Raw genomic sequence first — 144,179 nt, forward strand, 5'->3', positions numbered from 1 at the left:
AAGCTCAAATTTCGGATATATTTCTGAAATGCCTGTAGTTAGATAAATTGGTAAGATGGTCTTTTTTGGTCTAAGTGTATATTCTAACCAGTGTTGACAGTATAGCGATGTTTGAGGGTGTACCGATAAGTACTTAGCCTACGTAAAAACAACTACTTTCAAAAAGTAGCAATTTATCCCGTGGGGTTAAACCAAACTTTAACCAATCTGAAAACTATGTTTTCGGCGTAATACAAACAATACAATGATCACGCTACCCTTTTCAGGTAGCAAGTGAGAAATTTTATTTCTATAGAAAATTTTATCAAACTTTTATTTATATAGAAAATTTTATTAAAATGTTATTCCTTTAGAAGATTTTATCAACAAAAAAATTTATATAGAATATTTTGTCAAAATTTGTTTCTATAGATAATTTTGTCAAAATTTTATATCTATAGAAAAATTTCTGAATATTTTATTTGTATAGAAATTTTTGTCAAAATTTTGTTTCCATAGAACATTTTGTCAAAATGTTATTTCTATACAAAATTTTATCAAAATTTTATTTTTATAGAAAATTTTGTAAAAATTTTATTTCTATAGCAAATTTTGTCAACATTTTATTTCTATAGACAATTTTGTCAAAATTTTATTTCTATAGAAAATTTTGTCAAAATTTTATTTCTATGGAAAATTTTGTCAAAATTCTATTTCAATAGAATTTTTTTTAAAAAAAATTATTTTTATAGAAAATTTTGTTAAAATTTTATTTCTATTGAAAATTTTGTCAAAATTTTATTTCTATTGAAAATTTTGTCAAAACTTTATTTCTATAGAAAATTTTGTCAAAATTTTATTTCCATAGAAAATTTTGTCAAAATTTTATTTCTATCGAAAATTCTGTCAAAATTATATTTCTAGTGAAAATGTTGTCAAAATTTTATTTCTATGGAAAATTGTGTAAAGATTCCATTTCTATAGAAAATTTTGTGAAAATTTTATTTGTATAGCAAATTTTGTCAAAATTTTATTTCTATATAAAATTTTGTCAAAATTTTATTACTATAGAAAATTTTGTCAACATTTTATTTCTAAAGAAAATTTTGTGAAAATTTTATTTGCATAAAAAATTTTGTCAAAATTCTATTTCCATAGAAAATTTTGTCAAAATGTTATTTCTATAGAAAATTTTGTCAAACTTTTATTTCTATAGAAAATTTTATTTTTATAGGAAATTTTGTCAAAATTTTATTTCTATAAAAATTTTTGTCAAAATTTTATTTTTATAGAAAATTTTGTCAAAATGTTATTTCTATAGAAAATTTTGTCAAAATTTTATTTTTATAGAATATTTTGTCAAAATTTTATTTCTATAGAAAATTTTGTCAAAATTTTATTTCCATAGAAAATTTTGTCAAAATTTTATTTCTATAGAAAATTCTGTCAAAATTTTATTTCTTTAGAAAATTTTGTCAACATTTTATTTCTATTGAAAATTTTGTCAAAATTTTATTTCTACTGAAAATTTTGTCAAAATTTTATTTCTATAGAAAATTTTTTCAAAATATTTGTTTCTATAGAAAATTTTTTCAAAATATTTGTTTCTATAGAAAATTTTGTCAAAATTTTATTTCTATAGAAAATTTTGTCAAAATTTTATTTCTATAGACAATTTTGTAAAAATTTTTTTTTAGAAAATCTTGTCAAAATTTTATTTTGGTAGAAAATTTTGTCAAAGTTTTATTTCTGTAGAAAATTTTGTCAAAATTTTATGTTTTGTGCAAATGTTGTCAGAATTTTATTTCTATAGAAAATTTTGTCAAAATTTTATTTTGGTAGAAAATTTTGTCAAAATTTTATTTTGGTAGAAAATTTTGTCAACATTTTATTTCTGTAGAAAATTTTGTCAAAATTTTATTTCTGTAGAAAATTCTATCAAAATTTCATTTCTATTGAAAATTTTGTCAAAATTTTATTTCTATAGAAAATTTTGTCAAAATTTTATTTCTATAGAAAATTTTGTCAAAATTTTATTTCTATAGAAAATTTTGTCAAAATTTTTTTTCTATAGAAAATTTTGTCAAAATTTTATTTCTATAGAAAATTCTGTCAAAATTTTATTTCTTTAGAAAATTTTGTCAACATTTTATTTCTATTGAAAATTTTGTCAAAATTTTATTTCTATAGAAAATTTTGTCAAAATTTTATTTCTACTGAAAATTTTGTCAAAATTTTATTTCTATAGAAATTTTTTTTCAAAATATTTGTTTCTATAGAAAATTTTGTCAAAATTTTATTTCTATAGAAAATTTTGTCAAAATTTTATTTCTATAGACAATTTTGTAAAAATTTTTTTTTAGAAAATTTTGTCAAAATTTTATTTTGGTAGAAAATTTTGTCAAAGTTTTATTTCTGTAGAAAATTTTGTCAAAATTTTAGTTTTTGTGAAAATGTTGTCAGAATTTTATTTCTATAGAAAATTTTGTCAAAAATTTATTTTGGTAGAAAATTTTGTCAAAATTTTATTTTGGTAGAAAATTTTGTCAACATTTTATTTCTGTAGAAAATTTTGTCAAAATTTTATTTTTATAGAAAATTTTGTCAAAATTTTATTTCTATAGAAAATGTTGTTACAATTTTATTTCTATAGAAAATTTTGTCAAAATTTTATTTCTATTGAAAATGTTGTCAAAATTTTATTTCTATATAAAATTTTGTCAAAATTTTATTTCTATAGAAAATGTTGTTAAAATTTTATTTCTATAGAAAATTTTGTCAAAATTTTATTTCTCTTGAAAATGTTGTCAAAATTTTATTTCTCTTGAAAATGTTGTCAAAATTTTATTTCTATAGAGAATTTTGTCAAAATTTTATTTCGATAGAAAATGTTGTTAAAATTTTATTTCTATAGAAAATTTTGTCAAAATTTTATTTTTATAGAAAATTTTGTCAAATTTTTATTTCTATAGAAAATTTTGTCAAAATTTTATTTCTGTAGAAAATTTTGTCAAAATTTTATTTCTATAGAAAATTTTGTCAAAATTTTATTTCAATAGAAAATTTTGCCAAAATTTTATTTCTATAGAAAATTCTGTCAAAATTTTATTTCTTTAGAAAATTTTGTCAACATTTTATTTCTATTGAAAATTTTGTCAAAATTTTATTTCTATAGAAAATTTTGTCAAAATTTTATTTCTACTGAAAATTTTGTCAAAATTTTATTTCTATAGAAATTTTTTTTCAAAATATTTGTTTCTATAGAAAATTTTGTCAAAATTTTATTTCTATAGAAAATTTTGTCAAAATTTTATTTCTATAGACAATTTTGTAAAAATTTTTTTTTAGAAAATTTTGTCAAAATTTTATTTTGGTAGAAAATTTTGTCAAAGTTTTATTTCTGTAGAAAATTTTGTCAAAATTTTAGTTTTTGTGAAAATGTTGTTAGAATTTTATTTCTATAGAAAATTTTGTCAAAAATTTATTTTGGTAGAAAATTTTGTCAAAATTTTATTTTGGTAGAAAATTTTGTCAACATTTTATTTCTGTAGAAAATTTTGTCAAAATTTTATTTCTGTAGAAAATTCTATCAAAATTTCATTTCTATTGAAAATTTTGTCAAAATTTTATTTCTATAGAAAATTTTGTCAAAATTTCATTTCTATAGAAAATTTTGTCAAAACTTTATTTCTATAGAAAATTTTGTCAAAATTTTTTTTCTATAGAAAATTTTGTCAAAATTTTATTTCTATACAAAATGTTGTCAACAATTTATTTGTATTTCTATAGACAATTTTGTCAAAATTATGTTTCTATATAAAATTTTATCAAAATTTTATTTTTATAGAAAATTTTGTAAAACTTTTATTTCTATAGCAAATTTTGTCAAAATTTTATTTCTCAAGAAAATTTTGTCAGAATTTTATTTCTCTAGAAAATTTTGTCAAAATTTCATTTCTATCGAAAATTCTGTCAAAATTTTATTTCTATAGAAAATTTTGTCAAAATTTTATTTCTACTGAAAATTTTGTCAAAATTTTATTTCTATAGAAATTTTTTTTCAAAATATTTGTTTCTATAGAAAATTTTGTCAAAATTTTATTTCTATAGAAAATTTTGTCAAAATTTTATTTCTATAGACAATTTTGTAAAAATTTTTTTTTTAGAAAATTTTGTCAAAATTTTATTTTGGTAGAAAATTTTGTCAAAGTTTTATTTCTGTAGAAAATTTTGTCAAAATTTTAGTTTTTGTGAAAATGTTGTCAGAATTTTATTTCGATAGAAAATTTTGTCAAAAATTTATTTTGGTAGAAAATTTTGTCAAAATTTTATTTTGGTAGAAAATTTTGTCAACATTTTATTTCTGTAGAAAATTTTGTCAAAATTTTATTTTTATAGAAAATTTTGTCAAAATTTTATTTCTATAGAAAATGTTGTTACAATTTTATTTCTATAGAAAATTTTGTCAAAATTTTATTTCTATTGAAAATGTTGTCAAAATTTTATTTCTATATAAAATTTTGTCAAAATTTTATTTCTATAGAAAATGTTGTTAAAATTTTATTTCTATAGAAAATTTTGTCAAAATTTTATTTCTCTTGAAAATGTTGTCAAAATTTTATTTCTCTTGAAAATGTTGTCAAAATTTTATTTCTATAGAGAATTTTGTCAAAATTTTATTTCGATAGAAAATGTTGTTAAAATTTTATTTCTATAGAAAATTTTGTCAAAATTTTATTTTTATAGAAAATTTTGTCAAATTTTTATTTCTATAGAAAATTTTGTCAAAATTTTATTTCTGTAGAAAATTTTGTCAAAATTTTATTTCTATAGAAAATTTTGTCAAAATTTTATTTCAATAGAAAATTTTGCCAAAATTTTATTTCTATAGAAAATTCTGTCAAAATTTTATTTCTTTAGAAAATTTTGTCAACATTTTATTTCTATTGAAAATTTTGTCAAAATTTTATTTCTATAGAAAATTTTGTCAAAATTTTATTTCTACTGAAAATTTTGTCAAAATTTTATTTCTATAGAAATTTTTTTTCAAAATATTTGTTTCTATAGAAAATTTTGTCAAAATTTTATTTCTATAGAAAATTTTGTCAAAATTTTATTTCTATAGACAATTTTGTAAAAATTTTTTTTAGAAAATTTTGTCAAAATTTTATTTTGGTAGAAAATTTTGTCAAAGTTTTATTTCTGTAGAAAATTTTGTCAAAATTTTAGTTTTTGTGAAAATGTTGTTAGAATTTTATTTCTATAGAAAATTTTGTCAAAAATTTATTTTGGTAGAAAATTTTGTCAAAATTTTATTTTGGTAGAAAATTTTGTCAACATTTTATTTCTGTAGAAAATTTTGTCAAAATTTTATTTCTGTAGAAAATTCTATCAAAATTTCATTTCTATTGAAAATTTTGTCAAAATTTTATTTCTATAGAAAATTTTGTCAAAATTTCATTTCTATAGAAAATTTTGTCAAAATTTTATTTCTATAGAAAATTTTGTCAAAATTTTTTTTCTATAGAAAATTTTGTCAAAATTTTATTTCTATACAAAATGTTGTCAACAATTTATTTGTATTTCTATAGACAATTTTGTCAAAATTATGTTTCTATATAAAATTTTATCAAAATTTTATTTTTATAGAAAATTTTGTAAAACTTTTATTTCTATAGCAAATTTTGTCAAAATTTTATTTCTCAAGAAAATTTTGTCAGAATTTTATTTCTCTAGAAAATTTTGTCAAAATTTCATTTCTATCGAAAATTCTGTCAAGATTTTATTTCTATAGAAAATTTTGTCAAAATGTTATTTCTATATAAAGTATTGTCAACATTTTTTTTTTCTATAGAAAATTTTGTCAACATTTTATTTCTATAGAAATTTTTGTCAAATTTTAATTTCTATAGACAATTTTTTAATAGTTTTTTCTATAGAAAATTTTGTCAAAATTTTATTTCCATAGAAAATTTTACCAACATTTTATTTCTGTTAATTTAAATGTTTGGTCTTAAAATGCATTTATCATAGTGATGACTAATGGTCATGTTTGCCTTTACATTAAGGAAACTTTGCCTCATTTTATATTTATGACTTTAATGGAGGAACGCAAGAATGCAAAGTCGTGAAATAAATTAAAAATTTTGTTGTTTTAACTAGTGAAAACGTATTGCAATGAGTTAGTTGCTTCACTTTTTCATTACGTCTCTACGCATTCGAAGGAAACATTTGACAAAGAAGCTAGAATTTTCATTGAAAATCAGTAAACTAGTTAACCGATGTTCCAAAAAATTTTCACTATCCCATTTTGGTTTTTGGGACGGAATGCGGTTAATCGTTCTTGATTTTGGAAACCCTAACATAGTTAAGACAATTTTTTTTTATTTTATTTTTTCTGCATGAACGTAATTTAATCGATCAGACCCTAAACTTCTTTAACAATAAACGAAAAATACGAAAATTTTTTTTCTACTGTCCGAATAGGTTTCTAATAAATTGACATTTATATAAAAACTATAGCTGATACCTTTTCGGATTCTTTTTGTATTTTTTTCTCACACTTTGAAAGATATTAAAGGGCAAATAGCGCTTATTTTTGTAAAGCTATTTGGTCACAATTCAAGAATCAAATTTTCAGAACAAGCTCATATAGCTCTTGTAGTAATTGAGGTAGGTTTTCAAAATGACATTTTTTTGTTCTACATTCTGTTAGCACAAGTAAAAACAGAAAGAAAATAAAAGTTTTTAAAATTAGGATCATTTCGGTAGTGAAAGGGTTAACTGCCAGTTAATTGAATGTAAATTACAAAAATGTTCTCTTCGGTTATATTTAACTAAAAAGATTTCAGCAGTTAACTTCTTAACTGGTATATGAATAATGGGCAGGATGACATAAATGTCCTTAGTGCTGTTAAGAAATTTGTTAGCTAAAGAAGCGCGAACGTTGCTTCGTGAAAATGGGAGTTACTAGTGTTTTTTTTTATTCAATTTGGGTCTTAGTTTCCTTAACTTTACGATTAATCAATCGCAATCAATCAATTTCCTATGAAAATTTCTTGTCTCTATTTCTTTCGTCCTAATACGAAAATAAAAGTCCTTGATGTACTAATATCTTAATGTAATGGAATTTATTGGTGATCTTCCGTTTGTGTCTTAATTCTTTTAATCCTTCATCTTTCTTTCAAGGTTAGATGACTTTGAAGTAGGACACATGTTACTCAATGTAAAGAAGACAATGTTTGGTCTAAAGAAGTGGTATTTAAAGACATAAAATTAAATTTATAATCTAAGGATTAAAAAAAAATTTTTTAAGATTTTGAATCATTGAATAAAATTTGCTGCAAAATAAAAGCATCCTTTTATTTTAAATTCCTTTTAAGAAATGATTTATCTAGAATTTATGACAAGCCTACAATCAATGTATATTATTAAAAAAATATTTTAAAAGCCAAAAGACCGCTTCGGTTGTCAAATTCATTTATACAAAATATTAATTAATGTATCCAGGTAAATGTTTTCAGTGTATTGAGAATTCCAATGTTACTTCATACAACATCTGTTCTCTTTATTGGGTAGAGAATCTGCAGGCATTTAGAAATTGCAATATTTTAAGTTATACGTGAAATAAAATCAATAATCAATTACCTTGTTGGTACAACACAGCGAATATTTCCACCCCAGGATTCATATTTTATACTTACTTTTTTTTATTTAATGGTAAAATATTTCAACATTTTCAAACATTTACGCAATATAGTACCTATAATGAAATTAATTAATAAATATCTTCTCTTTTCATATTTTTCCTTCTATTTTCTTTATTTTTATATTGCTCTTTTTTTACTTTGTGGGTGTTTGTCATCGTGTACAACTTTTTGCCATGAAATCTGAAAATGCTTCAACAACATCATTATTACCTGCATCGCCTTTGTTAAACTGCAAAAAAAAACTATGGTTACCATTTTCATTTTTCTTCTGAAATCATCATCACCGCTCTGGTCCCATACAAATATGACAATGGAACATGTTTAACGAACCCTTGTTGTTGGAAATCCTGAACTACAAAACCTCTGCACTTGGACACGTTTTATTATGCTATTCACTCGGTAACAACTTGGGGAACCTACTATCATGACTACCTCTAAATACTTCAAACCTGAATCTTTGCCATCCGACAATGATGTGGACCCATTGTCACCAAAAAATGCAATGCCTTGCTAATGTACGTAATTACAACTCAACCCTCAACCAAACCTGACTGAACTCATTGCATGGCTTGTGTTCATGACGTGATAATATTCATCTTGCTGTTGCTTCTGATGATGATGACGACTACGACTCTCTTATTGGTGGTCTACTGACATGGATTGTCACTTCGTCGACAAAAAACAAAAAAAAAAATATCCCACTCTTGACTTGAATGATGTTGTTGCCTATGCTGGATATTTTTTTTTGTTTGTTCTCTGTTCACCATAATGCCATGACTGATGTTTTTATGGTTTGGCCATTTACCCAACCTCCCGGTGTTTATGTGTGCTCGGACTCGATTTGCTCAATACAGGTGGTCAGGATGTTGAAGTGGACCTCTCAACGGAAATAATCAAGCAACACTTTCAGGTAAGACTAAATCATTTTGCCATTGAATAAAAATTGCAGCAAAATGTCATGAGAAAAATTAAATTGCATCATAGGTTGAAGTATTGCAGGGAGGAGGGTGATGGGTATGTAGTACATGCTATGTACGTAATTTGTTTTAATTTCATATAAAAGTTTTTAATTAGTATGCCCTCTATCTTAGGATGCAGTATTCTATAAAGAGCGATATAAAAGTGAGTCCTTCAAAATGAGCTTTAAAGCCCAAATAAAAGAGGGCGATGCTTCATATATCTAAGGCATGAAAATTAACCTCCAAGACTAAAGTTGGGGCCAATTTCACTTTTTTGATTTAAAAGTCCATGTGAATATGTATAACCTTTTAGTAGAAGAAACTCTTCTAGAATCTCCATAAACATTGGCAGAAAGTCCTCTATCTATGTCACCCTTATCTGATTGAGTTCATGTTACCCCACTGTGGATTTATATATGTAAGAAAGTCTCAAACCTCGGGAAAGTGGAGAACAAACTCAAGGACAAGTGCGCCCTACTATAAAGTGAAATTACTCTCAAAACTCATAAAATTTTGGAGTAAGAAAATCTCAAACCTCTGGAAAGTGGAAAACAAACTCAAGGAAAAGTGCCCCCTACCAAAAAGTGAAATTACTCTCAAAACTTATAAAATGTTGTAGTAAGAAAGTCTCAAACCACGGTTAGAAAGTCTCAAACCTCGGGAAAGTGTAAAACAAGCTCAAGGACAAGTGCCCTCTAGTAGATGTGTGCACGTGACACGAAAATGACGTGACTTACGAAAATTTTCGTGATTCGTGCGTGAGTCACGCTCATGACAACAGCGTGAGTTTTCGTGAGACACGACATTTTCGTGATTCGTGCGTGAGTCACGCTCATGACAACAGCTTGAGTGTGCGTGAGCGTGATTACCAAACCAAAATGTCGTGCGTGAGCGTGAGTCACGAAAATAATATCTTTGTGAGTGTGCGTGAGTAGCGAATTACACTCACGAAAATATTCCTGCTCACCAACATAAAACACTCTCGATTTTAATAATGCTCATCTTTTCAGACACTTCGGTAAGGTAAATTAATCATAAAATTATTCGTGAGTCACGATATTTTTCGTGAGTCACGGTATTTTTCGTGAGTCAGGACGTTTTCGTGCGTGAGTGTGCGTGAGCGTGAGTCCTACAAAAACATATCGTGCGTGAGTGTGCGTGAGTATGATTTTTCAGTCGTGAGTGTGCGTGAGCGTGAGTAAACTATTACTCACGTGCACACCTCTACCCTCTACTATAAAGTGAAATTACTATCAAAACTCATATGTTAAGATTTTGGAGTTGTTTTTTTATACCTTGCGCCACACTGTGGAACAGGGTATTATAAGTTAGTGCATATGTTTGCAACACCCAGAAGGAGACGAGATAGACACATGGTGTCTTTGGCAAAAATGCTCAGGGTGGGCTCCTGAGTCGATATAGCCATGTCCGTCTGTCCGTTTTGTAATCAAAGTCCAGGTAGCAGTTTTAGTCCAATCGACTTCAAATTTGCCACAAGTATGTGTTTTGGCTCAGAATAGAACCCTATTGATTTTGGAAGAAATCGGTTCAGATTTAGATATATTTCGCCCGATATGGACTTATAAGGCCCCAGAAGCCAGAGTTTTACCCTAGTTTGTTTAAAATTTTGCAGAAAAAGAACAATTAGTTCTATAGTCAAGTGTGCCAAATTTTATTGAAATCGGTTCAGATTTAGATATAGCTCCCATATATATCTTTCGCCCGATATGGACTAAAACGGTCCCAGAAGCCAGAGTTTTACCCCAATTTGGTTGAAATTTTGCACTAGGAGTACAATTTGTAATGTAGTCAAGTGTGCCAAATTTTATTGAAATCGGTTCAGATTTAGATATAGCTCCCATATATATCGTTCGCCCGATTTACACTCATATGACTACAGTGGCCAATCTTTTACTCCGATTTAATTGAAATTTTGCACAGAGCTCCTCCCTGTTTTAGCATTAGCATTGTAGCTATGTGTGCCAAATTTGGTTGAAATTGGTTCAGATTTAGATATAGCTCCCATATATAGCTTTCGCCCGATTTACACTCATATGACCACAGAGGCCAATTTTTTGATCCGATTTAGTTGAAATTTTGCACAGGGAGTATAATTAGCATTGTAGCTATGCGTGCCAAATTTTGTTGAAATCGGTTCAGATTTAGATTTAGCTCCTATATATATGATTTTCTGATTTCGACAAAAATGGTCAAAATACCAACATTTTCCTTGTAAAATCGCCACTGCTTAGTCGAAAACTTGTAAAAATGACTCTAATTTTCCTAAACTTCTAATACATATATATCTAGCGATAAATCATAAATAAACTTTTGCGAAGTTTCCTTAAAATTGCTTCAAATTTAAATGTTTCCCATATTATTTTTTTACTAACATTGTGTTCCACCCTAGTGCATTAGCCGACTTAAATTTTGAGTCTATATATTTTGTAGAAGTCTATCAAATCCTGTCCAGATCGAGTGGTATTTAAGTGTATGTATTTGGGACAAACCTTTATATATAGCCCCCAACACATTTGATGGATGTGATATCTACAAAGTGGTGCAGGGTATAATATAGTCGGCCCCGCCCGACTTTAGAGTTTCCTTACTTGTTGTAAATAAAATAATGGTTACATCAAATTTGCATGGAAGCTCCCTGAACTCAAGACGTGTAAAATATTTTTAAAATTACATATATGTATTATTTTTTATTTTGGTGTAAACTATATGGAATTTTTTACATTTACAAAATTGGAGGTGTCCACGTATGAGATGTCAAATTTAATGTGAAAATATATCAAAAGACAAATGTCCAATTTTGAGAGGATTCACCCAATTTCTATGAAAACAGATACGAGTAATCAGAATTTCAAAAATTTGAGTTTTTTTCTATGTCACTCTAATATTAGAAAATTTTATTTTATTTTTGGCTTTCATTAGGACATCATATAGCTAAAGAGTTCTTGAATATATTTTTATTGCACAAAGACCACACTATATGATGTCAGGGCTACATGGTTGGGAATGCAATCTTCCTATGAGCGTATATGTCTTATCTAAACTGATTGAGCTCATTCATTTATAAACTCTTTTGTATTGTTTATTTTTTTTCCTTCCTCTTTCTCGGTTCTTTGTGGTGATGTTCTTTTGCTAAATGCCGCAAAAAAACTTTATATACTCAAAAAAAAAAAACCAAACCCTCTTTGCTGCAACGACGAGTTGCTTTCATGTCGCCAACGGTTTTGCCTTCAATCTACTATGCTTTCCTTTGGATTACCGTATTGCTGTTTTGCCTTGTGTCCTGTCATTGTGATTGGGTCTCATTAGAGTACCTGTCATACAGCATTGGATACATGCCGTGAAGATCCGTCCTGCTCTTCATCCCTGCAACCAATGCTGCAGCATTGTGAGATGCATCGGTGTAATCGTAATGCATGCATGACTTCATTGCAGGCATTCTACAAAGGACCACACGAGGACTTAAATTTAGATGTGGCCTTTTGTCTATGCAAGTAAGTTAACGTTTGTGTTTGTTTATTTTTTCTCTCTATGTGTCTATGTATGTTTTGGTTTATCTTCTTCTCCGATATAAAAAAAAACTAGAAAGGGAAATGTCATTCACAAACATACACACACACACATATTCAGATCTATATATATTCACCACTTATCCACCTCTTGAGTGAGGTGGTTCTATACAAAAAGAGAGATAGAGGGCAAGAGGTCGAATGAGTGCATTTGATTTAACTTTGACTGCAGTAATACAAAGCTTGCCAGCTAACCACCATAGACAGGTGTACAAATGAAAATCTCTTGCTTATCTCTGATGATGTATGTGTATGGGTGTGTAATGGCTCTTCTCTTTCAGCCTAAAATTGTTTTTGTGGCTTCTTCGCAGTGATGCTTTGTGATTGAATGAATGAGAGACTGCGTGTGTGTGTAAGTGCGTGTCTATGACTGAGAGGGAAGAATGCGATTTTCATGACAACATGTGTTCTAATGTCTTTGTGTGTGTGTGTGTGTTTTTTTATTGTAGGAAAACATCAAATCGCCATGACAGTTGTATGATTGCTCAGGAAAAACTACATCCGGTTTGTGCACAAAGGCCCCCCGATAACAGCAATCAACAAAGTTATACGCCACCGCCATCATGTCATGCTGTGGCTGAGGCCTGCAAAGAAGATCGTGAGTGCCGGTAAGTACAATCTCATCAAATTTCCCGTAATTATTATAAAGTGAAATTTGGAAATTATTACGGAAGAAGGTTAAACTAAAATTTGTTCTTCCTAGTAAATTTAAATAAAATAGAAAATATAGTAAAAAGCTACACTAAATTCAATTTTTATACGCTCCACCATCAGAGATGGTCTGTATCAAACTTTTTTAGGTTTGCGACTGTCGCAAAGTTGTAAACGTCACATACGCGTCGTAAATGTAGAAAAAGTGACAAAAGTCGCAAACTGAAAATACTTTAGTCGCGTCAGCTAGGCAGCGAATTCGATGATATCCAAGACGATGGTATGTGTGAAGAAGTGCCTTTGCACGAGTACAGGGTAACCGTGGATTTTCTCGTCCTTTCTTAGCTTTAAGTTCGGTCTCCTGTCCAATATAACCCCAAGGTATTTTGCACACTCACCAACGGCAATTTCGATACCACCTAAGAAAATAGGCTTGCCCATGGGAAAACTTTCACAAATTTCTGCAGAAACTCACAGCGAATGCTGTCAAACTAAATTAAACAAGTATATACGGCCGTAAGTTCGGCCAGGCCGAATCTTATGTACCCTCCACCATGGATTGCGTAGGAACTTCTACTAAAGGCTGTCATCCACAATCGAATTACTTGGGTTGCGATAACACTTGCCGATGGCAAGGAATCGTAAAACTTTTTAACACTGTCTTCTAAATTGTAAGTTAGTCCATAAGAGGTATATAAAGGGTGATTCTTTTGAGGTTAGGATTTTCATGCATTAGTATTTGACAGATCACGTGGGATTTCAGACATGGTGTCAAAGAGAAAGATGCTCAGTATGCTTTGACATTTCATCATGAATAGACGAACGATCTGCCACAACGTCGAATTTTCAGTGAATGGGCCCTAGAAAAGTTGGCAGAAAATCCGCTTTTTTATCGACAAATTTTGTTCAGCGATGAGGCTCATTTCTGGTTGAATGGCTACGTAAATAAGCAAAATTGCCGCATTTGGAGTGAAGAGCAACCAGAAGCCGTTCAAGAACTGCCCATGCATCCCGAAAAATGCACTGTTTGGTGTGGTTTGTACGCTGGTGGAATCATTGGACCGTATTTTTTCAAAGATGCTGTTGGACGCAACGTTACGGTGAATGGCGATCGCTATCGTTCGATGCTAACAAACTTTTTGTTGCCAAAAATGGAAGAACTGAACTTGGTTGACATGTGGTTTCAACAAGATGGCGCTACATGCCACACAGCTCGCGATTCTATGGCCATTTTGAGGGAAAACTTCGGAGAACAATTCATCTCAAGAAATGGACCGGTAAGTTGGCCACCAAGATCATGCGATTTGACGCCTTTAGACTATTTTTTGTGGGGCTACGTCAAGTCTAAAGTCTACAGAAATAAGCCAGCAACTATTCCAGCTTTGGAAGACAACATTTCCGAAGAAATTCGGGCTATTCCGGCCGAAATGCTCGAAAAAGTTGCCCAAAATTGGACTTTCCGAATGGACCACCTAAGACGCAGCCGCGGTCAACATTTAAATGAAATTATCTTCAAAAAGTAAATGTCATGGACCAATCTAACGTTTCAAATAAAGAACCGATGAGATTTTGCAAATTTTATGCGTTTTTTTTTTTTAAAAGTTATCAAGCTCTTAACAAATCACCCTTTATTAAACAAAAAAAAGGCCGATTAAGTACGTATATAATTCGGTTTGACAAAATTTTCTATATAAATAAAATTTTGACAAAATTTTCAATAGAAATAAAAACTTGACAAAATTTTCTATAGAAATAAAATGTTGACAAAATTTTCTATGGAAGTAAAATGTTGACAAAATTTTCTATAGCAATAAAATTTTGTCAAAATTTTCTATAGAAATAAAATGTTGACAAAATTTTCTATAGAAATAAAATGTTGACAAAATGTTCTATAGAAATAAAATGTTGACAAAATTGTCTATAGAAATAAAATGTTGACAAAATTTTCTACAGAAATAAATTTTTTACAAAATTTTCTATAGAAATAAAATTTTGACAAAATTTTCTATGGTAATAAAATGTTGACAAACATTGCTATAGAAATAAACTTTTTACAAAACTTTCTATAGAAACGAAATTTTGACAAAACTTTCTATAGTAATAAAGAGAATCGATTTTTTTGAGGGTGTAGTCTAATCTAAAAACAGTATACAACAGATCACAGTAATCCTATGGTTAAATGCGTGCGCTATGACTTCTAAAGTAGGAAGATCGGTGATCTGCTAGTATGGAAAGAGGAGCGTACTTTTAGTTGATGTGGTATCACAATGGACTGAATAGTCTAAGTGAGTCTGAAACTAAATCGGCCTACCAGTTTAACCTAACCTAACATGAGCTACTTGCAAACAGAAATAGAACGAATCTTTTGTACATTTTAGCAACATTTAATCATTTTACCCACACTGAAAATATATTGTCTTGAATTTTGCTTAGTGTAGAAGATGCATTTCTCTGATATAAAGTTTTTCCCTGGTCCAAAAGTCGATAAACTTTTCAATGAAGTCGTTTTGTTCTTACAGTCTAGTGATTCGACCTAAAATTGCGTATTCTAAAATGAAAGAAAATTTTGTTTGACTAAGGTCTACTTGGCTTTAATAATTCTGAAAAATTGTTCAAAATCAATGAAATTGTCTTTAATGTTTTTTTTTTTTTTTGACTTTTTGCATCTCGACTACAAAGCAAATAGCAAAAAAAAAATGGGAGATTTTTCAAGACCTTGTTTTGAAGACTTTTTGACTTGAAACATAGCATAATTTCTATTTGTAGTCGAATCCGAATTTGGAAATTTAATTTGTCGTTAACATGATTTTAAAGGACTGATAAAAAGCTGAACAAAACCTACAAATTAAACTTTATTTCCCAGAATTATGTACGAAAAATTTAAATTTAAAAGAGAATTGTGTCTTAAATGTGTCCTTACTTCAATTCTCCGCTTCTTTGGTATCAATACCAAAATCGTTAGTGTAAAGACAAAATCTTTGGAACCCGACATGCTTTTGTTTTGAGTGTGTGTACTTCTTTAATTTAACCCTACTGTGCATGATCGTTAAGCAACCACGTAGTTCAATGTTTATCCTCCTTGTTTACGAAATTAATATGTCATTATGTATTTAAGTGAACTAAGCTAAACTAAACGACCACAAAGTACGTGGTTGTGAAATTAATTGCCTTTTAAGTGAATCACACTTGTAGCAGGCGTTCATCCTTATTTGATGCTAGTAAACAACTATGTTACACTAAAGGTGCAAGTGTACGAACCCTTTCGCTTCGTATCTCATGCTCTCACATAGAGCATAAATGTAGTCTCCACCGCCATATTCCATCGTTCCGTGTGTGTAATGTATTTACTTCGTTCTCCTTATATCCCATTAAGGGATATATGCATGTATTGTTTATGCATTGGCAAGCCGCGGATTGTGTCGTTTGTGCATTAGCGTTGTTGTATATTGTACTCTATTTAAGAAAAAACAAAAAATCCAATTACATGTCTTGTCCCACATACAAGCTCTACACATTAACTAAATTTAATTTCAGCTTATTGTGATTATAACCTAGTGCAACTCTTTAAGATTTAATAGAACCTTGGAAAATGTCTCCAAAATCTATTTTGTGTATATTTCCTTCAAGAAATATGAGGTTTCCAATGCCATTTGCATGTCGACGAAAACCTTAACCCACTCAATGGCATATAGACTGCAGACCGTAGAAACAGTAAGGGCTACCATACAAAATATAAAAAAAAATTGTAATATTTAGTGTTTAAACCTATAATTTGTATTTATTTTTGGTGTACAAGTTTTTTTTTTATACCCTCCACCATAGGATGGGGGTATATTAACTTTGTCATTCCGTTTGTAACACATCGAAATATTGCTCTAAGACCCCATAAAGTATATATATTCTGGGTCGTGGTGAAATTCTGAGTCGATCTGAGCATGTGCGTCCGTCTGTTGAAATCAAGCTATCGACATGAAACTTGGCACAAGTAGTTGTTATTGATGTAGGTCGGATGGTATTGCACATGAGTCATATCGGTCCACTTTTACGTATAGCCCCCATATAAGCGGACCCCCAAATTTGGCTTGCGATTGCTCTAAGACAAGCAAATTTCATCCGATCCGGCTGAAATTTGGTACATGGTGTTAGTATATGATCTCTAACAACCATGCAGAAATTGGTCCATATCGGTCCACTTTTACGTATATCTCCCATATAAACGGACCCCCAAATTTGGCTTCCGATTGCTCTAAAAGAAGCAAATTTCATCCGATCAGGCTGAAATTTGGTACATGGTGTTATCATATGGTCTCTAACAACCATGCAAAAATTGGTCCACATCGACATATAATTATATATAGCCCCCATATAAGCCGATCCCCAGATTTGACCTCCGGACCCTCTTAGAGGAGCAAAATTCATCCGATCCGGTTGAAATTTGGTACGTGTTGTTAGTATATGGTCTCTAACAACCATGCAAGAATTGGTCCATATCGGTCCATAATTATATATAGCCCCCATATAAACCTTCCCCAGATTTGATCTCCGGAGCCTCTTGGAGGAGCAAAATTCATCCGATCCGGTTGAAATTTGCAACGTGGTGTTAGTATAAGGCCGCTAATAACCATGTCAAAATTGGTCCATATCGGTCTATAGTTATATATAGCCGATCCCCAATCACACAAAAATTGGTCCATATCGGTTCATAATCATGGTTGCCACTCGAGCCAAAAATAATCTACCAAAATTTTATTTTTATAGAAAACATTGGCAAAATGTTATTTCTATAGAAAATATTGTCAAAATTTTATTTCTATAGAAACTTTAAACTTAATTATATACGTATTTTATAGGCGTATGGACTATGTGGTATATATTACGTTGTTAGGAAGTTTTAAGATACCTTGCCATCGGCTTCAGTAGAAGTTTCTACGCAATCCATGGTGGAGGGTACATAAGCTTCGGCCTGGCCGAACTTACGGCCGTATATACTTGTTTGTTTTTTATTTTCCTTAAATTAATTAAATCTGAATTTTCCTTCTATATTGTAGCCCGGATCTTTAGCTTTAATTTAAGGTATAAAACATATATATTTAGTTCATATTTTACATGTCGTTTCACAATTTATTTCAAATTGATTGGTGTACAACTTTTTTTTATGCCGACTATAACATATATTTTCTTTTATTATAGAATAAGACATCACTTTAGTCAACCTTAAGCTTATAATATTAATGTATTTTGATAGGACATTTAACATTCATTAAAATAAACTCACAAATAATAACATTTTAAGTCTACAGTATACGATATGACATGCCATTGTATTTAGGTTAAGTGGCCAATGGAGGAGGCATACTGATCAAACCACATATACCTCAAAGTAAGGCTATATTATAAGATATGCACAGCATTACAAATATTATTATCGTCAATCAAATTTAATTTAATGTAAAAGCAGCATGTTAACCGCATGGTTTGTGGTCTCATCATCATAGATATGTCAGAAGCAATCTAAGCTAAAGAAAATGTTTAAAGTTGATTACGAGATTACGAAGCATGAAAAAGGTGAACAATTTTGGTTTGTAAAATCAATATAGAATAAATAAAAAAGTAGAGAAATTCGGCCCGGACATATGTTTTGAGGGTACAAGAAATTGTACTAAATTAAAACAAGTAAGTAAAGTCTAAAGTCGGGCGGGGCCGACTATATTATACCCTTCACCCCTACGTAGGCCAAAATTTGTGTTACCATCTCAACTACTTCAAATTTACTGGAAGCTATATAAAGGAGACAATTTTTTTACTTCTACAAAATCTCTATAATTAAAATTTAAATCGGCTAACGCTATCCACTTAATTGGAGCAAACTTCCATTGAAAATGGGTCTAAAATGTGTAACAGTCTACCATATTTCCCCAACTCTGGTGTACGTATATATGGGAGCTATATACAATCTGAACTGATTTTGACTAAATTTGACATGTATAGCTAGAATAATAATTCTGCTATCTATGCGAAATTTCACGTAAATGGGAGTATAACTTTGGCCCCCCTGGTCATATGAGTGCAAATCGGACGAAAGATATATATATTGGAGCCATATCTAAATCTGAACCGATTTCAACCAAATTTGGCACAATTGCCGATACTACTAAACGTGATCCTTGTGCGAAATTTGAAGCAAATCACGGCAAAACCCCGGATTTTGAGGCCATATAAGTTTAAATCGGACGAAAGATATATATCGGAGCTATATCTAAATCTGAATCGATTTTGACCCTATTTGGCACATACAATAGTATCGTTAAATGTACAGCTTGTGCAATATTTGAAGTAAGTCAGGGCAAAACTCTGGCTTTTGAGACCATATAAGTCCAAATCGGACGAAATATATATATTTGTGAGCTATACCTAAATCTGAACCGATTTACACACTTAACGATACTATTAAACGTACCCCTTGTGCAAAATTTGAAGCAAATCATGGCCTTTGTGGACATATAAGTTCAAATCGGACGAAAGATATATATGGGAGCTATATCTAAATTTGAACCGATTTCAATCAAATTTACCAAGCATTGGTAGAATGTCAATTCTACCCTCTGTGCAAAATTTCACGAAGATCGGTAGTAAACTTTGGCCTCTGTGGTCATATGAGTCTAAATCGGACGAAAGATATATATGGGAGTTATATCTAAATCTGAACCGATTTGGCTGATATTTTGCAAGATGTTCGAGGTTCATAAAATATTTGGATGTACGGTATTTCAAGAAAATCGGTTGTGAAACACGCTAACTATGACAAAATCGGGGATAAATATATATGGCAGCTATATCTAAATCTGAACCGATTTTTTCCAAAACCAATAGCGATTGTTTCTGTCCCAAGAAACGGCCATATGCAAAATTTGAGGACGATCGGACTTAAATTGCGAGCTGTACTTTGTGTACAAAGTTACATATACAGACAGACGGACGGACAGACAGACGTACACCGCTAAATCGACTCACAATTCTAAGCCGATCGGTATACTAAAAGATGGGTCTATGACCACTATTTCTTGGCGTTACATACAAATGCACAAACTTATTATACCCTGTACCACAGTAGTGGTGTAGGGTATAAATATACATACACACAAAAAAAAATTTTCTGATTCAATCACGAAATTAAGTGATCCAATTAATTTTTAATTGAAATGTCTTCAATCACAGAAATGATAGTATCAATTAAAAAATTAATTGAAGGTCAATTAAAAAGTTAATTGATCCAATTAAAAAATTAATTGATACTATTATTTTTGTGATTGATTTTTGTTTCAATTAAAAAATTTGTTGAATCAATTAAATTTTTAATTGAATATTTTTTAAAACTCAATTAAAATTTTAATTGGAAAAATGTTCGTGAAATTTTTTTGTGTGTATGGTAGATTTTACGAACGATATATTATCGGGCCCTTCGTTATTTATACGTCAAATTTTATGAAAACACGTAGATTTTTTCTTTATCATATACACTGAAAAGAACGTTGTCGTGAGGTCAAAGATTTCATGACTTTAAATTACGAATTCGTTTTTTGCTTAACATAGAAGACGCATTTCTTTGATATAAAGTTTTTTCCTTGTCCAAAAGACGATAAACTTTTCTATAAAGTAGTTTTTTTCTTTATAATTAAGTGATTCAAATTAAAAATGGGTATCTTAAAATTAAAGAAAATTTTGTTTGACTAGGTCAACTTGTCTTTAATAATTATGAAAAATTCTTCAAAATTAAATAAATTGTCTTTAAATTTGTTGTCTTTTTGTATCTAAATAACAAAGCAAAAAAGTATTTAAAAATAGGAGACGCTTTATTTTAAAGACGATTTTTACTTGAGAGATAACAAAATTTCTACTTGAAGTCGAAACTGAAGTTGAAAATTTATGTTGTCGGCAACACGTTTTTAAAGGATTTTAATTGCACATGAAGCAAAAAAGAGAAGAAACGAATAAATTATAATTTGCTGCCTAGAATCAAGTACGCAAAACATAAATTTAAAAGATAATTCTGTTTTAAAAGTATGCTTACTTCAATTCTCCCCTTCTTTGGCTCGGAATGAATACCAAAATCATTAATGTAAACAAAATCTTTGGTACCTGGCATGCTTTTTTTTCAGTGTGGTATTCCAAATTTTGAGATTCATAAAAAAATCTTATGTTGTAGTTGAAATTGAACCTATTTGTATGTCATTAAAATTTAGTTCATAAAATGTTTGAGACATACTTGGAATAAAGAAAAAATCGTTGGGCTGGGGAAAATTTGTTACAAAATTTTAAAAATAAACTAAAACAAAATATTTTTTTGCAATAAATATAAGTTAATTTCAGCATCAGTTTTACAACTGGCTTTTTTTGTGTGCAAGGCGGGTGGCTCCCTATACCAAGTTTGTAATTCTGTTTGGAACACATGGAAATATCGACCATATAAAGTATAAATATTCTTGATCTAGGAAAAATCCTATTTCGATATAACAATGTGTATGTTGGCTGTAATCATGCTACAACTTTGAATAATGGAGCTATTGTTATGGAATTCGTTGAAAGCTGTATATTCGCCCCTGGTCTTTCTATAGGGATTTACAAGTTTTATCCAGCAAACATCATTCCAAATCATGAAATCGGTTCATGATTGCCGATTTGGCTGATAGAACAAAATTACATACAGCCGAAGTGACCAGATTTCAAAGCCTATAGACCAGTGTCTGGATCATCTAAGGGACCATACTTACCAGTACCAACTTGCAAACTTAGAGGAAAACACTTCAGCTTTCATACAAATTATGTTTATATCATTATCCATTCATAAGTTACAATATTATTTGCACAAAAAGCGATTTGGTACCACGGTTGCCAGTTTTGATAGAATTCCTGATGTTTTGGTAAATTTTGCAAAACATTTCTATTCAACAAAGAGGTTTCTATAGAAATAAAATTTTGACAACATTTTCTATAGAAATAAAATTTTTAAGCAATACTTGTCATAGTTTCGGCTATAGGTCGATTAAAAAACATAGGATTGATGTTTTTGTTTAAGTTTTATTTCCAATATTTCGGTTGACTTCGTCAAAACCGTTTCCAAGGCTGAAGTGAAACAAAAAACAGAAATTTTCAAATTTAATTACAAAAATCACGAACAAACTTGAAAACGGTTTTGACGAAGTCAACCGAAATATTGGAAATAGAACTTAAATAAAAACATCAATCCTATGTTTTTTAATCGACCTATAGCCGAAACTATGATAAGTATTGCTTAAAAATAAAATAAAAAGGTCAACGATTATCAATCAGAAATAGAAATACAATTTTAACAAAATTTTTTGTAGAAATAAAATTTTGACATACATTTAATAGAAATTTAATTTTCAAAACAGTCTTTTATAGAAATACAATTTTGAAAAAAAAAAAATTATAGAAATACAATTTTGACAAAATTTTCGATAGAAATACAATTTTGACAACATTTTTTTATAGAAATAAATAATTTCTACACAAATAAAATTTTGACAAAATTTTCTATAAAAAATGTTGATAAAATTTTCTATATAAATAAAATTTTGACAAAATTTTCTATAAAAAAATTTTGATAAGATTTTAAATAGAAATACAATTTTGACAACATTTTCTACAGAAAAAAAAATTTACAAAATTTTCTATAGAAATAAAACTTTGAAAAAATTTTCAGTAGAACTACAATTTTGACAAAATTTTCTATAGAACTAAAATTTGTACAAAATTTTCTATAGAAATAAAATTTTGACAAAAATTTCTATAGAAATAAAATGTTGCCAGAATTTTCTTTAGAAATAATATTTTAACAAAATTTTCTATAGAAATACATTTTTGACAAAATTGTTTATCTAGAACTAAAATTTTGACAAAATTTTCTATAGAAATAAAATTTTTACAAAATTTTCTACAGAAATAAAATTTGACAAAATTTTCTATAGAAATAAAATTTTGACAAAATTTTCCATAGAAATAAAATTTTAACAAAATTTTCTATAGAAATAAAATGTTGACGTAAATTTAATAGAAATTTAATTTAAAAAAAATTTCTATAGAAATACAATTTGATAAAATTGTCTATTTAGAACTAAAATTTTGATAAAATTGTCTATTTAGAACTAAAATTTTGACAAAATTTTCTATAGAAATAAAATTTTGACAAAATTTTCTATAGAAATAAAATTTAGACAAAATTTTCTACAGAAATAAAATTTTGAAAAAAAAAACAATTTCTTAAACAAAAATACGATTCATTGTGAGTAAGTTCTCCCTTTTTGTAGATATAGTCCAGTTGTTGGTGCAAGCTAAAATCATTAAAATATTTAAAATTCGCCACATCTACAATTCAAGGGATATTTATAAACCCAAACAATTGCCACTAATAGGAGAGATCATTCATTCATTCGATGTTTTAACTAGCCACAAACATTCGACCAAAACCTTCTAAATTTTTATACCCTCCATCATAGGATGGGGGTATATTAACTTTGTCATTCCGTTTGTAACACATCGAAATATTGCTCTAAGACCCCATAAAGTATATATATTCTGGGTTGTGATGAAATTCTGAGTCGATCTAAGCATGTCCGTCCGTCCGTCTGTTGAAATCACGCTAACTTCCGAACGAAACAAGCTATCGACTTGGAACTTGGCACAAGTAGTTGTTATCGATGTAGGTCGGATGGTATTGAAAATGGGCCATATCGGTCCACTTTTACATATAGCCCCCATATAAAGGGACCCTCAGATTTGGCTTGTGGAGCCTCTAACAGAAGCATATTTCATCCGATCCGGCTGAAATTTGGTATATGGTGTTGGTATATGGTCTCTAATAACCACGCAAAAATTGGTCCACATCGGTCCATAATTATATATAGCCCCCATATAAACCGATCCCCCGATTTGGCTTACGGAGCCTCTAAGAGAAGCAAATTTCATCCGATCCGGCTGAAATTTGGTACATGGTGTTGGTATATGGTCTCTAACAACCATCCAAAAATTGGTCCACATCGGTCCTTAATTATATATAGCCCCCATATAAACCGATCACCAGATTTGACCTCCGGAGCCTCTTGGAAGACCAAAATTCATCTGATTCAGTTGAAATTTGGTACGCGGTGTTAATATATGGCCTCAAACGCCCATCCAAAAATTGGTTCACATCGGTCCGTAATTATATATAGACCCCACATAAACCGATCTCCAGATTTGGCTTGCGGAGCCTCAAAGAGGAGCAAATTGCATCCGATCCGGCTGAAATTTGGTACATGGTATTTGTATATGGTCTCTAACAACCGTGCAAAAATTGGTCCACATCGGTCCATAATTATATATGGCGCCCATATAAACCGATCCCCAGATTTGGGTTGCGGAGCCTCAAAGAGAAGCAAATTTCATCCGATACGCCTGAACAACCATGCAAAAATTGGTCCACATCGGTTCATAATTATATATAGCCCCCGTATAAACTAGAGGTGTGCACGTGAGTAATAGTTTACTCACGCTCACGCACACTCACGACAGAAAAATCATACTCACGCACACTCACGCACGATATATTTTGGTAGGACTCACGCTCACGCACACTCACGAAAAGAAAATTTATATTCACGCACGAAAACGTCGTGACTCACAAAAAATACCGTGACTCACGAAAAATACCGTGAATCACGAAAAATATCGTGACTCACGAATAATTTTATAATTAATTTACCTTACCGAAGTGTCTGAAAACATGAGCATTATTAAAATCGAGAGTGTTATTAAACTCTTAACATCTCAGGTGTCACTAGAATTGTAATTGAATTTAACTCTTAAGCGTTTTATGTTGGTGAGCAGGAATATTGTCGTGAGTGTAATTCGTTACTCACGCACACTCACGAAGATATTATTTTCGTGACTCACGCTCACGCACGACATTTTGTTTTGTTAATCACGCTCACGCACACTCACGCTGTTGTCATGAGCGTGACTCACGACTCACGCACGAATCACGAAAATGTTCGTGAGTCACGACAATTTCGTGTCACGCGCACACCTCTAGTATAAACCGATCCCCAGATTTGGCTTGCGAAGTCTCCAAGAGAAGCAAATTTCATCCAATCCGGTTGTAATTTGGAACATGGTGTTAGTATATGATCTTTAACAACCGTGCCAGAATTGGTCCATATCGGTCCATAATTATATATAGCCCCCATATAAAACATTCTCCAGATTTGACCTCCGGAGCCTCTTGGAGGAGCAAAATTCATCCGATCCATTTTAAATTAAGCACGTGGTGTTAGTGTATGGTCGCTAGCAACCATACCAAAATTGGTCCAATCACACAAAAATTGGTCCATATCGGTTCATAATCATGGTTGCCACTAGAGCCAAAAATAATCTACCAAAATTTTATTTCTATTGAAAATTTTGTCAAAATTGTATTTCTATAGAAAATTTTGTAAAAATTTTATTTCTAGAGAAAATTTTGTTAAAACTTTTTTCGGTTCATAATAAAATTTTCATCATTGTCAAAATTTTATTTCTATAGAAAATTTTGTCAAAATTTTATTTCTATAGAAAATTTTGTTCAAATTTTATTCGGTTCATAATCATGGCTGCCACTTGAGCCAAAAATAATCTACCAAGATTTTATTTCTATAAGAAATTTTGTCAAAAGTTTATTTCTATAAAAAATTTTGTTAAAAATTTATATCTGTAGAAATTTTTGTCAAAATGGTATTTCTATAGAAAATTTTGTCAAAATATTTATTTCTATAGAAAATTTTGTCAAAATTTTATTTCTATAGAAAATTTTGTTAAAATTTTATTTCTGTAGAAAATTTTGTCAAAATTTTATATCTACTTTGTCTAACTGAATTATATACGTATTGGATCGATCTTTTTTGATTTAATATATACCACGTATGGACTTACATACAATTTAGAAGATGGTGTTAGGAGGTTTTAAGATACCTTGCCATCGGGAAGCGTTACCGCAACTTAAGTAATTCGATTGTGGATGGCAGTGTTTAGATGAAGTTTCTACGCAATCCATGATGGAGGGTACATAAGCTTCGGCCTGGCCGAACTTACGGCCGTATATACTTATTTTTTTTTAATTTGATAAATTTTTATCAAATTTGCTTGAATCTGAAAATCTAGAGGTATTTTTAAGTATAGAAATAGGTGTGCTGATATGTATCGGTCAATTTTTTGGAATGATCTTCTGATCCAATTTTAGCATCGAATTGACCTCAACCAAGGACAAAATGGTTTCGTTGAAAAACTTTTCAACTTTTGGCCAAGGACAAACACTTTGTATGCAAAGTTTAATATTCAATATTGCATATATTGTTTCAGTGTATGTTTTGATCTTCTATGGCTGGGATCATCTATCTTCTTCCTAAACCATTATCGCATGTGTATAACAATTATTAACCTCTGGAGTCTATTCTAGGATGCCAAACTTCTCCGGGATTGTCTTTCTGAACTCAGGAACCAACGGTCGTAGTCAACTCTCTTCTAAGATATCAATATCCCTTTTTTTATTATTCAGGAACCAATGGTCATAGCCAGCACGCTTCTACAACGGTATCACTATTATCCACTCTATATTTCACTTTGCCATCTTTTCTCCCATCATATTCAATCTAATTGCGCCTATGGAATAATTGAACCCAATTTAACTAAAATAGTATTTCAAAATTTAAGACACAATACAATATATTATTTCTCTGTGAACAACACTTCAAAACAATACATAGTTTTATTTGGAAAATAAATATCATGCCATGCAAATTTAAAATCTTTTAAATTTTTAATTCTGCTAAATAATTTAAAAAAACATCTTTTAAATACCCCAAAGCCAAGCTGTACGCATAGACAATGAAGACAAATAACAATTTCAAAATCCTTGTATAAGTAAGGTATCGTTTTTACTTAATACTCAATATGGATAACATGCAAATCGAATGCAAAAACTGCAGACTAGGCTTTTTTTAATGATGACAATGAATGCTTCCAGACATACATACTGCAGTTTGTAATAATATCCTGTATCCCTGAATGTGTGTATGGATGTGTGTGTGTGTGCGTAAAGATCCAGATACTTTGGTTTCATACTAGTTTTTAGGCTTGTTCCTAGGAAATTGTTATACATGAACATAAAAGGACTAAATGCTAATAGAGTTGATAAAATGTTTACATGACTTTTAAACTGAAAATTTGCCAAGTAAATTAGTTTGTGTCCTTTGCACACCTATGGCAAAATTTTGTTGCTTTGTCTTTTGTTGTCATACGAAATGAAAAGTAAAAGTTTATCGTTTCAATAAGCGAGGGATGGCAATTGCCGGTGCAGAATAATGTCGTAGTATATAAGCCAAAATGTGCTAAATCGAAATTTTCAGCTTTATAAGAGTCGATTTTTGATTTGGAATAACTTCCAATATTTGAGTTCTTTTGCGTTTCTTCTTTACTGTTACTGATGGATGAAACTTGTAAAAACTCAAAAATGAATTTTTATAATGAAGTTGAGGTTATTCAGGTTGTAATAAAAAAATCAACTTTTCGACATTTTTCAAAATTTGTAATTGACGACTTTAAAAATTTTGACTTTTTGAATTTAAAAAATTTGAAAATTTAAAAAAGTCGGATTTTCAGCATTGTCAAAATTTTGAAATATCTACTTTTTAACCGGATAATTTTACATACTCATATTCATTGTACGTTTGCAAATAAGTGTTCCTTTTAAAATAAATAAAATAAAATGTTGACAAAATTTCTATAGAAAATTTTGACAAAATTTTCCATAGAGATAACATTTTGACAAAATTTTCTATAGAGATAACATTTTGACAAAATTTTCTATAGAAATAAAATTTTGACAAAATTTTCTACAGAAATAAAATTATAATAAAAAATTTCCTATAGAAAAACAATTTTAACAAAATTTCCTATAGAAATAAAATGTTGACAAAATTTTTTATATGAATAAAATTTTGACAAAATTTCCTATAGAAATAAAATGTTGGCAAAATTTTCTAAGAAATAAAATTTTGACATTTTCTATAGAAATAAAATTTTGACAAATTTTTCTACAGAATTAAAAATTTGACAAATTTTTCTATAGAAATAAAACTTTACAATTTTTTCTATAGAAATAAAAATTTGACAAATCTTTCTAAAAAAATGTTGACAAAATTTCGTATAGAAAAAAAAATTAACAATTTTCGAAAGAAATAAAATTTTGACAAAACTTACTATATAAATAAAATTTTGACAAAATTTTCTATAAGAATAAAATTTTGACAAAATTTTGTGTAGGAATAAAACGTTGAAAAAATTTTTTTGAAGAAATAAAATTTTGACAAATTTTTTTAAAGAAATAAAAATTTCAATAGGAATAAAATTTTGAAAAAAATTTTCTAAAAAAATAAAATGTTGACAAAATTTTCTATAGAAATAAAATTTTGACAAAAATGTCTATAAAATGGAAATTTTGACAAAATTTCCTATAGAAATAAAACTTTGACATATTGAAACAAAATTTTGGCAACATTTTTTATAGAAATAAAATTTGACAACATTTTCTACAGAAATAACATTTTGACAAAATTTTCTATAGAAATAAATTTTTGACAAAATTTTCTATAGAAATAAATTTTTCACAAAAATTTCTATAGAAATAAAGTGTTGACAAAATTTTCTATAGAAATAAATTTTTCACAAAAATTTCTATAGAAATAAATTGTTGACAAAAATTTCTATAGAAATAAAGTGTTGAAAAAAATTTTCTATAAAAAAAATAATTGACAAAATTTTCCAACGAAATAAAATTTTGACAAAATCTACTTTATAATTAAAATTTTGATAGAAATAAATATTTGACAATATTTTCTATAGAAATAAAATTTTGACGAAATTTTTAATAAGAATAAACTTTTGACAAAATTTTCTATAGGAATAAAATTTTGACAAAATGATCTAAAGAAATAAAATTTTGACTAAATTTGCTATAGGAATAACATTTTTACAAAATTTTCTAAAGAACTAAATTTTGACAAAAGTTTCTAAAGAAATAAAATTTTGACGAAAAGTTTCTAAAGAAATAAAATTTTGACAAAACTTTCTATAGGAATAAAATTGTGACAAAATTTTCTATAGAAATAAAATTTTGACAAAATTTTATATTGAAACAAAATTTTGACAAAATTTTCTATATAAATAAAATGTGGACAAAATTTTCTGTAGAAATAAACTTTTGACAAAAATTTCTATAGAAATAAATTGTTGACAAAAATTTCTGGAGAAATAATGTGTTGACAAAATTTTCTATAAAAATAAAATTTTGACAAAATTTTCTAAAGAAATAAAATTTTGACAAAATTTTTTAAAGAAATAAAATTTTCTATAGGAATACAATTTTGACAAAATTTTCTTAAGAAATAAAATTTTGACAAAATATTCTATTGAAACAAAATTTTGAAAATTTTTTTTTTATAGAAATAAAATTTTGAAATATTGAAACAAAATTTTGACAACATTTTTTATAGAAATAAAATTTGACAAAGTTTTCTACAGAAATAACATTTTGACAAAATTTTCTATAGAAATAAATCTTTGACAAAAATTTCTATAGAAATAAATTTTTGACATAAATTTCTAGAGAAATAAATTGTTGACAAAAATTTCTGCAGAAATAGAGTGTTGACAAAATTTTCTATAAAAAAATTTTTGACAAAATTTTCCAACGAAATAAAATTTTGACAAAATTTACTATATAATTAAAATTTTAATAGAAATAAATATTTGACAAAGTTTTCTATAGAAATAAAATTTTGACGAAATTTTTAATAAGAATAAACACTTTTGACAAAATTTTCTATAGGAATAAAATTTTGACAAAATGATCTAAAGAAATAAAATTTTGACTGAATTTTCCATAGTAATACAATTTTTACAAAATATTCTAAAGAACTAAATTTTGACAAAAGTTTCTAATGAAATAAAATTTTGACAAAATTTTCTATAGGAATAAGATTGTGACAAAATTTTCTATAGAAATAAAATTTTGACAAAATTTTATATTGAAACAAAATTTTGACAAAATTTTCTATAGAAATAAAATTTCTATAGAAATAAATTGTTGACAAAAATTTCTGGAGACATAAAGTGTTGACAAAATATTCTGTAAAAGTAACATTTTGACAAAATTTTCTAAAGAAATACAATTTTGTCAACATTTACTGTAGAAATAAAATTTTGATATTATAGGAGTGGCAACCGTGTATATTTCGATATATTCCAAAAACATTATTAAAATATTTTAATATTTCGAAAATAAACATGATAAAAATTTGGCACACATTTTTGTCAAATATTTTTTGACAAAAATTAGTAGAATCTTTTAATTATAAGATAAAAAAGATCAAATCAAAAAGATTATCGACTTTGGATATCAGAGAAATGCGTCCTCTTCGCTTAAAAAAACAATAAAACAACAACGATTTTTATCTACCTTTAAGAATTTTGGTATTGATTCCGAGTCAAAACTGCGGTTTGTTTAAAATAATGAAATTTTTTAGGGGCCTATCTTGCCTTAAATCAAATTTCTAATACAGATCTCATTTTTCATAATGTTGTTAAGATTTTTATATTTTTTTTAACATAATAAGGCTGTTTACGTACAAAAAAAAAATGAAATTAGAACAAATAATTAATTCCAAAAAAAAAAAAATAATAAATAAACCAAAGGTACAAAATTCTGAAAATAAATCTTAGCGTATATTTGAAGCATTTATGTTGTTATTTCAAAGATTCAATAATCAGTAAATTCAAAGTCGATTTCTTTATATACAAAATGTTGTTTTTTTATTTTAATGAACATTTCCCTCCAAAAAATTTACCAGATGCGTGTCCTAAATTTAAAGAAAATTTTCCTTTCTTTTGCGTAAATTTCGTGTCGTAAGATTTAGGTTCTTTCATAGTAGGTCAATATTTTGTATTCAGTGTATGCTAAGCATAATTCGCATTTGTATTTTAAGAACATAAATTCTTTGGTGTCAGAAAATATTGTTGTCAGTGTATCCTTCTTTAAAATGAAATGGGCTTCGCGTTTGATACGATCATTAAATGCTTTAGTTTGAGATATCCCAAACATTGAATTGACAACGGTTAAGTTTCTTTACAAATATTTAATGTGAACCATCCATACCAAAAAATGCTATTCTTGAGTTGAGAGATATTTTCTCTGTATAAAAAACTAGTACGTACTGTATTCCTGACACCGTCACTGCTGGGATTTAGAAATCTTTCTTAAATTTTGATTTGTGTATATGATGCAAATCGATTTTATAATTTCTTGTGAAACTTTTTTCCATCTATATGAAGATTGGTTTTTCTTTTGCACACATATTAACTTAGTGAAGTATTTTTCAATATCGTATTATCCTTAGAATATAGAATTCTTCAAGAAAGGAAGAGAAGGATTTTTGTTGATGATTTGGTTCAATGATCCTGTTGCAGTATTTGTGGTTTTTCATACTAGAATGCATTTAACTTGGATATTATTGCAGCTATCAACCTTGGCTAATGCTGTAGCCAACATTGTTGTTGTCGTTTTTCGATTTTGATGGTAGTCCACTGCATTGGAATTTTCAGTCTCATGGTTTGCTTGATTGCATTTTTGGTCATTAAGAGAATATGAAAACGTGATTGGTATTTTAAATATTTTGTACTAACACACACACACACATATACCCCTAGACTAACATGATTACTAGCTAACTCACGTTCACAAAATGTGAATTTAACCTGAGGGAAGGTAATTTATTCATCGTATTAAAATGGGGCCTTTGAGTTAGATATTCATTGAATCGTCCGATAATTACACTAAAAAAAAGCTTTTTCTGAATTCAAAAATCTTGACCTTCTTCATTTTAACGAATTTCAACATGGCTTCATGTAGGATTTTGATGTACTACGTCACTACTTCCACCGAGTATAAAATAACAAAAATCAAATCTGGGAGATGTGGGCTGACATAATAGACGTTTCAACCTGGGTAATATGGTGTATGAAGCCCTCGGTCGTTTATTGGCCACAATTTCCATTCAGTGGTACATTATAAATTCTTTTTTTCTTATCCCGATTTACATGGGATTATGATTATTGACCATCTGGAAAAATGTAGATCGATCACAAGGGGAGTTGGAATAAAGCTTGCCGCTTCCAAAGATTTTGTTTTTGCACTAAGGATTGCGGTATTGATTTCGAGCCTCTTCTATGGCTATTGAAGCAAGGACACATTTAAGATACAATTCTCTTTAAAATATTAGTTTTGCGTAGTTGATTTTAGGAAACAAATTTTAATTTATTCGTTTTTATACCTTCCACCATAGGATCGGGGGTATATTTGATTTGTCATTACGTTTGTAACACATCGAAAGACCCCATAAAGTATATATATTCTGGGTCATGGTGAAATTCTGAGTCGATCTAAGCATGTGCGCCCGTCCGTCCGTCTGTTGAAATCACGCTAACTTGCGAACGAAACAATCTATCGACTTGAAACTTGGCAAAAGTAGTTATTATTAATGTCGGTCGGTTGGTATTGCAAATGGGCCATATCAGACCACTTTTCCATATAGCCCCCATATAAACCGATCCCCAGATTTGGCTTGCGGAGCCTCTTAGAGAAGCAAATTTCATCCGATCCGTCTGAAATTTGGTACGTGGTGTTTATATATGGACTCTAATACCCATGCAAAAATCGGGCCAAATCTATTCATAATTATATATAGTCCCCATAAAAAACTATCGCCAGATTTGACCTCCGGAGCCTCTTCGAAATTTGTTACGTTGTTCAAGGATATGGGCGCTAATAACCATGTCAAAATTGTTCCATATGGGTGTATAGTAACATATAAACCGATCCCCAATCATACAAAAATTGATCCATATCAGTTCATAATTGTATATAGCCACTACATCCCAGCAAAAAGAGAGCTTCCAAAAAAGTAGTTTGGATCCCCAATCTGTGATCCGGAAGTAGTGCAAACTTGGATCATCTCCAATGAATTTTACATGGGCTTGTCATAGGACGGAAGTTCTCCCTTTTTGGATCCTTTGCATTGCTTTAGAAGTTGTGCCCTGAAAGTTAATTTGAATGAAGAAATTTAAAAAGCGAAAAAAAATTTTAAACCAATTTGACTTTTTTTCATCAATATGTTTTATTACACAATTATTTTCCTATTATCTAATTTTTACAATTTGAAAAACTTTTTTGCTCCGACCAGGGGTTGAACATGGGTTTCTTGGCACCATAACAGAACGCCTTAGCACACTCAGCCACAAACGCCACTGAACATAAAGCGTCGAAAGGTCAATTCAAATGTTTGTGCTTTGATCGTAATACGACACCAAGGAATAACATTCTAATTGCTTCTCGAGATGTTCTTTATTAGTATGAACGAAAAAATAAGAAACGCAGGTTCAAATCGCACCAGCGGCAATTTTTTTTATCAAATATTTTTCTAAAAAATTATTATTTTATGTCATGCATCGTTTTTATTTTTTATTTTCGGCATATATTTTCGTATAAATATATTTTTTCCATTAAAAATCAACAAAAAAAATTAAAAATTCTCGTAATTTGCAAAACCTTCTCAAAAGAACTTCCATGGAAGCGAAAAAGTCAAACGGCACAGGTTCAAATCCCAGCGGGGATGATTTTTTTTTATTATTTTTTTACTTTTTTTTATTAATTTCTATTTTTTTTTTAGTTTTTTAGTAGTTTTCTATTTTTTTGTAAAATTTAATTATACAAAATTTGCACTTAAAATAGCCTGATTGCGTTCTATCTAATACTTGTCCACAAGGACTGCATCGGAAAAAGAAAGAAATAATTGGGGGATCCCAAGATGCGCTTTAGAAAAAATGTTTGTGGACTTGTCCAAAAGGACTGCATCGGAAGTTGAAAAAACTCGATGGGGGATTCTGGGAAGGGCTTTAAAAGAAATGTTTGTGGAACAACTTCCAATTTTTTTTTGCTGGGATAAAGTGACCTCCAAATTTCACTTCTGGCTCTCTAATTACCACGCAACATTTCATATCGGTTCATAATTATTTATAGACTCTCCTATATATACCGATCAAGAACTGAATTATATACTTATGTATACCCTGCGCCACACTGTGGAAGAGGGTATTATAAGTTAGTGCATATGTTTACAACACCCAGAAGGAGACGAGATAGACATGAAACGATCTAACCATGTCCGTCTGTCTGTGAACACATATTTGTAATAAAAGTCTAGGTCGCAATTTTAGTCCAATCGACTTCAAATTTGGCACAAGTATGTATTTTGGATCAGACTCGAACCCAATTTGGTTAAGTTTTAAATATAGCTCCCATATATATTTCTCGCTCGATATCTACTAATATGACCCCAGAAGACAGAATTTCAGCATGATTTACTTTAAATTTTGCATAAATAGTGCAATCGATGTCGTAAAGTGTGTCGAATTTGGTTGAAATAGGTACAGATAACAGGTTGGCTGATAAGTCCCCGGTCTGACACATAGATGGCGTCGCTAGTATTAAGTGCTTATTATTTATATATAGTACCAACCTTCAAATGATTCGTGTCCAAATTTGACGTCTGTAAGTCAATTAGTTTGTGAGATAGAGCGTCTATTGTGAAACAACTTTTGTTATTGTGAAAAAAATGGAAAAAAGGAATTTCGTGTTTTGATAAAATACTGTTTTCTGAAGGGAAAAAGTACGGTGGAAGCAAAAACTTGGCTTGGTAATGAGTTTCCGGACTCTGCCCCAGGGAAATCAACAATAATTGATTGGTATGCAAAATTCAAGCGTGGTGAAATGAGCACGGAGGACGGTGAACGCAGTGGACGCCCCAAAGAGGTGGTTACCGACGAAAATATCAAAAAAAAATGATTTTGAATGACCGTAAAATGAAGTTGATCGAGATAGCAGAGGCCTTAAAGATATCAAAGGAACGTGTTGGTCATATCATTCATCAATATTTGGATATGTGGAAGCTCTATGCAAAATGGGTGCCGCGCGAGCTCACATTTGACCAAAAACAACAACGTGTTGATGATTCTGAGCGGTGTTTGCAGCTGTTAACTCGTAATACACCCGAGTTTTTCCGTCGATATGTGACAATGGATGAAACATGGCTCCATCACTACACTCCTGAGTCCAATTGACAGTCGGGTGGGTGGACAGCGACCGGTGAACCGTCTCCGAAGCGTGGAAAGACTCAAAAATCCGCTGGCAAAGTAATGGCCTCTGTGTTTTGGGATGCGCATGAAATAATTTTTATCGATTATCTTGAGAAGAGGAAAACCATCAACAGTGACTATTATATGGCGTTATTGGAGCGTTTGAAGGTCGAAATCGCGGCAAAACGGCCCCATATGAAGAAGAAACAAGTATATACGGCCGAAAGTTCGGCCAGGCCGAATCTTATGTTCCCTCCACTATGGATTGCGTAGAAACTTCTACGAAAGATTCTCATCCACAAATTTCAACCCACATGGTTGTTCAATATCATATACTACAACCACATACCAAATTTCAAACAGATCGGATGAATTTTGCTTCTCGAAAAGGCACCGGAGGTCAAATCTGGGGATCAGTTTATATGGGAGCTATATATAATTATGGACTTATAGGAACCAATTCCTGCATGGTTGTTGGATACCATATACCAACATCACGTACCAAATTTTAACCGAATCGGATGAATTTTGCTCTTCCAAGGGGCTCCGGAGGTCAAATCTGTGGATCGGTTTATATGGGGCCTATATATAATTATGGACCGATATCGACCAATTTTTGCATGGGTGTTTGAGGCCATATATTAACATCACGTACCAAATTTCAACTGAATCAGATGAATTTTGGTCTTCCAAGAGGCTCCGGAGGTCAAATCTGGTGATCGGTTTATATGGGGGCTATATATAATTATGGACTGATGTGGACTAATTTTTGTATGGTTGTTAGAGACCATCCACTAACACCATGTACCAAATTTCAGCCGGATCGGATGAAATTTGCTTCTCTTAGAGGCCTCGCAAGCCAAATTTGGGGGTCCGTTTATATGGGGGCTATACGTAAAAGTGGACCGATATGGCCCATTTGCAATACCATCCGACCTACATCAATAACAACTACTTGTGCCAAGTTTCAAGTCGATAGCTTGTTTCGTTTGGAAGTTAACGTGATTTCAACAGAAGGACGGACGGACGACTTTTTCTAATTCTCAGACCTCAAAAGGATGCTCGCATTGAAAAAATTTGGCTACAATGAAGAGGTGATCGCCGAAACTGAGGCCTATTTTGAGGCAAAACCGAAGGAGTACTACCAAAATGGTATCGAAAAATTGCAAGGTCGTTATAATCGTTATATCGCTCTTGAAGGGAACTATGTTGAATAATAAAAACGAATTTTGACAAAAAAATGTGTTTTTTCTTTGTTAGACCGGGGACTTATCAGCCAACCTGTTATATTGCCCAAAGTAGTTTCGAAAACAATAACATTTCGAATTTGGAAAAAGTCGGAGAAAATCCTTGCAAAAGTGAAATAAAGCCGAAAAGTATACTCTTGGCTTCTATTTAGATTCAACTCTGTAGTCATTGCCAATAGAGTTGCATTCATAGCTATGAGAAAATTCACCTCCCCCCTCGGAATATTCGTAGCAATAATTCAATCAGCGATAAAGGCCTTTCTAGAAAACTGCCGAGTGTCATGTCTTCCCTCTTCGAAATTTAAATGTCGAATGTTATTCCTTTCAAATATGTGCATTTTTAGTTATCAAAAGTTTTTATTAACTGCAATAACATTGCAAATGTTTCAAAGAATTTTGATGTGGCAGATGAAGTCATAGAGACAAAATTAAAATTGTCCGTCTCCTCAATGGCATGATGTTATCTAAGTTTTCCATGATTGAGAAATTTCATAGAAGAAGTCAATTAAAATTTCTTGAAAAATAATTTTGAAATAAATGTAATTTTGAAATTGCATAAAATTTTGTTTTGGTATGAAAATGTTTACACTTCATAGAATTGAAAAATATCGAGAAAATTAAAGAGATATTTCATAGGGGTCAAGATAATTCATTTGCACTATAATCTCGTTAGTTAAATTTCTTTGAAATTGTATTTTATTTATTTATTTATTTATTTTTTTTTGACAATTTAATCATTTGGCTTTTCCTTCTTTTATTCTATAGGCTTAAGCTGGAATATTATGAGCAAGCTTGTGCCGTTGATAGCGTTACCAAAAAATGTGCAGGGCGACCAAGTGGTTGCCGTACGGCCATGATTGGTATTCTGGGTACAACATTACGTACCACTTGTGCCTGTCATGGCAGTGATCCCCAATATTTGTATCAATGTGTTGGATGGCGTCGTCTTTTATGGATGAATCCTTGTGTGGGTAAGTTGGAATGAGAATACGGATACCTTTTTGATGGAGAACAAAGTAGATTTTCTTGCTCTTATATTCAATTTATTTTTGTTTTCAGTTGAAGCTCAAAAAGATTTTCATATGAAACGTTTGGCCGAGATGGGCTTTTTGACAACAACTTCTACGACAACTACTACAACAACAACTACTACTACCACAACAACCACAACTAGGGCACCGCCTCCACCACCACCACCTCCGCCTACAACAACGACGACAACAACAACACACCGTATGCCACCACCAGTTGTACCACCGAAATCTGGACGAAGGCCACCATCATATGTAAGTACGAAACAAGTAAGGAAAGTCTAAAGTCGGGCGGGGCCGACTATATTATACCCTGTACCACTTTGTTGATGTAAATTTTCGATACCATATCACATCCGCCAAATGTGTTGGGGGCTATATATAAAGGTTTGTCCCCAAATACATACATTTAAATATCACTCGATTTGGACAGAATTTGATAGATTTTTACAAAATCTATAGACTCAAAATTTAAGTTGGCTAATGCACTAGGGTGGAACACAATTTTAGTAAAAAAAAATATGGGAAACATTTAAATCTGAAGCAATTTTAAGGAAACTTCGCAAAAGTTTATTTATGATTTGTCGCTCGATATATATGTATTAGAAGTTTAGGAAAATTAGAGCCATTTTTACAACTTTTCGACTAAGCAGTGGCGATTTAACAAGGAAAATGTTGGTGTTTTGACCATTTTTGTCGAAATCAGAAAAACATATATATGGGAGCTATATCTAAATCTGAACCGATTTCAATCAAATTTTGCACACTTGACTATACTACTAATTGTACTCCTAGTGCAAAATTTCAACCAAATTCGGCCACAAATCTGGCAATATAAAGGGTGATACGGTCAAAATTTGGTCAAGGGAAAACGCGTGTAAATCGGTGAAATCGTTTATTTAAAAAATCAAATTAAATTTCTTTTTCAAGTTCAAGTAGTATAAAATTCAGGAAAAATATTCATTTAGGCTTTCGCTTTTCCAAATCCGAATTGCCGGGCCTCACCTTTGACACCTACCATCAGATTTTGTACATCCACCTTGTCCACCTTCTTCGCCGCAGAAAGCCAGTTTGCCTTCAACTGCTGCTCGTCCTTAGCAGTTTTTTTGGTCTTCTTTAGGTTCCGCTTGACAATAGCCCAGTATTTCTCAATTGGGCGGAGCTCTGGCGTATTGGGAGGGTTCTTGTCCTTGGGAACCACCTGCACGTTGTTGGCGGCGTACCACTCCATGGCCTTTTTACCGTAATGGCAAGATGCCAAATCCGGCCAAAACAGTACGAACAACCGTGTTTCTTCAGGAAAGGCAGCAGACGTTTATTCAAACACTCTTTCACGTAAATTTCTTGTTTGACAGTCCCGGAAGCTATGAAAATGCTGCTTTTCAAGCCACAGGTACAGATGGCTTGCCAAACCACATATTTCTTTGCGAACTTTGACAGTTTTATGTGTTTGAAAATATCTGCTACCTTTCCCCTTCCTTTTGCCGTATAAAACTCCTGTCCTGTTCAAACTTCGTCAGCATCGTCGTGTATAGCCTCCGGGATCGCGCTTTGGCCGTCGTATTTTGTTTATCATCGCGATTTGGAGTCACTACCTTCTTGTAAGTCGATAGTCCGGCTCGTCTTTTGGCTCGATGCACGGTTGTAGACGATACACCCAGCTTATTTGCGGCATCTCGGAGAGAGAGTTTAGGGTTTCGCTTGAAACTACCGGAAACTCTCTTTGTCGTCTCAGCGGCTTCCGGTTTTCCATTTCCCCCCGATCCAGACTTCCTGGCTGTCGACAAACGTTCCCCAAACACTTTAATTACATTTGTAACGGTTGATTTGGCAACTTTTAGCGATTTTGCCAGCCTTGCGTGCGAGTAGCTCGGATATTCGTGATGCGCGTGCAAAATTTTGATACGCTGCTCTTCTTGCTTCGACGGCATTTTGACAACTGAAGAGTGAATTCCAAAATCAAAATAGGAGCAACATTCTACACACACACACACCTTCAAAATGAGGGGTGTTCAGGTTTTTTAAATGCAAAATTGAAAGAAATACGTCAAGTTTATATTGACCAAATTTTGACCGTATCGAAAGATATGGGAGCTATATATAAACCTGAACCGATTTCAATCAAATTTTGCACACTTGACTATACGACTAAGTGTTATGTTTGTACAAAATTTCAAGTAAATCGGTATAAAGCTCTGGCTGCTGGGTCCATATTAGTGCATATCGGGCGAAAGATATATATGGGAGCTATATCTAAATCTGAACCGATTTCTTCCAAAATCAATAGGGTTCTATTCTGACCCAAATTAGGAATATGTGCTAAATTTTAAGGCGATTGGACTTAAATTGCGACCTAGACTTTGATCACAAAAATGTGTTCACAGACAGACGGACGGACGGACATGGTTATATCGACTCAGGGACCCACCCTGAGCATTATTGCCAAAGACACCATGTATCTATCTCGTCTCCTTCTAGGTGTTACAAACATATGCACTAACTTATAATACCCTGTTCCACAGTGTGGCGCAGGGTTTAAAAAAACGGGGTATACATATATATGGGAGCTATATCTAAATCTGAACCGATTTGGATTATATTTTGAAGGTTTTGTTGGTATTACAGGAGATTACCTTGTGATAAATTTGAGTAAGATCAGTTAAGAAATGAGGCCACTATGGTCAAAAATAAGGTTATAAGGGGCAAATTTTTGAAAATCGGCGATGCATATATATGGGAGCTATATCTAAATCAGAACCGATTTTGCACATAAAGTCAGTACTATAGAATATTAGAGCAAGCCAAATTTGAGTAATATAAAATAAATAAATGATAAATAAGGGTTTTATGATCAAATTTTCGTAAATCGGGCGATACATATATATGGGACCTATATCTATCGCTGAACCGATTTCGATGATTTTTTGCACATACAGTAAGTGCTATAGAAAATTAGATTTGGCCAACTTTGAGTCAGATCGGTTGATAAATAAGGGACTTATGGCCAAAATTTGCTAAATCAGGTGATACATATAGATAGGAGCTATATCTAAATCTGAACCGATTTCAATGAAATTTGGCACGCTTAAAGGGTGTTTAATTTGATTACTTTGTGGCAAATTTGACGCCGATCCGTTTTTAAATGAATGCAATCTGACCCCATTTATCAAAATCGGACGATACATTTATATGGAAGCTATATCTACATCTGAACCGATTACGATGATTTTTTTGCACATATAGTTAGTGCTATAAAAGATTACATTTAGCCGACTTTCAGTAAGATCGGTTGATAAATAAAGGTTTTGTGGTCAAATTTGGGAAAATGGCAGCCCGATGTATCAGGCTCACTTAGACTATTCAGTCAACTGTGATACCACAGTGGTAAATATCTAATTTGGTGACGATCCGTTGGAAAAAAACCCAACGTGACCCCATTTATCAACATTTGGTGATTTATCAAATATGCCAAATTTGGTGACGATCCCTTTTAAAAAAACCGCAACGAAATCGGGCGATAGATATATATGGGAGCTAGATCTTAATTTTATCCGATTTTTTCCAAATTCAATAGCATTCGTTCCTGTACCAAAAAATGCCTCCCACTAAATTTCATTAAAATCGGTTAATAATTGCGACCGGAATCTTGCGAACAACAAATACATGGACAGACGGACACCAAGGGCTAGCTCGACTTAGGAGGTGATTCTGAGTCGATTGATATATATTTTGTGGGGTCTAACGTCAATATTTCTGGTAGGCTTAGTTTTTGTGCTTAGTTTTTGTGCAGAGTTATTATACCCTGACCACTATGTGGTTTAGGGTATAATAATATCATATTCCCCTACCGCGTTATGGTTTATACATTTTGTGCCATCGTAGCTATTCACTTCATTCTCTGGAGAATCCTCATCATCACTAATGGAATGAGATACCAATCAGTGCAATGAGAATGGTTTAGTCTTAGGTTAAATTCAAAGCTCGTTAAAAATCGAAATCCAATACAATCAAGCAATCTTCTAATTTGTCTTTTCCGCATTTCTTCTCCGTCTTTTTTATGTCATTCTTTCTTTCTTTCTGTCATGCAAATAACAATGACTGGTGGTTCGATTACTCAACCAACCAACAAATGGACAAAAATCAAATATTAACGAAACTACAAACAAAAAAATTTAACCAATACACCTCTTCGCCCACAATCCACAAAAAAACTCTGGCATCAACAAATAAAAAACTTCACTGGATCCTCTACAACCTGCGAACATATGTATTGTGGTGGACAAACTGTAACAACTACACAATAAAAAAACATGGGAAACCACTTGGACAACATAAAAACCAAATAGCCAAAAGAAATATCAGAACCATCATCGTCAATAGAGCACAATATTATCGAGCAGCCCGTATATAGCGGAAATGAAGAAAACGGAAATAGCGGAAATGACGATTATCATAGCAGCAGCAGTAGTAGTAGCAGCGGTAATGGTAAAGGCAGCAATAGTCCTACTAACGGCAACAACGGTGGTATCCATGGCAATGGTAATGGCAATAGCTACGGGAATGGCAACAATGATAAAGACCAAACGGCTGTAGCCAATATTAACAACAATATTGGTGTTGGTGGTCTTGGTAACGGCATCGGCCGTGGTAGATACATCAAAAATGGTCGCAATGGCAATGCTAAACATGCAACCCACAAAGCAGCATCCACGGCCGATGATAATGGCAACGGAAACGGAAATGGCCATGCCAATGGCAATGGCATCAACGTTAACGGTATTAATACAGCTGGAGTTGTGAGCAATAATGGTGCTGCCTCTGGCCCAAGTAGTCCTAGTGATGGTGGTGCGGTAATTGTCGATTTCGATGATCAGACAATTTATGTTGAGGCAATGGAAACAACAGAATTTGCGGTTGAATCAACAACCATGCCAACCACAACGACAATAGCGACAACTACACAAGCCCCAAGTAAGTACATAAATAATTTACAAAAACAATGAAAATTAAAATAAAAACAGCAAATATGTACAAACATGTCGATAGTTGTATGAGTAATCCTATAATATTCTAAGCCGAGAATCATAGTATTAATGGATGTACACTGAAAAAAAAAGAAACTTGCCTATTTCAAAAGATTTTATTTTTATACTAAAGATTTTGATATTGAGTTCGAATCAGAGAAGCAGAGAATCGTACTAAGAATACATTTTAACTGGAAGAACTCTTTTAAATTTGAGTGTAGTTTTTTTTTGTGATATTAAATTTATTAAAAACATATGAACAACATCCAAAGATTTTGACCTTCCCTTAATTGTTCCGAGCCAAAAGTGCTGCTTCATTAAAATAAGAACATTTTTGAGGACCTATCTAGCTTTAAATTTGGAATCAGAATTACTGATTTCATTTATCGAATTGTCATTCTCTTCTTGTGATATATATTGATAAAGTTATTAATGCCAGTTTAGCCTAAAGGGTGATAGGTCAAAATTTGGTCAAGGGAAAACGCGTGTAAATCGGTGAAATCGTTTATTTAAAAAATCAAATTAAATTTCTTTTTCAAGTTCAATTAGTATAAAATTCAGGAAAAATATTCAGTTAGGCTTTCGCTTTTCCAAATCCAAATTGTCGGGCCTCACGCTTGACAACTGCCATCAGATTTTGTACAGCCACCTTGTCCACCTTCTTCGCCGCAGAAAGCCAGTTTGCCTTGAACTGCTGCTCGTCCTTAGCAGTTTTTTGGTCTTCTTTAGGTTCCGCTTGACAATAGCCCAGTATTTCTCAATTGGGCGGAGCTCTGGCGTGTTGGGAGGGTTCTTGTCCTTGGGAACCACCTGCACGTTGTTGGCGGCGTACCATTCTATGGCCTTTTTACCGTAATGGAAAGATGCCAAATCAGGAAAGGCAGCAGACGTTTATTCAAACACTCTTTCACGTAAATTTCTTGGTTGACAGTCCCGGAAGCTATGAAAATGTTGCTTTTCAAGCCGCAGGTACAGATGGCTTGCCAAACCAGATATTTCTTTGCGAACTTTGACAGTTTTATGTGCTTGAAAATATCTGCTACCTTTCCCCTTCTTTTTGCCGTATAAAACTCCTGTCCCGGAAGCTGCTTGTAGTCGGCTTTGATGTAGGTTTCGTCGTCCATTACCACGCAGTCAAACTTCGTCAGCATCGTCGTGTACAGCCTCCGGGATCGCGCTTTGGCCGTCGTATTTTGTTTATCATCGCGATTTGGAGTCACTACCTTCTTGTAGGTCGATAGTCCGGCTCGTTTTTTGGCTCGATGCACGGTTGTAGACGATACACCCAGCTTATTTGCGGCATCTCGGAGAGAGAGAGGTTAGGGTTTCGCTTGAAACTACCGGCAACTCTCTTTGTCGTCTCAGCGGCTTCCGGTTTTCCATTTCCCCCCGATCCAGACTTCCTGGCTGTCGACAAAAGTTCCCCAAATACTTTAATTACATTTGCAACGGTTTATTTGGCAACTTTTAGCGATTTTGCCAGCTTTGCGTGCGAGTACCTCGGATTTTCGCGATTCGCGAGCAAAATTTTGATACGCTGCTCTTCTTGCTTGGACGGCATTTTAACAACTGAAGAGTGAATTCCAAAATCAAAATTGGAGCAACATTCTACACACACACACGTTCAAAATGAGGGGTGTTCAGGTTTTTTAAATGCAAAATTGTACTTTCCTCCAATGTCATGCCCGTGTAAAATATTACTACTGATATATGTACAAGGAAGTTGTTACCAATTTGGCGCAGGCATACTTGTACTCATATCTGGTAATAGGAGTTTTTGCTGGGATGGAACTAATGCCAATTTAATTCTATTTGAGTTCACATAAATTAATAAAGATTTACTAAATAGTTCAGAATATTTTAAAATTTTTAAATTTTACCAATAATGCGCCCATCTTGAAGTTCGTTTGGTACTATAGACATTTTTGCAATTTTAAATTCTTTCCCTAAAACTATGAACAAATGGAAAAAATAATTATGTCTAATAAATTTTCTTGTATTTGTCGAAAAATAGTTACTTATTAATATGAAATCTGCGGGACATCTGCACTTCTAATAGAGTTTGGTTAAAATTTTCTAAAACTAACCAAAAATTTCCTTCCTTGTGAAGTTAAAGTTAAATCTATCTCTTCACTGAAAAAACTCGGTTGCAAAGATTTAAATTGAATTTGAATTTATTCGTCTTTTTTCTTCATGTACTCTCCGTGGCGCAATGGTTAGCATACCCGCCTTGCATACACAAGGTCGTGGGTTCGATTTCTGCTTCGACCGAAATCCAAAAAGTTTTTCCCACCTCAGTAATGCGGGTGACATTTTGGAGTGTTTAAAAACTTGGTTTCACTGCAATGTGGAACAACGTTCGGACACGGCTATAAAAAGGAGGTCCCTTGTCATTGAGCTTGACATGGAATCGGCCAGCACTCAGTGATAAGAGAGAAGTTCATCACTGTGGTATCACAATGGACTGAATAGTCTAAGTGAGTCTGATATATCGGTCTGCCACCTAACCTAATCTAACCTTCATATACTCTCAAAGTTCAGGCTCGACTTTACATAGAAATTATTTTATGTTTTAGGTAAAAAGCGTCCGTAAAATAAATTGTTAAAAACATCTCATATGTTCGAAGGTTTTTTTTTTGTAATCAAAATACAAAAAGTTGATTTCATTATTTTAAAGATTTTTTTCTGAATTATTAAAGCCACGTTAGGTGAGGTTAGGTTAGGTTATATGGCAGCCAGATGTATCAGGCTCACTTAGACTATTCAGTCCATTGTGATACCACAGTGGTGAACTTCTCTCTTATCACTGAGTGCTGCCCGATTCCATGTTAAGCTCAATGACAAGGGACCTCCTTTTTATAGCCGAGTCCGAACGGCGTTCCACATTCCAGCGAAACCACTTAGAGAAGCTTTGAAACCCTCAGAAATGTCACCAGCATTACTGAGGTGGGATAATCCACCGCTGAAAAACTTTTTGGTGTTCGGTCGTAGCAGGAATCGAACCCACGACCTTGTGTATGCAAGGCGGGCATGCTAACCATTGCACCACGGTGGCTCCCTCTTAAAGCCACGTTGACCTTTGTCAAACAAAATGTTCTTTCAATCACTTAACTTATAAAGACAAAACGACTTCATTGAAGATTTTATCGGCTTTTTAACAAAGAAAACAACATTACATCAGAGAAATGCGTCTTCTATGCTAATCAAAATTTGCATTCGTATTTTATGGACACGAAATCGTTGGGCTCACGACTATATTTTTTCAGTGTAGAAGAGCATTTTGGAAAGTAATGACTTATGAAGAACTTCCAAAGTTTTTTTGCTGGAAAGTTACGAAAATCATCGAATTCAAAAACCACGTCAGTAACATTGAAGAATTTTTTACCAGGTTTTTATGGAACCAAATGACTTCAGTTCAATAAAATTTCTGTTATGTAAATATACAAATTTTGTAGTTCAATTTCCTAACATTTAAAGATAAAATGGTTTCATTGAAATATTGATCGGTTTTTGTTCTCGGAAAAAAGTTTTTGTTATTCGTATTTTAAGCACCAGAAATCTTTTTGTGATCAAGACAATAGTTTTTCCAGTGTATGAAATAAATTTGCAACTATGTCAAACAACGATTCATAAATTCTGCATTAATTTTTTAATATCGCCCTAATTGATATTGGCATCGAGTTGTTTCCATGTACAAACTAAATTTCATACACTCAGTTAACATTGAAAAACGAATTAGCAGTATACGATTGCAAACTATTACAAGAATCATATCTCTATAATCAGTAATCGTTTGTATGCTAAATTATTGTGAAAACAATTTTTTATCCACAAAATTCTATATGACTTAAAAATGTGCTGACGAATTGCATTTTTATCGTCGATTTGTCTCTATTGATAGTTATACCATATTATCATTCATTATATTTTATATCTTGTATCAGCGAAAATTATTACTTATCACAAAAATGTGGGGAATAATAGTAGTATTTCGTTTTGTATAGAAGCTAGTATATACATGTGTATTTTTGTATAAAAATATTGTTTTATCTGTGGATTTGAAACTCGTATATATAAATTTAAGAAGAATCACAAGAAGATTGGGTTCTGTTTAAAAAAATTTTTTTTTTGTGAAAAAATTGTTCCACGTTGAAAAATAACATTTTGCTCTTGAAACATGTTTGAGCTGATCTATTCCTTTTCTCGGTGTGAAAGCATATTAAATACATATATAAGCTAATTCAGTTCATTGTTCATGAACTTATATAAACCAATATTCGTACGGTAATTCGAGACCGGATCGGATGAAATTTGCAAATGCAGGGAGGCTAGAAAATCAAATCTAGGGATTAGTTTATATGGTGTCTTCATATAGTTATGAACCGATATGGACCAGTTTTTGCACTGTTGTTAGAGGTATTATATTAACTCCATATACCAAATTTCAACCGGATCGGAAGAAATTTGTACATGCAAGAAGTTACGAAAATCAAATCTGGTATCGGTTTTTGGTATCGGGACCTATATATAATTATGGGCCGGTATGAACCAATTTTTTCAAGTGGGTTAGATGCCACATATTGACATCAAGTATCAAATTTCAACCGGATTGGGTGAAATTTGCTGCTTCAAGAGGCTCCGCAAACCAAATCTGGTGACGAATTATTGAATGGTATTCCCCAATCTTGGGAATACCATCTGATCTATATCAATAACTACTACTTCCCAGCAAAAAAAGCGTCACCAAACCAGTAGTGAAAATGTTCTTTTTGGACCCGAAAGTGGTGCAAAATTGGTGCAGTGGCGATGAATTTAACATGGGCTTGCCATAGGACGGATTTTTACCATTTTAACAGGCGTTGCAATGAATTTGCATCACTTCTTAAAGTTTTATTTATTATAACTTCCACCATAGGATGGGGGTTATAATAACTTTGTCATTCCGTTTGTAACACATCGAAATATTGCTCTAAGACCCCATAAAGTATATATATTCTGGGTCGTGGTGAAATTCTGAGTCGATCTAAGCATGTCCATCCGTCTGTTGAAATCACGCTAAAGGGTGATACGGTCAAAATTTGGTCAATATAAACTTGACGTATTTGTTTCAATTTTGCATTTAAAAAACCTGAACCTGAAGGTGTGTGTGTGTGTAGAATGTTGCTCCTATTTTGATTTTGGAATTCGCTCTTCAGTTGTTAAAATGCCGTCCAAGCAAGAAGAGCAGCGTATCAAAACTTTGCTCGCGCATCGCGAAAATCCGAGCTACTCGCACACAAAGCTGGCAAAATCGCTAAAAGTTGCCAAATCAACCGTTACAAATGTAATTAAAGTGTTTGGGGAACGTTTGTCGACAGCCAGGAAGTCTGGATCGGGGGGAAATCGAAAACCGGAAGCCGCTGAGACGACAAAGAGAGTTGCCGGTAGTTTCAAGCGAAACCCTAACCTCTCTCTCCGAGATGCCGCAAATAAGCTGGGTGTATCGCCTACAACCGTACATCGAGCCAAAAAACGAGCAGGACTATCGACTTACAAGAAGGTAGTGACTCCAAATCGCGATGATAAACAAAATACGACGGCCAAAGCGCGATCCCGGAGGCTGTACACGACGATGCCGACGAAGTTTGACTGCGTGGTAATGGACGACGAAACCTACGTCAAAGCCGACTACAAGCAGCTTCCGGGACAGGAGTTTTATACGGCAAAAGGAAGGGAAAAGGTAGCAGATATTTTCAAGCACATAAAACTGTCAAAGTTCGCAAAGAAATATCTGGTTTGGCAAGCCATCTGTACCTGTGGCTTGAAAAGCAGCATTTTCATAGCTTCCGGGACTGTCAACCAAGAAATTTACGTGAAAGAGTGTTTGAATAAACGTCTGCTGCCTTTCCTGAAGAAACACGGTTGTTCCGTACTGTTTTGGCCGGATTTAGCATCTTGCCATTACGGTAAAAAGGCCATGGAGTGGTACGCCGCCAACAACGTGCAGGTGGTTCCCAAGGACAAGAACCCTCCCAACACGCCAGAGCTCCGCCCAATTGAGAAATACTGGGTTATTGTCAAGCGGAACCTAAAGAAGACCAAAAAACTGCTAAGGACGAGCAGCAGCTCAAGGCAAACTGGCTTTCTGCGGAGAAGAAGGTGGACAAGGAGGCTGTACAAAATCTGATGGCAGGTGTCAAGCGTGAGGCCCGGCAATTCGGATTTGGAAAAGCGAAAGCCTAACTGAATATTTTTCCTGAATTTTATACTAATTGAACTTGAAAAAGAAATTTAATTTGATTTTTTAAATAAACGATTTCACCGATTTACACGCGTTTTCCCTTGACCAAATTTTGACCGTATCACCCTTTAACTTAGGAACGAAACAAGCTATCGACTTGTAATTTGGTATAAGTAGTTGTTATTGATGTAGGTCGGATGGTATTGCAAATGGACCATAACGACTTTCACGTATAGCCCCCATATGAACTAACCCCCAGATTTGGCTTGCAGAGCCTCTTAGAGAAGCAAATTTCATCCTATCCGGTTGAAATTTGGTACGCGGTACAAGTATATAGTCTCTAATAACTATGCAAAAATTGGTCCATATCGGTCAATAATTATATATAGCCCCCATATTAACCGATCCCCACATATGAACTTCGGAGCCTCTTGGAGGAGCAACATTCATCCGATCCGGTTGAAACTTGGTACGTGGTGTTAGTATATAGTTTCTAACAACCATTCAAAAATTGGTCTATATTGGTTCATAAATATATATAGCCCCCATATAAACCGACCCCCAGATTTGACCATCGTAACCTCTAGGAGGAGCGAAATTTATCCGATCCGGTTAAAATTTGGTATGTGATTATATTTCATGTTAGCCTGATACCGAAACAGGTAATTAACGTCCAAATGCATTATATCTAATTTTACAATTATTAATCGAGCTTTATGGACAGATTTAGATTAAGGAACATGATTAATAGAGTCATTGAAAAGAAAAAGCCAGATACAAATTTATACACGCCTGGACTGTACATGTTTCGATTCGGGCGAATGAATCTTTCCACAGCCTTTAAGATAGATCTGGCTGGGAGAGATAAGTCAATTTTGGGCTCTTTATGCTAACTCCTTATGGAGAAAACATTTGGGAATTTTCCTCTTACATGTGATATTTCCTCTTATGTGATATTATTATATGGTCCCTAACAACCATGCACCAATTTATCCATATCGGTCAATAATTATATATTGCCCTCATATAAACCGATCCCTACACGCAGAAAAATAATTCTTTCCTCCCAAACGAAATTTTAGACAAACAAAGTTCGTTTCTCATTTGCTTTTCGCTGTAAGGAAGTGTATTTGGAAGAAAAGTATATACTTTTTGTGATAAACGTAATAAACGTTCCAGGATGTAAAAACAATTTCATAAAGACTAACTCAAAAAAAAACATTGTTTTCTTGCTAATTACATTTTCCCTCACATCTTTCTCACATCCACGAGGTTTTTTAGTTCTTAACACCTTTTCCTGTAATACCACACAGAAAAAAAGGTGTCTTGTTAATTTTAGGACCAGTTTAACTTCCACATAGTTCAAAAAATTTACTGTAATATAGTTCATTTTTCGTAACCACTGCGAAAATTAACTTAGCTAAAGGAAAACTTATAAAACTTCAGTAAATGTTTTTTAGTTCACTAACTACGAAATGGGACGGATTTTTCCTTAAATAAATTTCCAATACAATAGTTAATGCATCGTTGATTGTATTATAAAAAGACATAGGCAATATAAAAATCTTACTACGAAATGTGGACAATTTACTAAGAAAAATTTTTGTATGGAAAAAAATTTTTGTAGTAAAAATTAACTTAACCACAGTACCGATTCGTATGGCGGCTTCCTACAGCTTATTTCGGTTTTTACTATAAGTTGGAGTATATTTCCTCACATTGAACATTTTAGATAAAGTAGAATAAAAAGTAGTTAATTTAATCCTTGACGGGTGTATATAATTTTTTATGGATTCCTCGTAAATTTTGAATATATTTTACCTTATCCTATAGATAGAATACCAACTAATCAATAAACGTGATACTGGAAATTGAAGTGAGAAGAAATTATGAAATTATTGCATCATCTTTTTTTTGTTTGTGTTTGTTATTGCGATGATGTTATGGAATGTGTGTTGTTGGTATCTTTTGTGGCGATAGTTGTTTTGTTGCAATAGCGAGATCAGAAAGGGATCATGTGTGTGTGTGTGTGGAGTTGTTTTTCTTTACATATGTGTCCTTTATGACTATTTGTGTCTTTGAGTTTTATTGGTGCATTCAGTTCTGTTGATGCATTTATGAAGCGCACACGTGGTGCGCTTGCGTGCGGTATTTGTGTTTATTAATAAAAATACATTTATTTCGTAACATTTTAGAAACTGATAAGTGAATGGTGTGATGTTAGAGAAAACAAAAACACTTTATATTGATAAAAAAAACAAATAACTCTAAAATAAATCACATATTAAGAAACTGTATATTTCTATTAATAATTTAAAATTAGTGCGGTTTTAAATTGGTTTACATAAAAATATTCATAATGAGTGGTAATAAAATGATCTATATTTACTCTACATCTGGATCACAGTACAATTTTTTGAGTCTATATTTTTATGTTATAGCGAGTCCTTAAGGTGTGTACTAAGTTCGAGTTTAGGTGCTAAAATCAGAAATAAATCAGTAAGAAAAGTATAAAATTATACGCCTTCGATGCAAATTTAAATATAACTTGATGGAGAATAGCTCGAAACAAGTTTTTTATAAAGTTTATATTCTTTAAATGGATTACACGATTAAGAACAGAAAATCGTTTTTAAGCTTATGTAGAACGCTGTTTTTTAATTTAATATGATGAATTGTTTTCAAGTTATTCCAATATATATAGCGGAAGTCCCTTAATTTTGAACATAACCGTATATCTCAAAAAGTCGAGCTCTTAAAAAAACAAGTGTAAATTTGGATTCAGCAACCTCAAATTACTAAAAATTTGATATAAATTTTAAATGAACACAAAAACGGTTCAATTTTGTTCCCATGTATTTCTAAAGAAAACTAATCATGAAAAATTGGGATTTTAGCCACTAAACTCGAACTTAATATCCACCATAAATACTAAATGCTATATTGACAAGTGGAAATTATATCTAATTTAATAATATTTTTATTTCATTTATATTCTGAGAAGGATTTCAAAAATGCCCATTTGTGCATGGATATGATTCCACTAATGTAGTAATTGGATGATTTTTTCCAATGTGGTAAGTTTTTCGTCCATTTGTAATAAAGCCAAAATTTCTATTTATTAAAAATAATTTTCATTTGCAGGATGACAGCAAATCTAATGGTATTTTTTGGAATCTTCTTACTGTTTAATGCTAACTAAGCTGATATCCCTATTAGCTCTAAGAAAATTCTCTTGTAAGTTAAAGATCAAAATACCATAGAATTTGATAATATTTTTATATTTTATATGCCTTTTTAACTTCAGAGGCTTATGACGCAAATCCACACAACAAAAACTAGCGAAATCGGTGAAATTGGACAAAAATGAAATGAAAATAGCAACTTATGGCATATATCTTTCATATGGATAAAAAATGGAAATTGATATTAATTAGTTTCATTCTACTAACATAGAATACTACTCTTTTGAAGAAGCAATTACTAACTACCGAAAAGTAACAGCATACAGCGTACGAATAAAAACATTTCTTTTATTGTATATCATAAGCCATAGTTTTATGTAATATAATAATAATTTTTTGAAATAAAATACTGGTAGTTATGAAAAATTGTCTTATATTGTACGAAAAATTTCTTAGTTGTATACAGGCTTGTTATACCTTTAATTCCTCAATTTATTTACTTCTTTGAAAATTATACTGATAAACAGTTTATTTGAAACCAATTTCTAAATATAGGATTCCCAAAAACTTGTTCATTTTTCCGGATAGCAGGAATATTTTGAATGAGTGTAAGTACATTCTTCCCACAGCGTAGTAAGAATGAACTAACACTGAAAAAATTATTGTCGTGAGGTCAAAGATTACATGTCTTTAAAATACGAATACAAATTTTGCTTAGCATAGAAGACGCATTTCTCTAAAATAGAGTTATTTTCCTTGTCCAAAAGTCGATAAACTTTTCAATGAAGTCGTATTGTCCTTATAATTAAGTGATTTGACTTAAAAATGTGTATCTTAACATGAAAGAAAAAATTTATAGGCTAAGGTCAACTTGACTTTAATAATTCAGAAAATTTCTTTAAATTTAATGAAATTGTCTTTAAATTTGTTGTCTTTTTGCATCTTGACTACAAAGAAAAAAATTGTTCAAATATATGACATGTTTTTCAAAACTTTATTTTAAAGAAGTTTTTTACTTCAAACATAGCATAATTTCTACTGGAAGTCGAGTCCTAATTTGGAAAATAAAGTTGCCGTTAACTCGTTTCTAAAGGACTTTGATAGCATATGAAGAAAAAAAGCTGAGAAAGCGAAAAATTAAAATTTGCTTCCTAGAAGCAAGTACACAAAACCTAAATTTTAAAGAGAATTGTGTCTTAGAAGTATCCTTACTTGTATTCTCCGCTTCTTTGGCTCGGAATCAATACCAAATTTTTTAAAGTAAAGACAAAATCTTTGGAAATGAGTATGCTTTTTTTTCAGTGAAAATACGATGCAATACATAAACTTATTTATAAGAAAATCATGAACTTATCTAGATGAAAAAAATCTTTGGCGCCAAATCATGGTCATTCTTACTATGGGTTAGTTCATTTTTCGTAAACAATAGTAAACTTTTTTTTCGGTGCAACAATGTAGAAGAAAGTATACGATTTTATAAGTTTTAAAATTTTTTTTTACCTTTCGCCTGGACGGAGAATCCAACCGCGGACCATACACTTTGTAAGCCTACACACTAACCACTGAGCTATGTACCTGTTATGGTCATCAATAGATAATTATCCATATAAGTTATATTTATATAGCATAGCTTGCGGCGCCCACGAACCGAATAAACAAAGTTTATTTAACAGAAACAAACATTTAGTTTGGCACCGTGGAGCAGTGGTTGCTACGTCCGACTTGCATGTCAAGGGTCGTGGGTTCGATCCCTGCTTCGACCAAAGTTTGTTTTGTTTTTTTTTTTTACATATATTCCAGATATGTTCGGAAGATTCCGAAAAAATGTTCAACATTACATTGTACTATATTAAATTGTGAACTGTAAAATGTGTCTTATTAAAGACCTAAAGTCAGAAAAGAACAGTGTCTGATATAAACGAAATGAACGAATGAACGAAATGAATGAATGTTGTTTCGAAAATAACTCTTTTTATTGAAAAAATAAAAATTTGGTAACAAACGAATTTTTTTGCAAGCAATTCAAAAAACTCTAACAAAAGAAAAACGTTTTCGGTACACGTTTTCCAAACGTTTTTTTCTTTGCGTGTAAGTTTTACCTCCAGAGCCTCTTGGAGGAGCAAATTTCATCCAATCTGGTTGAAATTTGGTACGTTGTTGGTCCATATCTGTTCATAATTATATATAGCTCCCATATAAACCGATCCCCAGATTTGACCTTCGTAGCCTCTAGGAGGAGAAAAATTTATTCGATCCGGTTTAAATTGCGTACATTGTGCTAGTTAACAACCATGCCAAACGAGGTCCATATCGGTCTATAGTTATATATAGCCCTCAGATAAATCGATCCCCAATCACACAAAAATTGGTCCCTATCGGTTAATAATTGTATATAGCCCCCATATAAGCGACCCCCATATTTCAATTCTGGGTCTCTAATTACCGCGCAAAAGTCCATATCGGTGCGTAATTATTTGTAGACTCACCTGTATATACCTTTTTTGTCTAATATATACCACGTATGGGATAACTTATGTTACAATTTAGAAGACGATGTTAAGAAGTTTTAAGATACCTTGCCATCGGTAAGTATTACCACAACCCAAGTAATTCGATTGTGGATGACAGTCTTTCATAGAAGTTTCTACGCAATCCATGATGGAGGGTGCATAAGATTCGGCCTGGCCGAACTTACGGCCGTATATACTTGTTCATTTATTAATTACCTTGTACCTAGATGCTAATGCATACAACATTCAACTGTGAATGTCTCACAAAAAAAAAAAAAAACGAGGGTATCACAGTGCGTAACTGCTATAGCATAACATATACTCGTACAATCTTCGGAAATGAAATGTTACATGAACATGAGCGACAACGTCATCGTATAAAAATATTACAAGTAAATTTACAAGATTGCAGAAAAAGAGAGCTTTAAAAGAAAAAAAAGAAAAACTGAGCAACGCTGAACAGAGTACACAATCATTCACTTACACTCGTACAGGCATGATGATGGAAACAATGAATGAATGCTTGAACATGAGTAGCGGATATCCGCTTTGGCGTTGTTTAACATTGATGTTGTTAATGTTGGCACCATGTTCACATGTAATCCTGGAGACGTTCAAAACATGAAAATCCATAAATTTGTGTATGTGTGTATGTGTGTTAAAATGCAATAGTGTATGTGATGTGGTATGCTCACATAGAAGTGCGTGCTTGGGATATGCAACAAATATTGCACATTGGGTTTAAAGGCTCAAATATAGAAAATAACGTAATCGGTCAAGTCAACAAAGAGTGACCGGTCCAAAAAGGACATATCCTCTCTGGCTGGCCGCATTATACTACCGTTTCATTTATTTCCGCAAACGGCTAATGCCAAATTTTTGAGCCAGCTCAGACTGGTTTTATCGCTTGTGGAAGGGTCTATCCATGGTTTCTAGAGTAATGGAAAATATGAAGATTGGTTCGTGATTGTACTATTATAAAATCTCTCAGCACAAGAATATTTGGCTGAGTTTCAAAGAGGTCACATATGGGCTTTCGACGAGGCTCGTCTAGGTTCTTCGATAAAAACTGCCACGGAAGAGAAATTTTTTTCCTTATCCAAAGTCGATAAACTTTTCAATGAAGTCGTCTTGTCCTTATAATTAAGTGATTCGACTTAAAAATTGGTATAATCATATGAAAAAAACTTTTTTAGACCAAGGTCAACTTGACTTAATTCAGAAAAATTCTTTAAACTTAATGAATTTTTTTGTCTTTTTGCATCTTGACTACAAAGCCAAAAATCCTTCCAATTTTTTGATACCATTTCGGTAGTACTTCTTCGGTTTTGCCTCAAAATAGGCCTCAGTTTCGGCCAAATTTTTTTCCTGCGAGCATCCTTTTGAGGTCTGAGAACAAGAAAAAGTCGCTGGGGGCCAGATCTAGAGAATACGGTGGGTGGGGAAGCAATTCGAAGCCCAATTCATGAATTTTTGCCATCGTTCTCAATGACTTGTGGCACGGTGCGTTGTCTTGGTGGAACAACACTTTTTTCTTCTTCATATGGATCCGTTTTGCCGAGATTTCGACCTTCAAACGCTCCAATAACGCCATATAAAAGTCATTGATGATGGTTTTTCCCTTCTCAAGATAATCGATAAAAATTATTCCATGCGCATCCCAAAAAACAGAGGCCATTACTTTGCCAGCGGACTTTTGAGTCTTTCCACGCTTCGGAGACGGTTCACCGGTCGCTGTCCACTCAGCCGACTGTCGATTGGACTCAGGAGTGTAGTGATGGAGCCATGTTTCATCCATTGTCACATATCGACGGAAAAACTCGGGTGTATTACGAATTAACAGCTGCAAACACCGCTCAGAATCATCAACACGTTGTTGTTTTTGATCAAATGTGAGCTCGCGCGGCACCCATTTTTCACAGAGTTTCCGCATATCCAAATATTGATGAATGATATGACCAACACATTCCTTTGATATCTTTAAGGCCTCTGCTGTCTCGATCAACTTCATTTTACGGTTATTTAAAATCATTTTGTGGATTTTTTGATGTTTTCGTCAGTAACCACCTCTTTCGGACGTCCACTGCGTTCACCGTCCTCCGTGCTCATTTCACCACGGTTGAATTTTGCATACCAATCAATATAGTTGATTTCCCTGGGGCAGAGTCCGGAAACTCGTTATCAAGCCAAGTTTTTGTTTCCACCGTATTTTTTCCCTTCAGAAAACAGTATTTTATCAAAACACGAAATTCCTTTTTTCCATTTTTTCACAATAATAAAAGTTTATTCACAAAAGACGCTCTATCTCACAAACTAATTGACCTACAGACGTCAAATTTTGACACGAATCATTTGAAGGTTGGTACTATATAAAAATAATATGAATTTAATCTAGTGACGCCATCTATGTGTCAGACCGGGAACTTATCAGCCAACCTGATATTTGAATTCTGCGCTTCTTTGTCTCGAAATCGATTTCAAAATAATTAGAGTAAAGACAACATCTTTGGAATTGGTCATGCTTTTTGTTTGAGTGTAGGAATTACTAAAAATCATGTGGCAGGCGAAAGCTATCGACACTTTAGGGTTCTCGTTAAGTCCCTGTGGACAACGAACTCAACGTGAGATCATTTCACAGCCAAATCTGATACTGCGAGGCAGTTTCTATGTTGATTTGGAAAGATCATGTGGTTGATACCCTGAACGTAAAAACTGTCAACGCGATAGGTGCTTCGATTTAAGTAACACAAGTTTTATAGTGAGATGTTCGACACTGATTACGCTAAATTCGAGGGTGTTATGCCTTTCTTTTGACAGAAACCAATAAAATTTATTTAAAATATTAAACTGAGTTCAAGTAAATAACAGACCGATTTCATAAAGAACAAGTAAGAAAAGTCTAAAGTCGGGCGGGGCCGACTATATTATACCCTGTTAGTAAAAAAATATGGGAAAATTTTAATCTGAACCAATTTTGAGTCAACTTCGCAAAAGTGTATTTATGATTTATCGGTCGATAGATATGTATTAGAAATAAAGGAAAATTTGAGTAACTTTTACAAGTTTTCGACTTAGCAGTGCGATTTTATAAGCAAAATTTAGGTATTTTGGCCATTTTTGCCCAAATCGGAAAAACATATATATGGAAGCTATATAGAAATCTGAACCGATTTCAACCAAATTTGACATGCATACTTAGTATTTTAATTCTTCTCCCTATGCAAGATTTCACATAAAACGGACTACAACTTTGACGTCTGTGGTCATATGACGGAAAATCGGGCAAAAGATATATATGGGATCTATATCTAAATCTGAACCGATTTCATCCAAAATTTCAATCAAATTAGGCTAAAACTCTGGCTTCTGGGCCATATAAGTCCATATCGGGCTTAAGATATATATGCGAGCTATAACTCAATCTGAACCGATTTCAAACAAATTTGGCACACCTGACTATAGTACTTATAGTTCTCATGGTGCAAAATTTCAAGCAAATTAGAGTAGAACTCTGGCTTCTGGGGTCATATAAGTCCATATCGGGCGAAAGATATATATGGGAGGTATATCTAAATCTGAATCGATTTCAATCAAAATTTTTCGCACTTGACTATACGCTCAAGTGTCAAGTTTGTGTAAAATTTCAAGCAAATCAGGGTAAAAGTCTGGCTTCTGGTTCCATATAAGTCCATATCGGGCGAAAGATATCTATGGGAGTTATATCTAAATCTGCACCGATTTCTTCCAAAAGCAATAGGGTTCTATTATGACCCAAAATAGGAACTTGAAGGCGATTGGACTTAAACTGCCACCTAGACTTTGATCACAAAAATGTGTTCACAGACAGATGGACGGACGGAAAGACGGACATGGTTAGATCCCTGAGTCGATCTGAGCATTATTGCCAAAGACACCATGTGTCTATCTCGTCTCCTTTTGGGTGTTGCAAACATATGCACTAACTTATAATACCCTGTTCTACAGTGTGGCGCAGGGTATAAAAAGTGATCTTTGACTATGATATGGTACCGACTCAAAATTCTTCACACGTCAATGCCAAATTGGTTCAATTTGATTACAAACTGCTGCCACATCTACCCTATTTTCCTGATTTTAACCAATGTCACTTTTCGTCATGGAGCCTATTTTGCAACTCTCGGGGAAATCTATTGTTCAAACGTCTTAGAAAGCATAACAGAGACACTACCATATATTAAAAAACAATAAATAAATTTTCCAAAACTGTTTTTGGTACTCTCCACCATAGGATGATGTGCGAGTATAATAAATTCGTTATTCTATTTGTAATACATGGATACCAAAATTATCGCCTGTATTATCTGTATTATACTAAACCGATCACCAATCTTTTAAAACATTCTGACATTTTGTATTCGTTTGAGCCCCCTGAAATTTTGTTATATACCATATTTTGTTATTTTGTTAATTTCAAACATTGACATGGAATTTTATTGGGTATTTTCGGACTAAATTAGGGATTTTTGGGGACGAAATCACCCTGATTTGGGGAAGACTTCGTAAAATTCTGGCAACACTGGCCCAAAATGCCCCAGGCGCAAAAGTCTTGATATCCCAAGATTTTGGTGGTCATTGAAATGATGGTCGACAGAAATGAAGCTGGGGACGGCGGCCCACATCAGTACCAACGCCAATTAAAGGTATACATTTTCATATGACCCCTTTGACCATAATAAGCGCTAATTTTTTTGTTCGTGTGTATCGATGAGATCTAGGACTCTTGGCGTTCACTTTTCGGAGTATTTCTGATGTTGCTTCCTTTTTTTGTGGTCCACTTTTTGGACCCGATACACTACTGGCAGTATCACGGTAACGAGCAACGAGAAACAAAAGAAATTTTCACATTTAAATGCTGGAGGGTTCTATCGATAGCCACACACAAAAAAACAAAATTTTCTGATTCAATCACGGAATTAATTGATCCAATTATTTTTATACCCTCCACCATAGGATGGGTGGAGGGTATTCCGTTTATAACCCCATAAAGTATATATATTATGGGTCGTGGTGAAATTCTGAGTCGACCAGAGATGGTCTGTATCAAACTTTTTTAGGTTTGCGACTGTCGCAAAGTTGTAAACGTCGTAAACGTCACATACGCGTCGTAAATGTAGAAAAAGTAACAAAAGTCGCAAACTCCAAATACTTTAGTCGCGTCAGCTAGGCAGCGAATTCGATGATATCCAAGACGATGGTATGTGCGAAGAAGTTTCAATTCTTAGGAATGTTCATAATTTTCGGTTTTAGTCCCCACATTTTTCCTATGGCCTTTTGCACAAGTACAGGATAACCGTGGATTTTCTCGTCCTTTCTTAGGTTTAAGTTCAGTCTCCTGTCCAATATAACCCCAAGGTATTTTGCACACTCACCAACGGGAATTTCGATACCACCTAAGAAAATAGGCTTGACCATGGGAAAACTTTCAGAAATTTCTGCAGAAACTCACAGCGAATTTTGTCAAACTAAATTAAAAAATGTTCAGGATTTCTTCTATTCAAAATTTGGTTTTCTACAGTAGGTTTACGACTTTTGCGACATACGTATTATACCGTCGCAAATGTATGTCGCAAAAGTCACAGTTTGTGACAGGCGAACCCTGGAGTCGACCTAAGCATGTCCGTCCGTCCGTCTGTTGAAATAACGCTAACTTCCGAACGAAACAAGCTATCAACTTGAAACTTGGCACAAGTAGTTGTTATTGATGTAGGTCAAATGGTATTGCAAAGGGGCCATATCGGTCTACTTGTACGTATAGCCCCCATATAAAGGGACCCTCAGATTTTGCTTGTGGAGCCTCTAACAGAAGCACATTTCATCCGATTCGGCTGAAATGTGGTACATGGTGTTAGTATATGGTCTCTAACAACCGTGCAAAAATTGGTCCTCATCGGTCCATAATTATATATAGCCCCCGTATAAACCGATACCCAGATTTGGCTTGCGAATCCTCAAAGAGAAGCAAATTTCATCCGATCCGGATGAAATTTGGTACATGGTGTTGATATATGGTCTCTAACAACCATGCAAAAATGGTCCACATCGGTCCACAATTATATGTAGCCTCCATATAAACCGATCCTCAGATTTGGCCTGCGGAGCCTCAAAGAGAAGCAAATTTCATCCGATCCGCTTGAAATTTGATACATGATGTTGGTATATGGTCTCTAACAACCATGAAAAAATTTGTTCACATCGGTCCATAATTATATATAGCCCCCATATAAACCGATCCCCAGATTTGGCTGGCGGAGCCCCTAAGAGAAGCAAATTTCATCCGATCCGCTTGAAATGTGGTAAATGATGTTGGTATATGGTCTCTAATAACCATGAAAAAATTGGTTCACATCGGTCCTTAATTATATATAGCCCCCATATAAACCGATCCCCAGATTTGGCTTGCGGAGCCCCAAAGAGAATCAAATTTCATCCGATCCGGCTGAAATTTGGTACATGGTGTTGGTATATGGTCTCTAACAAACGTGCAAAAATTGGTCCACATCGGTGCCCAATTATATACAGCCCCCATATAAACCGTTCTCCAGATTTGACCTCTGGAGCCTCTTGGAGGAGCAAAATTCATCCGATCCGGTTCAAATTTGGAACGTGGTGTTAGTATATGGCCGTTAACAACCATACCAAAATTGGTCCATATCGGTCTATAGTTATATAGCCGATCCCCAATCACACAAAAATTGGTCCATATCGGTTCATAATCATGGTTGCCACTCGATCCAAAAATAATCTACCAAAATTTTATTTTATAGAAAATTTTGTCATAATTGTATTTCTATAGAAAAATTTGTCAAAATTTTATTTCTTTATAAAATTTTGTCAAATTTTTATATCTATAGAAAATTTTGTTAAAATTTTATTTATATAGAAAATTTTGTTAAAATTTCAATTCTATAGAAAATTTTGTCAAAACTTTACTTCTATTGAAATTTTTGTCAAAATTTTATTTCTATAGAAAATTTTGTTAAAATATAATTTTGTATAAAATTTTGTCAAAATTTTATTTCTAAAGGAAATTTTGTCAAAATTTTATTTCTATAAAATTTTTTTTGAAAATTTTATTTCTATAGAAAATTTTGTTAAAATTTTATTTCTTTAGAAAATTTTGTCAAAATTTTATATCTATTGAAAATTTTGTCAACTGAATTATATAAGTATTTGATCAATCTTGTTTGATTTAACCCTTTCACTACCGATGTCCACTTAGAAGGACATTCGAAAAAGGCACCGAATTTTATTTTCCGACTTAATTTTGATTTATTTCTCGATGTTATTTTAAAGTAGAGGTTAGGTTAGGTTAGGTTATGTGGCAGCCCGATGTATCAGGCTCACTTAGACTATTCAGTCCATTGTGATACCACAGTGGTGAACTTCTCTCTTATCACTGAGTGCTGCCCGATTCCACGTTAAGCTCAATGACAGGGGACCTCCTTTTTATAGCCGAGTCGGAACGGCGTTCCACATTCCAGTGAAACCACTTAGAGAAGCTTTGAAACCCTCAGAAATGTCACCAGCATTACTGAAGTGGGATAATCCACCGCTGAAAAACTTTTTGGTGTTCGGTCGCAGCAGGAATCGAACCCACGACCTTGTGTATGCAAGGCGGGCATGCTAACCATTGTACCACGGTGGCTCCCACCGGTAGAGGCTTTTATCTAAATAAGCTATAAATATTGTCCATATTGGTGAGGTCTAAAATACATTTTTATAAACTTCTTTCACAAAAACGAAAAATACGAAAATTTGAAACAATTTTTGTATTGTATGTTTCTAGTAAATGGGCATTTATACAAAAACTATAGCTGATACTTTTACATGTTCTTTGTTGTATTTTTTCTCACACTTTGAAAGATATTATAGGCCAAATAGCGCTTATTTTCGTAAGGCTTAGTCACAATTCAAGAATCAAGTTTTCAGAAGAAGCTCATATAGCTCTTGAAGTAATTGAGGTTGATTTTCAAAATGACAATTTTTGTTCTACATGCTATTAGTAAAAGTAAAAACAGAATAAAAATAAAAGTTTTTATCATTAGGTTTATGTCGGTAGTGAAAGGGTTAAAGTAGATGATTTTATCTAAATAAGCTATAAATATTGTCCATATTGGTGAGGTCTAAAATACATTTTTATAAACTTCTTTAACGAAAACGAAAAATACGAAAATTTGAGACAATTTTTGTATTGTATGTTTCTAGTTAATGGGCATTTATACAAAAACTATAGCTGATACTTTTACATGTTCTTTTTTGTATTTTTTCTCACACTTTGAAAGATATTGTAGGCCAAATAGCGCTTATTTTCGTAAGGCTTGGTCACAATTCAAGAATCAAATTTTCAGAACAAGCTCATATAGCTCTTGAAGTAATTGAGGTAGGATTTCAAAATGACAATTTTTGTTCTACATGCTGTTAGTACAAGTAAAAACAGAAGAAAAATAAAAGTTTTTTATCACTAGTTTTATTTCGGTAGTGAAAGGGTTAATATATACCACGTATGGACTTACATACAATTTAGAAGACGATGTTAGGAGGTTTTAAGATACCTTGCCATCGGCAAGCGTTACCGCAACTTAAGTAATTCGATTGTGGATGGCAGTGTTTCGAAGAAGTTTCTACGCAATCCATGGTTAGGTTAAAAGTTAAAGTGGCAGTCCGATTAAGATTCAGGCTCACTTGGACTATTCAGTCCATTGTGGAGGGTACATAAGCTTCGGCCTGGCCGAACTTACGGCCATATATACTTGTTTAAGATTCAATTAAGACAATTGGAAAATTGTTCGTGACATTTTTTTCTTTGCACTTCTAGTCAAATAAGATGCTTGAATTCAATCACGGATAACCTTATTTCTGACTGCCAGAGATCAAAATGGTTTTGTAAGCTTGTAAGCAATAAAATGAACAGGCACTGGAATACATTTGTCAGCTGTCCCTCTGTCTGTTGAAACCACTCTAACTTCCAAACGAATCAAGCTCTCGGTTTGAAAATGGGTACAAGTTTTTGTTACGGATGGTAGGGGCCATATATTTAAGCCATTATACCTAAAAGCCCCCATATAAACCAATAAGAAGATTTGTCTTCTGGATCCTCCTGAAAAAGTAATTTTTATCTGATCTGGATGAAAGTTGCTATGTAATGTAAGTCAAAAATTGGTCCATACTTACATATAGCTCCAATGTAAACCGATCCTCAGATTGACTTCGGGAGTGTCCAAATTCCATCTGATCCGGTTGATATATACTTGTTTTTGTATAAGTTTTACCAATAGCAATTCACCTAAAATCCACAGTGTCTGGACATCTGCTTACTAACACACATAATATTTTGACCAATAGTTTGGGTCAATGCAGAGGCATGAAAAATACACTACCATTTATTCGCCTGAGCGAAGAGGTGGTTCTTGTATGGGATGGAGGAGGCATAACAAAGCAATTGCTTTTGCAAAATGTGTAGCTTGTTGAATCATTTATTATTTCAACAATTTCATAACAGAACAACACCAATGCCTTCGTTGTTAGAGAGGGAGAGAAAGTGTGACATTCACAACCATCCACGAAAACATTCACCCACATCCACACAATTACTAACGCATAACATCACGACACTTCAATATATGCATGTATGTATGAATGGGGAGAGACGGACAAAGTAAATAAATTGTGAAGGATTACATTAAATGATGATCCTTTGTTATTATACTCATGTGTGCACTTACACATCCATACAAACTCGGACACACACACACAAGAGGAGGAAAATCATATGAAGATTCTTAGGACAAGAGTTTGCTGGCATGTTCACTGTGCCTTAGATATATGAACATAGATGTGTTTGTGTGTGCGTGTGTGTGAATGTATGGGTGTAAACGAATGAGTATTTGTATTTACATTGGTATGTGAATTGTGCTATGAGTGTTGTTTGACCATTACCCAGTCTTTCGAGTAAGTTTGTGTGGAATTAAATCGAGCGAACGTTTATTTGTTATGTTCACATTATTGTCAGCACTAACTCGTTTGCTTGGTCGACTGGTAGTGGCTATGTCGATTGGATTGGATGCACAGTTTGTGTCTTTCATTCAATCCTCGTTTTTTCTCCACACATTCTGTTATATCAGTTTTTTTCTCTTTGGTTTGATTGTTTGTTAGTGGGAGTTTGTTTATTTGTAGTTCCATTTGATTTATTATGCCTTGCCACTTCTCTTCCATGAATCTATCTTTGGAGCTCTCCTTCAAAAGTTCATTTCATGCGAATGAATCATTTTTAATGGTTTCACAAGTGTACTTGTATTTGAAAATTGAATTTTTTGTAGGAGTTTTTTTTTTTTTTTGATGATTGCGTTTCCTTCTCACTACTATTTCACACTAGCCCTGTCTGGTGCTATGACGATGAATTGTATTGCGTATGATTAAATATAATAAATATGCGTAAATGTTGATTCGTGTTTTTTTTGCTTATCTTTTCAGGAAACTGTGTGGTCCAGAGGCCTCGTCAATCGGATCAGCTTATTCGTGAAGGAACCGGAAAGAGAGTAAGTTGAAAAAAGAGTAAATTTAATGTAAAAAAAAGGGTAACAAATCTGAAAATGAATTTCGCATAAAGAAACATTTTAAATGTTTAAAAAGACGTATAATGTGTTTTTGTTTGTTAGAATTCACGCAGTTAAAACACACGGAAAAATTAAAATGAGCCAACGAAACTTGCTCATGTACTAGAGTGGCCTTTTGTATTTCTGGATTAGAGAAGAAAAACATATATTAATTATAGAAAATACCTTTATTGTTTTTCAAAATATTTCCCATTAAGATCTATACATGTTTGCATGCGTGTGAAGCAATTGTTGAAGAACCTTTGTCGCTCATTCATTCTGAACGCATCAACCGCTTCTTCAGGTGTCGAACGTTAACCTATTACGTACGGTTATAAAAATAAGTCATTAAAGGGTGATACGGTCAAAATTTGGTCAATATAAACTTAAAACCTGAACACCCCTCATTTTGAAGGTGTGTGTGTAGAATGTTGCTCCTATTTTGATTTTGGAATTCACTCTTCAGTTGTCAAAATGCCGTCCAAGCAAGAAGAGCAGCGTATCAAAATTTTGCTCGCGCATCGCGAAAATCCGAGCTACTCGCACGCAAAGCTGGCAAAATCGCTAAAAGTTGCCAAATCAACCGTTAGAAATGTAATTAAAGTGTTTGGGGAACGTTTGTCGACAGCCAGGAAGTCTGGATCGGGGGGAAATCGAAAACCGGAAGCCGCTGAGACGACAAAGAGAGTTGCCGGTAGTTTCAAGCGACACCCTAACCTCTCTCTCTCCGAGATGCCGCAAATAAGCTGGGTGTATCGTCTACAACCGTGCATCGAGCCAAAAAACGAGCCGGACTATCGACTTACAAGAAGGTAGTGACTCCAAATCGCGATGATAAACAAAATACGACGGCCAAAGCGCGATCCCGGAGGCTGTACACGACGATGCTGACGAAGTTTGACTGCGTGGTAATGGACGACGAAACCTACGTCAAAGCCGACAACAAGCAGCTTCCGGGACAGGAGTTTTATACGGCAAAAGGAAGGGGAAAGGTAGCAGATATTTTCAAGCACATAAAACTGTCAAAGTTCGCAAAGAAACATCTGGTTTGGCAAGCCATTTGTACCTGTGGCTTGAAAAGTAGCATTTTCATAGCTTCCGGGACTGTCAACCAAGAAATTTACGTGAAAGAGTGTTTGAATAAACGTCTGCTGCCTTTCCTGAAGAAACACGGTTGTTCCATACTGTTTTGGCCGGATTTGGGATCTTGCCATTACGGTAAAAAGGCCATGGAGTGGTACGCCGCCAACAACGTGCAGGTGGTTCCCAAGGACAAGAACCCTCCCAACACGCCAGAGCTCCGCCCAATTGAGAAATACTGGGCTATTGTCAAACGGAACCTAAAGAAGACCAAAAAGACTGCTAAGGACGAGCAGCAGTTCAAGGCAAACTGGCTTTCTGCGGCGAAGAAGGTGGACAAGGTGGCTGTACAAAATCTGATGGCAGGTGTCAAGCGTGAGGCCCGGCAATTCGTATTTGGAAAAGCGAGAGCCTAACTGAATATTTTTCCTGAATTTTATACCAATTGAACTTGAAAAAGAAATGTAATTTGATTTTTTAAATAAACGATTTCACCGATTTACACGCGTTTTCCCTTGACCAAATTTTGACCGTATCACCCTTTATAAGCCCAAGATGTAAAATCGGGAGATCGGTCTATATGGGGGCTCACCATTTTTGGCACACCTCTTTATAGTCCTAAAATACCTCTAGATTTTCAATTTCAGGTGAATTGGATATAAACTAGGGTTTTTATAAGCCCAAGAAGTAAAATCAGGAGCTCGGTTTATATGGGGACTTTATCAAAACCTGGACCGATATAGCCCATCTTCGAACATGACCTGCCTGCAGACAAAAGATGAGGTTGTGCAAAATTTCAGCACGATTGCTTCATTATTGAAGACTGTAACATAGCGTGATTATAACAGACAGACAAACGGGCATGGTTATATCGTGTTAGAATTTCTCCCTGATCAAGAATATATATACTTTATATAGTCGGAAATCGATATTTCGATGTATTATAAACGGAATGGCAAACTTATTGTACTCCCGTCACCATTCAATGGTGGTGGGTATAAAAAACATGCGGTCAGTTGCTTGGAAGTGCTTCGCGCGCGAGCAACTTTTGTTGGATTTGGCTCATCTTGAAATACCCATACAGTCAACTGCTGTTTACTTTCGGGATCATACGCGTAAATCGACGATGTCATAGACTGATTCCGATTGTATTTTTGGATCATTTCTTTCGATCAAATCAAAACGACCCTCTTTTTGACAACTTGTGTGAGATCCAACGCGAATAATTTTTTTGATGGTCAAATGCTCATGCCATATTGAATGTATGGTGATACTAAGGTTGTATCATGCTAATCCCTAAGGTTGTCCCAATTTCACTATACATAACAACAACAACTGATATTGGACGACTTAATTTTACTGACAAGGAATGCAAATGAAGTGAAAAATTCATGGCGTAAAGTTTAGACCCTCTACTATGGGTGAAAATATCTGGTCGGTCTAAAATACAAAGTAACACGTGTTCCACCTCAATTGTAGTTGCTTTGGGTGATGTCACGGTTTGCGTGGCATGCCTTTCGGAGAAAGTCACTTATGATTCGTCGATGGAAATTTGGTATTGGAGAATTTGCATTAAGGGATGGTGTTGAAATTAAATAATGAAAATAACTTGTCAAGCGTTTTATTTAAAATCTAGTTATCATAGATTTCTTGTTATAATTTGTGTATTGAAATGCAAGGCATACTAATGGCGATTTCCATTGGGAAAAAAGGTGCAACATTCTCGAAAATTTTTCCAAATATAAAGGACACTGTCATAGATTTTGGATCCTGTATCCCTCACAATATTATGAATTAACAATAACTTTGCAATGACACTATTATTTGAGCGAAAATACAATGAGGGAAAAAGTAGTGTAACACCAGGGCAACATATTTTTTGCGAAACGAAAACGCCCTAAGATTTTTGTGTTAAGATTTTCTATAATTTTTGTTCATTTTGAATTTTATGAGTCTCAGTCGTTTTTGAATTCTCGTCAGAATAAATATAATTTGTTTTTGTAAATATTCGTGTTTCGATTCAATTATTTTTCCAACAGTTTATTTCATTAACTCGTGTGACGCCCTCACAGCGAGATGGTTCGAAGTGGCTTTTTGTACAATTTTTAGATCTTGGCCAAACGGAATAGATCTTACATCATAATTGAAATTATTAATCTTGAGCCGAACCACTTCTCAATGCCATCCAGACATATTTTTACTCTGGTCTGGTCATTTAGTCTGTTGCGTGAAGCCTACGCAGGTGTAGTGGCAGTCCGATATTCCAGGCTCACTTAGACCATTGTGGTACCACAGATGTGTTGCCCGATTCCATGTTTAGCTCAATGACAAGGGACCTTTTTTTATAGCCGAGTTCGAACGACATTTCATATTGCAGGGAAACCACTTAGAGAAGCTTTAAAACGCTCAGAAATATTACCAGCCTTGCTGAGGGGGGATAATCCATCGCTTAAAAAGCTTCTTAGTGTTCGTCGAAGCAGAGATTTAATCCGCGAATCCCCTTGAATGCAAAGCAGACATGCTAACCATTGCACCATGGTGGCTCCCATGGGCCATACCGAACCACTTTTAGGTATGGCCCTCATATCCTCAGATTTCACTTCTAGAGTCTCCTGAAAGAACAAGCTTCACACGATCTGATTGATCAATATCGGTCTATGAACAAATCTCCAGGAGCTCCGGAGCTTTTTGCAGGTCAATTTTATCCGATGCTACCATACAAAAATCGGTCCATAATTATATGTAGCCCCCATATAAACCGATAGCCAAATTTGAGGTCTTAAAGCTTATGGAGAAACAAAATTTATCCGATCTGGTTGAAATCTGGTTTACGATATATGACTTCTACCTATCAAGCACAAATGCGTCAATTTTGGTTTGAGTGTTAGAGGAATCGTAAACATTTCCTGCAAGAAAATCGGATGAAGTAAAGCTTTTTTATCTAATATGAAATCTAATTTCTGTAGATTTCTACTCACTTTACTCGAATGAGCACAAAAGTAAAATAAGAAAATTTTAATTTTAGTTTGGCGCAAGATCGGTGTATATGGGTGCAATTTTCTTTATGGACCCAAAATACTTGTAGATTTCCAATTTCAGGCATATCGGATAAAAATTGTAGTGTTTACATGTCCTAGAATAGAAATCAGGAGATAGGTTTATGTGGAGGCTATATTAATACCAGGACCGATATTAAAATCAGGAGTTCTGTCTACATGTCTATACTAAAACATGGACCAATACGCACCGTATTTAACACACCTATACGTGGACCTAAAATATCTCAATTTCCGGCAAATCGGGTAGGTTAGGTTAGGTTATGTGGCAGCCCGATGTATCAGGCTCACTTAGACTATTCAGTCCATTGTGATACCACAGTGGTGAACTTCTCTCTTATCACTGAGTGCTGCCCGATTCCATGTTAAGCTCAATGACAAGGGACCTCCTTTTTATAGCCGAGTCCGAACGGCGTTCCACATTCCAGTGAAACCACTTAGAGAAGCTTTGAAACCCTCAGAAATGTCACCAGCATTACTGAGGTGGGATAATCCACCGCTGAAAAACTTTTTGGTGTTCGGTCGTAGCAGGAATCGAACCCACGACCTTGTGTATGCAAGGCGGGCATGCTAACCATTGCACCACGGTGGCTCCTCGGCAAATCGGGTAAAAATTCCTAGAAGTAAATATGAAGAACGGTCTACATTTGCGTTATACCGAAACATGCAAATACATACCATATTAGGCACTCCTAGCTGTGGAGCCAAAATTACTCTACATTTCTAATTTAAGGCAAATCGAATAAAAACTGCGAAAACGAATTTGTGCCAAGTTTCAGAACGATAGGACCATTATTGAAAAATGTAGCGCGGTTGCAATAGACAGACGAAAAGTGTAAGATCGAAAGAGTGACATCTTTAGATTTTTTTAACATACATCGTCCAGAGTCGGGAATCTATATATTGAAGGGTTACAAACTGAACGTCAAACTTATTTCCCATGTACCGATATTCGGATTAGCAAATCGCAAAATATTCATTTTCATATTTCCTTAATCCTGTTTCAGGATTAAAATTTGTGTTTTGTTGTTTTTATTCGATTTCAAGATCTCTAAGATCTCAAGCTTAACAAACCTATTGATATTGACTTAAAAATTTGGCAAAAAATATCTTTTATTGAAAAACTCAAATTGAAATTGGATTGGAAGCCCAGGAAAATCTCAAACTTTCCGTTATAAGGCGAATAAATTTTTGCGATTTACGATAACGAATCGGAACCATATGGTGGAAAAGTTTACAATTATTGTAATCATGTAATAATTATAATGTTTGGCAGAGTAGAACTCCAATTATAATTTAGCTAAAAATAATAATTTGAAGATTTTTCTATCCAATTTACTATTGTGTTGTTTAAAGTTTAGTTGTTTCCACTTCTCTGTTACCATTATATTCATCTTGTTTACCTATTTTTTTTATGACTACTTAACAGATTTACCTATTGGACGATGCTGAATGCAGTGAATTATGCACCTGTGGCGAATCTCTTACACTCACCTGTCATGCCCTTTGCGTGCCATTTGCTCCATGCCGTACCGCTTTGGCATTCTACAGTCATGCATCACCCGCATATCAAGCTTTCCGTGGACGTTGTCTCTGCTATTCGGGAAGTTTTATCTGTATGAAACCACCATTGGGTGACTATTCATTACCGGGTAAGTGTACACAATGCTCGTGGAGGATTCAAGAAATGAATGGGATGAAATTTCAACAGTTAGCTAGCAAGACGATAACCTGCGTGTCAGCCATTTCTGGTCGGGTATCAATGTATTTTTCTTTCTTTTGATAACTGGCAAGACTGCAACCAAGTGGAGTTGTTAGCGAACTTTATTTTACAGTAGATAAGTGACAGATTTTTGGGGTTTGATCGTTCTATGAACATTAAAATATGAGGGTGAATAGGGAAATCAAAGGTTTTATTTTGAGTGATATATAGGAGGAACATTCAATATAGCAAATTTAAGGAAACCTATTTTGTTTTCTGCGATATCGTTAATCAGGATGTTGAGTTTCCCTAAAACCGTTAATGAAGTGATAGATTTGAACTGCAAATATATGTTGATATTTGGATTCCGGCTTTCAATGTAAATTAATACATAGCACTATATGTGACTCAGCCTTCCTTGCCTTAGAATTTTAATATTGAAGCATTGGAAAAGACTGATCTATTGCACTTTTAGTTAAGAATATTTTCAATTTCCTACAATTTCTTGGGAATTGTTAAAAGATCGGGCGCCACCAAAAGAAATTCAGCTATTATATTATTTATTTTTTAGTTTTATTCGTTAAAAGCAAAAATATTGAAACCAACATCAAATATTAGAATCAGTATAGATTTGTTGGAATTGGGAAACTTTGGTACGAATTATGGCCTTCAATTAAATACCTCTTGTGTGAGGCGTAAGCAAATTTTAGGGCATATAGCTTTAGATTACTGGCGGATCTGGAAAACGTTAACTTAAGCAGTCTGTTAATGTTTTTGGAACAATCTGGTTGGTTCAACAGAAGAAAATAATCGAGAAGGTTCAGCGTTTAAAATTAGAAGTGCCCATATGTAATAGGTACTTTTGGTTAATGTGACATCACAATGGGCTGAATACTCTTAGTGAGCCTGAAACTTAATCGGGCTGCCACTTTAACCTAACCTTTGGCCTTCAAAGTCTGTCAAAGATATCACACACTGAAAATGACTATGCGATTTTTGGGTCAATTCCCGGTGAAGCGCTTCTTGAGATGATCGACATTATGGTGTTTTTTAGTCCAACCTTACTCTCCAAAATTGCCCAACGGATTGAGATCCGTAGATTTTGGTGGCCATTGTGTGATAGAAATTAAGCGATGTACCTCTTTATACCCTTCACCACTACTGTGGTACAGGGTATAATAAGTTTGTGCATTTGTATGTAACGCCAAGAAATAGTGTTCATAGACCCATCTTTTAGTATACCGATCGGCTTAGAATTAAATTCTGAGTCGATTTAGCGATGTCCGTCTTTCTGTCTGTCTGTCCGTCCGTCCGTCCGTCTGTCTGTATATGTAATTTTGTGCACAAAGTGCAGCTCGCAATTGAAGTCCGATGGTCCTCAAATTTGGCATAGGGCCGTTTCTTGGGGCAGAGACAATCGCTATTGGTTTTGGAAAACATCGGTTCAGATTTAGATATAGCTGCCATATATATTTATCACCGATTTGGTCATAGTTAGCGTGTTTATCAGCCGATTTTCTTGAAATACCGTACATCCAATTTTTTATGAATCTCGAAGATCTTGAAAAATGTTAGCCAAATCGGTTCAGATTTAGATATAGCTCCCATATATATCTTTCGTCCGATTTAGACTCATATGGCCACAGAGGCCAAAGTTTACTACCGATCTTCGTGAAATTTTGCACAGAGGGTAGAATTGACATTCTACCAATGCTTGGTAAATTTGATTGAAATCGGTTCAAATTTAGATATAGCTCCCATATATATCTTTCGTCCGATTTGAACTTATATGGCCACAAAAGCCAGAGTTTTGCCGTGATTTGCTTCAAATTTTGCACAAGGGGTACTTTTAATAGTATTGTTAAATATGCCCAATTTTGTTAAAATCGGTTCTGATTTAGATATAGCTCCCATATATATCTTTCGTCCGATTTAGACTCATATGGCCACAGAGGCCAAAGTTTACTACCGATCTTAGTGAAATTTTGCACAGAAGGTAGAATTGACATTCTACCAATGCTTGGTAAATTTGATTGAAATCGGTTCAAATTTAGTTATAGCTCCCATATATATCTTTCGCCCGGTTTGGACTTATATGGTCTCAAAAGCCAGAGTTTTGCCCTGACTTGCTTCAAATTTTGCACAAGCGGTACTTTTAACGATACTATTGTATGTGCCAAATATGGTAAAAATCGATTCAGATTTAGATATAGCTCCCATATATATCTTTCGTCCGATTTGTACTTATATGGCCTCAAAATCCAGGGTTTTGCCGTGATTTGCTTCAAATTTCGCACAAGGAGTACGTTTAGTAGTATCGGTAATTGTGCCAAATTTGGTTGAAATCGGTTCAGATTTAGATATGGATCCCACATATATCTTCCGTCCTATTTGCACTCATATGACCAGGGGGCCAATTATACTCCCATTTACGTGAAATTTCGCATAGATAGCAGAATTATTAATCTAACTATACATGTCAAATTTAGTCAAGATTCAGATTATATATAGCTCCCATATATACGTACACCAGAGTTGGGGAAATATGTTATGGTAGACTGTTACACATTTTAGACCCATTTTCAATGGAAGTTTCCTACAATTAACTAGATAGCGTTAGCCGATTTAAATTTTAATTCTAGAGATTTTGTAGAAGTAAAAAAATTGTATCCTTTATATAGCTTTCAGCAAATGTGATGTAGTTTAGATAGATAGGGGTGAAGGGTATAATATAGTCGGCCCCGCCCGACTTTAGACTTTACTTACTTGTTTTTATCCTATTCGTGGTTGACACGAGTGCGATTGTGTTGAGTCAATATTGTGAATTCAATATTGTCTTTATGACATTTTCCCGATAACAATCGGCATTTAGTTTAACCCCACGGTCGACCAATATGACCCTGGATTGATCATCGACCGTTGAAGCTACTCACAATACCAAATGTGGCACTTGAGTTCTCGTGGACAATCGAAGGGACATTATCAACTGACCTATTCGTAGAAGTTTTTAGAGTAAGGACCAGAACTCACTTCAGTGATTCAGAACCTAATCCACCTGAGAAACAGGGAATATAAACAAATTGGAACCTTCGTCACTAGGTCTGGCATTTGTGAATGGGTAAAAACATACTTCAAAAATTCAGAGGTGAAATGTTTGTTATACGATATGAAATTTGTGAAGACTTGTTGGACCAGATGCTCTGTGGTCCTTTCCGAATATTTCTCCATCGTGCCAATTTTACATTTTTTATACGACTTCCAAGGTTTGAATTCTTTAAACAGTTCGAGCTGAGGTTTGCTAGATGTGGTGGAAAATTGTATGGTCCCATGGTAGCACACAGCCACTGTTGTGAAATGGTTAGCACCTTCCTGGGTTCAATCCTAGTTTCGACCGAAATATTTTCAGCGGTGTTTAATCCTCACTCAGTAATGCTGATCACAACAAGTTTCTCTAATATGAAACGCTGTTCGGACTAGACTATACAAAGGAGATCCCTTGAAAACCTCCTCGATTCGATTGATATCTGTGCCCAGTATGTGAGGTGTTTTAGTTTGAAACAAAATTAATTCAGAAGAAGTCGGTGTTCAAATTTCGTATCTTGATCCTGGTCAGACGCGAGGTGAGAACGTTGCTATTTTCTTCAATTCAATGAATGAACCATCCGACGTGGGAATCGTTGATCTTTTACAATACTCCAGATAGTCAATGGGTATCAAACCTTGGGAATATCATAAAACCGTGCGACTTATACCTTCTTCGGAAGGCGTTCACAATTTCGAATATTTCATGGTTTCGTATTTGAACCAATAGATCAATTTTTCTATGACTGACCTAGTACCGTTTCATTATCGTGTTTTATTTCTTCAGTTAGTCGATGTGGATCATACCTTGTGAATCGCAGAAAAAGGAGGGCGAGTCATTGTCTTCATAGAAGCCTATTTGCAGAGTGCAATCTTCAGTTTGAAAGAGTGGTTTTGACGACTGTCATGAATTCACACCGAAGTTCCTTTTGGATTGCTCTTAACCAACATCAAAAAGGGTCTATGGGTGCGCATGTCCTCCAAGAGTAAATAAACGTCGGGCCCATTTAGTCGTAATTTTTCTCATGTCCCATGTTCATGTCTACCTTTTGATGGTAGACAGCGCCGATATGCTCTTTGAATCGAATTTCTATCCAGAACATCTAAGCAGTACAAATCGCGACAGTATTGCCAGATTGTTGGATGAAATCTCATTATTAGTAATATATTGTCTCTTGAGTTTCCCAAACGAAACGGTGAGAGCAAGAGTTTAACCAACAGCTCCCGTAATTTTTAGAGAGATGTAAAAACATCAACTGCACCCAGAGAAGGAATATGATCACCTCAAACATGTTTTAAGAGCAAAATGTTATTTTTGGGTGGTGACCATGTAACATGGTTTTCGCAACCATGTTATTTTCTCGAAAATCATGTATCTGATTGCGGCAAGCATGTTATATTTGACGAGAAAATAAAATTTAGTGACAAACTGGTTACATGGTCACCATACAAAAATAACATTTTTCTCTTAAAACATGTTTGATTCCTTCTCTGCGTGTGCATAACAATTTTGATCACCTATAATCCTAGCCTACTATACCAACCTCATTTTCAAGGACAACTGGCTGTGAGGACACGTCTCTGTGTTAGATTATGTTATAGCCACAGGGTAATGATTTTATTTTATGATGAATGATGATTAAATAGAATGGTTGTGGAAGGTGGAATAAAAGATAGCAATAGAGCAACGTGAAGAACTAATGGGAAGAATCACCAATGCGTCTGGTTTATAGTTTCTAAAATATCATATCTTCTCCCATTCTCATGCCCATCTTTGAGTTTTGATTGAAGATTCTTTTACATCGAGTCGTGGTCATAATGGTTTCTTTTGCACCTTTCGCCACTTCACAGTTTCACTATTCCTTTGTTTGTTTCCCATTAAAGTACTTTGAGGTTGAATAGTGAAGAGGAGTTGTTTGTTTACACATCTACACATCTAACATAATGAGCAGAAATATGCGTGTTTTGCCCAGCATCATTATCATCGTCAAAGGGTCACAGGTGTTGTGGAGTAGCAACACCCAAAGGGAATTACATTGAAATGCCAACGAAATGCAATATTCCATTCGTTTCACCTCGGAAAGACAAAATTTGATACGATTTTCATTTCTCATTTTCCTCGCTCTTTTTTTCTCGTGTTTCCCTTTTGGCACAGGTGGAGTATTCCTTATGCTTGGCTATAGTGCTACCGATGAAGCTTTATTGCGACCCCATACTAATTTGGGTGTCCAGGATGCTGTCAGAGCTTTGCAGCAATATGTTAACACATACATTGATAACCAGGTGAGTTATGAGATGTGATAATTAATATCCTGAAGGATTGGAGGGAAAATATAATCAATTATTTGTTTTATTAATTCTCTTGAATATTTGATAATGAATTTATTCAATTTAATATTAATGTTTTCTCTTCTCTTGGTTTTCGTGAATTCTTGTATATAGACCCAATGTACCTTGACGCTATTCAATATGACAGAGGAGAATATTATAATTGCAGCAAGATTACCCCATGATGTTAAGCTTAAAGCTATTGAATTGTTGAAGAAGGAAAAGGTAAGTTTTTGTATAAAATATGCAGATAAAGCAAATGATAGAATGTAGACTCTATGTTATCTTGCAAAAAGGAGGACAGCCAATAACGGCGCTATGTATATGGGTCTCAAGAAACTTAGCCCTAAAACCTAGATGAAGTAGAACACCACACAGTTGTATGGAAAGCAAGTGCACCAAATATATATGTTTTTTGGAGAATAACTTCATTTTATTTTTGGAGCCTGTTTGCATTATGAAAATTAATCTTAAGAAATAAAAAGTTTCTAGGATTGTGTTTTTTATACCCTCCACCATAGGATGGGGGTATATTAACTTTATCATTTGTAGGTCGTATGGTATTGCAAATGGGCCATATCGGTCCACTTTTACGTATAGCCCCCATATAAACCGAAGCTCAGATTTTGGCTTACGGAGCCTCTTGAAGTAGCAAAATTCATCCGATCCGGTTGAAATTTGGTACATGGTGTTAGCATATGGTCTCTAACAACCACGCAAAAATTGGTCCACATCGGTCCATACCCAGCAAAAAAAGAGCTTCCAAAAAAGTAGTTTGGATCCCCAATCTGTGATCCGGAAGTAATGCAAACTTGGATCATCTCCAATGAATTTTACATGGACTTGTCATAGGACGGAAGTACTCCCTTTTTGGATCCTTTGCATTGCTTTACAAGTTGTGCCCTGGAAGTTAATTTTAATGAAGAAATTTAAAAAGCGAAAAAAAATTTTTCAACCAATATTACTATGAACGAAAAAATAAGAAACGCAGGTTCAAATCTCACCAGCGGAAATTTTTTTATCAAATATTTTTCTAAAAAAATATTTTTTTATGTCATGCGTCGTTTTTATTTTTTTATTTTCGGCATATATTTTCGTATAAATATATTTTTTCCATTAAAAATCAAAAAAAAATTAAAAATTCTCGTAATTTGCAAAACCTTCTCAAAAGAACTTCCATGGAAGGGAAAAAGTCAAACGGCACAGGTTCAAATGCCAGCGGGGATGAAATTTATTTTTTTTTAACTTTTTTTATTAATTTCTATTTTTTTAGTTTTTTGGGAAATTTAATTGTACAAAATTTGCACTTAAAATAACCTGATTGCTTTCTTTCTAATACTTGTCCACAAGGACTGCATCGGAAGTAGAAACAAGTATACAAAGCAGTAAGTTCGGCCGGGCCGAATCTTAAATACCCACCACCATGAATCAAATATTATAGTTTCCTGTGAAAATTTCAGGGGGATTTGGTGACAAGCAGATCAGTTCAACCAGTACACTTCCCGAATATAAATTCATAGATTTTACCTATGAAGACTAGATCAGATTCTGGACTTATAGGAACCATATTTGTTTGAGTTTTTGAGGAATCATAAACATCGTGTGAAAATGTGCAAGAAAACGATGAAATAACGCCTTGATTTTAAATCTAACATCTGTCGATTTTTACCCCCATTATTTAAATGATTACCAGAAGTAAAATCTGGAAACTATAATTCAGTTTCAAGCAATTTTCATTATCAATGCACATGGACCGATATTCACCATTTTCGGCACACCTCTTTATGTTCCTAAAATACTTCTAGATTTAAAATTTCATGGAAAAATATGAAAAAAACTATGGCTTCTAAAAGCCCAAGAAGTAAAATCGGGAGATCGGTCTAATTGGGAGATAAACCAAAACATGGACCAATACACGCCATTTCGGCTCTCATATATGAGGTCTTAAAATACCTCTAGATTTCTCATTTCAGGCAAATTGGATAAAAACTACGGATTCTAGAAGCCTAAAAAATCAAATAATTTCTTGCACACTTATTTGTATCCTAAAATCCTTTAGATTTTCGATTTCAGGCAAAGTGGACAACAATTACGGTTTCTAGAAGCCCAAAAGGTAATATCGGGAGATCGGTCTATCTGATGGCTATATCAAAATATCATACTCACCATTTTCGGCATACCTTTTTATGGTCCTAAAATACCTCTAGATTTCCAATTTGAGGCAAGTTGGATAAAAACTACGGTTTCTATAAGCCAAAGAATAAAATCTGGATATCGGTCTATATGGGGGATATATAAAAACAAGGTCCGATACTCATCAATTTCAGTACACCTCTTTTAGACGCCCAAGAAGTAAAAACTGGCGATGGGTCTATATGGGACTATACCAAAACATGGACCGATACTCACCATTTTTAGCACACCTCTTTATTGTTCTAAAATACCTCTAGATTTCCAATTTCATGCAAATTGGATAAAAACCACGGATTCTATAAGCCCAAGACCCCAAATCGGTCTATATGGGGGATATACCAAAACTTGGACCGATACTCACCATTTTTATCACACCTCTTTATGGTCGTAAAATACCTCTAGATTTCAAATTTCAACCAAATTAGATAATAACTACGGATTCTAGAAGCCCAAGAAGTAAAATCGGGAAATCGGTCTATATGGGGGCTATACCTAAACATCAACCGATAGTCACCATTTTTGGCACACCTCTTTATGGTGCTAGAATACCTCTAGATTTCCAATTTCTGGCGAATTGGATAGAAACTATCAATTCTAGAAGCCCTGGAAATATAATCGGGAGATCGGTCTATATGGGGACTATACCAAAACATGGACCGATACTCACCATTTTTGGCACACCTCTTTGTGGTCAAAAAATACCTCTAGATTTCCAATTTCAGGCAAATTGGATAGAAACTAAGGTTTTTATAAGCCCAAGACCCCAAATCGGAGGTCGGTTTATATGTGGACTATATCAAAACTTAGACCGATATAGCCCATCTTCGAACTTGACCTGTCTGCAGACAAAAGACGAGTTAGTGCGAAATTTCAGCACGATTGCTTTATTATTGAAGACTGTAGCGTGATTACAACAGACAGACAGCCAGACAGCCAGCCAGACAGACAGACAGACGGACAGACGGACAGACGGACATGGCTATATCGTCTTAGAATTTCTCCCTGATCAAGAATATATATACTTTATATAGTCGGAAATCGATATTTCGATGTGTTACAAACGGAATGACAAACTTATTATAGCCCCGTCACCATTCTATGGTGGTGAGTATAAAAAATCATTGGGGGATCCCAAGATGTGCTTTAGAAGAAGTGTTTGTGCACTTGTCCAAAAGGACTGCATCGGAAGTAGAAAAAAATGATTGGGGGATCCCACGATGCGCTTTAGAAGAAATGTTTCTGAAGTTGTCCAAAAGGACTGCATCGGAATTTGAAAAATCTCAATGGGGAATTCTGGGATGGGCTTTAAAAGATATGTTTGTGGAACAACTTCCAATTTTTTTTTGCTGGGATAGTTATATATAGCCCCCATATAAACCGATCCCCAGATTTGGCTTGCGAAGCCTCAAGGAGAAGCAAATTTCATCCGATCCGGCTGAAATTTGGTACATTGTGTTGGTATATGGTCTCTAACAACCATGCAATAAATAGTCCACATCGGTCCATAATTATATATAGCCCCCATATAAGAGTTTCAGTATATGATGTTGGTATATGGTCTGTAATAACCATGCAAAAATTGGTCCACATCGGTCCATAATTATATATAGCCCCCATATAAACCGTTCGCCAGATTTCACCTCCGGAGCCTCTTGGAGGAGCAAAATTCATCCGATCAAATTTGGAACGTCGTGTTAGTATATGGCCGCTAACAACCATACCAAAATTGGTCCATATCGTTATATAGTTATATATAGCCGATCTCCAATCACACAACCCAATTAATTCGATTGTGGATGACAGTCTTTCGTAGAAGTTTCTACGCAATCCATGGTGGAGGGTACATAAGCTTCGGCCTGGACGAACTTACGGCCGTATATACTTGTTTTTAAGTGGAATCTTTTCAGCATTCTGTGATTTGATAATGACACTTTTATTACGAATAGTTTTGAATCGCACCAGAATTATTTTGTGCGTCGCTAACCTTTGGCCGGGGTTTAAGTATTCTTTTCCAAAATTTTGGAAAATTTGTACTCGGTAACACATATTTAATTTTTTCTTAAGACTTTATATTTTTTCATCGGGGTCAGGTTTCATTTCATGAAAAAAAGAAAGTGAGACCTATTTTTTTGGGTCGATTTTAATATTTCACTTACGTTTTGTTGGAGCCAATAGTCATTATGAAACGTCTTGCCACATTTGCGGCCATGTTTCATTTGGGTGGGTATATTTTTCGATGGGTATATTTTTGCACGAAAACGGTAACTGCCGCAGAAATGATCCAATAAATGAGGCCAAGGGCTTACGTCGGTGTTTAAAATTTTCTTCTATCGACGGAAGCCTAAGTGGAGTGACGCGATTTCAAAGTAATATGAGTGGACTGCCTGTGCACTGATGATTATGGTATTGATTCCGAGCCAACAAAGCGGAGAATTGAAGTAAGAACAAATTTAAGACACAATTTTTTGACTTCAAGTAGCCGACTATATTATACCCTGCACCACTTTGTAGATCTAAATCGATCGATCGATACCATATCACATCCTATATATAAAGGTTTGTCCCAAATACATACATTTAAATATCACTCGATTTGGACAGAATTTGATAGACTTTTACAAAACCTATAGACTCAAAATTTAAGTTGGCTAATGCACTAGGGTGGAACACAATTTTAGTAAAAAAAAATATGGGAAAAATTTAAATCTGAAGCAATTTTAAGGAAACTTCGCAAAAGTTCATTTATGATTTATCGCTCGATATATATAAATATATTAGAAGTTTAGGAAAATTAGAATCATTTTTACAACTTTTCGACTAAGCAGTGGCGATTTCACAAGGAAAATGTTGGTATTTTGACCATTTTTGTCGAAATCAGAAAAACATATATATGGGAGCTATATCTAAATCAGAACCAATTTCAATCAAATTTGGCACACATGACTATATTACTAATTGTACTCCTAGTGCAAAATTTCAACCAAATTGGGCCAAAACTCTGGCTTCTGGGGCCATATAAGTCCATATCGGGCGAAAAATATATATGGAAGCTATATCTAAATCTGAACCGATTTCAATCAAATTTGGCACGCATAGCTACAATGCTAAATCTACTCCCTGTGCCAAATTTCAACCAAATTGGGCCAAAGCTCTGGTTTTTAGGAACATATTAGTCCATATCGGGCGAAAGATATATATGGGAGCTATATCTAAATCTGAACCGATTTCAATAAAATTTTGCACACTTGACTATACTACTAATTGTACTCCTAGTGCAAAATTTCATCCAAATTCGGCCAAAAATCTGGCTTCTGGGGCCATATAAGTCCATATCCGGCGAAAGATATATATGGGAGCTATATCTAAATCTGAACCGATTTGGCTGATATTTTGCAAGATTTTCGAGATTCATAAAATATTTGGATGTACGGTATTTCAAGAAAATCGATTGATAAACACACTAACTATGACCACATCGGGGATAAATATATATGGCAGCTATATCTAAATCTGAACCGATTTTTTCCAAAACCAATAGCGATTGTCTCTGTCCCAAGAAACGGCCCTCTGCCAAATTTGAGGACGATCGGACTTAAATTGCGAGCTGTACTTTGTGCACAAAATTACATATACAGACAGACGGACGGACAGACAGACGGACATCGCTAAATGGACTCAGAATTTAATTCTAAGCCGATCGGTATACTAAAAGATGGGTCTATGACCACTATTTCTTGGCGTTACATACAAATGCACAAACTTATTATACCCTGTACCACAGTAGTGGTGAAGGGTATAAATATGGGAAACATTTATATCTGAAACAATTTTGAAGTAAATTCCCAAAATTCGATCTATGATTAGAAGTACAGGAAAATTGGAGTCATGTTTACAAGTTTTCGACTTAGTTGGGACGGAAAACATCCAATCTGGCAACACTGGTATAGTTTCAACCATGAGTCATATCCCAGATGGCGAAAATAGGCCGCAATTGAAAACGAAGCACTATCTCAAAAAGTAAATTGGGGTTTATTTTCATAATACAATCGGTCCCCAAAAATACAATGAAGTTATTTCCACAAAAACATAAACATTTGGTGTTTTCCATATAATTTTGTTGGTCTAAAAATTTAATATATTTAAAAACGAACAAAAATAAATAATATAGCACTTTACTTTTTTAAATTAAAGCAACGTTGTGTCTTATTTATCTTTTTCGTTTCTTTTTCTTCCCAGGATGAATGTACATCTATTTTGCGTACCATCAGTCATCACATCAATTCCGAACATCATGAACTGCAATCCCACCGACTTTTAAGCATTTTCAAAATGGCTGAAGTCGAAGTCGTTTGGCCAGAGAGTAGTGCGGCCACCAGTAGTCTACGATCGACTACATCTACATACAGCTCAAGTCTAACATTACTCGTAATGATGATGTCCTCGGTAGTTATGAGTCTAAGTGTGACGGTGACTCTGACCTCACAGGTCAATTGCATGCGGCATGTGAGTAGACGACAAACGAATACAATGCAAACATGACATTAGAATATTAAGGTGAAATAATTAGATGGTAATTAGGACTTTATAGATATACACCAATAGGCAAAAACCAAAAAAAAAAATAAAACGGAAATAAATGATATACATACATATACATATATATACATACTTATAGAGCAAATGAAAAGAGTATATTACAGCATATACATACATATGTACTATTATTATGTATTATTATTAATACTATTATTATTATTGTTTATATAATTAACAAAATATATTTGTATGTTTGTATCCGTTCATCCACTACGAATGCCCTACCATTCAAAAGGACTAAATTATAAAAACATGAAACTTACTACTTATAAATAGAATATTTTATACAATGTACAGTGTTATAAAGAAGAAAAAGTGGATGAAGAGAAGAAGACGAAATAAAAATCATCTTATTATGAATCCATCAACCATCCTTCGTTGCTCGCTCCTTAGGATCCCAATGTTTAGATATGTGAAATGTTTTTGTACGTACATTCAGATGTAAGTTTGTTAAGATTCAAAAGAGCTATGAGTTAAGGGTTAGAATACTTCAATTTGAAGGTAAAACTATTTGTACATAAATATTATTAAGGAAAGCATACGTTTATTTGAAAAGTAAGATTGTTGTTTTTTTTCACAGTGACTTTATAATTTTAATGTTTTTAATTTATTTTTATTTTATTTTATTATGTCATGACAATGCAATTGAAAGACAATATTATGATAGTTGGAGAAATTAAATAGAAACATAAATATAATATATTTAATTCAGGTTCTTGAAGCTGAATAATGATATTGGGAGCCCAAATTAAAATTGCCGAATTTTTTCGAATGATAAAAAATTTATTGTAGAAAAAAATTGTAACAGACTCAATCCATGAATCAATCCAATTTTTGGTTTCTTCATAAGATCTCATAAGAAAATATTGCCATAGATTGGAACAAGTGGTAATTGGATGGAGCAATATCTGCAGTATACGGCGGGTGGGGCAGGACTTCCCGTTCAGTGTTTTCAAAGCTGGCCCAATCAAATGTTTGTCATTAATGTTTAGTCATGACCGATGTAACCAGTCGGAAAGTAGTAAGAATATTATTCTTTAAATTTAAGTTTTGTGTGATTTTTTCATACCCTCCACCATAGGATGGGGGTATATTAACTTTGTCATTCCATCTGTAACACACCGAAATATAGCTCTAAGACCCCATAAAGTATATATATTCTAGGTCGTGGTGAAATTCTGAGTCGATCTGAGCATGTCCGTCTGTTGACATCACGCTAACTTCCAAACGAAAAAAGCTATCGACTTGAAACTTGGCACAAGTAGTTGTTATTGATGTAGGTCGGATGGTATTGCAATTGGGTCATATCGGTCCACTTTTACGTATAACCCCCATATAAACGGACCCCCAAATTTGGCTTGCAGAACCTCTAAGAAAAGCAAATTTCAACCGATCCGGCTGAAATTTGGTACATGGTGTTTGTATATGGTCCTTAACAACCATGAAAAAATTGGTCCACAACGGTCCATAATTATATATAGCCCCCATGTAAACCGATCCCCAGATTCGGCTTGCGGAGCCTCTAAGAGAAGAAAATTTCATCCGATCCGGCTGAAATTTGGTACATGGTGTAAGTATATAGTCTATAACAACTATGCACAAATTGGTCCACATTGGTGCATAATTATATATAGTCCCCATATAAACCGATCCCCCGATTTGGTTTTCGGAGCTTCTTGGAAGACCAAAATCCATCTGATGCAGTTGATATTTGGTACGTGGTGTTAATATATGGCCTCAAACACCCATGAAAAAAATTGGTTGAAATCGGTCCATCATTATATATACCCCCATATAAAGCGATCCCCAGATTAGACCTCCGGAGCCCCTTGGATCAAGTTCGTATTTGTATATAGCCCCATATAAGCGACCCCACATTTCAATTCTGGCTCCCTACGTACCGTACAAAAGTCCATATCGATTCGTAATTATTTGTAGACTTACCTACACATACCTTTTTTGTCTAATATATACCACGTATGGACTAACTGACAATTTTGAAAACGATTTAAGATATCACAACCCAAGTAATGCGATTGTGGATGACAGTCTTTCGTAAAAGTTTCTACGCTATCCATGGTGGAGGGTACATAAGATTCGGCCAGGCCGAACTTACGGCCATATATACTTGTTTTTTTTTTTTTGTTTCTTCATTAAAATAAACTTCCAAGGGTTAGCGTATAGTTCATTGTGAAGGATCTGGAAACGGAATACTTCCGTCCATAATCCCATACGCAATTCAGCAAGGGTACTCGGTAATGGTACTTCAAACTTCTCAATGCATCCAAACCTTTCGGAATTAGCTAAAACAAGTTCCCTTATCATTTTGATAAACCCTCCATTTTCTCGCTTCTGGTGCGATTCGTGTTAACGTCGTTTAATCGGGCTCAAATTTTGGCTATCCCAATATCTGGAAAGAGGATTCGTTTTGTGGGGTTAAGGCGAATGCTCCTAGTGGCACCAGGTCGCCTTTTCGAAGCTAAAGGCTGGCGTAACTCGGTTTGACTCAGCGACGAGCGACACGTGTTAACGCCGTTTAATCGGGCTCAACTTTTGGCTATCCCAATCAGGGATCCGGAGCGGTCCATTTTTTTCGCTCCGCTCCGCTCCGCTCCCGCTCCGGAGAAAAAAAAACCGCTCCGCTCCTCGCTCCCCTCCGAGAAAAAAAATCGCTCCGCTCCGCTCCTCTTCGAGAAAATTATAGTACAAACATTGTATTATTTGTTCAATTGAGTTTTATTTTATTTAGAAAAATCGGGCGGTACATATATGGGAGCTATAGCTAAATTTGAACCGATTTCGATGATTTTTTGCACATATAGTTAGTACTATAGAAGATTACATTTCGCCAACTTTGAGTAAGATCAGTTGAGCCACCGTGGTGCAATGGTTAGCATGCCCGCCTTGCATACACAAGGTCGTGGGTTCGATTCCTGCTACGACCGAACACCAAAAAGTTTTTCAGCGGTGGATTATCCCACCTCAGTAATGCTGGTGACATTTCTGAGGGTTTCATAGCTTCTCTAAGTGGTTTCACTGGAATGTGGAACGCCGTTCGGACTCGGCTATAAAAAGGAGGTCCCTTGTCATTGAGCTTAACATGGAATCGGGCAGCACTCAGTGATAAGAGAGAAGTTCACCACTGTGGTATCACAATGGACTGAATAGTCTAAGTGAGCCTGAGGCTGCCACATAACCTAACCTAACCTAAGATCAGTTGATAAATAAGGGTTTTATGACCTAATTTGACAAAATCGGGCGATACATATATATGGGACCTATATCTAAATCTGAAACGATTTCGATGAAATTTTCAGACTTAAAGGGTGATACAGAAGATTATTTTGTGCTAAATTTGACGACGATCGGTTAGTAAAAAAAGTGCAACGTGACCCCATTTGTCGAAATCGGGCAATACATATATATGGGAGCTATATCTAAATTTGATCCGATTTCTTCCAAATTCAATAACGTTCGTCCTTGTGTCCAAAAAACTCCCTGTACCAAATTTCATCAAAATCGGTTAATAATTGCGACCGAAATCCTGTGAACAACAAATACATGGACAGACGGACGGATGGACGGACGGACACCAAGCGCTAGATCGACTCAGGAGGTGATTGTGAGTCGATCGGTATATATTTTATGGGGTCTAAAATCAATATTTCTGTAGGCACATTTTTTGGCAGATCAAACTTATTATACCCTAACCACTATGTGGTTTAGGGTATAATGACTTTAAAACAATGTGTTGAAATATTTTATTAATTTTGAAGATTTTTTCAGAAATATTAAATCCATTTTGACTTCATTAAAACGAAATTTGCATTCATGTTAGGATACACATTTTTATGTCGAATCACTTAGACAAGGAAAAACTTTTTCTCAGAGAAATACGTCTTCTATTCTAAGCAAAATTCGTATTTTAAGCATGTGAAATATTTGGCCACCCGACATTATTCTTTGCGGTGCGCCATCTACTATTTAATATGTGATAGAAACCAAATTTATGAAAATGGACCAAAATGGACCAAATTCTGTTTGGTCTGACCATCGGACCAAATTTAAAAATTAGAAATCTTTTGGACCAATTTTGGTCCGATCGGACCAAAACGGCAACGCTGATTGGAATTGAAAGTCTATACACAGAGTAGAAGTAACTACTCTCCGAAAGTTTTTTTTTTTTGTTTTGCAACAGACGTAGAGAAGAGGTTTTGTTATATTTGTAATGTGTGTGTGTATGTTTATGTTTGCAACAACCTCCATCGACATCAGTCCGTGGTATACCTACGAATATTCTTACTCAGATCTAGTGTTACCTAATTTCGCCTTTTCCCCTTTATTGTATAATAAATCTATATGCGCACATTTTTCAACCAAAATTGAAACTATCCATAATTTTAATTAAATTTTCGAGAACTAATATCAGAAATAAGAGAATGCTAGGATATAGTACAATAGTAAAGCAAATATGAATGTCCTTACACTGAAAAAAAGCATGCCCGGTTCCAAAGATTTTGTCTTTACTTTAACAGTTTGGGTATTAATTCCGAGCCAAAGAAGCGGAGAATACAATTAAGGATACTTTAAAGACGTAATTCTCTTTTATATTTGGGGGTTATGTAATTGCTTCTAGGAAGCAAATGTTAATTTTTAATTTTTTTAGATTTTTTTCGTCAGTTGTTATCAAAATCATTTAAAAAAGAGTTAACGAGTTATTTTTTTTCCATATTAAGACTCGACTTTCAGTAGAAATTATGCTATGTTTCAAGTAAAAAGCGTCTTTGAAATAAAGTGTTGAAAAACATGTCTCATTTTTTAACGATTTTTTGCTTTGTAGGCAAGAGCAAAAAGGAAACAAATTTAAAGACAATTTTATTAATTTTAAAGAATTTTTCTTAATTATTAAAGTCATGTTGACCATACCTCAAAAATTTTATCTTTCATGTTATGATACACATATTTAAGTAAAATCACTTAATTATAAGTACATTTCAACTTTATTCAAAAGTTTATTGCCTTTTGGACAAGAAAAAAAACTTTATTTTAGAGAAATGCGTCTTCCATGTTAAGCAAAATTTGCATTCTGATTCTAAGGACATGGAATCTTTGACTTCACGACAATATTTTTTTCATTGTAGAAAACTAAAAAATTAAATATAAATAAGATCGTTTAATTGCATTTATTTGACGTTCATTACAAACATCTTTGTAGTAATACGGGATGAAATTGATCGAAAGTACTGTTGTTACTTTTACAACACATACTAGAGATATATTTTGACATTTGCCGTTTTTGAAAACAATTACTAAAAAAACACGTTGTGTTTTCCCCAATGTACGTACGTACAAAAATACATATCGTACATTTTAAACGTTTACTCACACTACGCTAAGTACTAACTAAATTTGAAATTACCTACACAGTGTAATTTCAAAGTTACACATTTCATTCAAGTAATATTTTATTCGGAACGGAGCGGTTTTTCATTTGGAAACCGCTCCGCTCCCGCTCCGCTCCGGATTTTAGAAATGCCGCTCCCGCTCCGGCAAAAAAAGGGCTTGCTCCGCTGCGCTCCACGCTCCGCTCCGGATCCCTGATCCCAATATCTGGAAAGGGGATTCGTTTTGTGGGGTTAAGGCCAACAAGATTCCGAAATTTTTTTGTGGTCACACTACTCTTTATTCCAATAATTAACTCAGATGAGGGCTTGAACTGGATGATATTTTGAGCACAGTCTTGAAATTTTCACCTTTTTGTTACTCGCAAACAAAAACTACATATTTTTCCAATCTTTATTTTTTACGGATTTTCTACGGCAGAGTCTATTCCTTTTGCTTTTTTTCAAAAAACTTGCTAAAAATTTACTGGAGATTTTTGTGGCGAATTTTAAATTAAATTGGAGATTTTTGGGGATGAAAGGGTTCCATTTTAGAGACAAGAGGCTGGAAATTCTGGCAACACTGCCTTGACGGGTTCATGTGGACAAGTCTAAGGGATACTCTTTTTGTAAAATTGTAACAAAATTTTCTATAGAAATAAAATTTTTACAAAATTTCTATAGCAAAAATATTTTGAGAACAATTTCTATAAAAAATGACAAAATTTTCTAAGAAAAAAAATTCTGACAAAATTTTTTATAGAAATAAAATTTTGAGAAAATTTTGTATAGAAATAAAATTTTGAGAAAATTTTCGATAGAAATGTAATTTTGACAAAATGTCCATGTTGAAGTTTTGACCAGAATTGGGATGTACTAAACGTATACCGGTTCTATGATATATTCGTGTCCCGTAGGTAACATAAAATCGTGCATCACTCATTGTTACAAGAGAAATTCATCATGTATGGTTTTAGAGTGAAGAGTATGGTCTGCGTGTCTGTAACAACAGACAACCACCATACCTCATATTAACTTTTGCAACATGGTTACGATTTTTTCATTTAGATTTTTGTATCACATTTCACGGAAAACCTACTATAATGATGATGAACTAGATACTAAGTAAAACAAAAACAAAAAAGGATTTACTCTTTTTATATAGCCGACATTTACAATGTCCTTTTCAGCACGTAGCTTCAATGTAATTACATTCATTAATCAAATATATATATCTGGTCTTATTATATTCAGATTTATTTCATGAAAAGAACTGGTACAAGCAAAGGATTTAAAACAGTATATATTGGGTTTGTATTTTTTTATTAGGGTATCTCATTAAAATAAATTTAATTTAATAAAACCAATTTTAAAGAACATTTTTTTATTATTTATATAACTTATATAAATTTATTTTAATTAAACTAAAATCTTTTAAATTGAAATGAATTGAAAAACTTGATTTTTTTTATTTTTTATATTAGATCTCAACCTTGAAATTTTATTTGTATCATAAAATGATGGAATTAATCTAAATGGTTTAACTAAAATCAATTAAATTAAATAAATTGTTTTCTACCCTAATATAAATATGGTTATGATATAGACGTGTAAATCCAAGCATATAGATGACATAATTGCAACCAAAAGTAAATATACATATGTTATATGCACACACACACATAACTACATCTACTTAGTCTGGTATATGAACATATGGTGGACACATATTCATATACATTCACGTGCATTTCCATGCTTTCATTGCAACATTTGGTTATATAAATTTCATATAGGAAAAGCCACAAACTTTTTCCCAATTTTAAATAGTTTAATGACGACCACAACATATTTAATGAAAACTGCGAAAAAATATGGTTCATTCAACGCGACACAGAGAGAGATATATCCATGCTTTCATCCATAATACTTGGAAGTTTTGTGGAAATGTATTGCAGTTCGGAATGGAGCCACATATACATTCATAAAACAGGACTATCACTATATGAATGAGAGAAATATTGTGGGGAAATTGTACATTAAAAAGGAAATGTTGCTTTTTATGGCCTACGATAGAGTCTACTGTTGTACAAATTTTTCACTTCATCATAGTGGATGGCAGTGACTGTTTGAAAAGCGTTTGGGATGTACTCAAAAAGTATTAAAAAAATACTTTAACAACCCGGATCAGTCCTTGTATTACTAAATACAAGTGAGATAGCAATACTCCAGCAAAAAAAAAAAAAGTTCCAAAGAATTAATTTGGATCCCTAACTTATCATCCGGAAGTAGAGAAAATTTGGATCATATTCAATGAATTTTACAGGAGTTTGTTATAGAAAGGAAGTACTTCGTTTTTTAATACTTTGTATTGCTTTAGATGTTGTGCCTTGCAAGTTCATTTCTCAGCCACAAACACCATCAAACATGAAGCATGGAAACGTCATTAAAAATGTTTGTAATATGTTCGTAATATGACACCAAGGCATAAAATCCTAACCACTTCTTGAGATATTCTTCATTATTTTCAATAAAAAATGAAAAAGGTAGCTTAAGATCTGACCAGCGGTGAATTTTCAAATATATTCTTCTCAAAAGAACTTCCATGCAAGTGAAGAAGTCAACTGGCTCAGGTTCGAATTCCTACACGGATGCCACAATTGGTAGAATGCTACCAAAATGGTAGAGTTTTTACTATAGAATTCTTGATGTTTTGGTAGATTTTGCAAAATATTCTATCTACAGATACACAATTTTGCCGAACTATTCAATAAAAAAAGTATATACAGTGGTAAGTTCGGCCGGGCCGAATCTTAAATACCCACCACCATGAATCAAATATAATAATTTCCCTTGAAAACTCTTCGTCGGTGCGGATATCTTGATAATATATGTACGATTTAAGGCGGTTTGATGACAGATATTGTCCCAAGCAGATTAATTCAACCAGTACACTTCCCGATGATAAATTTGATTCTGGATTTATAAGAACTAATTTTGTTTGAATTTTAGAGAAATCATAAACATATCGTTTAAATGATGATTATCATTATTTAAATGATAACGAGGAGTAAAATCTGGAAATTTTACTTTTAGTTTCAAGCAATTGATATGATCCTGCTATACCCTCAAGAAGTGAAATCGGTCGATCGATAAATGTATTACATAATGGACAGGTAGAAATAAATGCGATACAAATTTTTGAGGGTCAAAAATACCAGTATATTTATATTTTCAGGCAAAGTGGATAAAAAATACAGATTCTAGCAGCCTAAGAACTAAATCCGGGGGGTAGGTCTATATGAGGGCTATACCAAAAGATGAACCAATACTCAAAATTTTCGGCGCACCTCTTAATGTTCCTCAAATACATCTAGAATTCAAATTTGTCTGAAAATTGGATAAAAACTACAAAATCTAAAATCGGGCGATCAGTCTGCACACCTATTTGTGGTCCTAAAATACATCTCGATTTCCAATTTTAGGCAAATCGAATAAAAACTACAGTTTCTAGAAGCTAAAGACCCCAAATCGGGGGATCGCTTTATATGGGAGATATATCAAAACATGGATCGATACATCCCATTATCGACACACCTATTTGTGATCTTAAAATAGTATCTAGACGCCCAAGAAGTTAAATCGGGAGATCGGTCTATATGGGAGATATATCAAAACATGGATCGATACATCCCATTTTCGACACCCCTAATTGTGGTCTTAAAATACCTCTAGATTTTCAATTTCAAGCAAATAGGATAGAAAATACAGTTTCTAGACGCCCAAGAAGTAATATCGGGAGATCGGTCTATATGAGGGCTATACCAAAACATGGACCGATACATCCAATTTTCGGCACACCTCTTTATGGTCATCAAATACCTCTAGATTTCAAATTTCATGCAAATAAGATAGTAAATACAGTTTCTAGAAGCCCTAGAAATAAAATCTGGAGATCGGTCTATATGGGGGCTATACCAAAACATGGACCGATACTCACCATTTTTGGTACAACTCCTTATAGTCCTAAAATACCTCTAGATTTCAAATTTCAGGCAAATTGGATAAAAACTACGGTTTCTATGAGCTCAAGACCCCAAATCGGGAGGTCGGTTATCAAAATTTTGTATAAAAAATATGCCAAAATTTTCTATACAAAAAAAATTTTACCAAAATTTTGTATAGAAATAAAATTTTGACAAAGTTTTCTATAGAAATTAAATTTTGACAAAATTTTCTACAGATATAAAATTTTGACAAAATTTTCTATAGAAATAAAATTGTCTATAGATTTTTTTTTATAGAAATAAACTGTTGACAAAATATTCTATAGAAATAAAATTTCGACAAATTTTTTTATAGAAATAAAATTTTGACAAAATTTTCTATAGAAATACAATTTTCACAAAATTTTCTATAGAAATAAAATTTCTACAAAATTTTCTATAGAAATAAAATTTTGAAAAATTTTTTTTATAGAAATAAAATTTTGTCAAAACCTTCTACAGAAATAAAATGTTAACAAATTTTTCTATAGAGATAAAATTTAAATAAAAGTTTCTATAGAAATACAATCTTTTTTATAGAAATAAATTTTTGACAAAATATTTTATAGAAATTAAATTTTGACAAAATCTTCTATAGAAATAAAATTTTGACAAAATTTTCTATAGAAATAAAATTATGACAAATTTTTTTTTTACAGAACTAAAATTTTGACAAAATGTTTTATAGAAATAAAATTTTGACAAAATTTTCTATAGAAGTAAAATTTTAGCAACATTTTCTATAGAAATAAAATTCTGACATTTTCTACAGAAATAACATTTTGACAAAATTTTCTACAAAAATAAAATTTGGACAAAATTTTGACAAAATAGTTTAAAGACATAAAATTTTAACAAAATATTTTATAGGAATTAAATTTTGACAAAATCTTCTATAGAAATACAATTTTGACAAAATTTTCGATAGAAATAAAATTTTGACAAAATAGTTTATAGAAATAAAATTTTGACAAAATCTTCTATAGAAATAAAATTTTGACAAAATCTTCTATAGAAATAAAATTTTGACAAAATCTTTTTTATAGAAATTAAATTTTGACAAAATCTTCTATAGAAATATAATTTTGACAAAATTGTCTATAGAAATAAAATTTTGACAAATTTTTTTTTTACAGAACTAAAATTTTGACAAAATGTTTTATAGAAATAAAATTTTGACAAAATTTTCTATAGAAGTAAAATTTTAGCAACATTTTCTATAGAAATAAAATTCTGACATTTTCTACAGAAATAACATTTTGACAAAATTTTCTACAAAAATAAAATTTGGACAAAATTTTGACAAAATAGTTTAAAGAAATAAAATTTTGACAAAATATTTTATAGGAATTAAATTTTGACAAAATCTTCTATAGAAATACAATTTTGACAAAATTTTCGATAGAAATAAAATTTTGACAAAATAGTTTATAGAAATAAAATTTTGACAAAATCTTCTATAGAAATAAAATTTTAACAAAATCTTCTATAGAAATAAAATTTTGACAAAATCTTTTTTATAGAAATTAAATTTTGACAAAATCTTCTATAGAAATAAAATTTTGACAAAATTTTCTATAGAAATAAAATTTTGACTAATTTTTCTATAGAAATAAAATTTTGACTAATTTTTCTACAGAAATAAAATGTTGACAAAATTTTCTTAAGAAATAAAATTTTGACAAAATATAAATAAAATTTAAATAAAAGTTTCTATAGAAATACAATCTTTTTTATAGAAATAAATTTTTGACAAAATATTTTATAGAAATTAAATTTTGACAAAATCTTCTATAGAAATAAAATTTTGACAAAATTTTCTATAGAATTAAAATTTTGACAAAATTTTTTTTACAGAACTAAAATTTTGACAAAATGTTTTATAGAAATAAAATTTTGACAAAATTTTCTATAGAAGTAAAACTTTAGCAACATTTTCTATAGAAATAAAATTCTGACATTTTCTACAGAAATAACATTTTGACAAAATTTTCTAAAAAAATAAAATTTTGACAAAATAGTTTAAAGAAATAAAATTTTGACAAAATCTTCTATAGAAATAAAATGTTGACAAAATCTTTTTTATAGAAATAAATTTTTGACAAAATATTTTATAGGAATTAAATTTTGACAAAATCTTCTATAGAAATACAATTTTGACAAAATTTTCGATAGAAATAAAATGTTGACAAAATAGTTTATAGAAATAAAATTTTGACAAAATCTTCTATAGAAATAAAATTTTGACAAAATCTTCTATAGAAATAAAATTTTGACAAAATCTTTTTTATAGAAATTAAATTTTGACAAAATCTTCTATAGAAATAAAATTTTGACAAAATTTTCTATAGAAATAAAATTTTGACTAATTTTTCTATAGAAATAAAATTTTGACTAATTTTTCTTAAGAAATAAAATGTTGACAAAATTTTCTTAAGAAATAAAATTTTGACAAAATATTCTATAGAAATAAAATTTTGAAAAAATTTTCTATAGAAAAAAATTTTGTATAGAAATAAAAAGTTGAGTAAAATTTCTATAAAATTAAAATTTTGAGTAAATTTTCTAATACAAGTTGGAGAAAATTTTCTATAGAAATAACATTTTGACAGAATTTTCTATAGAAATAATAAAATTTTGATAAAATTTTTCATAGAAATAACATTTGGGCAAAAATTTCTTAAGAAATAAAATTTTAACAAAATTTTCTATAGAAATACAATTTTGACAAAATTCCCTATAGAAATAAAATTTCGACGAAATTTTCTATAGCCTCATTTCCAATATTGAGCTTGAAGTCCAACTTTCTGATCAATATTACTCCTAAGTATTTTGCGCACTAAAAATAATTTGAATAATTTTAAAATTGATTTAAAGGTCTGGGTCATTGTCCTATTCGGAAACCCGTACAAATCTCCCTACTAGAAATTCATCGTAGGTACCTATTAAGTGAAATTGAACGGTAAAATGACGACTAGTCTCTATAAGCGAAAGTCGTAAACCTAATGTAGAAAACCCAAAATTTCCCACCAAGCGTTCGTTGCATCATCGCTGCATGTACCTATTACAAAAAAAAAAAATTAAATATAATCCGAGTCGAAAGCACCAAGTGTAAATCCAACTTGCCCAGAAAATCAAACAAAGTGAGTCAGTCAAAAGAAACTAAAAATTTTCAAGGGTAAGATATTCACTTTATTCTGTATGATTTCACCTTTCCAATGATGCAATAAAATTATTTGATCTTTCCACTCTTAATCGAAATTCTTATCATACCAAGATAAAAGTCATAGTTGTCTTTATATTAGGGTCATTTTACTCCTGCTGTCTGTAGTGCATTATCCTTTTCGCCTCTTACTAACTGACACTAAGTATTTTAATGGTATTTACTTTCGGAAAATGTCGTGCATCCTTTTTGATAGCTGTGAAGAAATATGAAATTATATCCAATGGTATGGAAGGATGTTGGCGGTAAATACAAACCGGATGAGTGGTTTTTCCGGACACATTAAATGCGTTAAGAGATAAATTAAATAAAACAAGTCAATGGTTGGTATATATTTCATTAATAGCAGCGCTACGTGCAAAACATCCAGAGAGAACATTAATTGTGATAAAATTAAGGGAGAAATAACTATTAAAAAAAAAAAAATCGAAGACGAAGATATCTTTAATACCAAAAGTAGAGAGTATAAGAACATTAAAGTCTGGCGTCAAAAAACGAGATAAAATGGAATAAATTCTCAAAAAGGTTGGATACAGTAAACTTAAGTTCAAAGTTCTTTGCAATTTATTGAAATCTTTTCACGCAATTAACCAAAATAATCGGGAGGCCACTCTTGGAATTTCGTACTCTCATTTTTTTTTATCTACGTTAAATAAATGCATATGAAAAAGAGTATGTTAGTATTGGTTTTCTTAGTTTGGGTTGTTGGCATATTGGACAAATAAGGAGAATAACATTTGGAAGCTTTGTAGAGGCTCCGTGCAAAATCTCTTCAGAAACTAAGTTTCTTAGTATACAATAAACCTAAGTTCAAATAAAATAACAGTTCAGTTATTCTCTCTTGTAATTTTTATCCAACATTGAGAGCTATTGTTATCCGAGAAATTTCTTGTTTGCTATTCATGATGGAGCCTTCTATTTGCACTGTCATAGTTTTCGACAAAATAAATCTATTTTTATACCCTCCACCATAGGATGGGGGTATATTAACTTTGTCATTCCGTTTGTAACACATCGAAATATTGCTCTAAGACCCCATAAAGTATATATATTCTGGGTCGTGGTGAAATTCTGAGTCGATCTAAGCATGTCCGTCCGTCCGTCCGTCTGTCCGTCTGTCCGGCTGTCCGTCCGTCTGTGGAAATCACGCTAACTTCCGAACGAAACAAGCTATCGACTTGAAACTTGGCACAAATAGTTGCTATTGATGTAGGTCGGATGGTATTGAAAATGGGCCATATCGGACCACGTTTACGTATAGCCCCCATATAAACCGATCCCCAAATTTGGTTTGGGGAGCCTCCCGGAGCAGCAAAATTCATCCGATCCGGTTGAAATTTGGTACGTGGTCTTAGTATACGGTCTCTAACAACCATGCAAAAATTGGTCCATATCGGTCCATAATTATATATAGCCCCCATATAAACCGATCCCCAGATTTGACCTCCGGAGCCTCTTGGAGGGGCAAAATTCATCCGATCCGATTAAAATTTGGTACCTGATGTTAGTATATGGTCTCTAACAACCATGCAAAAATTGGTCCATATCGGTCCATAATTATATATAGCCCCCATATAAACCGATCCCCAGATTTGACCTCCGGAGACTTTTGGAGGGGCAAAATTCATCCGATCCGGTTGAAATCTGGTACCTGATGTTAGTATACGGCCTCTAACAACCATGCAAAAATTGGTCCATATCGGTCCATAATTATATATAGCTCCCATATAAACCGATCCCCAGATTTGACCACCGGAGCCTCTTGGAGGAGCAAAATTCATCCGATCCGGTTGAAATTTAGTACGTGGTCTTAGTATACGGTTTTTAACAACCATGCAAAAACTGGTCCATATCGGTCCATAATTATATATAGCCCCCATATAAACCGATCCCCAGATTTGACCTCCGGAGCCTCTTGGAGGGGCAAAATTCATCCGATCCGGTTTAAATTTGGTACCTGATATTAGTTTACGGCCTCTAATAACCATGCAAAAATTGGTTCATATCGGTCCATAATTATATATAGCCCCCATATAAACCGATCCCCAGATTTGACCTCCGGAGCCTCTTGGAAGAGCAAAATTCATCCGATCCAGTTGAAATTTGGTACATGGTGTTAGTATATGGTCTCTAACAACCATGCAAAAATTGGTCCATATCGGTCCATAATTATATATAGTTCCCATATAAACCGTCCCCAGATTTGACGTCCGGAACCTCTTGGAGGAGCAAAAGTCATCCGATACGGTTGAAATTTGGTACATTTTGTCAATATATGGCCTCTAACAGCCATGTAAAAATTGGTCCATATCGGTCTTTAGTTATATATAGCCGATGACTTATTACACAAAAATTGGTCCATATCGCCAAAAATAATCTACCAAAACTTTATTTCCATAGAAAATTTTGTCAAATTTTATTACTATAGAAAGTTTTGTCAAAATTTCATTTCTATAGAAAGTTTTGTCAAAAGTTTATTTCTATACAAATGTTTGTCAAAATTTTATTTCCATAGAAAATTTTGTCAAAATTTTATTTCTATAGAAAATTTTGTAATCTACCAAAACTTTATTTCCATAGAAAATTTTGTCAAATTTTATTACTATAGAAAGTTTTGTTAAAATTTCATTTCTATAGAAAGTTTTGTCAAAAGTTTATTTCTATAGAAATGTTTGTCAAAATTTTATTTCTATAGAAAATTTTGTAAAAAATTTATTTCTGTAGAAAATTTTGTCAACATTTTATTTCTATACAAAATTTTGTCAAAATTTCATTTCTATACAAAATTTTGTCAACATTTTATTTCTATAGAAATTTTTGTCAAAATTGTATTGCTATAGAAAATTTTGTCAACAGTTTACTTCCATAGAAAATTTTGTCAACATTTTATTTCTATAGAAAATTTTGTCAAGTTTTTATTTCTATAGAAAATTTTGTCAAATTTTTATTTCTATAGAAAATTTTGTCAAAATTTTATTTCTATAGAAAATTTTGTCAAACTAGATTATATACGTATTTAATCGGCCTTTTTTGTTTAATATATACCCCGTATGGGCTAACTTACAATTGAGAAGACAGTGTTAAAAAGTTTTACGATACCTTGCCATCGGCAAGTGTTATCGCAACCCAAGTAATTCGATTGTGGATGACAGCCTTTAGTAGAAGTTCCTACGCAATCCATGGTGGAGGGTACATAAGATTCGGCCTGGCCGAACTTACGGCCGTATATACTTGTTTAAAATTATTTTATTTAAAAATTTGTTTTATTTAATTTTCAAAATATTTTTGCTTTTTAAACCCAAGGTTTCATAAGTAAAAAAGAAAAACATTTCTGTATAATTTAATATCTTACCATACTAACTGAATGCAATAAATTAAAAGACGCATACGAATGTTTAAAAAATAATTTAAAATTATTTAATATTACTTGATATAACCAAAATAAAATAAAATTTTAACAAAAACATATCATAAATGAACACCTATTATTATTATTATATATATTTATAAATATGAAAATATAGCTACAATTATTACAAATATATGATATATATATAAATAATATCCAATACTCTATATAAATATAGTTTAAGATATAAAACAAATCCCATAGCAATATTATAATTGTATATATTATACATATATATGAAAAAATTGTATAAATTTAAAGCTCCCTATTTAGAAAAAAATCGAAAATACTATGTGAATAAAAAAAAAATACTAGAATGCTGTATATACAAATACTATTGCCAGAAAAAAAGAGCCTTTTATGTAAAATTTAACCAAGAAAATTATGGTCACCCATTTTCATTTCATGTTGACATAAGAAATTAAAAAAAAATATATGATTTTTGAACTTTTGCGGCTCGAAAACTTTCTTTAGCAAAAAACGAGACAGAAATTTAAGAGGCGCCTTGAACATCTCCATAGCTGGATAATTTAAAATGGATCTTATTATGAAAATAGTCGGAGTATGTTAAGCCGTCATTGGCCATGCTTCTTTATAAATGGGCTTGTTTTCGTTTAGCTCTGTATACCCAAAGCGTGACGGACTAAGAGAAAACAGACATATCCAAAAATGTGCTACACTTGCATCAGCTGTTTAAAAACAATCACAGAAAACAAGTGAAATCTTACATTTTTAATGTCTGAATAGTTAAAATAGTAAAAAATATTTACTGCTGTAATTATTTATGCCACTTTACCACTTTTAATCTTATTTTACTCCCCAAATAAATCACAATAACTTGCTATTGTGAATAGCGGAAACGTCAATAATACAATTTGCCAACACCGACGCCAATTGCAGCGATGAGATATTCTGGATATAACATCAGTGCAACGATGTTCTGGATCGAGTATAAAAAAATGCCTAATATCGTGGTATTTTTCACAATAATTCACAAGAACTTAGCTTTTCTAGCTGTAGGTCAGATTTAGAACATTAAAGTCTATTAAAGCAATCTTCAGTTTGGGCGGGGTGGAAACCACTCAGTTAGATGTTGGTTAGGTTAGATGGCAGCCCGATGTATCAGGCTCGCTTAGACTATTCAGCCTATTGTAATACCACATTGGTGAAGTTCTCTCTTATCACTGAGTGCTTCCCGATTCCATAATAAGCCCAATGACAAGGGACCTCCTTTTTATAGCCGAGTCCGAACGGCATTCCACATTGCAGTGAAACCACTTAGAGAAGCTTTGAAACCCTCAGGAATGTCACCAGCATTACTGAGGTGGGATAATCCACTGCTGAAAAACTTTTTGGTGATCGGCCAAAGCAGGAATCGAACCCACCAGCTTGTGTATACAAGGCGGGCATGCCAGTCATTGCACCACTGCTGAAAAACTTTTTGGTGTTCGGCCAAAGCAGGAATCGAACCCACCAACTTGTGTATACAAGGCAGGCATGCCAGCCATTGCACCACGGTGGCTCCCTTCGAATTTGGTTGATATCGAGCCTATGTAAAATTTGCTACGCAAGAAACTTGCACAATGAAACCTGTGCCGAATTTCAAGGAGATTGGATGAAAAATTTACATTTAGCAAACTTTAGAATATCAACCTGTAACAGGTTGACTGATAAGTCCCCGGTCTAACAAACAAAAATACATTTTTTTGTCAAAATTCGTTTTTATTATTCAACATAGTTCCCGATAAGAGCGATGCAACGATTATAACGATCTTCCATTTTTTTTGATACCATTTTGGTAGTACTCCTTCGGTTTTGCCTCATAATAGGCCTCAGTTTCGGCGATCACCTCTTCATAGCAGCCAAATTTTTTCCCTGCGAGCATCCTTTGGAGGTCTGAGAACAAGAAAAAGTCGCTGGGGGCCAGATCTGTAGAATACGTTCGGTGGGGAAGCAATTCGAAGCCCAATTCATGAATTTTTGCAATCGTTCTGAATGACTTGTGGCACGGTGCGTTGTCTTGGTGGAACAACACGTTTTTCTTCTTCATATGGGGCCGAATATTGATGAATGATATGACCAACTAGTTCCTTTGATATCTTTAAGGCCTCTGTTATCTCGATCAACTTCATTTTACGGTCATTCAAAATAATTTTGTCGATTTTTTTGATGTTTTCGTCGGTAACCACCTCTTTCGGGCGTCCACTGCGCTCACCGTCCTCCGTGCTCATTTCACCACGCTTGAATTTTGCATACCAATCAATTATTGTTGATTTCCCTGGGGCAGAGTCCGGAAACTCATTATCAAGCCAAGTTTTTGCTTCCACCGTATTTTTTCCCTTCAGAAACCAGTATTTTATCAAAACACGAAATTCCTATATTAACTTTGTCATTCCGTTTGTAACACATCGAAATATTGCTCTAAGACCCCATGAAGTATATATATATTCTGGGTCGTGGTGAAATTCTGAGTCGATCTAAGCATGTCCGTCCGTCTGTTGAAATCAGATTTGGCTTGCGGAGCCTCTAAGACAGAAGCATATTTCATCCGATCTGGCTGAAATTTGGTACATGATGTAAGTATATGGTCTTTAACAGCCATGCAAAAATTGGTCCATATCGGTCTATAATTATATATAGCCCCCATATAAACCGATCCCCAGATTTGGTTTGCGGATCCTCGAAGAGAAGCAAATTTCATCCGATCCGGCTGAAATTTGGAGCATGGTATTAGTATATGGTCTCTGACAACCACGCAAAAATTGGTCCGATCCCCAATCACACAAAAAATGGTCCATATCGGTTCATAATCATGGTTGCCACTCGAGCCAAAAATAATCTACCAAAATTTTATTTCTATAGAAAATTTTGTCAAAATTTTATTTCTATAGAAAATTTTGTCAAAATTTTATTTCTATAGAAAATGTTGTCAACATTTTAATTCTATAGAGAATATTGTCAAAATTTTAATTCTATAGAGAATGTTGTCAAAATTTTAATACTATAGAATTCTACTTCTATAGAAAAATTTTGTCAAAATGTCATTTCTATAGAAAATTTTGTGAAAATTTTATTTCTATGGAAAATTTTGCGAAAATTTTATTTCTATAGAAATTTTGTCAAAATTTTAATTCTATAGAAAATGTTGTAAAAATTTTATTTCTATAGAAAATTTTGTAAAAATTACGTCTATAGAAAATTTTGTCAAAAATACGTCTATCGAAAATTTTATCAAAATTTTATTTCTATAGAAAATTTTGTCAATATTTTATTTCTAGAAAAAAATTTGTCAACATTTTGTTTATAGAAAATTTTGTCATAAGTTTATTTCTATAGAAAATTTTGTCAAAATTTTATTTCTATAAAAAATATTGGTAAAATTTTATTTTTACGGAAAATTTTGTCAAAATTTTGTTTCTATAGAAAATGTTGTCAAAATTTTGTCAAAATTTTATTTTTTAGAAACTTTTGTCAAAATTTTATTTTTATAGAAAATTTGACAAATTTTTATGTCTATAGAAAATTTTGTCAAAATTCTATTTCTTTAAAAAATAAAATTTTGTTAAAATTTTATTTCTTTAAACAATTTTTGTGAAAATTTTATTTCTATAGAAAATTTTGTCAAAATTACGTCTATAGAAAATTTTGTCAAAAATACGTCTATAGAAAATTTTATCAAAATTTTATTTCTATAGAAATTTTGTCAATATTTTATTTCTAGAAAAAAAAAAAATTGTCAACATTTTGTTTATAGAAAATTTTGTAATAAGTTTATTTCTATAGAAAATTTTGTCAAAATTTTATTTCTATAGAAAATTTTGTCAATATTTTGTTTGTATAGAAGATTTTGTCAAAATTTTATTTCTATAGAAACTTTTGTCAAAATTTTATTTTATTTATTATTTAATCGGCCTTTTTAGTTTAATATATACCACGTCTGGACTACCTTGCCATTGAGAAGACGGTGTTTGGAAGTTTTCAGATACTTTGCCAACCAAGTAATTCGATTGTCTTCAGTAGAAGTTTCTACGCAATCCATGGTGGAGGGTTCAAAAGCTTCGGCCTGGCCGTATATACTTGTTAAAATTGCTTTCCTGATTTACTTTGGTTTGGCCACATTACCTTATCGCTAAAGAAATGAGCCTTCATTAAAATTCTCAATCTTCAAAAATCATTTTATAATTTTTAAAATTCAAATTTGTTTTTCTTATGAATAAAATAACCACACATTATCATGAAAAATGTCTTCCTTAAAAAAATAAAAAAATAATAACCAATATATCAATAAATTAATTTATTATATATAATACAAGACATAAACTCCTAATAAAACAAATAACCAAAGAAACTCTAGAAACATTAATACAAACACCATATTTAAGCCTAAATAATTGTTACTAACAAAAGCTATGCTTCATACAAAAAAAAAAAAGAACAGAATTGTAAACATCAACAACAACAACAATAACAACATGAAAACAATAATAAATAAACAGGCAATTTGACTATTAAATTATGATAGGAAAAATCAATAACGAACTTACCAAAAAACTTGTAAATTAATCACAAAATGTCATCGGAAGTATCCTCTATAAATAAGAAAAAATAAATAAAAACTATATTACCATAGAAATTTGTTGTTGATATAAGAATTATATAAACTATTATTATTATTTGGCATTAGCAAGTGCCACTATCCTCCCATATACAAAAGCAAATAAATCAATTGTTACTTCTCGAACCCAAAAAGTTTAGAAGAAAAATTTCAAATAATTACAAAGAAAATGCTTTAATGTTTAACAATTCCCCTACTCCTAAAATAAATGAAAAACTCCCCCATGGAAATGTTCCCCCCCTCTCTAAAAAAAAAATTGTATCTCAAAGACACTGTAAATTTTTATAGCAAAAAAAAAAAAACAGTTATTATTAATTGAAAAAACAAAATATATATATTCATTAGACGAATTTACATGAGAGAACAGCAACAACAAAATATAGCTTAAAAGTTATTGAAACCCCTATAGCTATTAATAAACCTATAAATAATTGAAATATACATAGTAATCTAAATATATATATGATATATATACATACATACAAATACAATTATAATTAAGTATACATACAAATATACCTATGGATATCCTATATATATAGAAATCCATATTAGTTCTAAATTTAGTTAAGTTTAAAAAATACTCAAAACAAAAAGCTTAATTTAGATACTATTAGCTTATAATTATAAAGATATAAAAAAATAAGAAACAAGCTTGAAAATACTGAACCGACGAAGAACAAAAGTAACAACCAAAATCCAAACAGAATGTTTGAAATGAAATCTCACAAACACAAAGAAGAGACAAAAACACACCCATTATTATTAAATCAATAAACAAAACAATAGAAAATTAAAAGAAAAATTTTATGTGTGTCTTTATTTCTGCTAGAGGGATGGGGTGATTTTGAAACGGTGGTCCCATCGTGGTTTAACCAGTAAGTAAGTCTAAACTCTGGCAGGGCCGACTATATTATACGCCAGCAAAAAAAAAAAAAAAAACAAGTATATACAGCCGTAAGTTCGGCCAGGCCGAAGCTTATGTACCCTCCATCATGGATTGCGTAGAAACTTCTTCTAAACACTGCCATCCACAATCGAATTACTTAAGTTGCGGTAATGCTTGCCGATGGCAAGGTATTTTAAAACCTCCTAACACCATCTTCTAAATTGTATGTAAGTCCATACGTGGTATATATTAAATCAAACAAGTATATACGGCCGTAAGTTCGGCCAGGCCGAAGCTTATGTACCCTCCATCATGGATTGCGTAGAAACTTCTTCTAAACACTGCCATCCACAATCGAATTACTTAAGTTGCGGTAACGCTTGCCGATGGCAAGGTATCTTAAAACCTCCTAACACCATCTTCTAAATTCTATGTAAGTCCATACGTGCTATATATTAAATCAAAAAAGATCGATCCAATACGTATATAATTCAGTTTGACAAAGTATACATAAAATTTTGACAAAATTTTCTACAAAAATAAAATTTTAACAAAATTTTCTATAGAAACAAAATCTTCACAAAATTTTCTATAGAAATAAAAATTTTGACAAAATTTTCTATAGAAAGAAAATTTTGACAAAAATTTCTACAGAAATAAAATTTTAACAAACTTTTTTGTAGAATAAACTTTTGACAAAATTTTCTATAGAAATAAAATCTTGGTAGATTATTTTTGGCTCGAGTGGCCACCATGATTATGAACCGAATAAACTTTGAAAAAAATTTTCTATGGAAATAAAATGTTGACAAAATTTTCTATAGAAATAAAATTTTGACAATGATGAAAATTTTATTATGAACCGAATAAAATTTTAACAAAATTTTCTCTAGAAATAAAATTTTGACAAAATTTTCTATAGAAATAAAATTTTGACAAAATTTTCTATAGAAATAAAATTTTGGTAGATTATTTCTGGCTCTAGTGGCAACCATGATTATGAACCGATATGGACCAATTTTTGTGTGATTGGACCAATTTTGGTATGGTTGTCAGCGACCATATACTAACACCACGTTCCTAATTTTAACCGGATCGGATGAATTTTGCTCCTCCAAGAGGCTCCGGAGGTCAAATCTGGAGAACGTTTTATATGGGGCTATATATAATTATGGGCCGATATGGACCAATTGTGGCACCGTTGTTAAAGATCATATACGAACACCATGTTCCAAATTACAACCGGCTTGGATGAAATTTGCTTCTCTTGGAGACTTCGCAAGCCAAATCTGGGGATCGGTTTATATGGGGACTATATATAATTATGAACCGATGTGGACCAATTTCTGCATGGTTGTTAGAGACCATATACCAACATATGTACCAAATTTCAGCCGGATCGGATGAAATTTGCTTCTCTTTGAGGCTCCGCAAGCCAAATCTGGGGATCGGTTTATATGGGGGTTATATATAATTATGGACCGATGTGGACCAATTTTTGCATGATTGTTAGAGACCATATACTAACACCATGTACCAAATTTCAGCCGGATCGGATGAAATATGCTTCTCTTAGAGGCTCCACAAGCCAAATCTGGGGATCGGTTTATATGGGGGCTATATATAATTATGGACCGATATGGACCAATTTTTGCATGGTTGTTAGAGACCATGTACCAACATCATGTACCAAATTTCAGCCGGATCGGATGAAATTTTCTTCTCTTTGAGGCTCCGCAAGCCAAATCTGGGGATCGGTTTATATGGGGGCTATATATAACTATGGACCGATATGGACCAATTTTTGCATGGTTGTTAAAGACCATATACCAACACCATGTACCAAATTTGAGCCGGATCGGATGAAATTTGCTTCTCTTTTAGGCTCCGCAAGCCAAATCTGGGTATCGGTTTATATGGGGGCTATATATAATTATGGACCGATGTGGACCAATTTTTGCACGGTTGTCAGAGACCATATACCAACATCATGTACCAAATTTGAGCCGGATCGGATGAAATTTGCTTCTCTTTTAGGCTCCGCAAGCCAAATCTGGGGATCGGTTTATATGGGGGCTATATATAATTATGGACCGATATGGACCAATTTTTGCATGGTTGTTAAAGACCATATACCAACACCATGTACCAAATGTCAGCCGGATTGGATGAAATATGCTTCTGTTAGAGGCTCCACAAGTCAAATCTGAGGGTCCATTTATATGGGGGCTATACGTAAAAGTGGACCGATAGGGCCCATTTTCAATACCATCCGACCTACATCGATAACAACTACTTGTGCCAAGTTTCAAGTCGATAGCTTGTTTCGTTCGGAAGTTAGCGTGATTTCAACAGACGGACGGACGGACGGACGGACGGACGGACGGACGGACGGACGGACGGACGGACGGACATGCTCAGATCGACTCAGAATTTCACCACGACCCAGAATATATATACTTTATGGGGTCTTAGAGCAATATTTCGATGTGTTACAAACGGAATGACAAAGTTAATATACCCCCATCCTATGATGGAGGGTATAAAAAGATCGATCCAATGCGTATATAATTCAGTTTGACAAAGTAGACATACAATTTTGACAAAATTTTCTACAGAAATAAAATTTTAACAAAATTTTCTATAGAAATAAAATTTTCACAAAATTTTCTATAGAAATAAACTTTTGACAAATTTTTCTATAGAAATAAAATCTTGGTAGATTATTTTTGGCTCGAGTGGCAACCATGATTATGAACCGAATATAATTTGAACAAAATTTTCTATAGAAATAAAATTTTGACAATGATGAAAATTTTATTATGAACCGAATAAAATTTTAACAAAATTTTCTCTAGAAATAAAATTTTGACAAAATTTTCTATAGAAATAAAATTTTGACAAAATTTTCTATAGAAATAAAATTTTGGTAGACTATTTTTGGCTCTAGTGGCAACCATGATTATGAACCGATATGGACCAATTTTTGTGTGATTGGACCAATTTTGGTATGGTTGTTAGCGACCATATACTAACACCACGTTCCTAATTTGAACCGGATCGGATGAATTTTGCTCCTCCAAGACGCTCCGGAGGTCAAATCTGGAGAACGTTTTATATGGGGGCTATATATAATTATGGACCGATATGGACCAATTCTGGCACGCTTGTTAAAGATCATATACTAACACCATGTTCCAAATTACAACCGGATTGGATGAAATTTGCTTCTCTTGGAGACTTCGCAAGCCAAATCTGGGGATCGGTTTATATGGGGGCTATATATAATTATGAACCGATGTGGACCAATTTTTGCACGGTTGTTAAAGACCATATACCAACACCATGTACCAAATTTCAGCCGGATCGGATGCAATTTGCTTCTCTTTGAGGCTTCGCAAGCCAAATCTGGAGATCGGTTTATATGGGGTCCATATATAATTATGGACCGATGTGGACCAATTTTTGCATGGTTATTAGAGACCATATACCAACATCATGTACCGAATTTCAGCCGGATCGGATGAAATTTGCTTCTCTTTGAGGCTCCGCAAGCCAAATCTGGGGATCGGTTTATATGGGGGCTATATATAATTATACACCGATGTGGACCAATTTTTGCATGATTGTTAGAGACCATATACCAACACCATGTCCCAAATTTCAGCCGGATCGGATGAAATATGCTTCTCTTAGAGGCTCCACAAGCCATATCTGGGGATCGGTTTATATGGGGGCTATATATAATTAAGGACCGATATGGACCAATTTTTGCATGGTTGTTAGAGACCATATACCAACATCATGTACCAAATGTCAGACGGATCGGATGAAATTTTCTTCTCTTTGAGGCCCCGCAAGCCAAATCTGGGGATCGGTTTATATGGGGGCTATATATAATTATGGGCCGATGTGGACCAATTTTTGCATGGTTGTTAGAGACTATATACTTACACCATGTACCAAATTTCAGTCGGATCGGATGAAATTGGCTTCTCTTTTAGGCTCCACAAGCCAAATCTGGGGATCGGTTTATATGGGGGCTATATATAATTATGGACCGATGTGGACCAATTTTTGCATGGTTGTTAGAGACCATATACCAACATCATGTACCAAATTTCAGCCGGATCGGATGAAATATGCTTCTGTTAGAGGCTCCACAAACCAAATCTGAGGGTCCCTTAATATGGGGGCTATACGTAAAAGTGGACCGATATGGCCCATTTTCAATACCATCCGACCTACATCGATAACAACTACTTGTGCCAAGTTTCAAGTCGATAGCTTGTTTCGTTCGGAAGTTAGCGTGATTTCAACAGACGGACGGACGGACGGACATGCTTAGATCGACTCAGAATCTCACCACGACCCAGAATATATATACTTTATGGGGTCTTAGAGCAATATTTCGATGTGTTACAAACGGAATGACAAAGTTAATATACCCCCATCCTATGATGGAGGGTATAAAAATGGAAGTTGTTCCACAAACATTTTTATACCCTCCACCATAGGATGGGGGTATATTAACTTTGTCATTCCGTTTGTAACACATCGAAATATTGCTCTAAGACCCCATAAAGTATATATATTCTGGGTCGTGGTGAAATTCTGAGTCGATCTAAGCATGTCCGTCCGTCCGTCCGTCTGTCCGTCTGTCCGTCTGTCCGTCTGTCCGGCTGTCCGTCCGTCTGTGGAAATCACGCTAACTTCCGAACGAAACAAGCTATCGACTTGAAACTTGGCACAAATAGTTGCTATTGATGTAGGTCGGATGGTATTGAAAATGGGCCATATCGGACCACGTTTACGTATAGCCCCCATATAAACCGATCCCCAAATTTGGTTTGGGGAGCCTCCCGGAGCAGCAAAATTCATCCGATCCGGTTGAAATTTGGTACGTGGTCTTAGTATACGGTCTCTAACAACCATGCAAAAATTGGTCCATATCGGTCCATAATTATATATAGCCCCCATATAAACCGATCCCCAGATTTGACCTCCGGAGCCTCTTGGAGGGGCAAAATTCATCCGATCCGATTGAAATTTGGTACCTGATGTTAGTATATGGTCTCTAACAACCATGCAAAAATTGGTCCATATCGGTCCATAATTATATATAGCCCCCATATAAACCGATCCCCAGATTTGACCTCCGGAGACTTTTGGAGGGGCAAAATTCATCCGATCCGGTTGAAATCTGGTACCTGATGTTAGTATACGGCCTCTAACAACCATGCAAAAATTGGTCCATATCGGTCCATAATTATATATAGCTCCCATATAAACCGATCCCCAGATTTGACCACCGGAGCCTCTTGGAGGAGCAAAATTCATCCGATCCGGTTGAAATTTAGTACGTGGTCTTAGTATACGGTTTTTAACAACCATGCAAAAACTGGTCCATATCGGTCCATAATTATATATAGCCCCCATATAAACCGATCCCCAGATTTGACCTCCGGAGCCTCTTGGAGGGGCAAAATTCATCCGATCCGGTTTAAATTTGGTACCTGATGTTAGTTTACGGCCTCTAATAACCATGCAAAAATTGGTTCATATCGGTCCATAATTATATATAGCCCCCATATAAACCGATCCCCAGATTTGACCTCCGGAGCCTCTTGGAAGAGCAAAATTCATCCGATCCAGTTGAAATTTGGTACATGGTGTTAGTATATGGTCTCTAACAACCATGCAAAAATTGGTCCATATCGGTCCATAATTATATATAGTTCCCATATAAACCGTCCCCAGATTTGACGTCCGGAACCTCTTGGAGGAGCAAAAGTCATCCGATACGGTTGAAATTTGGTACATTTTGTCAATATATGGCCTCTAACAGCCATGTAAAAATTGGTCCATATCGGTCTTTAGTTATATATAGCCGATGACTTATTACACAAAAATTGGTCCATATCGCCAAAAATAATCTACCAAAACTTTATTTCCATAGAAAATTTTGTCAAATTTTATTACTATAGAAAGTTTTGTCAAAATTTCATTTCTATAGAAAGTTTTGTCAAAAGTTTATTTCTATACAAATGTTTGTCAAAATTTTATTTCCATAGAAAATTTTGTCAAAATTTTATTTCTATAGAAAATTTTGTAATCTACCAAAACTTTATTTCCATAGAAAATTTTGTCAAATTTTATTACTATAGAAAGTTTTGTTAAAATTTCATTTCTATAGAAAGTTTTGTCAAAAGTTTATTTCTATAGAAATGTTTGTCAAAATTTTATTTCTATAGAAAATTTTGTAAAAAATTTATTTCTGTAGAAAATTTTGTCAACATTTTATTTCTATACAAAATTTTGTCAAAATTTCATTTCTATACAAAATTTTGTCAACATTTTATTTCTATAGAAATTTTTGTCAAAATTGTATTGCTATAGAAAATTTTGTCAACATTTTACTTCCATAGAAAATTTTGTCAACATTTTATTTCTATAGAAAATTTTGTCAAGTTTTTATTTCTATAGAAAATTTTGTCAAAATTTTATTTCTATAGAAAATTTTGTCAAACTAGATTATATACGTATTTAATCGGCCTTTTTTGGTTAATATATACCCCGTATGGGCTAACTTACAATTTAGAAGACAGTGTTAAAAAGTTTTACGATACCTTGCCATCGGCAAGTGTTATCGCAACCCAAGTAATTCGATTGTGGATGACAGCCTTTAGTAGAAGTTCCTACGCAATCCATGGTGGAGGGTACATAAGATTCGGCCTGGCCGAACTTACGGCCGTATATACTTGTTTTAAAGCGCATCCTGGAATACCCCAACAAGTTTTTCCACTTTCTAAGCAGTCCTTTTGGACACGTCCAGAAACATTTCTTTTAAAGCGCATGTCGGGATCCCCTATCGATTTTTTATACCCACCACCATAGAATGGTGACGGGGTATAATAAGTTTGTCATTCCGTTTGTAAGACATCGAAATATCGATTTCCGACTATATAAAGTATATATATTCTTGATCAAGGAGAAATTCTAAGACGATATAAGCATGCCCGTCTGTCTGTTGTAATCACGCTATAGCCTTCAAAAATTTCGCTATCGTCCTGAAATTTGGCACATATTCGTTTTTTGTTTGCAGGCAGGTCAAATTCGAAGATGGGCTATATCGAACCAAGTTTTCATATAGGTTGGCTGATAAGTCCCCGCTCTAGCAAAGAAAAACACATTTTTTTGTCAAAATTCGTTTTTATTATTCAACATGGTTCCCTTCAAGAACGATACAACGATTATAACGACCTTCCAATTTTTTGATACCATTTTGGTAGTACTCCTTCGGTTTTGCCTCAAAATAGGCCTCAGTTTCGGCGATCACCTCTTCATTGCAGCCAAAATTTTTCCCTACGAGCATCCTTTTGAGGTCTGAGAACAAGAAAAAGTCGGTGGGGGCCAGATCTGGAGAATACGTTGGGTGGGGAAGCAATTCGAAGCCCAATTCATGAATTTTTGCCATCGTTCTCAATGACTTGTGGCACGGTGCGTTGTCTTGGTGGAACAACACTTTTTTATACCCTCCATCATAGGATGGGGGTATATTAACTTTGTCATTCCGTTTGTAACACATCGAAATATTGCTCTAAGACCCCATAAAGTATATATATATTCTGGGTCGTGGTGAAATTCTGAGTGGATCTAAGCATGTCCGTCCGTCCGTCCGTCTGTTGAAATCACACTAACTTCCGAACGAAACAAGCTATCGACTTGAAACTTGGCACAAGTAGTTGTTATCGATGTAGGTCGGATGGTATTGAAAATGGATATCGGTCCACTTTTACGTATAGCCCCCATATTAAGGGACCCTCAGATTTGGCTTGTGGAGCCTCTAACAGAAGCATATTTCATCCGATCCGGCTGAAATTTGGTACATGGTGTTGGTATATAGTCTCTAATAACCATGCAAAAATTGGTCCACATCGGCCCATAATTATATATAGCCCCCATATAAACCGATCCCCAGATTTGGCTTGCGGAGCCTCAAAGAGAAGAAAATTTCATCCGATCCGGCTGAAATTTGGTACATGATGTTGGTATATAGTCTCTAACAACCATGCAAAAATTGGTCCATATCGGTCCTTAATTATATAAGCCCCCATATAAACCGATCCCCAGATATGGCTTGTGGAGCCTCTAAGAGAAGCATATTTCATCCGATCCGGCTGAAATTTGGTACATGGTGTTGGTATATGGTCTCTAACAATCATGCAAAAATTGGTGCACATCGGTGTATAATTATATATAGCCCCCATATAAACCGATCCCCAGATTTGGCTTGCGGAGCCTCAAAGAGAGGCATATTTCATCCGATCCGGCTGAAATTCGGTACATGATGTTGGTATATAGTCTCTAACAACCATTCAAAAATTGGTCCACATCGGTCCATAATTATATATGGACCCCATATAAACCGATCTCCAGATTTGGCTTGCGAAGCCTCAAAGAGAAGCAAATTGCATCCGATCCGGCTGAAATTTGGTACATGGTGTTGGTATATGGTCTTTAACAACCGTGCAAAAATTGGTCCACATCAGTCCATAATTATATATAGCGCCCATATAAACCGATCCCCAGATTTGGGTTCCGGAGCCTCAAAGAGACGCAAATTTCATCCGATCCGCCTGAAATTTGGTACATGATATTGGTATATGGTCTCTAACAACCATGCAAAAATTGGTCCACATCGGTTCATAATTATATATAGCCCCCATATAAACCGATCCCCAGATTTGGCTTGCGAAGTCTCCAAGAGAAGCAAATTTCATCCAATCCGGTTGTAATTTGGAACATGGTGTTAGTATATGATCTTTAACAAGCGTGCCAGAATTGGTCCATATCGGTCCATAATTATATATAGCCCCCATATAAAACGTTCTCCAGATTTGACCTCCGGAGCGTCTTGGAGGAGCAAAATTCATCCGATCCGGTTCAAATTAGGAACGTGGTGTTAGTATATGGTCGCTAACAACCATACCAAAATTGGTCCAATCACACAAAAATTGGTCCATATCGGTTCATAATCATGGTTGCCACTAGAGCCAAAAATAGTCTACCAAAATTTTATTTCTATAGAAAATTTTGTCAAAATTTTATTTCTATAGAAAATTTTGTCAAAATTATATTTCTATAGAAAATTTTGTCAAAATTTTATTTCTAGAGAAAATTTTGTTAAAATTTTATTCGGTTCATAATAAAATTTTCATCATTGTCAAAATTTTATTTCTATAGAAAGTTTTGTTCAAATTTTATTCGGTTCATAATCATGGTTGCCACTCGAGCCAAAAATAATCTACCAAGATTTTATTTCTATAGAAAAATTTGTCAAAAGATTATTTCTATAGAAAAATTTGTGAAAATTTTATTTCTATAGAAAAATTTGTTAAGATTTTATTTCTGTAGAAAATTTTGTCAAAATTTTATGTCTACTTTGTCAAACTGAATTATATACGTATTGGATCGATCTTTTTTGATTTAATATATACCACGTATGGACTTACATACAATTTAGGAGATGGTGTTAGGAGGTTTTAAAATACCTTGCCATCGGCAAGCGTTACCGCAACTTAAGTAATTCGATTGTGGATGGCAGTGTTTAGAAGAAGTTTCTACGCAATCCATGATGGAGGGTACATAAGCTTCGGCCTGGCCGAACTTACGGCCGTATATACTTGTTCTTCTTCATATGGGACCGTTTTGCCGCGATTTCGACCTTTAAACGCTCCAATAACGCCATATAATAGTCACTGTTGATGGTTTTTCTCTAATTGATAAAAATTATTCCAAGATAATAATAAAAATTATTCCCAAAAAACAGAGCCATTACTTTGCCACCGGACTTTTGAGTCTTTCCACGCTTCGGAGACAGTTCACCGGTCGCTGTCCACTCAGCCGACTGTCGATTGGACTCAGGAGTGTAGTGATGGAGCCATGTTTCATTCATTGTCACATATCGACGGAAAAACTCGGGTGTATTACGAGTTAACAGCTGCAAACACCGCTCAGAATCATCAACACGTTGTTGTTTTTGGTCAAATTTGAGCTCGCGCGGCACCCAGTTTGCACAGAACTTCCGCATATCCAAATATTGATGAATGATATGACCAACATGTTCCTTTGATATCTTTAAGGCCTCTGCTATCCAGAGAGGTATTTTGGGATCACAAATAGGTGTGTCGCAAATGGGGTGTATCGAGCCATGTTTTGGTATGGCCCCGATTTCCCGATTTACCTCATTGGGCTTCTAGAAACCGTAGTATTCATCCGATTTGCCCGAAAATGTATCTTAGACCCTCAAAAATCTGTATCGCATTTATTTTTACCGGTAAGGCGTTGATATAAACCTATTTCACTTCTTGAGGGTATAGCAGGCGCACTGATCATAAAAATTGATTGAAACTGAAAGTAAAAGTTCCAGATTTTACTCCTCTTAATCATTTAAATAATGGCGGTAAAAATCTACAAATTTAAGATTTTAAATCAAGGCTTTATTTCATCAATTATACGATATGTTTATGTTTTCTCTAAAACTCAAACAAAATTGGTTCTTATAAATCCAGAATCTGGTCTAGCCTTCATAGGTAGAATCTTTAAATATATCTTCGGGAAACCTACTGGTTGAACTTATCTGCTTGGGAGAATATCTGTCGTCAAACCCCCTGAAATTCTATATATTATCAGGTAACCCGCCACGACTAAGCGTTTTCAAAGTAAACTATTATATTTGATTCATGGTGGTGGGTAAAGGTCGTGAGTCACGACCTTTCCTGCATGAGTGTGCGTGAGTACAAATTTTCTTTTCGTGAGTGTGCGTGAACGTGAGCGTGAGTGTGAGTCGTACCAAACAACAATAACCAACAACAATATCGTGCGTGAGTGTGCGTGAGCGTGAGTAAAATATTACTCACGTGCACACCTCTATTTTAGACCCCCATAAAATATATATCGATTGACTCAGAATAACCTCCTGAGTCGATCTAGCGCTTAGTGTCCGTCCGTCCATGTATTTGTTGTCTGCAGGATTCCGGTCGCAATTATTGACCGATTTTGATGAAATTTGGTATGTGGCGTTTTTTTTCGGTACAAGGACGAACGCTATTGGAAAAAATCGGAACAAATTTAGATATACCTCCCATATATATGTAACGCTCGATTTCGATAAATAGGGTCAGATTGCGTTCATTAACTAACCGATCCGCGTCAAATTTTCTACAAAGTAATCAAATTGGTCACGCTCTACGTATGCCAAATTTCTTCGAAATTGCTTCAGATTTAGATATAGCTCCCATATATATGTATCGCCCGATTTTCCCAAATTTGGCCGTGAGTCCCTTATTTATCAACCGATCTTACTCAAAGTTGGACAAATTTAATTATTTATAGTACTTACTAAATGTGCAAAAAGTGACCGATTTAGCTATAGCTCCCATATATATGTATCGCCCGATTTTTCTAAATTTGGCTATAAAACCCTTATTTATCAACCAATAGTACTCAAAGTTAGCCAACTGCAATCTTCTATAGCACTAACTGTATGTGCAAAATTTCATCGAAATCGGTTCAAATTGAGATGTAGCTCCCATATATATGTATAGCCCGATTTTCCCAAATTTGGCCATAGAACCCTTATTTATTAACCGATCTTACTCAAAGTTGGCTAGATCCAGTCCTCTATAGTACTAACGGTATGTACAAAATTTCATCGAAATCGGTTCAGATGTAGATATAGCTCCCATATATGTATCGCCCGATTTTGAAAATTTTCCCCCTATTAACCTTATGTTTGATCATATATTTCTTAACTCATCTTACTCAAATTTTGCACAAGGTAACCTTTTGTGGTTCGATCGCTCGATTTTCACAAATTTGGCCATAATACTCTTATTTATTAACAAATGTTACTCAAATTTCAAATTTTGATGTACTAGTTGATCGTATTCATACGTACTTGTAGCTCTTACATAACAATATTGCTCGATTTTTACAAATTTGGATTTATTACCCACACTAATTGAGCGAATTTCTCTTTTTTAATAATGGGCTCAAATTAGTGGCATACTAACTCCATAGGTGCAATATCAACTACAGCCAGTGTTGCTAGAAGTAGGGGAAATTCCCTATATGTAGGTTTTTTCTAATATTTAGCGTCTTGTAGGTACGTAGGGCCACAATGTAGGGACATTTTCACTCAACACAATTTGTAATAATTTTTACATTTTGTTGGCTCTAGAGGAGGAAATTAGAAGCCGGCAAGGCTTGATCTTTAAAAATGTGTGGTAAGAACAGTTAGCACTCGTACAAAAAAAAATCTAATAAAATTTGAAGATTACCACAAATCTACCAAGCAACTATTTCTATTGATATTTTTGTCAAAACTTTATTCCTGTAGAAAATTTTGTCAACATTTTATTTCTATAGAAAATTTTGTCAAAATTGTATTTCTATAGATTTTTTTTTTTCAAATATTATTTGTATAAAACATTTTCTCAAAATTTTATTTCTATGGAATTTTTTCTAAAAAATTTATTTCTATAGAATTTATTATCAAAATTTTATTTCTATAGAAAAATGTCTCAAAAAAAATTTATTTATAGAAAGTTTTTCCAAAATTTTATTTCTATAGAGATTTAACCAAAAAAAGTTTCTATTTTTGGTAGAATTCTACCAACTGTGCCAACCCACCACGGCTATATAAATTTATGTTCTAGGTTATATACATTGCATTTTCAAGTTTTAATATAATAAAGTACTTAGAACCATTTTTGTTTTGTAAAGTTTGTTTAAATTTAAAGAAAATATTGTAGGGAAATATGTTTGGGAATGTATGGGAAAGTAGGGAACTTTTTTTGTCCTTGTAGGGTAAACCGAACATTTTCCCTGGCAACACTGACTATGGCTATTGCAAGATTGAGACAAAGCAACCATTAACATGTACCCCTTAATTTTCTTAAATATGCAACTGCGGTTTATCTCCCAGACCTATATCAATGTTACCCCACAAATGCTTACACACAAAGAAAATTTCATTAAAATTGAGCCAATGAAAATTTTTCATTGATATAACGAAACATTTTCATTAATACAATGAAAATATTCGTTAATAGTATGAAACGTTACGTTGAGTAACAGAAAATTCGTCATAATAACGAAACATTTCGTTGTATTAACGAATTTGTTTCGTTGGCTCACTTTTAATGACACATTTCGTTAATATAACGAAACTTTTTCTATCAGTGTATGTTTACTACTTCAGTAGGGGTGGTTTAGGGTACGATATAGTCAGCCCCGCCCGACTTTCTACTTTACTTAATTGTTTAATTTTTTTTTTTTTTGATTTTTAATGGAAAAAATATATGCCGAAAAAAAGAACAAAATAAAAAACGGTGTACAACTTAAAAAAATATTTTTTAGAAAAATATTTAATAAAAAAATTTCCGCTGGTGAGATTTGAATCAGCGTTCTTTATTTTTTTCATTCATAATAATAAAGAACATCTTAGGAAGTAACATAGTTAGAATGTCATGCCATGTTGTCGTATTAGGTTCATGTCATAAACATTTGAATAGACGTTTTGATGCATCGTGTTCAATGGCGTTTGTGGCTGAGTATGCTAAGGCGTTTTGTTTCGGTGCCAACAGACCCACACTGAAAAAAATATTGTCGTGAGGTCAAAGATTTCATGTCTTGAAAATACGAATGCAAATTTTGCTTAGCATAGAAGACGCATTTCTCTAGTATAAAGTTTTTTTCTTTGACCAAAGGTCGATAAACTTTTCAATGAAGTCGTATTGTCCTTATAATTAAGTGATTTGATTTCAAAATGGATATCATAACATGAAAGAAAAAATGTTTGGGCCAAGGTCAACTTGACTTTAATAATTTAGAAAAAATCTTTAAATTTTATGAAATTGTCATTAAATTTGTTGTCTTTTTGCATCTTGAAATATATGACATGTTTTTCAACACTTTATTTTAAAGACGTTTTTTACTTGAAACACAGCATAATTTCTAATAGAAGTCGAGTCTTAATTTGGAAAATAAAGTCGTCGTTAACTTGTTTTTAAAGGACTTTGATAGCATATGAAGAAAAAAAGCTGAAAAAGCGAAAAATTAAAATTTGCTTCCTAGAAGCAAGTACACAAAACCCGATTTTAAAAGAGAATTGTGTCTTAAAAGTATCCTTACTTGTATTCTCCGCTTCTTTGGCTCGGAACCAATACCAAATTTTTTAAAGTAAAGACAAAATATTTGGAACCGGGTATGCTTTTTTTTCAGTGCAGGTTCAACCCCCTGATGGAAGCGAAGAAGATTTCCAATTTGTAAAAAATTGAATAATAAGAAAATAAAAGTGTAACAAAAAATACTGATACAAATAAAAAGTGAAATTGGAAAAAAAATTGTTTTGTTTTTAGATTTTTAAATTTCTTCATCCAAATGAACTTCCAAGGCAGAACTTCTAAAGCAATGCAAATGATCCAAAAATGGAGTACTTCCGTCCTATGATAAGCCCATGTAAAATTCATTGGAGATGATTCAAGTTTGCACTATTTCTCGATGACAATTTGGGGATCCAAACTACTTTTTTTGGAAGCTCTTTTTTGCTGGACCCTTCACCACCGTGTAGATCCAAATTTCAAATACATCAAATTTATTGGGAGCCGTATAAAGCCCTAAATTGGAATATATATGCATTTAAATCTGAAGCAATTTAGAAAAAATTGTACACTTCTACAATCAAAATTTATATCGTCTAACGCCCTTGGAGGAAACACAATGTTGGTAAAGTGATTACACCTAAAGTCATTTTTATGCATTTTGACACAAAAGTGCATTTATGATTTATTGATATGACAATAGTTATAGAAAAATTTGAGGCACTTTTCAAATTGTTGCTACTTAGCAGTGATGATTTTACAAAGATATTGGTTAAATTTTGCCAAGATAGGTGGCAACATTTTCACAAGTCGAAGCCTTAGCTACCCAGCAAAAACTAGGTAATCACATCTCATTACAATTGACGTTACCAGGAGTAAAGCTGTCATTACACGTTGCATTACATTGTGGCGAGTTATAATGACTAACTTGTAATGACAAAAATATATACTTCTCGGTAATTTTCGAATTGTTATTCTCAAATTTTTGGGTAGTTGTAGTTAATATAATTATTCACATAATCGAGCACTTACATAAAAAATCAAAAAGAATATGTAATGTAACGGTAATTCTGAAGATTTTTCCGTTAAGAATTTTTTATCACAAATATTTCATAATAATTGTGTTTAATGACATCATATTATGTTTTAAATAAATGCTTTCTTATACTTCATTGACATTACACTTCCAAAATGCGCTTAAACTAAATTTCAAATGTCATTTGCCTTATAAAAAAGAGACTTAAAATCCACTTTTAGTAGATTTCGAACCTTATGTGAATTGGCTATTGGATATATTATAACGTAATTCACGAATCCAACTCCCTTAAACAACCTACATTTATTTCTATTTTAAGTGTGAAATTAATTTGAGTGTAATCGTATTTAGATTATTTATTAGATTTTTTGTTTATTTATACAATATTCTATTTCTATTCAAGTAGTTCTCCTATTACAGCACCATATTTTGATCCATTGTAATCGGCGATAGAAATCAATATTTTCGAGATTTGGTTGCCTGAGATAATAAGTGGCTATTTTGCAAGCTTTGGTGTATCTACGAATAAGTTATTACATATTAGGCGATTATATGCTTTAAATGCACTACTTATTTTATGGCCGAAAGTATGCCTGGGGAGAAGTACTTTCCTCCTAGGACATGCGTATGTAAATGTAATCCGAAGCGATGCCAATTAATAAGTGGTTATTAATTTTTAAATAGGCTTACCTACAAGATTACCGGGTAATGAGAGTTTTTGCTGGGTAAATCTCGACAATTCTATGGAAAGTCTGGCATTACAGTGTATACTTATGGTGGGGACACCATCACATAATTGTGCGTTAAATATATTTTGGACACATTGGCCTAAACCGAAGGAACATAATATAGAGGCTTTATAAAATTTATATCGAATTGGATCATATTCAACACAATTAAGTAATATCTTTTCTCTCTGTAAAATATCAAGACTACACCAACTGTCTTTCATCCCTTGCAAATGGGTATAAAATATTGAAGTATTTTACCAAGAGTCGTCGATCTAAATTTGGTTTTAATTATAGCACTTTCAATAGTAATTAAAACAATATTTTCTATTTTAATAAATCTCATTCGCATTTATTTGACTGGCCAAATTTTTCAGAATTCAAATGAAGTTATAGGAATTATAATGATCATTGTCTTGTAACAGTCCTTGAGGAATCATGACGAATGGTAACATCCACAACGCTCATGTTTGGTGTTAGGAAATTGGCCAAACGATCAGCACCTTGACGTGGCAAACGATCAAATGGATAACCCATGGCACGACGATCAGGATAGAGGCGATCACGAACACCACAATAGGAAGCAGCATCACTACACGATCCCACCAGATCTTGATCAACCTAAAAGTGAGGATGGCAAAATTAACTCAAATCCATCAAAAGTTCGTACCATTCAACCCAACACTTACACGATCATCTTCATAGTTCGAAACCATAACGAATAGCTGACATTGCAAACCCTCTGGGAGACCTTTAGGTATCAGCATATGTTGAGGCCAACCACAGCCGCAGAAATTGAATTCCAATTCTTCGGCAGAACCTGCAGCAGGACGATTCTCGAGATTACGGAAAGTACGTTCGAATGGTATGGTAACACTGGATTCCGTAGAACGACGTCTTATGGTATTTTGACCAGGATTTACTGCAGCAAAGAAACAAAAAGCCTTAGTATACAATTCGCCGATCGTTTTCATTAACACTTACATTGTACTACGAATTTATCCAATTCAACCATCAACAAGCGTTGATCTCTCAATTGCCAAGGTTGACCACGCTCATCGTTTTTGGGGCCCAAGAAAATACGAACAGTACCAAAACGTTGGGCGCCACCCTCATTGTTCACATTGATGGTATACATGAATGGGGTATGTTGCAAATGAGTGAAACGAGCAAAGACATTGCCTCTCGGCACGAAATCCATGCCACGAGACAAATCCAAATCGGATTGTTGCCAGAATGTCGATAGGACATTGGGTCTGCCACCATCGGAACTGACTTGAACGCCAGCAATGGAGATTCCATCATATTGCAATTGAGGCAGAGTATAAGCTGGCAAGCGTGATTTGTGCTCTTGGAAAATATCATCGATATATGCATGCCATCTATAAAAGACAGGATCACGCATAGCCGTCGCTGTGTCACCCATTACACCAAATGACTCAAGGTGACGATGATCCGGATCGTGAGAGTAGGATATGAAAACATGACCCATATTATGAAAATCTCCATAGACTGATGGATTTGGTGATATAATTGAAGCTTCCAATAAATTTCCCAAGATATCAATTCCACGTTGCTCATCTAAGGCCATGCGATTTCCACTTGCATCAACGACAAATCCCTGATGGATGGCTTCGAAAATGCGATCACGCCATCTCTCCATATCAGCTAGGTCTATATTGATTTGATCCAATTCACGATTCAAATCTCGCAGCATAGTGTTTTCGAAACGTGGTGGCCAAGCACGACTCGAGACCAATGAGTCCATTTTTGGGAAATAACCTTCAGCTATGGGTTCACGGAAGGTATTGAGTCGCTGCACACGGGCCAAGTTGTTGCTGAATCGTTCCAAATTATAACGGGCAATAACCTGTTGATGCATATAGTAGAACAATTCTCCACGACGATCCTTGTCAACAATTCGCCGATCACCAGCTTCGAAGGGATAAACCAAATGCCAATGCCAGTGATGTAAGTTGATGCCCATATCTTCACGGAAATACCATAAGCGATGTTCTGGCTCCAAGTCCGAGGCTGTATAATCTCTCGGAACAACAATGGGCATGCGGGAGCCCTCAGGGACTACTGTTACTTCTTCTCGCACCTGGCGAAAGACCTGTGAGTCCACAAACTTATCAGGGAAGTTCTGGGCAAAGGATGGAAGATCTAAACCCTTGGTGTCGGGACGATGTAACAGTGCCACCGATAAAGCGTAGTTAAAGAGATAGGGATTGACACGATCACGAGCATAGACGGCAACACTCAATAAATCGTCTACAGTTCGCATACCCAGGAAAATATCAATCAAGCGTCCAGCAATGCGACGATGGCGCGGTACAAACAAAGAGAATTGTTCGTCGCGGCCCAAAGACATGGGAATTCGTAAGTCAGGTAAACTTATTTCGCGCACTGGAACTCGTTGCTCGGCCATTTCACCAAAACGGCTTTGTACTTCATTGCCGATGGGACGATAACGATCAGTGAGAAATTTGTCAGGAACATCGAAAACCGTCGATGTTTTGCCCTTTTCCATGAACACTGGTTCAGTAGGACGATCGAATAAAAGCAAAAGATTTTTCTTGTCCGTCATAATTGATATTGAGGAGGTGGAGGACACTGCAAATGTAAAAAAGGCGACTTTATTCACGGAGGTTTCACTAAGAAACTGATGTCCGACTAGATATTTCTTTGACTTTTTATACTGAATTGCTAGAAAATGCGTTATCAGCAATTGACACGCATTTACATACATGCGCTATCACTTTACGCACAACTCTCTGCTCTGCACACCATTTAGATTGACTAGGCCTATGTGTCAATCATTTGTGTTTTGTGGTTAAGGAGTAGTTATCACCTCGCATGTAATATCCAAGAATATTATAAGGCGGTAAATATTGGGAGACCTAAATTTGTAGTAAACATATGCGGTGAACTTTTGGCTCTCAAGAGACAAGGAAGGGCCAAACCACATTGCTATTGTCGATTTGCTGGATTATGTAGTGACCAATGAAATTAAAAAAATCTAATGGTGGGAAAATATTCTAAATCATAAGATCGGTTGATTACTTTTTACATAACATCATGTACATAAATGTAATCACAATAAATTGTAATATTTTCAAATAAAAATATATATATATGAAATATTATACAAATAATAATCGATGTTAAATATGTAGGAAAATGTAAATGTCTATTATTTTTAGGTAAGTGAATCCAGTGCATTTACCTGCGAGATCAAACGTAGTTTTAATATCCCCCGCCACATCAAGAAGATATAATAAGATTGTCAATTCGTTTATAACATATCGAAATATTGATTTCCGACCATATAAAGTATGTATAAGCTGATCAGTGAAAAATTTTATGAATGCCCGTCTAATAGTTGTAATCGATCCCCATTTGGACTACTTCGGCATCTACACGACGTTGATTTGCCGGAAATTAGAAATGTTGATGTATTTTAGCTCCTTTAAAAAGTCTACAAAATCTGGTTTATATAAGTGCAGGTTTTGACATAACCTTCATATAAAGCGACCCCCTGATTCGATACCGCATTGTGGGTTAGAATTTGCCGAATTTCTAAACTTTAACTATATAAAACGCCATGCCAAATTTGGATTGACATCCAATTTCCAATATAGCCCAAGATATATCGATCTGCCGAGTAGATGCTCTTGTTAATATAGAGGCAGAAAATTTATATTCGATTGTCCAATTTGAAATGTAATGCTCTAAAAGAAATATAAACCTGTTGGTACATATGGAACCTACCTTAGACGAAACCAGTTTATACGGCCTTAAGTTCGGGCAGGCCGAATACTATGAACCTTTCACCATCGATTGCGTACAAATTTCTACTATAGGGTGTAATCCATTATACAATTAATGGGGTTGTGTAACTTGCCGATGACAAGGTATCTTAAAATTTTTTGACATCGTCTTTCACATTTTATGTTAGACCATATGGGGTATATGTTAGACAAAAAAGACAGATTAAATACCTATAAAATTAATTTATTGACCAGTATATACAGGGGAGTCTATAAATAATTACGAACCAATATGAATCAAGTTTTGCGCGGTAATTAGAGAGCCAGAAGTGAAATATGGAAGTTGGTTTATATAAGGGCTATATATAACTATAAAACCGATATGGACCAATTTTTTCGTGATTAGCATAAAATTTTATCAGGATAAGAGTTACATGGTTGTTGGAGGCCATATGAATGAAACTTGGTCCTCCAAGAGTTTCCGGAGGTAAAATCTAGGGATCGGTTTATATGGGGGTTATTATAATTTTCACCAATTTTCGCGTGGTTGTTAGAGACTATATACTAGGTTAGGTTAGGTTCCGTGACAGCCCGATGTATCAGGCTCACTTAGACTATTCAGTTCATTGTGATACCACATTAGTGAACTTCTCTTTTTATCACCGAGTGCTGACCGATTCCATGTTAAGCTCAATGACAAGGGACCTCCTTTTTATAGCCGAGTCCGAACGGCGTTCCACATTGCAGTGAACCTTTGAAACTCTCAGAAATCTCACCAGCATTACTGAGATGGGTAATTCACCGCTGAAAAAATTTTTGGTGTTCGGTCGAAGCAGGAATCGAACCCAGGACCTTGTGTATAAAAGGCGGGCATATACTAACACATCTCTATAGGCCATATACTAACACATCGTACAAAATTTCAACTTGATCGGATCAAATTTGCTCCTCCAAGAGGCTCCCCAAGCCAAATCTGGGGGTCGTTTTATATGGGGGCTATACGTAAAAGTGGTCCGATATGGCGCATTTGTAATATCAACTACTTTTGTCAAGTTTCAAGTCGATAGTTTGTTTCGTTTGGAAGTTAGCGTGAATCCACCAGACGGACGGACGTCGCTAGATCGACTTAGAATTTCACCACGACCCAGAATATATATCCACTTTATGGGGTATGATTTTTAGAAAGGCATGATTTTTAGAAAGCATATACTGTCATCAAATCAAATCGGTTTATATGGCGGCTATATATAATTATGGACCGACATAGACCATCTCTTTTTTTATGGAAGTTAGAGGCACTACTACTTACAAATTTCAAACCGGATCGAATGAAATTTGCACCCCCAGGAATCTCCGAAAGTCAAATAATGGATCGCTATGAATCAATATTTGCATGGTCGTTCGATGTTATATAAAACAAGTAAGGAAAGTCTAAAGTCGGGCGGGGCCGACTATATTATACCCTGCACCACTTTGTAGATCTAAATTTTCGATACCATATCACATCCGTCAAATGTGTTGGGTGCTATATATAAAGGTTTGTCCCAAATACATACATTTAAATATCACTCGATTTGGACAGAATTTGATAGACTTTTACAAAATCTATAGACTCAAAATTTAAGTTGGCTAATGCACTAGGGTGGAACACAATTTTAGTAAAAAACAAGTAAATAAAGTATAAAGTCGGGCGGAGCCGACTATATTATACCCTTCACCACTATGTAGACAAACATTTGTGTTACCATCTCAACTACTTAAAATTTGCTGGGAGCTATATAAAAGTTTTGCATTTCCAGATACAAATACTTTTAATGGAAACAATTTTTTGTACTTCTACAAAAACCCTAGAATTAAAATTTAAATCGGCTAACGCCCTGGGATGAAACACAATGTTAGTAAAAAATATGGGAAATATGAAGCGAGAGAAAATAATGCAATTGTACAAAAGAGATTTATGATTTTTCAGGCGATACCTATGTATTCGAGATATAGGACAATTATAGTAATATTTACAATTTTTTCTAGGATATTTGTTAGATCTCGCTAAGATATGTGATCAAGTGTGGGTTGTGATATATTATTTGGTTAGTCGGGCGACTTGGAGCCTTATTTAAAACTCATCCGTTCTGTGGAAATTTTGGCATTGCAGTGTGTAGGATATGGTTAAGATGTGGGAAAATCATCACAGAATTTTGTGTAAAGTGTGAGAATTTTGCCAATATTTGTATTCTCCGAAGAAACTATCCCGTCAATTGGAGGAAAATCCCATTGAAAGTGGGTCTAAAATATGAAACAGCATACCACCCCACCTCTGGTGTACGTATATATGGGAGCTATATACAATCTGAACTAATTTTGACTAAATTTGACATGCATATCTATCTATCTATGCGAAATTTCACGTAAATGGGAGTATAACTTTGGCCCCCCTGGTCATATGAGTGCAAATCGGACGGGAGATATATATGGGAGCCATATCTAAATCTGAACCCGTTTCAATCAAATTTTCCACAATTACCTATACTAAAGGGTGATACGGTCAAAATTTGGTCAAGGGAAAACGCGTGTAAATCGGTGATATCGTTTATTTAAAAAATCAAATTAAATTTCTTTTTTCAAGTTCAATTAGTATAAAATTCAGGAAAAATATTCAGTTAGGCTTTGCTTTTCCAAATCCGAATTGCCGGGCCTCACGCTTGACATCTGCCATCAGATTTTGTACAGCCACCTAGTCCACCTTCTGCTGCTCGTCCTTAGCAGTTTTTTTGGTCTTCTTTAGGTTCCGCTTGACAATAGCCCAGTATTTCTCAATTGGGCGGAGCTCTGGCGTGTTGGGAGGGTTCTTGCCCTTGGGAACCTGCACGTTGTTGGCGGCGTACCACTCCATGCCCTTTTTACCGTAATGGCAAGATGCCAAATCCGGCCAAAACAGTACGGAACAACCGTGTTTCTTCAGGAAAGACAGCAGACGTTTATTCAAACACTCTTTCACGTAAATTTCTTGGTTGACTGTCCCGGAAGCTATGAAAATGCTGCTTTTCAAGCCACAGGTACAGATGGCTTGCCAAACCAGATATTTCTTTGCGAACATTGACAGTTTTATGTGCTTGAAAATATCTGCTACTTTTCCCCTTCCTTTTGGCGTATAAAACTCCTGTCCCGAAACTTCTTGTAGTCGGCTTTGACGTAGGTTTCGTTGTCCATTACCACGCAGTCAAACTTCGTCAGCATCGTCGTGTACAGCCTCCGGGATCGCGCTTTGGCCGTCGTATTTTGTTTATCATCGCTATTTGGAGTCACTACATTCTTGTAAGTCGATAGTCCGGCTCGTTTTTTGGCTCGATGCACGGTTGTAGACGATATACCCAGCTTATTTGCGGCATCTCGGAGACAGAGGTTAGGGTTTCGCTTGAAACTACCGGCAACTCTCTTTGTCGTCTCAGCGGCTTCCGCTTTTCGATTTCCCCCGATCCAGACTTCCTGGCTGTCGACAAACGTTCCCCAAATACTTTAATTAGATTTGTAACGGTTGATTTGGCAACTTTTAGCGATTTTGCCAGCTTTGCGTGCAAGTAGCTCGGATTTTCGCGATGCGCGACCAAAATTTTGATACGCTGCTCTTCTTGCTTGGACGGCATTTTGATAACTGACGAATGAATTCCAAAATCAAAATAGGAGCAACATTCTACACACACACACACCTTCAAAATGAGTAGTTTTCAGGTTTTTTTAAATGCAAAATTGAAAGAAATACGTCAAGTTTATATTGACCAAATTTTGACCGTATCACCCTTTACTAAACGTACTCCTTGTGCGAAATTTGAAGCAAATCACGGCAAAACCCTGGATTTTGAGGCCATATAAGTTCAAATCGGACGAAATATATATATGGGAGCTATATCTAAATCTGAATCGATTTTGACCACATTTGGCACATACATTAGTATCGTAAAAAGTACCGCTTGTGCAAAATTTGAAGTAAGTCAGGGCAAAACTCTGGCGTTTGAGACCATATAAGTCCAAACCGGGCGAAAGATATATATGATTCTTATTTCAACCGTCGAACGGAACGGACGTGTTTTTTAATAGCGGATAAAATCATCGTAATAAGTACCTACTACGAATTTCAAGTGTGTTGGGATATTAGGCCACCATGCAGAGAAATTCAAAGACATCCACTGGGTTGCTAACTTCAGGGCCCAGTGGACGAGTATCGACTGGAGTTATAGATTTGGGCAATGACCAAGAGTTAGGCCCAATTAGTCGACCTGTAGACGGGTCGACAGGTGGCGACAATTTGACAAGTCGGACCTTTTCCAAGGTAACGGCATCAAAAGGAGGTAATCCCTCACGAAAGAGATTCAAAGAACGCAGAAATGCTTTGTTTATCCTAAAGAAATTAGGATCAGTCGACCCAAGCACGTTGTCGGCTAAACAAAGCGATTCCTTAAAATGGGCTCAAGGAATTCTTGAGGCTGGAAAAAGGGAACGATCACCGGATGAGCTGCCATCCTCCAAAAGGGATCAACGATCGTTTGCCTCAGTTGCTAAAGACAGCCTTGTGATGGCTATCATTAATAAAGGAGCATTGGACGGTATGGTTCCAAAGCAAAAATGGGGGGAAATTGAGAATGCTTTGTCTGGCGTCTACTCACAGGTGCTGGAAAAGTTTCCCGGCCCAGATCCTCGACACCAAGAGGCTGGTTGGTATCAAGGACGATTTAAGCTAGTCGCATTTGAGGACCAGAGGTCTATAGAATGTTTTAAAGCTGCTCTGATACTAATTGGTGAAGTTTGGGAAGGAGCTGCTCTAGAGTTAGTCGAGAAGAAAGACATACCGGCTAGACCAAGAGCACATGCGTGGATACCTGCAAACCCTTCTGACCCTGAATCTATTTTAAATAGACTGAAACAATGCAATCCAGATCTTCCAACAGCTGATTGGAAGGTTGGCCGTTTGGATGAAGTGGATGGGCCAAGACGGCATGCAGTGTTTATATTGAACACTCAGTCTTTGCCACATCTAGCAAAGTCCCAGGGCCGTGTATGTTATGGCTTTCATTATATCCAAATGAAGGTGTATAAAAACGATCAGCTAAAGGATTCAGAAATGGACAAGCCTCTGTCTGAATCAGAAGTAAGCGGATCCTCTTGCGAAGTCGAGGGGGATACCAAGACATTTGAAGACATGGATAGATACCGTATGCGTGAGGAGGCTTCTACTGCCTCAGAACTCACCAAAGTTGAACCTATGGTTATTGCGAGAGTCACCGATATCTCTGAAGAGGACATTCTTGATGACTCGATTGAAGCGGCTGATGTGACGGTTGTTGAAAATCTCGATGGTCCTACGGATCCTCCAGATAAATCTTCATCATTGTAAGGCTGCATGTGCTGCCTTAAAAGTTCTCCTGATGAAAGGGGACATAGATATAGTTCTTATTCAAGAACCATATGTTTATAAAAACAAAATATGTGAATTAAGTACTCCGGGGTTCAAACTATTGCAGTATAGTGGTAATGATGTAAATCGAGCCTGTATAATTGCTAAAAACGAGCTCAACTTGTTTCTGCTTCCTTCAATGTGCAATACAGACACTGTCGTTGCCAGTTTAGAAATAGCCAAATGCAAATATTGGGTATCTTCGGTCTATATGGGACATGACAGGGAGATGCCTCCATATGCCGTTAAGACCTTAGTGGAGGAGTCACGGAAAACAAAGACGAAACTCATTATGGGATGCGATGCGAATGCACATCATAGTATATGGGGAAGTAGTGATACTAATGCAAGGGGAGAGTCGCTAATAGAGTTTATTTTGCGTACTAATCTGGTAGTTTGCAACAAGGGAGATGTCACAACCTAAAAACAGGCAAGAGGTTTTGGACATCACCTTGACCTCGCAAGAACTGAATGAAATGATATCTGAGTGGCAGGTTTTAAGTGAACACAGCTTCTCAGATCATCGCTACATCAGTTTCAAATTTGATGTTCATATCACCAAGATCATATTTCCGCCAAATGTTAGGAAAGCTGACTGGAATAGGTATAGGGAATCGTTCAATATGATGATACCGGAAATAACAGAGACAAATATGAGAAATGTGCAAGATATCGAATACGCAGTGGAGCGGATTACTAAGGCCTTCAACATCTCACTGAAAGCTGCATGCCCTAGAGGAAAGCCAAGGGGGAAACATCGACCACCATGGTGGTCTACGGAATTAAGTAATATGAGGAAATCCTGCAGGAAGCTCTTTAACAAGGCAAAGTCCACCAGAGCTTCTGAGGACTGGGACGCTTACAAGAAGATTCTGAGAGGATACAAGCGAGAACTGAGAAAGGCTCAGCATAACTCTTGGAATGCTTACTGCAGCAGTATTGAGAATACGTCCGAGGCTTCCAGACTACGGAAGGTTCTAGAATCCACCAACTCCGCTCCAGGTTTCATTAAAACATCGGAGGGCAATTGGACAACGTCCAGTGAGGAGACGCTGGAGGTACTATTGGACACACATTTTCCTGGAAATCAGACGGTTGAACCATGTACTGGCGGTGCCACAGTTGCTCAGCGGTCGTTTCCTGTCGAGGAAATTGTATCGGAAACTAGAATAAGATGGGCGCTAAATAGCTTTGGACCATTCAAATCCCCTGGACCTGATGGAATTACTCCGGCGGAGCTACAAGCTGTAACTGACAAAATTATCCCCTGGTTGTCGGTGATATATAAAGGATGTATCAACTTATCATATATCCCAGGAAAGTGGAGGCAAACAAAAGTCGTCTTCATACCTAAAGCGGGAAAAGCCTCTCACTCGAGGGCGAAGGATTTCCGACCAATCAGCTTATCCTCATTCCTACTTAAGACTCTGGAGAGGATGATAGATATTTATCTTAGAACTAGCATCGATTCAAGTTTGTTCTCGAAACGACAGCATGCATACTCGAAGGGCAGGTCTACTGAGACCGCACTACATGAACTAGTCAGCTTTATTGAAAGCTCACTATCTGTCAAAGAATACACAATCGTGGCGTTTCTAGACATCGAAGGGGCGTTCAATAATGTCCATCCGAGCTCGATATTAAATGGACTGACAACTCTGAATGTTGATCCATGTATACTCAGGCTGTTAGACGAACTGCTAATGAAGAGACGTATTTCAGCCACACTAGGACAAGCAAACATACAAAAGTATGTGAACAGAGGCACTCCCCAAGGAGGAGTCTATCACCTCTTCTTTGGAATGTTGCTATAAATAGCCTTCTGGTTACTCTAGAAAAAGAAAGGATAAAAGTGGTGGCATACGCAGATGATGTAGCTCTGGCAGTCAGGGGAAAATTCCCATCCACAATCAGAGATATTATTCAGAGGGCCCTCCGGATGACTGAAAAATGGGCGAAAGACAATGGTCTTGGGGTAAATCCCTCAAAGACAGAATTAGTCATGTACTGCAAAGATCGCAAAACTCCCACGGTTAGGCCTATTTCCTTAGGGGGTATTGAAATTCCCTTTGGGGATTGTGCAAAATACCTTGGCGTTATTTTGGACAGGAAGCTGAACTTTAAGCTTAATATTGAAGAAAGGGCGAGGAAGGCAACTGTAGCTTTGTACTCGTGCAAAAAGGCAATAGGAAAAAAGTGGGGACTAAAACCAAAAATTGTGCATTGGCTATACACGGCAGTGGTTAGACCTATAATGCTATATGGTGTTGTAGTCTGGTGGCCGGCACTTCAGAAACCGACTGGTTTAGATAAAGTTCAGCGTATGGCGTGTTTGTGTATTTCAGGCGCATTCAGCAAGACAGGAACAAATTCCCTTAATGTCATGCTGCATCTATTGCCTTTAGACATTTTGGCCAAACAGTCAGCTGCAACAACGGCTGTGCGGTTGCGCGAACTATCGCTGTGGTCGGAAAAGGGTTACGGTCACAGTTCTGTCCTCAAAACAATGTCAGATGTGCCTAACGTAGTGGATTACACTTTGGCGAGTCCACTTTTCGACAAAAAGTTTGAGACTCTAATCCCCAACAGTGAGGCGTGGTGCACACAGACCCCGGGGAATAAAGAATATATAGATTTCTACACTGATTGCTCCAAATTGGATGGACAAGTGGGTTTCGGAGTATATTCTAATGATTTGGAACTTCAAATAGCGAAAATATTACCTAATCACTGTAGTGTTTTTCAGGCTGAAATATTAGCAATAAGAGAGGTGGCGAATTGGCTGAGAAGTAATGTTCCAAAAAATTTGGGCATTAATATATACTCAGACAGTCAACCTGCAATAAAATCCTTGGACTCTGTGTTCCTCAACTCGAAAACGGCCATCGATTGCCGCAAATCTCTCAATGAGATGGCTGAGCAGTACAATATTCACCTAATATGGGAGCCTGGCCATAGGAACATACCGGGGAACTGCGAAGCCGATGAGTTGGCAAGGCTAGGGACTACCTTACATATTCCAGGGGAACTGGAATTTGTTGGTATGCCCCTAGCTACCTGCAAGCTCATGCTGCGTGAGAAGGCTGTTATGATGGCAAATGTTCGATGGGAGAATTGCAAGGGTTGTAACGACACCAAGCAAATATGGCCCCATTTCAACTTAAACCGCACACTAGATATGCTAATGTTCTCGAGACGTCAGATATCACTCCTGATATCTGCTATAACGGGTCGCTGCCTGATAGGAGATTTTGCAAAAACTATTGGCGCGAAGTATAATGACTATTGTATGAGCTGTCATGATGCGGAGGAAAAAGAATCAATTAAACACCTCTTGTGTGAGTGTCCTGCATTTTGTGTAAAGCGCAAGCAACTTTTAGGAGCATATAGCTTCAGATTACTGGCGGATCTGGAAAACGTTAACTTAAGCAGTCTGCTAATGTTTTTGGAACAATCTGGTTGGTTCAACAAAGAAAAATAATCAAGAAGGTTCAGCGGTTAAAACTAGAAGTGCCCATATGTAATAGGTACTTTTAGTTAATGTGGTATCACAATGGACTGAATAGTCTAAGTGAGCCTGAATCTTAATCGGGCTGCCACTTTAACCTAACCTAACCATATATATGTGAGCTATATCTAAATCTGAACCGATTTTAACAAAATTTGACACACTTAACGATACTATTAAACGTACCCCTTGTCCAAAATTTGAAGCAAATCACGGCAAAACTCTGGCTTTTGTGGCCATATAAGTTTAAATCGGACGAAAGATATATATAGGAGCTATATCTAAATTTGAACCGATTTCAATCAAATTTACCAAGCATTGGTAGAATATCAATTCTAGCCTCTGTGCAAAATTTCACGAAGATCGGTAGTAAACTTTGGCCTCTGTGGTCATATGAGTCTAAATCGGACGAAAGATATATATGGGAGCTATATCTAAATCTGAACCGATTTGGCTGATATTGTTTAAGATTTTCGAGATTCATAAAATATTTGGATATACGGTATTTCAAGAAAATCGGTTGATAAACACGCTAACTATGACCACATCGGGGATAAATATATATGGCAGCTATATCTAAATCTGAACCGATTTTTTCCAAAACCAATAGCGATTGTCTCTGTCCCAAGAAACGGCCCTATGCAAAATTTGAGGACGATCGGACTTAAATTGCGAGCTGTACTTTGTGCACAAAATTACATATACAGACAGACGGACGGACAGACAGACGGACATCGCTAAATCGACTCAGAATTTAATTCTAAGCCGATCGGTATACTAAAAATGGGTCCACGACCACTATTTCTTGGCGTTACATACAAATGCACAAACTTATTATACCCTGTACCACAGTAGTGGTGAAGGGTATAAGAATGTACGTGATTACGCAATCTAAATTTTAGGATGCCCAATTTACAAAATATTAAAGACAAATTTCTTTAAAATAATAAAATTTTATTTAAAATAATTTTTATAATCTTTGCTTAATTTTTTTTATTAAATTTAGGACACAAATTTTGGAAATTTGCGTCCCTCCGTATGTCGTATGTCTTTGAACTAAGGGAAATTTTCCAGAAATATTAATTTTTTAGATTTAAAATAAAAAAACTTTAATTATAGGCTAGGATCTTGCATCTTTGGGTTAAAGTTTTTTTTTTTGGAAATAAGATAGCAGGTATTTCCTTGCAATATCTATAATTATTTGGTTTTTGAGACTAGAATTTGTTTGTACGTAAATAACTTTATTATTATAACGCAAAAAGAGACTAGAAATTCGATAAATGAGATCTGTAATTTAATTTTTTTACCATAGATTTAATGCAAGATATGTCCTTAAAAACGTCTTTATTTTAAACAGCATCTTTGGCTCGGAATCAATACCAGAATATTTACGGGATGATCAAAATCTTTGAATACAGGTATTTTTTGTAGATTGTACTAACTCCACCGTGGTGCAATGGTTAACATGCCCGGCTTGCATACACAAGGTCGTGGGTTCGATTCCTGCTTCGACCAAACACCAAAAAAGTTTTTCAGCGGTGGAGTATACACCCTCAAAAAAATCGCTTTTTTAACATATGTTCCAAACATATTTTGCAGCAAGCACATATATTATTGGATACTGCCGAAACATTAATATTTTTGTTTTATGTGAATATATTATATGCTTGGAAGCACTTTGAGCCCAAAAATATTATATTCTTGGAAGAATTTTTCCGACGATTGTGCTCATTCCCTAACATACTCGTTATTTTCACTTCCACGAAATATATTTGTTCTTGGCACCTTTTTCTGTAATACATATAATGTTGAAGAAATTATTCACTTTTATAAATTTTTTAAATTTTACCTTTCGCCTGCACGGAGAATCGAACCGAGGACCATACTGCTTGTAAGCCAATTGTGTAATCCACTGGGCTACGTAGCTGTTATGGTCACCAGCAGATAATTATCGTTTTAAGGTACATTTATATAGCATAGTTTGCAGCGCCCACGAGCCCATGCAAACATAATATTATTTAACAGAAACATACATTTGTTTGCCACGTGGAGCAGTGGTTAGCATGTCTGCCTTGCATGCAAAGGGTCGTGGGATCAATCCCTGCCCCGACCGAACACTTTTTTTCTTTTTTTTTTAATTTACACATTTATATTTATACTAAATTAAATGAAACTTCGAAATGTGGGTTATTAAAGATTTATAGTCAGTAACAGTGCTTGATATAAACGAAATTGACTGATTTTTGGATAAAATATTATTTTTTATTGCAAAAAAAAAAAAAAAAAAAAAAAAACAATTTTGTAACAAAAAACTGTTTTTGGTACAAAACTTTAAAATTTGGAAGGAATTCAAAAACTCTAACAAATGAAAAACGTGGAGTCGAGTATAAACATACATAAATAATTTTATAATTTTAATTTTATTTTTTTAATTTTATTTTTAATTTTATAAACATAAATTTATTTAGGCGTGAACGGTTTTTTACTAGCATTTAACACCATCGCTCTAAAATGCCTTTTATTTTTCTTTAATAATTCAGTTTAAAGAAAATAAACTTTTTAAATTATTTTAGCTGCAAAACTCGAACTTAATGCCCGCTTTCATATTTGAAGGTGTCCGTCAACTCCTCGTGGACTACTTATTAATAAAGAGGAACTAAACTTTGTTTTTATACATTTTACTGTGTAATTTTTCACTATTTCCTCCTTATTTCATTTTACTGTCCCAACTGTAGAAATAGTATAGAGCCCTTTCGTTATTTTTATGAAGACCCCTGATTTCTTTTAACGAACTAAGAAAAAAATTGTGCCCATAATGCCAAAATGATAAACAAAATACGTGTCCACACATACATAAAATGCTGCTCTCAAGGCGAAAATATATGCAGTTTGTTCTCTTTATTCAAATTAAATAATATTTAGACTTAAGCATATCAAATTTTTGGCCTTATCATAAAACAGTTTTCCGAAACAACATACAAGCGGTTTCACAGAAATTGTTCCCTTTTGATTCTTTCGCTGTGTTATGTTGATAACTTTTGTAAACTCTCCCGGTTTCCATCTCTATTTATTTCTCCATACTCTCTCTGTCGCTTTGAATAAAATATCACAACATATGTATGTTTAGTCGAAATTTGTAAATTTATATATGTTTGCATTCACACATATGATTTTTATGAAACATTCATGCCCCAAACATAATATATTCTAACATATTAACATAGATGTTCCAAACATTTAGCGTCAGTTTAGGAACATTACATGTTTGCACTTAAATATATTGTGTTTTAAAATTGTGCCCGAAACACATTTTGTTTATATGGGAACATATGAAAAACATATTTTTCTAAGAGTGTACCAACTCAGTACTGCTGGTGACAAGTGGTTTCACTGCAATGTGGAACGCCGTTCGGACTCGGCTATAAAAAGGAGGGCCCTTGTCATTGAGCTTAACATGGAATCGGGTAGCACTCAGTGATAATGTGGTATCACAATAGACTGAATAGTCTACGTGAGCCTGATACATCGGGCTGCCACCTAATCTAACCTAACGTAACCTAACTCCATATATTAAATTTAGTGCATACGTCTGCACCACACAAAAGGAGACAAGACAGACAGATTGTGTATTTGGCTATAATAGCCCGTCTGCCGCATGAATCGATTTTGCTCAAGGGTATCCCAGCAAAAAACTGTGGAAGTTCTTCTAAAGGCACAACTTTAAAATCACTTCTAAAATTGTCCTTCCAAACAATTTCTTTATTGTAACTACCCACAAATTGTATGCTCTTCGCCACCATTGTGGCACATCGTATACTTCGTTTGTGCATTTCTATGAAACGCGCGGAAGGAGCAGTCATATGTTAGACACATCGTTCGTCTTAGAATTAAATTCTGAGTCTTCTGTCTGTCAATCTGTCCTTTTGTATTTTCTGATTCTGATGTATTTTTGTGTGCAAAGTCCAGTTCGTAGTTTAAGTGTGATCGTCTTCAAATAGATGAAATTTGGTACGGGATGTCACTACACTCAAAAAAGTTTACTTGGATCCAAAGACTTTAATCAAAGATGTGGCTTCTTTCAAATAAAGACATTTTTAGGGACTTATCTGTTTTTAAATTTAGGATCAATAAAATTAAAATTAGGATACATATATCATTTATCATTGTTTATTTAACAAGAGCATCTAATCGGCAGATCAATTTGGCATGGCTTTTTATAGATTTAAAAATTAAAATTTCGATTTCAGGTCGTCACTTTATATGAAGGCTATGTCAAAACTTGCACTAATATAAACCAAATTTGGTACACCTTTTAAAGGAGCTAAAATACATCAACATTTCTAATTTCCGGCAAATCAGTGTCGTGTAGATGCCGAAGCAGAGATCGGTTCAAAACCGGGACTGGACGAAAATCGAATCTGATTACAACTAATAGACGGGCATTCTTAAAATTTTTCACTGATCAGGATTACAAATACTTGGTTGGAAATCAATATTTCGATATGTTATAAACGTATTGACAATCTTATTATATCTTCTTGCTGTGGCGGGGGATATAAAAGCTACATTTGATCTCGCAGGTAAATGCACTGGATTCACTTAGCTAAAAATAATAGACATTTACATTTTCCTACATCTTTAACATCTATTAGTATTTTTATAATATTTATAATATTTCATATATATTTCTATTTGCAAATATTACAATTTATTGTGATTACATTTATGTACATGATGATATGTAAAAAGTAATCAACCGATCTAACGATTTAGAATATTTTCCCACCATTAGATTTTGTTTTAATTTCATTGGTCACTACATAATCTATCAAATCGACAATAGCAATGTGGTTTGGCCCTTCCTTGTCTCTTGAGAACCAAAAGTTCACCGCATATGTTTACTACAAATTTAGGTCTCCCAATATTTACAGCCTTATAATATTCTTGGATATTACATGTGATACGAGGTGATAACTACTCCTTAACCACAAAACACAAATGATTGACACATAGGCCTAGTCAATCTAAATGGTGTGCAGAGCAGAGAGTTGTGCGTAAAGTGATAGCGCATGTATGTAAATGCGTGTCAATTGCTGATAACGCATTTTCTAGCAATTCAGTATAAAAAGTCAAAGAAATATCTAGTCGGACATCAGTTTCTTAGTGAAACCTCCGTGAATAAAGTCGCCTTTTTTACATTTGCAGTGTCCTCCAACTCCTCAATATCAATCATGACGGACAAGAAAAATCTTTTGCTGTTATTCGATCGTCCTACTGAACCAGTGTTTATGGAAAAGGGCAAAACATCGACGGTTTTCGATGTTCCTGACAAATTCCTCACTGATCGTTATCGTCCCATCGGCAATGAAGTACAAAGCCGTTTTGGTGAAATGGCCGAGCAACGTGTTCCAGTGCGCGAAATAAGTTTACCTGACTTACGAATTCCCATGTCTTTGGGCCGCGACGAACAATTCTCTTTGTTTGTACCGCGCCATCGTCGCATTGCTGGACGCTTGATTGATATTTTCCTGGGTATGCGAACTGTAGACGATTTATTGAGTGTTGCCGTATATGCTCGTGATCGTGTCAATCCCTATCTCTTTAACTACGCTTTATCGGTGGCACTGTTACATCGTCCCGACACCAAGGGTTTAGATCTTCCATCCTTTGCCCAAAACTTCCCCGATAAGTTTGTGGACTCGCAGGTCTTTCGCCAGGTGCGAGAAGAAGTAACAGTTGTTCCTGAGGGCTCCCGCATGCCCATTGTTGTTCCGAGAGATTATACAGCCTCGGATTTGGAGCCAGAACATCGCTTATGGTATTTCCGTGAAGATATGGGCATCAACTTACATCATTGGCATTGGCATTTGGTTTATCCCTTCGAAGCTGGTGATCGGCGAATTGTTGACAAGGATCGTCGTGGAGAATTGTTTTACTATATGCATCAACAGGTTATTGCCCGTTATAATTTGGAACGATTCAGCAACAACTTGGCCCGTGTGCAGCGACTCAATACCTTCCGTGAACCCATAGCTGAAGGTTATTTCCCAAAAATGGACTCATTGGTCTCGAGTCGTGCTTGGCCACCACGTTTCGAAAACACTATGCTGCGAGATTTGAATCGTGAATTGGATCAAATCAATATAGACCTTGCTGATATGGAGAGATGGCGTGATCGCATTTTCGAAGCCATCCATCAGGGATTTGTCGTTGATGCAAGTGGAAATCGCATGGCCTTAGATGAGCAACGTGGCATTGATATCTTGGGAAATTTATTGGAAGCTTCAATTATATCACCAAATCCATCAGTCTATGGAGATTTTCATAATATGGGTCATGTTTTCATATCCTACTCTCACGATCCGGATCATCGTCACCTTGAGTCATTTGGTGTAATGGGTGACACAGCGACGGCTATGCGTGATCCTGTCTTTTATAGATGGCATGCGTATATCGATGATATTTTCCAAGAGCACAAATCACGCTTGCCAGCTTATACTTTGCCTCAATTGCAATATGATGGAATCTCCATTGCTGGCGTTCAAGTCAGTTCCGATGGTGGCAGACCCAATGTCCTATCGACATTCTGGCAACAATCCGATTTGGATTTGTCTCGTGGCATGGATTTCGTGCCGAGAGGCAATGTCTTTGCTCGTTTCACTCATTTGCAACATACCCCATTCATGTATACCATCAATGTGAACAATGAGGGTGGCGCCCAACGTTTTGGTACGGTTCGTATTTTCTTGGGTCCCAAAAACGATGAACGTGGTCAACCTTGGCAATTGAGAGATCAACGCTTGTTGATGGTTGAATTGGATAAATTCGTAGTACAATGTAAGTGTTAATGAAAACTATCGGGGAATTGTATACTAAGGCTTTTTGTTTCTTTGCTGTAGTAAATCCTGGTCAAAATACCATAAGACGTCGTTCTACGGAATCCAGTGTTACCATACCATTCGAACGTACTTTCCGTAATCTCGAGAATCGTCCTGCTGCAGGTTCTGCCGAAGAATTGGAATTCAATTTCTGCGGCTGTGGTTGGCCTCAACATATGCTGATACCTAAAGGTCTCCCAGAGGGTTTGCAATGTCAGCTATTCGTTATGGTTTCGAACTATGAAGATGATCGTGTAAGTGTTGGGTTGAATAGTACGAACTTTTGATGGATTTGAGTTAATTTTGCCATCCTCTCTTTTAGGTTGATCAAGATCTGGTGGGATCGTGTAGTGATGCTGCTTCCTATTGTGGTGTTCGTGATCGCCTCTATCCTGATCGTCGTGCCATGGGCTATCCATTTGATCGTTTGCCACGTCAAGGTGCTGATCGTTTGGCCAATTTCCTAACACCAAACATGAGCGTTGTGGATGTTACCATTCGTCATGATTCCTCAAGGACTGTTACAAGACAATGATCATTATATTTCCTATAACTTCATTTGAATTCTGAAAAATTTGGCCAGTCAAATAAATGTGAATGAGATTTATTAAAATAGAAAATATTGTTTTAATTACTATTGAAAGTGCTATAATTAAAACCAAATTTAGATCGACGGCTCTTGGTAAAATACTTCAATATTTTATACCCATTTGCAACGGAAGAAAGACAGTTGGTGTAGTCTTGATATTTTACGGAGAGAAAAGATATTACTTGATTGTGTTGAATATGATCCAATTCGATATAGATTTTATAAAGCCTCTATATTATGTTCCTCCGATTTAGGTAAATGTGTCCAAAATATATTTTGCGCAAAATTATGTGATGGTGTCCCCACCATAACTATACACTCTAATGCCAGACTTTCCATAGAATTGTCCAGATTTAGCTAAGGCTTCGACTTGTGACAATGTTGCCACCTATCTTGGCAAAATTTAACCAATATCCTTGTTAAATCACCACTGTTAAGTAACAACAATTTAAAAAGTGACTCAAATTTTTCTATTTTCTATTGTCCAATAAGTCATAAATGCACTTTTGTGTCAAAATGCATAAAAATGAGTTTAGGTGTAACATAATCACTTTACCAACATTGTGTTTCCTCCAAGGGCGGTAGCCGATTTAAATTTTGATTGTAGAAGTGTACAATTTTCTCTAAATTGCTTCAGATTTAAATGCATGTATACTCCAATTTAGGGCTTTGTACGGTTCCCAATAAATTTGATGTACACGCAAAAAAATAATTCTTTCCTCTCAAAGAAAGTTTTAGACAAACAAAGTTCGTTTCTCATTTGCTTTTCGTTGAAACGAAGTGTATTTGGAAGAAAAGTATATACTTTTTGTGATAAACGTTTATTCTTTTCCAGGATGTAAAAACAATTTCATAAAGACTAACTCAAAAAAATTTTTTTCTGGCTAATTGCATATTCCCTCACATTTTTCTCACTTCCACGAAGTTTTTTTTTATTTCTTAGCACCTTTTTCTGTAATACAAACAATGTAGAAGAAATTATACGATTTTATAAATTTTTTAATTTTTTTTTACCTTTCTCCTGGGCGGAGAATCGTGGTCCGCGGGACCATGCAATTTGTAAATCAACACACTATCCACTGAGCTATGTAGCCGTTATTGTCATCAAAAGACAATTACCCATATAAGTTATATTTATATAGCATAGCTTGCGGCGCCCACGAGCCGATTAAACAAAGTTTATTTAACAGAAAAATACATTTAGTTGGGCACCGTGGAGCAGTGGTTGCTACGTCCGACTTGCATGCCAAGGGTCGTGGGTTCGATCCCTGCTTCGACCAAAGTTTTTTTTTTACATATATTCCAAATATGGTCGGAAGACTCCGAAAAAATGTTCAACATTACATTCTACTACATTAAATTTTTACTAAAGGGTGATTTGTTAAGAGCTTGATAACTTTTTTTTTTAAAAAAACGCATAAAATTTGCAAAATCTCATCGGTTCTTTATTTGAAACGTTAGATTGGTCCATGACATTTACTTTTTGAAGATAATTTCATTTAAATGTTGACCGCGGCTGCGTCTTAGGTGGTCCATTCGGAAAGTCCAATTTTGGGCAACTTTTTCGAGCATTTCGGCCGGAATAGCCCGAATTTCTTCGGAAATGTTGTCTTCCAAAGCTGGAATAGTTGCTGGCTTATTTCTGTAGACTTTAGACTTGACGTAGCCCCACAAAAAATAGTCTAAAGGCGTCAAATCGCATGATCTTGGTGGCCAACTTACCGGTCCATTTCTTGAGATGAATTGTTCTCCGAAGTTTTCCCTCAAAATGGCCATAGAATCGCGAGCTGTGTGGCATGTAGCGCCATCTTGTTGAAACCACATGTCAACCAAGTTCAGTTCTTCCATTTTTGGCAACAAAAAGTTTGTTAGCATCGAACGATAGCGATCGCCATTCACCGTAACGTTGCGTCCAACAGCATCTTTGAAAAAATACGGTCCAATGATTCCACCAGCGTACAAACCACACCAAACAGTGCATTTTTCGGGATGCATGGGCAGTTCTTGAACGGCTTCTGGTTGCTCTTCACTCCAAATGCGGCAATTTTGCTTATTTACGTAGCGATTCAACCAGAAATGAGCCTCATCGCTGAACAAAATTTGTCGATAAAAAAGCGGATTTTCTGCCAACTTTTCTAGGGCCCATTCACTGAAAATTCGACGTTGTGGCTCGTTAGTAAGTCTATTCATGATGAAATGTCAAAGCATACTGAGCATCTTTCTCTTTGACACCATGTCTGAAATCCCACGTGATCTGTCAAATACTAATGCATGAAAATCCTAACCTCAAAAGAATCACCCTTTATGAACTTTAAAATATGTCTTATTAAAGACATATAGTCACAAAAGAACTGTGTTTGAGATAAGCGAAATGGACTTGTGTTTTTGGTTCAAAAATAACGTTTTTTATTGAAAAAAAAATAAAAATTTTGTAACAAACGAATTTTTTTGGTGATAAAATTGTATACTTTTCGAAGCACTTCAAAAAACTCTAACAAAAGAAAAACGTTTTCGGTACACGTTTTCCAAACGTTTTTTTTTTTTCTTTGCGTGTATTTGAAATTTGGATCTACACGGTGGTGAAGGGTCCAGGAAAAAAGAGCTTTAAAAAATGTAGTTTGGATCCCCAAATTGTGATCCAGAAGTAGTGCAAACTTGAATCATCTCCAATAAATTTTACATGGGCTTGTCATATGACGGAAGTACTCAATTTTTGGATCTTTTGCATTGCTTTAGAAGTTGTGCCTTGAAAGTTCATTTCGATGAAGAAATTTAAAAATCTAAAAAAACAATTTTTTTTTTGCAATTTCTTATTATTTTCTTATTATCAAATTTTTACAAATTGGAAACTTCTTCGTTTCCATCGTGGGTCTATTGGCACCATAACAGAACGCCTTAGCACACTCAGCCACAAACGCCATTGACCACGATGCATCAAAACGTCTATTCAAATGTTTGTAACATGAACCTAATATGACACCATGACATGACATTCTAACTACTTCCTGAGATGTTCTTTATTATTATGAAAAAATAAAGAACGCTGGTTCAAATCTCACTAGCGGCTATTTTGTTATTAAATATTTTTGTAAAAAATATTTTTTTTAAGTTGTACACCGTTTTTCTTTTTTTGTTATTTCTTCGACATATATTTTTTCCATTAAAAATCAACAAAAAATTAAACAAGTAAGTAGAGTAGAAAGTCGGGCAACCTTAGTGTTGTAATTTTCCAAATGACAGCTCTATCGGAAAGCTTGACATTTTGCCGTTTCACGTACTCAGAAAGTTTTGACATCAGGGTTGGACTGTCGCAAACTGTGACTTTTGCGACATACGTTTACGACGGTATAATACGTATGTCGCAAAAGTCGTAAACCAAATGTAAAAACCCTAATTTTAATTAAAGTAATTGTGAATATTTTTATACCCTCCACCATAGGATGGGG

General features: G+C 34.1%; 3 protein-coding genes and 1 long non-coding RNA gene across 4 annotated transcripts; 3 read left to right on the top strand and 1 right to left on the bottom strand.

Annotated features, from left to right (window-relative positions):
* Positions 1-7,478: 7,478 nt before the first annotated feature.
* Positions 7,479-83,072, top strand: Gfrl (Glial cell line-derived neurotrophic family receptor-like). The gene is made up of 14 exons (XM_075305118.1): positions 7,479-7,488; positions 8,543-8,598; positions 9,000-9,231; positions 9,292-9,359; positions 11,975-12,159; positions 12,684-12,842; positions 37,173-37,378; positions 37,467-37,693; positions 41,785-42,409; positions 64,887-64,951; positions 70,574-70,796; positions 76,083-76,210; positions 76,370-76,480; positions 82,685-83,072. The coding sequence occupies exons 1-14, from the start codon at positions 7,479-7,481 to the stop codon at positions 82,985-82,987; spliced, it is 2,598 nt and encodes an 865-aa protein (XP_075161233.1). The 3' UTR covers positions 82,988-83,072.
* Positions 51,001-52,462, top strand: LOC142222298 (uncharacterized). The gene is made up of 3 exons (XR_012718300.1): positions 51,001-51,759; positions 51,827-51,919; positions 51,990-52,462. It is a non-coding gene; the product is annotated as an uncharacterized LOC142222298 (long non-coding RNA).
* A 37,790-nt stretch (positions 83,073-120,862) lies between the features above and the next one.
* On the bottom strand, positions 120,863-123,191 carry LOC142222299 (phenoloxidase 2-like). Its single transcript, XM_075292345.1, has 3 exons — positions 121,524-123,191; positions 121,229-121,461; positions 120,863-121,160 (listed from the first exon to the last, which is right to left on the bottom strand). Exons 1-3 carry the CDS (start codon positions 123,127-123,129, stop codon positions 120,948-120,950), a joined length of 2,052 nt encoding a protein of 683 aa, XP_075148460.1. The 5' UTR covers positions 123,130-123,191; the 3' UTR covers positions 120,863-120,947.
* A 15,244-nt stretch (positions 123,192-138,435) lies between these two features.
* On the top strand, positions 138,436-140,764 carry LOC142222300 (phenoloxidase 2-like). Its single transcript, XM_075292346.1, has 3 exons — positions 138,436-140,103; positions 140,166-140,398; positions 140,467-140,764. Exons 1-3 carry the CDS (start codon positions 138,498-138,500, stop codon positions 140,677-140,679), a joined length of 2,052 nt encoding a protein of 683 aa, XP_075148461.1. The 5' UTR covers positions 138,436-138,497; the 3' UTR covers positions 140,680-140,764.
* Positions 140,765-144,179: the final 3,415 nt, after the last annotated feature.

Source organism: Haematobia irritans, chromosome 1, assembly GCF_050003625.1.
Source record: "Haematobia irritans isolate KBUSLIRL chromosome 1, ASM5000362v1, whole genome shotgun sequence".
Lineage (NCBI taxonomy): Eukaryota > Metazoa > Arthropoda > Insecta > Diptera > Muscidae > Haematobia > Haematobia irritans.

Excerpts from the sequence above, each read along its gene's own strand:
- Gfrl (XM_075305118.1), top strand. Across the intron at positions 12,843-37,172 it reads AAAGAAGATCGTGAGTGCCG|GCTTAAGCTGGAATATTATG; the intron begins GTAAGTACAATC and ends TTTATTCTATAG. Across the intron at positions 37,694-41,784 it reads GACGAAGGCCACCATCATAT|CCAAAAGAAATATCAGAACC; the intron begins GTAAGTACGAAA and ends AAAACCAAATAG.
- LOC142222299 (XM_075292345.1), bottom strand. The coding sequence starts at position 123,129 with ATGACGGACAAGAAAAATCTTTTGCTTTTATTCGATCGTCCTACTGAA. Across the intron at positions 121,462-121,523 it reads GGATAAATTCGTAGTACAAT|TAAATCCTGGTCAAAATACC; the intron begins GTAAGTGTTAAT and ends TCTTTGCTGCAG. Across the intron at positions 121,161-121,228 it reads CGAACTATGAAGATGATCGT|GTTGATCAAGATCTGGTGGG; the intron begins GTAAGTGTTGGG and ends CCTCACTTTTAG.
- LOC142222300 (XM_075292346.1), top strand. The coding sequence starts at position 138,498 with ATGACGGACAAGAAAAATCTTTTGCTGTTATTCGATCGTCCTACTGAA. Across the intron at positions 140,104-140,165 it reads GGATAAATTCGTAGTACAAT|TAAATCCTGGTCAAAATACC; the intron begins GTAAGTGTTAAT and ends TCTTTGCTGTAG. Across the intron at positions 140,399-140,466 it reads CGAACTATGAAGATGATCGT|GTTGATCAAGATCTGGTGGG; the intron begins GTAAGTGTTGGG and ends CCTCTCTTTTAG.